This window comes from Cupressus sempervirens, chromosome 6, assembly GCF_028749045.1.
Source record: "Cupressus sempervirens isolate cs-2001-9-10 chromosome 6, ASM2874904v1, whole genome shotgun sequence".
Lineage (NCBI taxonomy): Eukaryota > Viridiplantae > Streptophyta > Pinopsida > Cupressales > Cupressaceae > Cupressus > Cupressus sempervirens.
The window spans coordinates 597,977,366-598,121,544 of NC_143123.1; the positions used below are offsets into that span (position 1 = coordinate 597,977,366).

General features: G+C 34.8%; 3 pseudogenes; all 3 read left to right on the top strand.

Annotated features, from left to right (window-relative positions):
- The first annotated feature begins 3,632 nt into the window (after positions 1-3,632).
- On the top strand, positions 3,633-4,319 carry LOC149553661 (polyubiquitin 11-like; annotated as a pseudogene).
- Positions 4,320-46,242: 41,923 nt separating this feature from the next.
- LOC149553662 (metal tolerance protein 11-like) lies at positions 46,243-77,667 on the top strand (annotated as a pseudogene).
- A 116-nt stretch (positions 77,668-77,783) lies between these two features.
- LOC149553663 (serine--tRNA ligase, chloroplastic/mitochondrial-like) lies at positions 77,784-98,936 on the top strand (annotated as a pseudogene).
- The last annotated feature ends 45,243 nt before the right edge of the window (positions 98,937-144,179 follow it).

Genomic DNA, 144,179 nt, shown 5'->3' on the forward strand with positions numbered 1-144,179 from the left:
ATATTGGTGCAATTTGTCTCAATGTATCTAATATTACATTATCAACATTTCCTCTTCCTCGAACCATCTTTACAAATCAGGTTCTTGCAAGATTGTAACCCTCTGCAAGTTGTAGGTCAAATCCTAGGATCTACTACCCCACAACAAAATTCACTTAAGGTTCTACGTAATCAAATCTCCACAAGGACAAACCTCAATCTCTGATACAACCTAATGAAAGGAGGGATGAAGAACCAGGGCCAAGGACACACCTTCCTATGAAAACCACCTTGTAGAGTACACACAATGAAAGAAAACATCAGATAACAACACCAAGGAGAGAGAGAGGAAAAAATACTTTATTGATTCATCACATAATCATTATACGTGCCCATCTATAAGGCCTTCTAGCTTATGGCCAGATACAAAATACAACTTCTAGATCCATGAATCAAATTCAAACTCACATTTCCAAACACATATACATTCCCCTTTCAAAACCTCTAAGCTCTACCTTTAACCTAAACCTGAGCACTTTATTTATACTTGCCAAAATAGCTTACAATTTTTTTTAGAACAGTACATAATAGAAAGGTCAACCTGAAAAAAATCAACACTAATCCCTAAAAAAGTTCCTATCATTAAATTCATGATCAATTAAATATGTAAGTTGGCTCCCACTAAGAACCAAAATATAGACAACTCGGCTAAAGAAGGAATTGAGCATCAACAAATAATAGGCTCACTCAACACACATTGGATAACTGGACACACACTGAAACTCAACAACAACTAGAAACTACCACTCAATAATAACTAGAACTTGGTAGTAATTGACACTCGACAGTGACTAGAACTTGCAAGAAACTAGCACTTGGCAGTAATTGGAACTTGACAATAACTAGCACTCAGCAGTAATTTTCAAAATGAATAAAAGTGCAAGTTACTAGGAAACCCAGGATGCTCCTGCATCATAAGATGGATGTGAAGAAGCATAAGAAGAACAAGGGAAATAGTGTGCAAGTTGAAGATTTGGAGGATATGTATGTGAAGAACTAGTTTTGGATTTATGTGCTGAATCCTAGAAGATGTTCTTCCAGTTTTTAGAACATTTTTTTAAACCTAAGGTATCTGATGTAGGAGCATCATAGGCTTTCTTGCAATCTTTTATGTTGGAGCCGAGTGCCAGTGGGTTCCAATTTTCTATTGCTAGTGAGTTGTTTAGTCGAGGCCAAGTTACTGTAGCTCCTAGTGGGTGCTGAGTTACTTTAGCTCTTAGTGAATGCCAAGTTACTATAGTTCTTAGTGGATGTTGAGTTACTGTAGCTCTTAGTAGATGCCGATTTACTGCAACTCCTAGTGGGTGCTGAGTTACTGTAGCTCTTAGTGGATGCTAAGTTATTGTAGCTCCTAGTGGGTGCCGAGTTACTATAGCTCATAGTGGATGTTGAGTTACTATAGCTAGTGGATGTCGAGTGTTCCTATATGTGCCAAGTGCTAGTATTGGTTTTGGTTCTATTCATGTCGAGTTGTCTGTGAGCTAACTTTTGGCATTTAATTTATGTATGTGTATTTATTTTGTGTTGTGACCAACTTGTGGCTCAACATATATTTAATGTGAGTGATTTAATTTAGTTCATAATACATTGGGCTGACTTGTGGCTTAGTTGGATATAAATAAAGGGTTTTGTGGAGTCTTTAGCATAGTTGGAGAATTCATTCATTCGAAGGAGTGAAGGGGATTGTGTAGATGCAAAATTTGAAGAGTTAGGGCTGTGACTTGAGAAATAGAGGATTTTCTTAATGGACATGAGGGTATAATTGCTAATTTTCTTAGTGTTCTTATCTAGTTGTGGATCTGGACTAGTTAGAGTTGAATTTGTAAGTGGATCTTGTTGGATCTTGTAAAACAGATTTTGTAATTGCTATTTGTATTTGGCCCTAATTCAAAAGGCCTTATAGTTAGACATATTGCATGTAATCAGTTATATCTATGAATAAATAGTTATGATTTGGTATCAGATCTTGCATTATTTTTGTTTTTGTATTTCCACTATGTGGTTTTTTGCTGGGGGTTTGGACATCTCCTGTAGAGATTTTCCTACCTTGCACTACAATAGATCTATATGTAATCCTTCTTATAACATGTAGTCTCAGTTATAAATGTATTCAAACCTTTGATCCTACATATGTGGAAGCATCTTGTAGAACCTATCAAGCCTTTCAACCAATGAGAGAATAGAGGAGTTATCATGGGGACTAGCTAAACATATAGTAAGAACCAAGACATGTGTACAGATCTGCAGACTCACACATAGCATAAAGTTTTGACAAGTTATGGATCAAGAGATACATAAGTCATTTGATTTTAAAAGATGTTAACCATAGGTTAAAGACAATGGGCCCTCCCTTGGGAGACAAGTGACATTTTTTTGCAATAACATATAAGGAAACTTTCTAACAACATAACAATGTGGGGATGTGATCTATTTGATGTGTGGTAGTTAAAAAGTGTGTCTACACATAAAGGAAAGTAACCTATGAGGATAAAAACATTAACACTTAGGAAAGTGAAAGGTTCCAAGAAAATATAAGGTAATAGGCACTAGGAAACATAATGAGGGACCCAAATGATGACATACAAACCCATAAGTTAAGTGAATCAAGAAGTAATGCTCAATTACAACAAACTAGGGTTTTTCAAAGGTTTGGGTCTTAGTTGAATTAAAAAGGTTTTTTTAACATAAAGAAAAACCCTAGACAACTACAATTTTTGGGATATAATGCACAAGTTTTCAAAAAAAATTGGCATACCCATGAAATAGACTACCACCTTGCAAGGACATACATATATTTTGATAGCCATTGATAATTTTATGAAATGGGTTGAAGCTATACCCCTTTGTTCTACTATTGTTGATACAATTTATGATTTTATTTTTCAAAACATTATTTCTCGCATTGGTATTCCTTCAACCATTATTTCCAATGATGGAACTCCTTTTAAAAATAAGGAGGTTAAGATTTTTTTTGGAAAAATACCAAATTCATCAATGCTTCTCTATGCCTTATTACCCTTAATCCAATGGGAAAGTTGAAGCTTCTAATAAGTTAATTGAGAAAATTTTATGAAAAAATATTAATAAACATGGAAAATATTGGCATACCTAGTTAACCTATGTTAGAATATATAGTCCATTGATATAATTGAGAGGGGTGGGGGAGGGGTGTGATGGGACTCAAAATTACATTCCCATTTTGAGTACCATTCTAACACTAGTACATTTGCACTTGCTTTTCTACCAAAATTTTTGACCAAAGCCATGTTTCCTTCTTTTTTTCTTGTTTTCATTCCCATGTTGGTCAAAAATAAAATTTCTATGCCTTCTTTGGTTGAAATTTTGACCAACTTATGTTTTCATTTCGACCATCTTCAAAAAATTACATTATGTTATAACAAAAAAACAAACCTTTAAAACTTTCCATTCGTGCAGAGGCCCAACTGGCCGATCCTATAGTGCCCTGTGACCACTCCCTGTAATACACTCCATCCTCTTGTCTACATTTTCCCCCAAGAGATTCTTTCACGGTTCTTTTGCTGTTCACGTGAAGCTCTCTCTACAAGTTTTTTATGATTCCTCTTCAGTTTCAACATGCAGATTTTTTTTAAGACCCTCACAGGAAAGACCACTACTCTCAAGGTTGAGAGCTCAGACACCATTGAAAATGTAAAAGATAAGATCTAGGACAAGGAAGGGATTCTTTCAGACCAGCAAAGGCTTATCTTTGCTAGGAAACAACTCGAGGATGGGTGAACCCTAGTAGATTATAACATACAAAAGGAATCCACCCTCCACTTGGTACTTCATCTCAGGGGTGGCATGCAAATCTTTGTTAAAACTCTCACTGGAAAGACCATTACACTTGAAATAGAAAGATCTGACACCATTAACAATGTGAAGGCCAAGATTCAGGACAAAGAGGGCATTCCCCAGATCGATATAGACTCATTTTTGCTAGAAAATAGCTTAAGATGGTTAGACATTGGTAGATTATAACATCCAAAAGGAGTCAACCCTTCATCTTGTATTTCGTCTTAGAGGTGGCATGCAAATTTTTGTCAAGACTTTGATAGGAAAGACCATAAAAATGAAGTTGAGAGCACTGACACCATTGATAACATGAAGGCCAAGATACAAGACAAAAAGGGCATCTTGCCAGATCAATAGAGACTCATTTTTGCTGGTAAGGAACTTGAAGATGGACGTACCCTTACAAATTATAACATTCAAAAGGAGTCCACCCTTCACCTAGTGCTTCATCTCTGTGGTGGGTTTTAGGAATTACTAGGGCTGGATGTGATTGAATCAAGTGTTTGTGTTTATTTGCACTTCTTAATTGTGAATTTCATGATATTATAGAACAAAAAAAACATCATATTTAGTACTTCAGGGCCAGTGTAGAAGATTTTCTTTGGTCTTACACTCGTCATGCTTCCTCTCATCATCTCCTAGTGACTGTTGGTAGTCCCAACACCAAAATGTTCCTTCTTTTCACATTTTTAATGATGTATTGTTTGTTTTATTTTCCTGCATATAATTCTAATAGATTTAGCACGGGGATAGAGAAATGTTTGAGATTTAAGAACTTTATATTGAAGATTATTAACTATTGTTGAGGGCTTTTTGGATTTTAACACACTATAGCAAAAGATTTTCTTTTATTTCAAAATGTAAACCCATAAACAATGTATTTCAGAAAGAAAACATCATAAATATGTCATAGGGGCTGCTTTCTATATACATTATAGCTAGATTATGAGCTCAAGGATTCCTCGACATTTCAAGGCATATAAAGCACAATACACTCTAAACTTTTAAACTACACAAGAAGACACTCATGGATGCTGCAAATGCACTAAATATCAAGATAGGCTCAATACTTATCACCTCCGCTAGTTAGCCTGAACATGAATTGCCTTTTCTGTAATCATAAAGAAACATTGTTAGTCTCCAAAGTACTTGCCATATTAAAAACAAGTGAATTACAAGTTAAAACTTAAACCCAAATGGGCTAAAAATAAGCAACTATGGATATAATCTCAATTATAAGGTTAACTTCCTACCAACACCAAAAGATTGATCACTTCTACTCCTTCCTTGAACTTGTGGCAGCACTCTATGAGTTCTTGGAGATACCGAAGACTACTTCAAATTGGGTGCTGATGGAAGAGACTGTCTTCTTAGCATACCAATGCTCTTCTCTTGAACATGTGGAATCATCCTTGGAGAAGCTTGAGCATGAAGCTTTGCCTTCACTGACTCAGTGGCAACCATATAGCTAGGAATTGATGGACTTCCTTGTAAATTGTTATCTGAATGATCCCCTTTTGCAGATTCAAATGAGCTACACCATTTACCTGTCTTTTGCTCTATTATAGGAATTTTAGCTTCTATCTTGATCATTGAATCAATAGTATCATGTTTGGAAGGTACGAGATCTCCATTTGAAATAGAAGATTCCTTGTTTTCTTGTGATAATTCATCCTCTTCGGTAATGTTTTTAGGTGGGCTTGGTTGCTGGGCTGGAGATCACTAGTACATTGGGCCCCATTTTCAACCAAAATTTTCGACCAAAGGCCTATTGAGTTGTTAAATTCATTTTTTTTTCAAAATGGGCTTGATATTGTCAAAATTTTGACCATGGTTAAATTGATAGTCAAAATTTTGACCTTCTGAACATATGATGTGATATTAAAAAAGGACAAGGCAGTGTTCATTTTGTTTTCACGCGGGAGACTGTAGTGAGCCAGAGTTTAATCCTTATGTTTTCAAGTGTGCCTTTTCTATGAGCTCTCTAAATTATCTATTCGATGGGCTACTTATTAGTCACACTGCTACTCATGAGTTCACTGGTTAGTTTGTCCTAGCTATACCCTTCTAGGAGGAGGTCGTGCCCCTTCATTTGAGACTGCTAGGCAAGAAATGATGATTATGGGTAATATTGCCAAGGCTAACTACTAGAGCCTCATTTGCAAGTGATTTCCCTAAGTTCTTTGCAGTGTTTGATTTACTAAAGAAGCCAAACACATCAACATAGGATGTAAGAGTTATTGTAGCATGGCATGAGGCTATTTGGTTGATTCACTATAAGTATAGGTTATCTTTCACTTCATAAAGTGGTGTCTAACCATTAGGGGGTGCCCATAGGTGTTCACAATGTGGATTGGAGAATGATGATGGTCTATGGGGTTATGATTTTTTAAAGCCTACCACCCTATCTTTTTGCCACCTACAACAGGGTATTATGACTGTGATTTAATTTTTAGTCAGTTGGTTTGGCATCCAATTCTATTTGAGGAATGTTTGAGGGCCTAAGCTATTAGATGAGCTTCTCATTGTTCGGAGGAGCAGAGAAACCCTATCACTTCATCTGGAAGGCCTGTTCACGGTGACAAAAAAAAAGTTAGGAATGTGTCGATGGCTGTCCACACTAATCAATTGCTACAGAAGGTCTCTAACTGGTTTGTAGTGCATTCATTTTCAAGTTATTCAAATTTATTTTAGTGGATTGTTTAGTTGTGGCCTCATACTATTTCTTTTAGATGTATTTTGCTTCAAATTTTGTGATAGTAGAGGTTGATATAAATGAAATAATCATGGAAAATTCCTAACAACATAGGTTCACTCATTGCAAACCTAAGCTTGTAATAGAAAACTCACATATTCACAAGCTCATTGCTTGAGCTCTTGTTGTGGTCTCATTGGGGAAAATTTCAAAAAGGAATATGTAAGGATGTGTTCTTACAGTTGATAGAAAACATAACCATTTATGCATTTAATATTGAGGAACAGTGGAAAACCTTCTTTCAAGCAATAAAAATATGAATAAAAAGTGTCCCAATTATTTTAAAACATGTGAACATTTTAAAAAATTGTTAGCAATAGTCTAACCACAGGTTTTACAACCATAATTGCCTTATATTTGTTAAACAACTAAAATAGACATATCTGCAAACACTTTATATGTAGGTAGTGATGTAGTATGACAATACCCAGAATGAATGCGATGCGATAGGGCAAGGAGATAATGAATCAATCTATCCTTCAAACCATTGTCAATACTCATTGTTCGGCTAGATCACTAGGTCACCTCCACATTCATGTGCAGGTTCCTTTGAAACTGCAAATACAATCACAAGGAGCAAGAGTCACTGTTAACCATTTTAAACCCGTCAAAAACCCTCTTTGCTAGGGCATGAGTCAAAGAAAAATCTTCCTAACCTCATAAATGAGTGCATTATGTCAAAAATTTTCCTATCACGACTCCTTAACCATTCAAAATATGACAGCAACTATACAACATTATTGAAATAGGGATGGCAGTAGGTCTTACAACTTCCTATATCATGCTTGTTGTTTACGTGAAAAGTTAGTGCGCTAAGAACATTAGCAAACACGAAAATACTCACACACTAAATTAACAATAACATATAAAGAAAGACTAAGATGAGCCTTCAAATGGGAATGTGAGCCATTAAGTGGGACTCTCCCAACGAAGGGCCCTCTTGTTGATTAGCTTCATCTATTTGATTGAATTCGGTGTATGTGTGCTCAACATAGCTTCAAAATGGCTTCAAGGGAGGTGGGTAATGGAAAATTGGTAGCTTTGTGAGCTCTCAATTTGGCATTATAAGGGTAAGATTGATGGCTTTGGTTCTCAAAATAGCATGGTAACTTTAGCTCAAAGATTGTTGTTAAAATGGCTTGGGATGGGATTCAATTTATAGGCCAAGGGGTAGAGGGATGGAGGGCTTAGATGCAAGGATGGGGATATGGTTAAGGAGGGCTAAGATGCACTCAAAGGGGAGCACATGGATTGTGCTTGTTTAGCACCAATGGGAAGGTGACACTTGTCACAAGGAGGATGAGTGTGAGAGGGTAGGGTAAAGGGTTGGTTAAAGGCATGATGAGTGGGGTTGAGTATGTAAGAGAGATGTAAGAGGAATGAGTGTGGAAGAGGGAAGAGTGTGGAAGATGGATGTAAGAGTCATGAGTGGGCTTGTAAGAGTCTTTTATGGTTTGTAAGAGCACTCATGACTTGGTGGTTGGGATTTTTGAGGGGAGACTTTGGTTTGGTTTAGGAAAGTCTTAAACTTGTTTAGGGAATATGACAACATTAGGGGGTGGATTAGGCTTGGGTTTAGGATTAGATTAGGGATGTTAGAGATGTGCAAGTGGATGGCATTAATGAGGGTGGGTGAGTTAGTGGCTAAGCTAGTTTAGTATGGGTGGATGGGGTGGATTAGGCTAAATGGAGGAATAGGGGTAGGTTAGGGGTTTTTGGATTTGAGGATTTTATTTATCAAATAGATTTATTTAACAAATGGGGATTTTTGGAATTAGATAGAAGAATAGGATTTAATTGATAAATAATAGGTTTATTTGATTTATCAATTAGGACTATAGATGATTAATTAAATTAATCAGCTAGGGATGGCAAAGGATTAATTAAATAAGAATTTAATTAATGATGCCTTTAGAGATGGCTAAATTAGATTACTAAAGTGGTGTAATCAAATTTAGGTGTCTACATTTTGCCCCTCTTTGACATAGTGTCGAGACAACACTATTTCAAAGAAGTTCGAATGAAGATGACACAAAGAAGATGTTTTAGCAACAAAGTTGCCCCAGTCTTGGATAAGAAGAGGAGAGACTAGACTAGACTTAGATGATACACCCTCAAGAAGGTGGCAGGGAGAGAAATGAGGCTCGACGACTTCTTGAAAAGTACCAGAATCTGAGATGAGCAAGGAGACTCAGATTGGCTAAGAGAAGGGGCTGAATTAGCTCAAACTCTCACTATAGGAGAATGACAAAGGGAAATCAGAGGCACAATAGTAAAGCAAGCTTAAGACTTTCCAGGATTGGGGGGAGGATGGAGGAGCGGAGTGCTATAAAAGGAATCCATGGAGGAGGGGAGGGATGGTGGGATCATAAAGCTGATGCGATAGGATTTCAAAGAGTCAGATTGGTGGAAGATGGGTTTCGAAGATCCCTAGGACTAGGATTGTGGATCTTGAAAAAATGAGGCTTGGTGGGTTGATTTGATTGGTGGATCCCTAAGACTAGGATTGTGGATCCCTAAAGCTAAGCATGAGGAGTGATCCAAAGAGATATTGATGCATATGCTGGGGTAGGAGCAACAAATGCAGGATATGGATGGGGGATAATGGAGATGAAAGGATTCCATTGAAGCTTTTTGAGCGGGGGGATACTTCAAAGAGAAGTACCACCATGTAGTTGAGCACTAGATTTGCTATAGGACTGTTGGTTAATTGCCAAGGTTACCACAAACATCAAGGCCTTTTCACCAACCGTCCAGAGAACTGACAAACTGACTCGAAACAAACATGCAAGGATTGCCCCAGTATCACACATGAATCCAAGAGGAAGCAGCGTGGAAACGACACTAGGAGAACCCACAAGCAGAAAAGAAAAACAAACAAAAGACCTGATCAAGACCTTATGCTCTGATTGCCCCATTCGCAGCATACCAGGATATGGAAGATCGTGGCAACCTTGAGGAGGGAACACAGAGATTGCTTGGAAAAGATATTTCAAGACCCAAAAGGGAAGATCCCAAATCAAAAGAGAGAAAAAATCCAAAAGAGAACTGTTTGCCAATGAGATGGGTAGGACGAGGTACTAACGGACCAAGATCAGACATGAGGAAAGCTATATCCTACAAGGACCTATCGGAGAGCACCTAAACTTAGTGGATTTGGATGAGTGATGCGTCTGGCAAGCTAAACTAAGAAGGATAACACTTTGGTGATAGGAAATCTAGCTAAAGGATGCATTGGAATAGCTAACCAAGGTGTGCGATGTGTGCAAGATGTTGACCAAGGATGAACTAAGATGAAAGTCAGATAGATACAATGGTACTAAGCTAAAGAGGATGTACAAGGTGATGGACCAAGATATGTTACAAATGTACAAGTTTGTTCATGTTTTTTTTTTTATGAGATGGAAATGTTTGTGAAGGATGGGATGTCTATAATAGTTGATAGGTGGATAGGTAGATGGTTTGCGAAAAGCTTAAGGAAAATAGGATTGTTTATATGCATGTGATAGGATATAAGCTAGGATACAAGATTATTTACAAGCTGGAATATGGTACAAGATTTGGACAAGATTCAGATATACAAGGTATGATACAAGGGATGATACAAGATTTACAAGCTATACAGGAGGTATTTACAAGCTCTATTAGATTTTGGATATTTGGTTGGAACACCAGGGGAACAAGCAGGTATGTTATGGGATGGTGGATGGATGGATGAGGGATAGGATAGTGATAGATAATGGATTAGTCTTAGTACAGAAGGTGCCTGAATTACCAGGTTTTCACCAAGGTACCTATCCAAGGTGCTTGAATTGCCAAGTTTTCACCATTGGATGCTTATTTCTCTTTACTATTTTTTTTTTTTTTTTGTATTTTTCAAAAGCTGGGTATACCAAGGATCTTCAAGCATAGAACTTCTTCAGATGAATGATGTTAATGGGATCATTCAAGAGTTCTCCTTTTGGTGTAGATAATTGATAGGCTCCGGAGCCAAAGGAGGCAGTAACCACATAGGGACCAAGCCATGTAGTTTCAAACTTGCCTTTCTTTTCTCGATCTGCTTGGACTTTCATATTTTCTTTGAGGACCATGTCACCTGGCTGAAAGTGTCGTGGGAGCACCTTCTTGTTGAAATTCTTTTTGAGATGAGTTTGGTAGACTATGAGATGGTCATAAGCTTGTTGTCTCTTCTCGTCTAAGAGATCTAGCTGGGTGAGCCGAGCTACTCTATATTCTTCATCTGAGATTTTCCCTCGCAAAGATATGCATAGTGAGGGAAGTTCAACTTCTATAGGTAATACCGCTTCAACACCATAGACTAAGGAGTATGGAGTTGTTCCTGTCGATTTACGGAAGGAAGTTTGATAGGCCCATAGAGCCGGATTTATTTGAAGGTGCCAATCATGGTCGAAATCATTGACAACTTTCTTTAGGATTTTGAGGAGGGTTTTATTAGTTGCCTCTGCTTGGCCGTTACCTTGTGGGAAATATGGGCTAGAAAAGTGGTGATGGATGCGGAGGGAAGTGCATAATTCTTCCATGTTGAGATTTTCAAAGTTACCTCCGTGGTCAGTGAAGATGGTGGATGGGATGCTGAAGTGGCAAACAATGTGGTACAAGATGAACTTGGAGACCTGAACTCCTGTAGCTGAGACTAGGGGGACTGCTTCCACCCACTTAGTGAAATATTTTGTAGCTATTATTATCCATTTATGTCCATCAGATGAGAGAGGTGTGATAGTTCCAACTAGATCAAGGCCCCAACAAGCGAAAGGCAAAGGTGGTGCAATAGGCTGTAGATCCTGTGCTAGAGCGTGCACAAGATTTGCATGCTGCTGACATGGGAGACACTTTCTGACAAAGTCATAGGAGTCTTCTTTAATGGTAGGCCAATAGTAGCTTGCTCTAAGGATTTATTGTGCTAGGACAATACCACTCGTGTGGGCACCGTAAAGTTTAGAATGTACTTCTTTTAATGCCATCACGGCCTCATTTTCATCTAAACATCGAGAGAGGGTATCGTGATAACCTCGACAATATAGGCTATTGGCTATGATGACATATTGGGATGATTTTTGAATAAGGTTCTAGCGTTGGGTGCGTGTGAGGTGAGGGGATATGATACCATCGTTAAGGTAAGCATGAATTTCATGGTACCAAGGGGATTGGGGACCAACCAAGATACAAACACGGTTTGAATCCTCATTCGCATAGGTGGGTGTGAGGAGCTACTCGACTAAAAACTCATACTGTGTAGCTTCTTGGGGAATTTCCAAGAGTGAGCTGATAGTGGCCATGGCATCTGCTGCCTTGTTCTGCCTTCGTGGCACTTGTGTAAACTAAAGCTTTGTAAAATGCTGGGTCAGCTGATCAACTAGCTCTTTGTAGGGTAATAGCTTTTCATCTTTGGTTTAATATTCATTTAGGACTTGTTTGATGATGAGCTAGGAATCGCCAAAGATTTCTAACTCAGTGATACTCCATTTTGCAGCTATCTTTAATCCTGCTACAAGAGCTTCATATTCTGCTATATTGTTGGTGCTAGGGGATTGTAGCTTGAAGGCTTTTGGAATATAATCTCCCTGAGGTGTAACTAATAATATTCCTACCCCTGATGCATGAGATGTGTATGAGCCATCAAAATAAAGCTTCCATGGGGGTTGTTCTTCAATTAGACAAATATGCTCATCTGGGAATTCTATGAGGAAAGGATATGCATCGACTAGAGGTGCATCAGCTAGGTGATCTGCTATAGCTTGCCCTTTGATTGCCTTTCTATCCACATACTGGATGTCAAACTCACTTAGTAGCATAACCCACTTTGCTAGCCGATCTATGAGTGCTGTTCTAGAGAGAATATACTTGAGAGGATCAATCTTGGAGACTAGTTGGATGGTATGACTTAGCATGTAGTGGCGAAGCTTTTGAGTTGAGAAAACAACTGCCAAACAAGATTTTTCCATAGGAGTATAATTGAGTTCATAACCAACTAGGGTTCTACTGATATAGTAGATGGCTCTTTCTCTACTATAATCATCATGTTGTGCTAGAAGTGCCCCTAGAGTAGTAGGTGTTGCTAATATGTACAAGATCAAGGGACGACCAGGAACTAGTGGGACCAAGATAGGGGGATTGGCTAGATACTGCTTGAGTTGATTGAAGCTGCGATGACATAAAGGATCCCACTTGAAGTTCTCATCCTTCTTTAGTAAATGTGAAAATGGTGTACACTTATCTGCAAGCTGGGAGATGAAGCGTCAGACAGATTGAAGCTTTCCCTGAAGAGAGCGAAGCTGTCGCAGTGTCTGGGGAGGAGGCATGTCTAAGATAGCCTTGACCTTTTTGGGGTCGATCTCTATACCTCATTTAGAAACTATGAAGCCTAGAAGCTTGCCAGATGTGACCCCAAAGACACACTTCTTGGGATTTAGCATGAGATGATATTGGGCTAACCTATCAAAGACTTTCTCCAGGTCAGCGAGATGATCCATGAAGGTGTGAGATTTGACTAGGATATCGTCCACATAATCTTCCAAAATGCTATGGATAAGATCATGGAAAATGGCTGTCATAGCTCTTTGATAGGTAGCCCCAGCATTCTTTAGGCCAAAAGGCATCATGGTGTAGCAAAAGGTTCCCCAAGGGGTAGTGAATGCTGTCTTATGCTGATCCTCTTCTGCAATCTTGATCTGATTATACCCGAAAAATCCATCCGTAAGGTACAAAATTTCATGTCCAGCTGTAAGATCTACAATCATATCTATGTTGGGCAAGGGAAAATCATCCTTTGGACAAGCTTTGTTAAGATCTCTGAAATTAGTGCAGATTCTAATGTCACCAGAAGGCTTAGTGACAGGGACCATGTTGGAGATCCACTCTGAGTAGTCGAGAGGTCGGATAATCTTAGCAGCTAACATTCTTTCTAATTCAGCTTTGACCAGTAATGCCACCTTGCGGATCATTTTTCTAAGCTTTTGTCTGACGGGCTTGATATTTGGATCAATTGCAAGATGGTGAACTACAAGCTTTGGATCCAACCCGGGCATGTCCTTATATGACCATACAAATCGGCCAATGTTCTCTCTTAAGACCTCAAAGAGGAGATCAGCTTGGTCTTGTGATAGGGATGCAGCAATATGAACAAGTCTGGGGATCTCTGAAGAATCGATTTTGACTTCTCTAGTATCCTCTATTAGAATAGATGATACCTCTGGTCGATTATCTTGAGGAGGCAATACTAAATCCTCATGTTCTGCTTGTGGTTCTGGATGTTATGGCTAAGGGGTTCTCTTTGCTGTCTTAGCTAGTCCTCGATTCACCTTATTTCCTGTTTTGGGTGTACCGAAACTAAGTTGGGGATTTTCTCCAAAATACCCCTTGGGATCTAGCTTATAGATATAGGCAGAATTTGGCTTTGTCTACTTGTGAGGTGTTTCAGCTCCCATGAATCTTAGAAGCGCTTCCTCTGATGCGAACTCATCAATGTGTATGACACTTGGTTGGTCCCAATCTATGAGTTGTGGATGAGCGAGTGGTAGGTCAATGAGATGGATGGATAGTTCTCAGAGAATAGAGTCTCCTAAGAAGATTTGGTCTGGGATATCGTCGTAGGCTCTCTTTTCAACTTCCTTAGGAATGTCTTCGATTTCAACAAGGTCACGGTGGATGTTGGAAAAAGTGTGACCATTCTCGTTGGTGCCCCCAGTTGTGGGTATGCCAAAGCCAAGACCTGACTTTCTTTTTGACTTATGTGTTTCGATGGGACATTGCATGCCCCTTTCTTCTGGTCCTAGTCCACCACTTTGATAGTTCTATTTTTTAGTGATGAGCTTATGTTCTTGGGGATACTTTTGGCTGAAGTGATGAAGGCGTGCTTGATTTCTTGGAGGTGCATCCTTATGTAACAAATTGTTGATATCTGGAGTGAGCTCCTCATGAAGAGGGGTTTTTGAGGATACAAAGATTGTTGGGCCAAACTGTTTGTATCGAGGAGGTGGAATCTCCTTAGCTTTGTGATATGTCAGCCGGCCATGGGTATGTGGATCAAGTGGGATTGCTCCGACAACAAATGCATCTGATAGACTATACTCTCCGCAGCCTTTGTTGTTGATCTTTCTGGTAGATAGGGTGGAGGTGAGGATGGTTTCTGCGTCATTACAAGTGTGGGATGAGCTGGAAATTGTTGTGCCGATGTCTATTCCAGGGCAATGGTTTGTATATGAAGCTTCAACTGCATTGCAGTAAGCAAAGGGTTCTGGATCGGCATGGATGGTCACTTTAGTGCCCTGATGCGAAAATTTGATGCACTGATGGTACGTGGATGGAATGAATTTTATGGCATGAATCCATGGGCAGCCGAGGAGGATGTTAAATGGTAGGTTTAGATCAACAACATGGAAAGCTGTCTCTTGGATGACCGACCCAACCTTGATTGGTAGCAAAATAGTCCCTTCTGTGGTTCTTTCCAAGTTGTCATAAGCTTTGATGGTGATAACCTCACTGATCATATCTGCCTCGGTATACCCAGCTTGTTTTATGAATTTTAGTTTGCAAATGTTCAAGGATGATCCATTATCTATCATTACTCTTTTCACGACAAAATTGGATACCATGATGGCTATGCAAAGCGGAAGGTTGTGATCTAGCTCAACCGTGGGTATGTCGGTGGGTTTGAAAGATAGGGCACATGAGGATTAAAGGTGTCCAATAAGATTATGAAAATCAGTAGCATTGATATCAGAAGGGACACAAGATTCTATGAGAGCACTGTCAAGGATGTCTTTGTACACAGGACTAGTGCGGAGAGGTCTAAAATGAAGATTTGGGCTGGCATGTTCCCAAGGTGTTCTAAGATATTGTACTGGCTTTTTGATGGAGCTGATGGTGCTGATGAAACTGGTGGGCCTACGATGTTAAATCGTGATCTTTGAGTGGTGACTGCATACTCATTGTCTGGTCCTTGGATATTGATAACATTGACATAAGGCTCTTTCTCAGATATACAACCTATAAGGCTACCATAGTCTATATAGGATGAAGTGTGGTCATTGTTCTTCCCATGCTGTTGGTTTGGCTGGCGGTTGTTGGTGTTGTTTTGGATAGGTGCTTTTCCAAGATTTTGGTTGTTGTGTGGAGGAAAAGCATTTTGATAAATCTGTAAGCCTGCATTGGGAGAGGTTTGGGCACCAACAGTGATATCTTTCTGATCAATGAGGTCCTGCACATAATCTTTTAGTTTCATGCATCTGAGGGTGGTGTGACCATTTACCCTATGGAACTTGCAATACTCATTGTCTTTGTACCATGAAGCTTTGGATTGGCTTGGATCAATTTGCTGGGTAGGAGGAAATTTGATGAGGTTTTCCTTAGCCAATTTCTCAAAAATGACATCCAATGGCTCACCAAGGGGCGTATAGTTTCTAGGTGTAGGTTGGAATCTGGGTTTTTGCCCTACAGCTACATTGATGGCATTAGCTTGATTGTTAGACCATTGAAAGTTGGGTCTTGTATTGTGGTTTTGATAGCTTTGGTTATTCCGTTGTTGGTAATTGATAGCTTGTTGGTTGTTTGTTTGATATGGTGGGTTAGACTGGTTTTGAGAAGGACCAACAATATTCACATGTCTGGTGTCAGTAACCCCATCTGTTGCAACATGCTTGTTTTTGTTCCAATACCTAGACTTGTCATTGGAATGTGATTGATTTTGGTTGGCCTCTTTGTAAATCTTGACCACACCATCTTTAATGAGTCCTTGCTCAAGGATCATTCCTTTCTCTTTGATATCCTTATAGGTCTGTAGACAGTTCATGGTCATGTGGTGAGTCAAACTGGGATGGGCATTATCAATAAAAATTTTCACCACATGGCATTTTGGCAAGGTGCAGGATATGCGGGTGGTAAGGGTTTTCCATCTTTGTAGGTATTTGGCAAGGCTTTCTCCATCTTTTTGCTTGGTGTGGACAAGATCAACTATTGATAGCTCTGTTTCAACAAGATGGGCATATTGGGCTACGAATGCCTTTGATAATTTAGAAAAGTTTTTAATTGTGCCATAGGGGATTCTGTAAAACCATTCAAGAGCTGGTCCAGCCAAGCTTTTGGGAAAAAAGGCGCAAGAGGAAGACATCATTGTATGCCACGTCCTGGCAGTGCATGTAAAGTTCTTTGATATGTGTGACAGGGTCTCCTTTTCCTCTAAATTTGTCAAATTTGGGTACCTCAAAGTGTTCGGGAAATGGTGTCATGGTAATGGCTCTGTCAAAAGGGTAAGGACACACATTCTCAAACTTGAATGTTTTCAGATCATTCCCTTCTTGGATGGCTTTCAGAGCTGTCTTCATTTGTTCCCATTCTAAATTGATAGGTGATGGCTGGGGTGCCCCCAATGTAGGAGTGCCTTGAGGTAGGTATGAGCTAGATGGGGCCACTGAATATGGATGGCTATGAGGGATTTGCTGATAGGGATTGTACATTGTTTGGGCAGCTGCATGGTGGATGATGGGTTGCTGAGGGGGAGGTGGCGCATATTACTGCGAGGCTTGCTGTTGATATGGGATTTGAGGTTGGGATTGAGGAACATAAGCTGGCTGTAGGATAAATGGATGGCTTTGTGGGGGTAAGGTATAAGGTTGTGAGGCTTGGGGAAAGGATCGGGGGGCTTGTGGGGTTTGACCAATATATGTGGGTTATGCCCCCATTTGGGATGGTATCTGCAAATAATTGGTGGTTGGCTGGAATGGTGGATTACCTCCCAGGAGTGGCATTGAAAAGTAGTTGGTAATAGAGGGTAATGGATTAGTTGGTGGTGGAGGTGGTGGGAATTGAAAGCTTGTTAATGGAACTGATGGGGTTTGATAGCTTTGTGGCTAGATTTGGAAGCTTGGTAGAGTGGTGGCGGGAGCTGGGGTCACTTGCGAGCTTGGCAAAAAATTGGTAGTAGCTTGTGGGATTTGATAGCTTTGTGGAGTGAGGGTAGTAGCTTGTGGATTTGTGGCTGATGGTATTGAGCTCCCAAGACCTAATGGAAATGATGGGATTGTGCTTTGGGCTGTGTTGAACAAGATGGGGGTGATGAAAGGTTGATTACTTGGCCCCATGGGTGGCATCCCTGTTGTATGTTGGCCAAAGATGCTAGCACAGATTTGGGAGATGGGTGGATTTGGAAGGCTGGGTTGGGGAGCAACAACAACAATAGTGAAGGGGGTGAAGGGTGAGGTGTTTTGGGTAAAGGGGGTTTGGAGCAGAGAGGTATGAACCAAGGATGGAGTGGTGGTGGCTGGGTTGGCTTGCGGCATGGAGATTTCAACCTGGGTGGATGATGGTATGTTTGGGTCTGTTGGGTCATATGGATTGGCTGGAGGCTCTTCTTTTGGAACAGATTGAGGATAATTTGGATCATAAGAGCCTATGAGTGGTGGCAGCTGCCCAAACAACGGGTGAGATGGATATGATAATGGAGGGGGTCTTCCAAAGTCAAAGGTTCCTACATTGTCCCTTCAAAAATTAGCCATGATTGTCTCTTTGTTCTTGTCTACAATGGTGTTTACCAATACTGCATTTCCTGGTTGGTTCATGAAAGCTTCAATGTCAGTAGGTGATGACATAGCTTTCTCTGGGCTGAAGGATGGCTGAGTGCTCAAGGGGGGTGATGTTGTTTGATCCAAATGATAGGGCTCCATTGTTTCTTTCTTCTTAGCTAAGCGAGTGACGAGTGGCATGAAGATGCAGAATGTTCCTAGGGATGAGATGCAACAAATGCTGGTGGATGCAAAAGGGGAGAAAGCTTTTCTATGAAAATGATTTCCTAGGTTGAGGCAAAGCTATATGAAAAAACCTAAGGAGGATTGGGTTGGGGATTCTAACTTCAAAGATATGTTTCCAAAGCACAAAAGGTCTGCTTTCCTATGTGCAAGCTTGGTGGTGATTGTGTCAACTTAAGGATAGACTGATGATCCTTTAGGAAGAACACGAGATTGACCACTTGTGGATCCCAACCTTTAGCTCAAGGTGATGAGGGATAACAAGTGACAAAGCTAGATTACCCTAGACAAAGCTCTGTCAAAGGGATAACCTTGGTGAGATTGGTGGATTTGAAAGATTTTAGGAATGGCAAACTTTTGGCAAGGTGACAACAAATTTTGAAGGCTTGGATGTGAAGATTTTGGATTGCTGGCTAGATGGTTTGATTCTAAATGACATGGATGAGCTAATAATGCTTAAGGGGATAACCTAAGATGGTTGGCTTTTCTACAAAGATGACACTAAAGTGAAGCTTATCCAAGAAGATGTGGAGAAAAAAGTGTGTCTAATCATAGAAATCATGCCTAGTTGGTAAGGCATAAGAAGGATTAACTCCTAGATGTTGGCTAAATTTGATGGTGCGCTCTAACCAGGCCTCTTGAAGTGCTTCGTCGGTAGCTTTGTCCTCTGCTTTGTGGAGTTTGGCAATTCGCGGGCTTGGTGTTATTTCTTTTCTCTTGGCTGAAAGTTCTTGGTATGCTAGAGATGGCTTGAGTTTGACTTTGTGAAACTTCTGTTTGGGTTTGGGTTGTTCCGACATAAATTCTTGAATTTGCTTGGCTTTGAGAGATCTCAATTGTTTGGCTTTGACTCGTTCAACTTCTAAAATAGGTAGTGACTACACTAAGTGTGCCCTAAGCTAGGATTGACCAAGTTTGGCAAACATTCATTCAACAAGTAAAATAAAATCAAGCAATAGATAGGAACACCCAGATAGAAGTTTGTGGTTCTCAGAATGTGATACTTGCGCCGAGGAGTGTGTATTTTCTACAAATATTTCGATTAGTCACTTCAAACACATTAACATCCTAGATGGTTGTTTGCAAGGCTGACAGTTGGTTTAGCTAGGGAGTCCTCGATATACGCAAGGTATGTGAGGCCCAAATCTGTAGATGAGACCAAAAAGATGTCACACAGCCGAGAGGAGCGGTAACCCACTTCTCCTCTTTCACTTCTCAAGGGTATAAAGTTCCTTGAGGCTTAGCCTGAGTGACAAAATCTTGATCCCAAGAAAGGTGTCTTTCGATTCACCTCCTGATTCTTATACTCCGTCGGAACACTAGAGTTGAGGTCGTCCAAGGGGTGATGAAATCCCCAAGTAGGCCTCCTAAAAAGAAACAAGGTTTTTGATCCTAATCTTATGCACCCAAGATGGCCTCAAAAGACAACAAGGGGAGAGAAGACTTGGATGACCTTGGGCTAAAAGACATGCTTGTTCTTTTACCAATTGACTCTTATGTGTGCTAATTTAGACTTTGCAAGCACTCATGTTTAAGAGACAATGTTCAATTCCAACTTGAAGTGCCAACAAAAATAAATCGATCAAAGAATGCAAACAATAAGAAGAGTTAGGGTCAACAAAAGCAAATGCGCACGCCCGGAGGCCATCCACATCAAGTATCGATTAATTTTCTTTAAGGCATTCAAGATTGAGTGTGAGTTTGTTTTAAGCCCAAAACAAAAGTGTGTGAGATTCAATTTCAAGCGCGTGCCCGGAGGCTCTCCACGTCAGTTTTTGTTCAATTTTAGTGCCCAAAATTGAAATATGATTGATTTAATCTAGAGTTTTGGTCATTTAAGAATTTTGATAAAGTTAAAGAAAACGTTTAAAGACCAAGTGAGTTAGTTAGATTGTGGAACATTTAACACTTTTTTCAAGTAGACCCATCCGCATAAATGGCGCTGAGATTGCAACCAATGGTTGAATTGATCGGTGATTAGAAAAGAGGTGAGTCCAAGGAACTACTCAAATTGATTTTTGCAAATTTGTATTTAACTTAACAAAGTTTCTTAATTGTCCAAAGATCAAACTTTACCTAAGTTGCATGTGAAAAAGAGATTTGTTTTGTTCAATTTTAGAAGCTCCAAATGAAGTGTTTGATATTGCAATGGTTAATTGATTCTTGGCATTCAAGATTGGATTTGTTGTTTTAAGCATGCATTCGAAGAAAAATTGATTTTAATCCATGGCATTCAAGAGTGTGTTTTGAGCAACATTCATTCAATGGAAAATGTGTTTAACCATTCAAGTGCATTTTTTAGCAACATGCATTCAAAGACAAATGTTTAAACATTCAAGTTCATTTTTTAGCAACATGAGAACTTGCAAGAAACATGGTTAGTGGTTCAATATGTGCTCCAACCTACAATGAGACAAAAAAAAGCAATTTAGTTAGCCAAAATCTTCAAAAATGAGAGCTTAACTATGGGAAATTTTTTAAAAACTTTTTTTGCTGTTTTTCCTATGCGTAAAAATGCTTAAAATGGTCTAAATCCTATGGAACCACTAAAAGTCAAATTTTGATTTATACTCTCATATTTTTTTATTTTTATTTTTTGAAATCAAGTCACAGTTTATATGCTGCCTAAACAGGCCAAAGCATAGAGAGTTACATCCATTCAGTGGAGAGGTACAATTTTATGCATGAAAGGAAGATCATTTGGAGGTTATTTGATCAAGTGACGCAGAAGTTAATGTGCTAAATGAGAAAATTGGACGTAGGCTGCAAGATGTTATGTTGTCAGACTGCCTGCTGGCGTACAGTTATAAAAGCCTTGTAGAGTAAAGTGAAGTTGGCATAATGCTTGAATTATGATATAGCAGTCTACCGCCTAAGCAACAGACAAAGTATCTAAGGAAGCTCCTCTCTACAATCATGAAGATAAGGAACAACGAAGAACTAAAAGCAAAGATAATGCGTTCACCTACACAGAGTGAAGACAAAAATTACTGCAGAGGGAAATTGACAGCACAAAACATTCGCGCACAGTTGTTTTGTTAATTGGCAGTGGCTTTCCCTGCGTATAAAAACCCGATGCTTTCCTACAAGAAAAATTGTTAAGACAAACACATAGCTATTGGCTAAAATCTTTTAGCTGTCTCCAAAACAACAACAAGAGAACAACTGGCTCTGATAACAAATGGAGTTCATATTAAAGATGCTCTTTTAAAAGCAAGCAATGAGACAAAAAGAGAATATAACAATGACGAATAAAACCCGTGCGAAATTCTTTTTTTTTTTGTTTGCAAAAAGAAATAGCTCATAGCTAAAAAATGGAACAGCGTGAAGAAAATATAGACCAACCCAGATTCTCTCCCTGAAAACATTTTCACAAATCTAAGGCGCAATCTATCTTCACTATTAATTCATCGGGCGTACCAAAATGTTTACGTGAAAAGTTATTGTGCTAAGAACATTAACAAACATGAAAATACTCACACACTAAATTAACAATAACATATAAAGCAAGACTAAGATGAGCCTTCAAATGGGAATGTGAGCCATTAAGTGGGACTCTCCCAAAGAAGGGCCCTCTTGTTGATTAGCTTCGTCTATTTGATTGAATTCGGTGTATGTGTGCTCAACATAGCTTCAAAATGGCTTTAAGGGAGGTGGGTAATGGAAAATTGGTAGCTTTGTGAGCTCTCAATTTGGCATTATAAGGGTAAGATTGATGGATTTGGTTCTCAAAATAGCATGGTAACTTTAGCTCAAAGATTGTTGTTAAAATGGCTTGGGATGGGATTCAATTTATAGGCCAAGGGGTAGAGGGATGGAGGGCTTAGATGCAAGGATGGGGAGATGGTTAAGGAGGGCTAAGATGCACTCAAAGGGGAGCACATGGATTGTGCTTGTTTAGCACCAATGGGAAGGTGACACTTGTCACAAGGAGGATGAGTGTGAGAGGGTAGGGTAAAGGGTTGGTTAAAGGCATGATGAGTGGGGTTGAGTATGTAAGAGAGATGTAAGAGGAATGAGTGTGGAAGAGGGAAGAGTGTGGAAGATGGATGTAAGAGTCATGAGTGGGCTTGTAAGAGTCTTTTATGGTTTGTAAGAGCACTCATGACTTGGTGGTTGGGATTTTTGAGGGGAGACTTTGGTTTGGTTTAGGAAAGTCTTAAACTTGTTTAGGGAATGTGACAACATTAGGGGGTGGATTAGGCTTGGGTTTAGGATTAGATTAGGGATGTTAGAGATGTGCAAGTGGATGGCATTAATGAGGGTGGGTGAGTTAGTGGCTAAGCTAGTTTAGTATGGGTGGATGGGGTGGATTAGGCTAAATGGAGGATTAGGGATAGGTTAGGGGTTTTTGGATTTGAGGATTTTATTTATCAAATAGATTTATTTAACAAATGGGGATTTTTGGAATTAGATAGAAGAATAGGATTTAATTGATAAATAATAGGTTTATTTGATTTATCAATTAGGACTATAGATGATTAATTAAATTAATCAGCTAGGGATGGAAAAGGATTAATTAAATAAGAATTTAATTAATGATGCCTTTAAAGATGGCTAAATTAGATTCCCAAAGCAGTGTAATCAAATTTAGGTGTCTATAGTTGCAACCTGTTTTCTACCTCCACTATGCTTCTTACAAAATGATTATGATATAACAAAGTTAGATATTGCTTCTTTTTCTTTTCTTTGGAGTCTCAGAAACCTCTTAGTTTTACACTTTTCCCAACTAAACAAATAAACAAATTTAATTTCAAACTCAAACCTGTAGTAGCCACTAATATAGGAAATCTGAAACCTCTATTTACAAATTCTGAAATCTACTTTGCCCTCTAGTGAACTTTGAGTGAATTCACTTGGACTAGCTAGGAAAAAACCCTTACCCTAAAACCAATATTCCCTGGGGGTTTTCATCTTGGTGTTTCTCCTTTTAGCAAAATGCCCAATCTTCAGTTTCACAATAAAAAATAAATTATCAAAAATATTTAACTTTCCTTTGCAAATCCCTTTTATCCTCAGCTTTTGAAAGTTCAAGAAATCTTTTTCTCCATAAATTTTTTTGATTTTAATTTTAATTTTGTTCCAGCTCACTAATTTTAACATAAAATATTTAGCTTTACAAAAATGATTACTTAATTCCTTTTCATAAGCCCAATTAGCTGAGAGAATCAATAATAGTCTACAGGTCTTCATCTCACACTAATGCTCGAGAGAGGACATGAGAAGATAACTTCTCTATACAAGCTCCAAAAAGAGTTTGATTAAGAGGATTTGAGCTCAACTGGGGTGATCTATGTCAACCCATCAATAAAAAAACAACAAGCTTTTATGGGCTCAAAGCAGGCCTCCTTTTCAACATCCTTGAGTAAGCTTGCTATTCTTATGAGCATAATTCTACATCATATGATGGAAAAATTAAAAAATTTGTGGGACTAGTTTCAAATCTTGCAAAATTGATATATCAAGTTGACCCATGAAGATAAGGCTTCAATGAAGGATCTCCTAGAAAGCATTGAAAGGGCATTCCACAACTTTCAAGAAAATTTAATCTACATGCAAAGCAATTTGGATTCTTTCATGAAAACATTTCTAGATTTTTGAGTTTGGTGCAGAGATCAAGCTCATTCAAACCCACCAAAGTATTGGAAACTATGATTCTATGATCTACCTCTGTCATAGAGGAAGCTTAAGATCTACTTTATTTGGAATGAATTTATATTTTTGCATAGATCTACTAATGGAATTGGGGAAACTATCTTTTATATGTTTAGAACTCCTTCTCAGAAGCTCCAAAATTATATGGGCTTTGTTCAATCCTTTGATAACTTAGAGATATAAATGCTTCTTTTCTATTTTAAAGTCCAATCCCTCTTAATATAGCCTTTGTTGTTAATCCCTCTCTATACAGTGTCTATTAGACTCTCACAGGTAGCTTTAGGACCTCCTTATTACTATCTTTAAAAACTGTTATTATGTGTAGGACATAATTTATGGGAAACATGGAATTAGTGCATAATTATGTGTTGGTGTTTTAAAACTACTGAACAACTAAATGTTCAATACCAGAATGAGAACACTTACATAACCTAAGGATTAGCTAATTCCCATAATTAGCTATATTAGTAACCCGTTTGGACCCAACTTCAACGTAACCAAATAATGGTTTCCTACTCTTCTGGCTCTACTAAACCAAGGCGGGTATACATAGGGATAATTCTGATGCAACTGTGTATGAAGTTATCTTAGTTTCATTCTAATTCTCATTTGTTACCCTCACATACATACGCAACTCACTTCAATTCTTTAATGCTCTCAAACTTATACACATCCCTTATCAGCAGATTTGGTCATAATTCTCCTAAAATTTAAAAATATTCTTGGAAATAACAACAACCTAAGACTCAGGAATTAGATATAAATGAGTTGAGACCAGCATTTATAATTCTTGAAGAGGATTGAAAATAATTTTAATTTTATAAGATGATTTGATATGCAATAGCAAAATTCATCCTTGTTTACTTTTGATTTATAGGACCAGTGCCTTATCCATTGGGCAAGAAATTGACTATTGGTGGGAGATCTAATTCAAATAACTTGTATAAGAATTAATCAACTGTAATCACCTATCTCTGTTCTTATGCAATGTCCCTTTTATGAACTCATAAAACCTACTGATTTACTAAAGCATTTATATAATTTCTTGAATTAAAAGAAACAATACAACTAGCATACAACCCATCCAGACTGCATTCAGCCAAACAAACCTTATTTAAATGACTTCAAAGTAAACAAACCTATAAACTGGAGACAGAAATTGATGACACAGATATAGTGTAAATACCCCTTTGTATTATCCTTTTCATATGACTAATACAATAACCAATAGAAAACCAATTGAATGCCCAGAATAGATTGCCATTTTTGTCATTTCAATTTTCTTATCAGAAAGTACAATGGAAGAAAACTCAAAACCTTCTGCATACTATTGGACCGACTATAATGTACTTTTCTTGAAAGACAAAATTTGCACAAGTTTCGAACCCTCACAATGCCTTGAAAACTCATTTATATAGGCATGAGTTGCAACAAGAAAAGGGCAATTGTGATTGATACGTGTCCTTCAAAAGAGACTTACATTCACCTATCATAAAAGGATAAAACTGTAGATAACAGAAAGACAAAGACATCAAAATTTTTTTTTATGGATCCTTTTCTGTTATATTTTCAATTGTTGAAACAAGAGTTTATGATCTGATTTCTTTTTACTCTTCATCCTTAGAGTAAGTTGCCACTAAGTTAGAAAGTGATGAGTCACCTTTAGTCGCCTGTTGCTATTCTTTGTCCTAAGGATCCTCCTTGTTTTCATCATCACCTGCAGGGGTGGCAATTACCTCAACATCATCATCTGCCTCGTCACCCTGTTGTGGCTGCTCTTTTGACACAAATTGATCCTTCCACTCATTAAAAACAACATCATCTGGCCAATCAAAACTTATGACTTCTCTTTGCACAATTATTAAAGAAGTTGTAGTTGCTTTAATATCAACAAAATCTTTTCTAACAATTTTTGAAAACAATTGTACTTTAACCAACTCCTCATTTTTTGTTGCCCATAACAAATAGCCTATTTCATTAACTACTTTATTTATTATGATGTGAATATCAGGATTTAACTGTGTGATTTTGAGTCAAACTCGATGACCCATGTTTCATGAGTAGTGATTCAACATGAATCCATCTCTCATGAGAATAAATGGAACACTTAGCACTCATTGGATCTAGGTGATGCTCACAGGGGTGAAGAATAAATGGAACACTTAGCAACTTTATTTATTCTTTCACAAAAACCTCGTCACACTCTTTCTTACATTCTCATTCTGCTCAGAAAAGCTCAAGATCTTTGTTCGCATAAGGTGGGATTAAGAAGACCTATGATATATTTTATTTTTTCTTACAAATGAAGCTTTCAATTCTCATTAATGCACAGGGTGGCATCACCTTCTTCATTTAAATTCACACCGTAGAATTTTGAAAAATCCTACGATCTTGGGACATAAGCAAAAATGACTCACGCTATATTTGACAAGTTGGAAGTCAAACCAATGAAAACCTGCCATGTGTATCTTTCCTTCCTTATTGGTGCTTCAAAATGGACCCTACTGAACTCTGAGGACACATGTCATTTAGGCACTATCTCGCTATACATAAAGAGTGAGCACCTTGCCATAGCGAGATAGTGCCCATCATTGATCCTAATTTGATCATGCGACTGACATTTGATGCATTACTTTAGAAAAGCATGGTGGACGCTTTGTTTCCATGTCGCTAATCATAACTTTTGAGCTACTCTCCACAGCGACATAGTGCCTATCATTGATTTAAGATTAATCTGATGATCATAATCTCTCATATATCTTGTGAATAGGGCATGGGTCCAATTGTTGACGACATGAGAAAACCTTGCACTGCTGGCACAAATAAAATCATATTATAATCTCATTTATATTACTACGCTGCTTGGGTCCCACTAGATTTTATTTCCTAGCTGGGCATTATGTTGCTATGGTTAACTTCTGAGCAACTTCCATTGGCGACATAGTGCCTACCACAGGATCTTTCACATGTCACAATCTCCTCGTTCTATCTGCAATCTCGCCACATCATCACCTACTCCAGAGCACCACGTCACCCTTTGTCACTAGTTTGCCTACCACTTGTCCTTTTTCTAATTGGTTGAGGACACGTTAAGCGGGACCCACCTATCTTTCCACACACTTCATTGAATTTCAAAGTTTTTCGGCAAGGTGCTATGTCACTAACGGCGAGTTACATAGATTTATCTATAGCGACATAGCGCCTTCCGGTGACTTCTCAAGATTTTGGGGCCAGCAAGATAAAGGCAAGCGGGGTCATGATGACCCTCATCAATGCTTTTGACAAAGTAGTAAAACCGCATGTCCACCGTGCCACTTGGGAATCTCATAGTTGCTAGAAAACCTCAAAAAAGATTGCCGCTTATATTTCCTATAAAGGTGCCATATCACTAATGGAAAAACTTACAAATTTCTCAATAGCGACATAGCGCCCATGAAATCATTGCTCCCAACTTGGTACACTTGTCACCTATCACCAATGAACGTGCTCCATTTCACTTAATACTCTCCAGCGTGGCATGACTCAATGTATTCCCTAAGGTCTAGTCCTATTCCCACCATGCTCGCTTGCCCGCATTATTTAAACACCGAACAAATTGATAATGCAGGAAAGCACAATCCGTTGATCTTGGCTTGATCGACTGTGATTAGAATATAGCAATGACTGTGCATTTATTCTTTTAAATGGACGAATAAAATGCTTCCTCTGCATTCTGTGTCAACTGAAAACCGCCATAGAGGACATGCTATTATTACCTCTTTAAAAAGAGCGGGCCCATGATGTCACCATTTCCACGTGTCCTATGCCCGCTTGCCCGCATTATTTAAAACACTTGAAACTTCATAATCTGAGAATGTGAGCATCGTTGATTTGAACAAGATCAACGATGCTCAGAAAAGTATTTCAACCTGGTGCCTTTTAAGATAAAATATTGCAATTAAAACAACTCTAAGGTTTGTCACAAAGAATAAAAGGTATTCTGACGTAAATAAAACCCTAGGATGAACAAGCCCACCAAAATAGTTTTTTAAATAATACTTTTGAAAATTTTAAAACCAGATCAATGCGGAACAAAGGTATAAGGGCTTTCTCACACACTTAGGTTTTTTTTATTTTTTATGGGTGAACTGAGAGACAAACCTTGAGAATTTAAAAGGATAACACAACACATGAAATAGGGCACAGTTAGGGTAATCTAAAGAATTTTAAGAATTACTTGGAAGGAGACCCTAATCTGCTTAATTCAAGGACTTATGATTTTTCACCCAAATATCAGGACTTTTCTATACTGTGAAAAATCACACCAACAATGGCTCTATTTGGGGATGATAGACTACTTGAGTCTATGCAAGAATTCAGAATCTATGTAAGAGTAGATCACATACTTGGTGCAAACATGACAACTTCTTTAGAGGGCACAAAAGAACACACGAGAATAGGAAACCAAACTGTACAAGGAAGCTCACAAGAATTTACAAAAATACAGAATGTACAAGGGAACCTAAGACTTCTATTCATGGAAAATAGATACTTTTAAGAAAAGTACCTCTTCAAGAATTGTCCATGAACTGAAAATTCAAGAACACTTCCAATTAATTCCCTCAAAAAATATGAATCCTCTCCATTCTTATCACAGATGTTATATGGACCAAGCCAGATTGGGTCAAATTTTCCATGTTTTCCCTTATCTTCCATCCTAGCATTCCACATCAGTACCACATCTCCTATTTCAAACTTTCTTTCAAAATCTCTCTTATCATATAAGTGCTTCATCTATGATTGGAGCTTAGCATTCTGAACAGAGGAATCTCTTCTTGCTTCCTCTAACTGTTTGATGTCATCTAGTCTGAGTTGCATTTCATCAATGATATCATCTTCATATAACTGAATGAATTTATACATCTCCCTTAGATTATTTTGGGGAAGTCTAGCCTGAATACCATAAACCAAGTCAAATTGGGCACAACCAATGGCCTTTTTAACATTAACCTTGTCAGCCCACAGGGCTAGTGACAATTTTGAATCCCACACCTTCTTGTTTTCCCCTAGAATTCTTTTGATAATCTTTAATATGCTCTTATTTCTCGATTCTACTTGACCATTCCCTTGAGGATGATAAGGTGAGGATGTATATTCTGTAATGCCATATGTTCTGCAAAACTCTTTGTATTCATTAGATCTGAAACACATAGCATTATCAGTAATTATCTTCTATGGGAAACCAAATCTAGTTATAATGTTATTCAAAATGAAATTGATCACCACTTTACTTGTAGCATTCTTGGTAGGGATTGCTTCAACCCATTTGTTGAAATAATCAGTTGCCACCAGAATCCAGGAATGTCCACCACTGGATTTGTTCAAAATTTCACCTATGAAATCAATCCCCCACTGCTGAAATGGTGCCTGTACTTCTACAGGTCTTAATGGAAAATTCCTAGAAAATTTCAACTTTCCACTAAATCTTTGGCAAGGATCACATGTCTTAACAAATTCATGAGCATCTTTGAAAAGTGTTGGCCACCAAAAACTAGATCTAAGGACTTTGTGGGCTGTGGTTTTAGCCATGTAATGACCACCACACACACCTTCATGCATATCCTTCAAAATCCTTACAGCCTCAATTTTGTCTACACACTTCAAAAGTACTCCTTCCATGTTCCTCTACCATAACTTTCCTTGTACTATAACATATTTTATAGCATGCAACTTAAGGGATCTCCTTTGATTATCAGTTAACTCTGGTGGGGACTTTATTGTTTGCAAATAATAGATTACATCTTTTTACCAGTCAAATATGTCCATATCACAAAGGTCTTCTATGCAATTATCGTCCAATTGGTTAATTTGATTTGCCTCTAGATTTGAATTTGCCATGAACTTGGCTAAACCTTTACCTCTAACCAATTTAGTAATCTGGATATCAATGTTGAATTCTTGTATTCTATTTATCCATCTACACCTCCTGCCAGATACTTGTTGCTGTGAGAAAATGTCTTTCACAGCAGTAGTGGGGACAAAAGGAATAACTGTAGCACCCATTAAATTACATCTGAAGGCCTTAACTCCTTTGACCAATGCATATGCCTATTTTTCATTAATATCATACTTTAACTCAGCTACTTGCAATGATTTGCTAAAGAATGCAATGGGTTGTTCATTACCCTCTTCATTTTTCTGTAATAGTACTGCAGCCATAGTGTGAAATGAGGCAAAAGAAAATATGTGCATTGGTTTGTCATAATCAGGAGCTCTGAGAATAGGGGCATATTTAATGGCTTGCTTAATTCTTTGAAATGCAACATTAGGTTCACCTTCCCATTTTATCTTAGATCTCTTTTTTAGCATTCTAGAAATAGGCCTACTAACTTCTACAAAATTTGTCACAAATCTCCTAAGAAAATTTATCTGTCCAAAGAATGGCACGATACCTTTAACACTCTTGGGTTTTTGAATTTTATCTATTGCTTCTACCCTTTCAGGGTCAATCCTCACTCCATGCTTGCCAACTAGGTGTCCTAAGAATTTTCCTTCTGTGACACCAAAGTTACATTTCCTTGGATTTAAAGATATTCCATATTTAAGGGCTTTGATAAATACCTTCTCTAAGTGCATGCAATGATCATTTTCATTCTTGGAGTAGGTAGTAGGGTCATCCTGATCCACAACCAGAAATTTGTCAATGATATCAGCAAAAGCCACATCCACAGCTCTTTGGAAAGTAGGTCCAGCATTAGTAAGCCCAAAAGGCATCCTGACATAGACATATGTACCCCATGGAGTGGTGAAGGTAGTCTTAAACTATTTTGATTCTTTGACAACCACTTTATTGTATCCTAAAAAACCATCCATCATGGACATCAATTCTAAACCAATGACTCTTTGCAAAATTGCTTCCATATTTGGCAAACCATAATTATCTTTTAATGAAGATATATTGAGATTCCTAAAATCAACATATAACCTTATATCTACATTTTTCTTTCTTACTGGTACTAGGTTGGATACCCAGGAAGAATGTCTGATAGGCTTAATGATACCAACATCTCTTAACTTTATCAGTTCTTCCTGCATCTTGGGAGTTGAGGTTGGATTTATTGGTCTTTGCTTTTGTCTGAAAGGCTTAGCATCTGGTTTCAAAAGGATTTCATGCTAAAATAAGTCTTCCCTATAGGCCTTTAAATCATCATATGACCATGCAAATACATGCCTATATTTCCTTAGCAGATCTATCAAACCCTGTCTTATCTTAGGAGACAACCTTTTACCAATTTACACCTTCTTAGGGGTTTCTTTAGTTCAGAAATTTATCTCCTCCAAATCCTTAGCATTATATTCACCAGTATCCACTTGAGATCTATCATGATTGTCAAAAATAGTTTCCAAGGCAACTAAACCTTTTGGTATCTTGTTAGTTTTCAATTGTACAACTTCTTGTCTAAAAACAATATCCTTCCCATCTATGTTTTCTACATATGTTGCACAATCAACTTCTTGCCCTGATAACATATACTCATAATTTAGAAACCATATAATATCTTTATCATCCTCAAATACTTACCAATTTTGGACATTGTCAGGCACAGAGGGTCTAACCTGATTTTCAATTTTAGATATATCAGCAAATGTAACATCATTCGATTTTATTGCTATGTTTTCCAGTAGATCAGCCATCTTATTGTTAGATCTATCCTTCCAAATGATCCCAAATGAATCAAAGCACTCAATCATATCCCATACTACATTTCTATACTATTTTAGCCTTTTATTCTTTGACACATAAATATTTCTCACCTGAGATACAACTAACTCAGAATCCCCTATCACATGTAAACACTTTATCCCATGCTTATGAGCTAGTCTAAGTCCTAACAACAAAGCCTCATATTCTGCTATGTTATTAGTATAACAGAAATTCAATGTGAAAGAAATTTTGTAGGTTATCCCAGCAGGAGAGATTAATAAAATACCTGCACCTGCTCCATCTTTGCAATAAGCACTGTCAAAGAACATGGCCCATAAGTCACCTTTATCTATCTTTGTACCAACTTCCACCTCTATCTGAGATCTTTGCTTGCTTCTCTTAAGGGTTAGGACCTCAGCTCTGAATGCATTGACATCTGTGTCCACAAAATTTTTCATATCATCCTCAACTTCCTCCACTATCATATATATGCTTTTTGGTTCTCTGTTGATCTTTACAAAATTTCCATCAATGTTAAAAGTAGCAAATGACAAATCACATTGTAAACTTCCTCCCATGTCAACACTCCATTTTCTAGACAATAACATGCCATATTGAGGTGGTATGTCAAGAACCAATGCACTCATGGTGAGTTCTTTGTCTGGACAGGCTGTCAATCTATAAGGCAGAGCACTAATAGTGCCTATGACCGTAACATCCCTTTTATCCATGGCACAACACCTTCCTTAAGTAGTGTCAACTTTTGGACCCAATTCTTTCATTATCTCATAAGGCATGATAGTGCTAGAAGCACCAGAATCAATCATACAATTTTTTAATGTCTTACCATTCACTAAGATGCTTAAGAAAAATGGCTCAAAATTTCCCATGCATTCATTGATAGAGTTATCTAAAAACATGTGGGGAATCTGAGACATAACCACTTCAGTGTCTTGTTCCTTTATCTTTTTCTTTTTCTGCTCTTAGGAACATGATTTTAATTGCATTGTTGGCTTGCCTTTACCTTAGTGCTCCCCAACCATCCTATGGATTTCTCTCGGTGCTCTGGGATTCTTAGCAACTCAAACAGAGGAACCTTAATATTTATCTAAGACAAAACAACAAACATATCTATAGCAAAATTAGAAATGTTATCATTATTCACAGTTCCTTTCTCATCATGCTTACCCAGAGTACTCAATGGATTATGATAAGTCTTGTCTTGATCAGTGATATTCTGTGACATCTTTCCACCCCTTTTCTTAGAGGTATTATCTTAGAACTTTGCATTCTCTGTATTGTCCCCTTTCCTTGGTTCCCATTTTTTATTTGAAAATTTAACCTTCACAACAGGGGACTCTTTAGGTTTAACAATTTCTCCCTTCTTAAGATCAGCTCCTTTTATGAAGATACTGGCTACCTTATTATTTTGATCTTTCTGAGCCATGCTCCTAGTTTGAACTTGAGCTATTATATTAGTAGTAATTTGGTCAATTTCTTCTTTGGAAGGTTTTCTCAGTGTTACCTCCTCTTTAGTACTCACCATGTTACAAACATTATCTTCAATATCACTCTCATCAGAGAATACTTGTTGTTGCATTTTACTCTAAAATTTCCTTTGTTCATTTACATCTCTATCATAATCTTCACAATCAGAGTATTCTAAAGATGAATCAAACATATTACAACCTACATCATCTTGGTTTTCTCTATGTTCATGACATTCTTCCACTACATTCTGATTTTTGGAAAATGATAAAGCCACTGCACAATACTCAGGGGCATGAGGTAACTGACAAACAGACTACCATGTAGGTTCAATAGTAAATTCAAGATCATCCACTAAGTTTATAGAGTTTTTAGCTAGAGGATCTGGGGTCACCTTGTTATTGTTATTCTTAGGAGGAATAGTAGGTTGACCATTCTTCCAAGTGGTATTGTAAGGGAAATTTTGCAACCTATTTTTTCTATCAAACTTAGATTGATAAGGGGCCCTATTTTCAGTGGGATTCCTATCACCTTTATCTTGAGGAATATTTATACTCTTTATAGCATTTAAAACCTGAGCTATCTCACTAGGCTCTTGCTTCTTCCCACCTACACCCTTGTTATCCTCTTTCTTGTTTCCTTTATTTCCAAACAACCTAGGGTCATCCCTTTTACTTTCTAACCTTCTTGAGATCCTTAAGTTATTCTCTACATTTATATCCCTTAAGGTTCTAGGTTCTTTGTCCCTAAGTTGATATACCATCTTACCATCATATGCATTTAGATAAGTAATTAGACATACCTTGTCATTAATGCACATAGCTTGCATCAGCTTGTACATTCTTTTTTGAAATCTGGTGTTGAATTCAATGATAGACTCATTAGGCAATCTCTTGATATTATCAAATTCACTCAAAATGTAACTCGAATTTTTCTTGTCACCATATTGCTCTTTGAAGCAATATTCAATATCCTTCCAATCCATAATAGACATTTCTGGAAGTCTTTTGAACCATTCCCTAGCATCTTCAGTCAATGACTGAACAAACAATTTCATGATGACATCTTCAGCTTCTACCTCATAGTCACTCATCATATCTAAGAAAATTCTTAAATGCTCTTCACAGGTGATAACATTGTTTTCAGAAAACTTAGGTAACCTTTTTCTAATTTCTTGAGGGATGGGGTTAGGAAAACCAAGGATTCCTTCAAAATGGATTTTCCTATAACCTTCTAATTGAACAAGCCTTCTTGGCAAATCAATCTTAGGCTGATTGGGAACATTTCTATTAACATTACCCATGGTAATACTAGTGCTAGCATCACCTAATGGCTTATTTAGATCTACCATTTGTGAAATAGAGGGTAAAGAAGAAATGAGTACCTTAACAATATTCTGATCTGCATCATTAGATCCATCACCATTTTTAGGCAAAGTTGCAGATTGCTTCTTAGCAATTTCCAAGAATTTGATCTTATTATTCATTTTAGCTATGGCAGCTTTACTCTCTACAATCTCCAATTTCTTAGCTAAAGCATCCCTTTCCTTTCTTCTCTTCTCTAATTCAATGTTAGAAGGTGAAATAGAATCATGGATCTGAGTTGTCTTCACAGGTTCATGGATCTTAATGCCAATCTCCTTCTGTTTTCCTTTGTCTTTAGAACCTATAACAGGTTCCACAATTTTTACTCTGTTATTATCAACTTCTTGAGTAGCATAGTTCTTAACTTGTTTACTTGTTGTTTTTCAACTTGTCCCATAATTTCTAGTTGCCAAGCACTAGCTGCTATATCATTTATGACTTCAAAGTAAACAAAGCCATAAACTGGAGACAGAAATTGATGACATAGATATAGTGTAAATATCCCTTTGTATTATCCTTTTCATATGACTAATACAATAACCAATAGAAAACCAATTGAATGCCCAGAATAGATTGCCATTTCTGTCATTTTAATTTGCTTATCAGAAAGTACAATGGAAGAAAACTCAAAACCTTCTGCATACTATTGGACCGACTATAATGTACTTTTCTTGAAAGACAAAATTTGCACAAGTTTCAAACCCTCACAATGCCTTGAAAACTCATTTATACAGGCATGAGTTGCAACAAGCAAAGGGCAATTGTGATTGATACGTGTCCTTCAAAAGAGACTTACATTCACCTATCATAAAAGGATAAAACTGCAGATAACAGAAAGACAAAGACATCAATTTTTTTTTTTATGGGTCCTTTTCTGTTATATTTTCAATTGTTGAAACAAGAGTTTATGATCTTATTTCTTTTTACTCTTCATCCTTAGAGTAAGTTGCCACTAAGTTAGAAAGTGATGAGTCACCTTTAGTCGCCTGTTGCTATTCTTTGTCCTAAGGATCCTCCTTGTTTTCATCATCACCTGTAGGGGTGGCAATTACCTCAACATCATCATCTGCCTTGTCACCCTGTTGTGCCTACTCTTCTGACACAAATTGATCCTTCCACTCATTAAAAACAACATCATATGGCCAATCAAAACTCACGCCTTCTCTTTGCATAGTTATTAAAGAAGTTGTAGTTGCTTTAATATCAACAAAATCTTTTCTAACAGTTTTGTAAAACAACTATACTTTCACCAACTCCTCATTTGTTGTTTCCCATAACAAATAGCCTGTTTGATTAACCACTTTATTTATTCTTTCACAAAACTTTGTCCAACTCTTTCTTATATTCTCCTTCTACTCAAAAAAGCTCAAGATCTTTGTTCGCATAAGGTGGGATTAAGAACACCTTCTATGATATATTCTATTTTTTCTTACAAACGAAGCTTCCACTTCTCGTTAATGCATAGGGTGGCATCACCTTCTTCATTCAAATTCACACCATAGATTTTCGAAAAATCCTATGATCTTGGGACATAAAGCAAAAATTAATCACGCTCCATTTGACAAGTTGGTCGTCAAACCAATGAAAACCTAGCATGTGTATCTTTCCTTCCTTATTGGCTCTTCAAAATGGACCCTACTAAACTTTGAGGACACGTGTCACTTAGGCATTATCTTGCTATACATAAAGAGTGAGCACCTTGCCATAGCGAGATAGCGCCTTTCATTGATTCTGATTTGATCATGCGGCTGGCATTTGATGCATTACTTCAAAAAATCATGGTCGGCCCTTTGTCTCTATGTCACTAATCATAACTTTTGAGTAATTCTCCATAGCAACATAGCGCCTATCATTGATTTAAGATTAATCTGACGATCATAATCTCTCATATATCTTGTGAATAGGGCGTGGGTCTAATTGTTGATGACGTGAGAAAACCTTGCACTACTAGAACAAATAAAATCATATTATAATCTCAGTTATATTACCACGCTGCTTGGGTCCCATCGGATTTTATTTCCCAGCTGGGCGCTATGTTGCTACGGTTAACTTATGAGCAACTTCCATTGGTGACATAGCGCCTACCATCAGATCTTCCACATGTAGCAATCTCCTCATTTTGTCTGCAATCTGGCCACATCATCACCTACTCCAGAGTGCCACATCACCCTTTGTCAGTATTTTGGCTGCCACTTGTCCTTTTTCTAATTGGCTAAGGACACGTTAAGTGGGACCCATCTATTTTCCCACACACTTCACCAGATTTCAAATTTTTTTGGCAAGGTGTTATGTCGCTAACGACGAGTTACATAGATTTATTGATAGCGAAAGAGTGCCTTTCGGTGACTTCTCAAGATTTTGGGGCCCACAAGATAAAGGCAAGTGAGGTCATGATGACCCTCATCAATGCTTTTGATAAAGCAGTAAAACTGCACGTCCACCGTGCCACTTGGGAATCTCATAGTTGCCGAAAAACTTCAAAAAAAATTGCCGCGTTATATTTCCTATGAAAGTGCCATATTGCAAACGACAAAACTTACAAATTTCCTGATAGTGACATAGTGCCCATGACATCATTGCTCCCAACCTGGCACACCTGTCACCTATCACCAATGAATGCGCTTCATTTCACTTAATACTCTCTAGCGTGGCATGACTCAACATATTCCCTAAGGTCTGGTCCTAGTCCCACCATGCTCACTTGCCCGCATTATTTAAACACTGAGCAACTTGATAATGCAAGAAAGCACAATCCGTCGATCTTGCCTTGATCGGCAGTGATTAGAATATAGCAATGATTGTGCACTTATTCTTTAAAATGGACCAATAAAATGCTTCCTCTGCATTCCATGTCAACTGAGAACTGCCATAGAGGACATGCTATTATTACCTCTTTAAAAAGAGCAGGCCCATGATGTCACCATTTCCATGTGTCCTACGCCCACTTGCCCAAATTATTTAAAACATTTGCAACTTCATAATCCGAGAATGTGGGCATCGTTGATTTGAACAAGATCAACGGTGCTCAGAAAAGTATTTCAACCTGGCACCTTTTAAGATAAAATATTGCAATTAAAAAAACTCTAAGGTTCGTCACAAAGAATAAAAGGTATTCTAACGTAAATAAAACCCTAGGGTGAACAAGCCCGCCAAAACAGTTTTTGAAATAATACTTTTGAAAATTTTTCAATCAGAGCAATCCAGAATGAAGGTATAAGGGCTTTCTCACACACTTAGGTTTTTTTAATTTATGGGTGAACTGAGAGACAAACCCTGAGAATTTAAAATGATAACACAACACATGAAACAGGGCACAATTAGGGTAATCTAAAAAAATTTCAAAAATACTTGGAAGGAGACCCTAATCTGCTTAATTCAAGGACTTAAATGATTTTTCACCCAAATATCAGGACTTTTCTATACTGTGAAAAATCACACCAACATTATGTATTATAATGAATCCTCTTTTCACAAACAACATCCAAATTTTAAAGTAATTAAATAGTTATGGTCCATATAAATTTTGATACAAGAGATAATATTGATATGTGGAAACTTAGAAATGAAATGGATTTAGTAGGCTTATGCTTTTTGGCAAATTACATGTTATAATCCAGTAGCTCTCTTTGCACTATCCTATTTGCCCTTATGGGTCTGTCAAAAGTATAAGAAAAAAACAACAATAGCTCTATCTGAAATTGCATATTATCAAATTTCATACAATTGAAGAGAAACCTTTTTGAGGGATAATGCACAGAGATTGAAAATCTTAAGATTTTATAGCACGTAAGGCAAGATTGGTGTTATATGGTGAAGTATTGCATGCATTATTACATCATCAATTGGAAAAATGTGTAGAAACACATGGTGATATTCATGAAATATTATCTTTGTTCAGAGTCTTCTTACAATGTCATGTTCATTGGTAGTGGGTAAGAAGATATCACACACAAAGAGTTATCAGTTAAGAAGAGGAGCTGTTTTATCTAGAGCTAGTTTATTTGTGCCCATGTGGTTTGATCATGTTAATTTGTGTTGTATTTTGTGGGGGGTTTGAGAAATCTTCCTATATTGCTTTAGGCTAGAGATTATATTAGGCTTTCAAATTATTGGGTTTTGTTATTATTCTATTGGATTTCAATAGATACAAGAGAGGAGAAAGAAGGTAAGAATCAACCACCCTGTAGTTTATGACCACCAAGATCATCTATTCGAAATGCATTTGTTTCACTTTTGGGGCTTTGAAACCACCATTTATGTATGGTGCCTGTCGATAAAATCTTTTAGTATATTATACCATGTCATTAGAGTCACCTCTTCTTTAGGGATGACCTTTGAAGTTAACATCACCATTATCAAGAGCAACACTAGATCTTGGGTATGTTCTCTTCTTCTTTCTCTATAAACACTTTTTTTATTAGGGAAGCACTAGTTTTGTCTCTAAATTAGCAGAATGCTGTCCATTGTCTCAGTTTGCAGCTTTTTGTGAACAAAAGGGCCTGGAAAATCAGAAAAATCCATGGACAAATATTCCATAGGTATTATTAGCCCATATTGGTATTTTATTAACCTTGACACACAAAAAGCTAGTAAATTGATAGCAAAAGGGTACACTCAAAAGGAGGCATTGATTATAATGAAACATTTTCTCTAATATCACAGACAGATACAATTAGACTACTTGTGTCTTTAAGTGTTCATCATGATTGAACTATTTATCAAATAGATGTTTGAAAGTATTTTACTGTGGTTTTATAAGTATAGTAATGAAGAGGTTTATGCCACTCAACTTCAAGGTTTTGAGATACCTTCCAAAGAACATTTTGTTTACAGGTTGAAGCAAGTCTTAAATGGTTTTAAGTAGGCATCAAAAGCATGGTAATCTAGAATTAATTCCTTCCTACCTGCAACAAACAAATTTTGTCAATACTTAATAATAGTACTCTATATATCAAGCTGATGCAGTCAACATCAATAGATCTTATTAAACTACTTGACCTTGCAGCCTTAATATCCCATCCAAAACACTATATGGAAACATAATATGAAACTTATCTTTATGTCAACCTTTATCTATGCATTCAAACAATAGAATTTATACAGAATAATAACATTTATCAAGGATTTCAACATGAAACAAATTAAAATATTTTCAATGTTTCTCAAGCCTTCACACCTTTGTGGCTTCACTCCTCAATTGAATTCTAATATTTTTCTTCATCCTATAGCTCTTGTGGCTGCCTTGAACAACAAAAAAAAACTTGCAGATCCTTATTTCTCTTATTCTATCTTTCTCCTATTGGCAAGCTAATTATCTACGCTCTTCCTTGTGCAATTCCCTAGATAAAAACATGCAACTTTCTCCAACCTTGCTGTTGTTGATTGTAGCTTCTAATTCCATTGAAGGCTAGATTTTTTATGATTAGAACCCTTGTGGGGCCAATCCTTTCAAATGTGGCACCCAAGTTTGCTAAACTACATCCAATAAATTTTTATTGTTAACGACTTTGGAAAAATGAAGATAAACATAAACCAAGTTGTACTCATTTACAAAATAAAGTCTCTAATTATTTTCTTAAAAATCACTAGTCTTTACCTCCATTTTATGTAGCTGAGATGAAAGATACATGATTGGAGTGCCAAACGTCATTCGCCTTGTGAACACTTCCCTTGGCATCCAAATTTAGCAAATTAATTCATTATGAGTTTATAATATGCCAAAGAATCCCTTCAACCCTTGAAACCTTGAAATTGTGCAATGTAATATTTTCAAAATCACAGCCTCTAATTTTTGAAATGAAAGTTGGGCATTGATAAAAAAAATGTTTTATCCTTCAACACTTCAAAATGTGCTCTTGAAGATCCAACCTACACCAAAAATGAAAAAATCAAACATAGAAACAAAATAATTTTTTTGGTGATGCAAGATTGCTTGTGATCCCAAATGCTCTAGCATCACAAGTACTTAGCTAAGGATAGTCTTATCCAAGTTCTATATGTGGATAATCTTATCTATATTGTAAAAAAAAATCTTTACTTGATAAATCTAGAACATATCTTATTTTAGTTTTTAAAAAGATTGATTTAGGTGGATGCATCATTTTTTAGTCTAGAAGCCTCCATGTGCAAATGGTATATATTTATGTCTCAACAAAAATATTCTTAAGATATTCCCCAAGAAATTTGTATAAAAGATAGCAACCTTATTGAGGTTGGACTTGAGGTGTCCACTTCAAACGAGTCTACTTTAAAGAAACCCACTCCATAGACAACCAATCAGTTGATTGATTTATTTGGCTACTATACTGACCAAATATAAGTTATTACATGTGTAATGAGTTTGATGTTTTGGTTATAGTAAAAAAACTAAGAAAACATATTGGAGTGCTACTAAAAGGATTTTAAGGTACCTTAAAAAACATAGATTATGGTCTTTATAGACTAGATAGGTTGGATATGTTGATTCAATTTAGGTAGGTTTTGTTGATGATCAGAAGTCTACTTCTAGTTATACTTCTAGCCATTATTCTGCAATACTTTCTTTGAAATACAAGAAATAGTCTACCACATCCCTTTCTGCTGCAGAGGCTACATAGAAAACTTCCACTTTCACCACTTGCCAAGTGCTGCACCAAAAGTGCCAAAAGAAAATGTCAGTGATGATGAGATTGTTGAATTAGACATTGAACTTGACAATGAAGGAGTTTTTGAACCGGACAATGACCCCCCATAGAAGGTAAGGCTTGGATTTATAATATTTTCTATTGAAAAATAAAATATGTATGTCATAATACATCTGAGGTCAAGTTAGTATTTCTTTTGGAGCTTCTACATGATTGATGTTGTTAACATCAACTCCTTAATTAACATATGTAGTTACTGACAGATAGGAGATCCCTCTATTGAACTAACTGAAGAGCAACAAGATTTTGCCCAAGTAGCCAAGGGCAAAGCAATGGAGGCAATTTCAAATGGTATAAAATCTTTGCTAATAGAATCCCTAGAGTGGTTGTCATATATTATTTCTGGAAGGGTATCACATAGATTGCCTTTTGTATTTGTTCTAATCTCAGAGTTTCTCAAGTGATTTGGAAGAGGTTATAAACCATCTTATAGAAGCCATTATGTGCAATCCCACATCTGCAATCCTCTATGCTAACCGAGGTGAAGGCATAGCTGCTAATTTAATGATTCTTTAGTCTTTTATATTGGCATAATTCTTATACTGCATGAGAGATCGTACGAGAACAAGTTACTGATATGAGACAACATAATGATTTTGTAGCTGGTTACATAGCTTCTAGGCATTATCCATAATTGCATAATAACAGTAAAAATTAATAAGATTACTACATGTGAAATAACTGAATTGAAATAATATGTCTACTTTTTGGTTCAATAGGTCATTTGCTTCTTGTTGTTTCCCTTCCTCATTTACCATATAGTTTTATAAATAAATATTGTACATAAATAAATAAATATAGTTTTATAAATAAATATTCCAGAACTTTTCAGGCCCTAGTCAAGTTCTTTGAGACCCTTTCTAGAGAGTGGGCATTGGAGTGCATGAAGGACCATGGAGGACTTGGAGTACTTGGTGAGTAACTATATTTGTTTAAAATTCTAATTACTGTCTTTAATTGTCTCTAGTGGAATTTTTGGTCAATTCCTATTGTTGGGCCATTGAGGAGCCACCTGCATTTAGATTGTTTTATTTTTTCACTCCTCTATGATAAATTTTCTTCTAAGTTACTGTCCACTTTTCTTGAAGCTTTTGGATAGCCTTTCTTTGTAAGACTTATTTTTTGATATTTAATTATCACTTTGATCTAAAATCATATTCATTTTAACCTAAATATAAATTTCTTTAGCACAAGATATTCTTGATGCAAGTTGAAAGTGAGCTTATGTTCTAGAGATTGATTTATTTGCACATTTGTTCGAGTTTTATGTGTTGTGTAAGGGTTTAATAAGGGGATTGTAGTGAAGAAAAATTTTGAGGTTTGTGGTCTTTCATCTTAGTAAACGTGTGTACTTCTACGGTTCATTTTTTTTAATCTTGCACTATGGTTTATTCTAGAACTAGTTTTTTTTATTCAATGCTTGTGGATATATATCAATTGGTCTCTATTTTCAGTCAGCTAGTTATTTGTGATTCAAAGTAGTTGCAAATTTTAGATACTAAAAGACTTAAGTGTGAGATAAGAACCTTTCAGGTCTTTTGCTCAACCTATGAGCTCAAAATGACAGGTCAATTTTATTTTCAATTATCTCTTTTATGGAAATCCCATTGATGATCTTCCAAAGTGTGCATAGTTATATATTCATAACTTTAGGTTGAGTAATATTTAGTTCTTAAGAACCATCCTTTCTAATTTGAAGATAAGCTTATTTATGTGTGCTGTTTTGTTTTGTGTTGTTTCATTAAATATAACTTAGAATGCCAACAAGGTTCCGAGAAACCAACATTTCTTCCTATTTGCTTGATGAAAACCAACATCCTCATTTCTACTTACACCACCAACATCAACATTAAGATTTCCTTTAACTTCTGCTCCCAATGGCTGCTAACATTTTGTTTCTTTGACTTTCAACATTGTTGCAAAAACTTCAAGGGCATCACAAAATTTCCATGGTTTCTTCATCATCTTCTCCATCATTATTCTAGAACTCTTCAAAAAAAAAAATCCTATTCATTCTTCAGTATTCTACAATGTTCCTCTGCTGCAAACACTTTCTGGCATACTGATGCCACTAATTTCCTCTCATCTCCAATTCTCTTCTTGGGTACTATTCTTGGTCCATCTTTCAACATCCTAAAGGTCTCACTCATGACCTTCTTCCATACATCTCCATACACATACGAAAACATAATGTTAGCAAATAATAAAATAAGCCCCAAAATCTCCATTAGCACCTTCTTCAGAGACACTTTCCTATCTTCCTACTCTCTTTTCCAAGTGCTCTTTGTTGCACTCATTTTCCTACTCTTCTATTTTCTCTCTGCATGTTCTCCTCAATGAGAACTTGTTTCATCACCCAACAAAATACATGAACACACTTTGTGCTCTCTACCCAGATCTTTAGGGCTCTGATACCACTTGATGGCAACAATTTTTTACTCCCTCATAATGAAAAAATTTTGTAATGACACACTCTAGGTGATAGGAGCTTCCATGTACCAACTATTATAATAGAGCTATATAATCTTTTTGAATAACCACTTAAGAACAATGATGAAATATGGACATAGAGACAAAGATTATAGATTGATATAAGTTTCAGGTAATCTCAGAAGTTGTCTAAATCAAATCATCATTGCTCAAAATGTACATAATTGTTTATTACAAGTTTTTGTTACAGAGAATCAACATCTCAAAAGATATTTTTTTCGGACAAAGTCAGAAGATCTATTTCATTATTCAAACACAAGAACAATTACAAAAATTAAGGGATCCATAAATGAATGGTTCAACTATATCTCAAACTTTATTTCCTTCCTTATGATTAATTCTAGGTTACTTTGTTGACTCAATGAGGTTCCATTATGTTCTCTCAATTAGTTTTCTTTACTTCTACTTTGATATGCTTCTCCTCTTCCAACAAGGATTTACTTCCAATTGTGGGCTCACCCTTCTACGTATCAGTCTTGCTGATTGTCTTTTTCTTGAAGATAGAACTTTTCAAATCTGATAATGCCAATGCCACTTCATGTGATATTTGTTCAACCTACATTATATAGGTTTGAAGACCCCCTTTCTCAACTTGGTCTTTCATCTTCTTCCATTTCACTATCTCCGTTGCCCATAAACAAACCTTATCTTTATATCCCCAGACATAAGATGAGTCCATTAAACCTCAAAAATATGCTTATAAGTATAGATGCTTGTTTAAACTACCCATAGTTTGGCTAACTTCCTGCCTTTGTTTGTAGTCATGATTGATAATTGATCACAAATCTGCATATTTTGTAGCTCCAAAACTGACAAAGATCACTAATCTTACTTCTTGTCACTACTGCAATAGTAATCCAAGAATGAGACTTCATGAGATATGGAAAAATTATTGGTTCATGTGATGCTCCTGCATTATTCAGTTTGAAGGACTGTGGCCCTACATTGTTGAAGAATTTAACTATTTGAATGACTTGTCACCATGCAGAGGGTAGCTGGAGTATGTCTTTTTTTAACATCACATCTTTTGAGTTTTCAAATTGTAGTGACCACAAAACCTAAACAATAACATCTTGGTCCTGCCATTGGCAAATGGTTGGCAGTTTGTAGGAATATAGAGTTGCATGTGAATGTTGAATAACCAGATACCATTTTTTCCTATGTTTGAACTCTAGATTTGTCTCAACTCTCAAGAAAGGTCTAGATTGTTTTGAAGCATGTTAAATCCTTTTACAGAGTTAGCCACCCCTAGTAATTTGAAATCTCTCTGATATGCATGTTAGGGAATGTGTGCAATGCTCATGCCCCATTGTTCATTCATTTACGGTCATACTAATGATCTTGCCGGCTTTATAGAAAATACTGGGAAGGATTTCAATGGATGTGATTATGAAATGAGAAGCCATTTATACGTTAAACCCTTTGTTAAAAATTTATTACTATTTATTTCTTTTCTTGACTTAAGATGCCTATTGTTTAAATCATAGATGAATAAGGTTTTCTGGGATATTTTTAGAACTTCACCTTTTGGCTACCCTCATTGATTCCTCCTCCAGTGTTTTATGAAGCTCTATGTTACTTGTTAATCAAGTGATTGTTGATATCTCTTATTGATTAGGAAATTTGATATTGTTAATTTTGCCTACATGTCTACGAGGATAATCACAACTTAAACATATATATATTTATGAGTTCTGCGAGTGATAAAGTTTACTGTTAATCAGTATTGTATCAATGTTTCACAGTGATTACATATTGAATTAAGCTTGATAAACAACATGCTGATGCGAAAAAAAAAAATTGAAACAAAATCATATATTGTGTGATTGGCAAATGTCCAACTATGGTTTCAACAAAATTCATGTTATTTATCGGGAAGACTAGAAGAGACCAGGTGAAGTAAAAGGGTATCAGGCTATCCTTTTTCCAGATGAATATAAATAATTTTATTCAATCAAAAAAATATTGGCAGAGAACAAATATTCATAAGCGCAAGCCAGGAAATGCACTTCAAATATTAAAGCTTGTGAAATAATCATGATAAATTTAAAACTGTAACATATTGGGAAATTCACATAAGATTGTGTGTTGTTAATGAGTTGTAATCAAAATTAACATAAATTATTAAATTCATATTTTGTTAAGTTGCATTCAAGTCAATGCGTAAAATATGTTTGGGGGAATTCCTTCTTATTGCTGATGGAGTGTTTGGAAGCCCATGAGAAGAGTTCATGAGATTGACCTGGAGAGGAATAATTTTGATTCGATGCATCCAATTATGAGTTGTGATACTTGTATATTTGTGTAGGCTATACAAACATGATCTGAAGCACACAATTGTTTTCTTCTTGTTTATAATATAAATATGTTTTGGTCTCATGCAACATATTTAAAATAGGTTTCCATAGGTGTCTTATTTGAACCATCCTACTTATAGTATTATGTTTACTCCTATTTTACAGTACAAGTTTATTGTCAATGGGGACTATAGGGACGATGATCAAAAACCTATAATGACTCCCACTTTTGGGACTGTCAATAATTTCTTATACATTATAGCTCCAGAGCTTCCAACAGTGGTAGTAACTCCAGAATCACCAGGAATGGAATCCCAAATGGAAGTAGATCATGCCTTTCAACATGGAAGTTTAAAAAGATACGTAATGCATTTTCTTTGTTGAGGGCTTGCAGTTGAGTTTTGAAATGAACACCAAATTTGATTGTTTTGAAGGTTATGCCTAGAAAATGAAGTTAGATAATGGTTGTAACATATTGTGGGTAGAATACCTACACAAGCTTCAAGTTCCTACTATTTTGTTTTTATACTAGTGAATGTATTTTTGGAAGTAAAATTTATGTACATTTTCAATTGTTTAGCTTATTCCACATGGTATTGTGTCAAAAAAGTGTCTTAGACACCCTAAATTAATGAGTTTACATTGCTAGAGCCATATGAAATCTATTCATCATGATCAAAATCTAAGTTAAATGGAGGAAGAAATTTATAAATTTATTTTTCATTTTCATCTACCCACTTCCTCAATACTAAGCTGATGTCCTTCAATATCAACCCTGATAATTGCCAAAATCTAATCAATTGGTAACTGTGCGTATGAAATTGGTATTAATTTTGTAGTGCATGATTCATTATTGCAATCCCAAACAGGTCACATTGTCAAATGATGCTTTGCAAGAGCAAGTCAAGAGGATTTCACAAGCAGAGGTTTACATTTTTTTTTTAGGAAGACTTTTGTATCAACATTTCACATGATATTTGATAATCTATCTTCTACATTAACTAAGATCACATGTCAATTAAGCCTCTACAGTTTCTTTTCATCTAGAGACAATTCTAACACTTTGTGAACATTATGTTATGGCAGAAGAAAATAGCAAGGACACTCTTGGCATCATTTGTAAGGAGGCATGGAAACAATTCAAAGCAATATGCTTCTACAAGTAAAAATAAAGAAGCCGATAAAAGAGATGAAGCTTCCTTCTAAGGGGCCAAAACACCTTCCACTCCATCTGAATCATGTTAGGAATAAGGTGTCTCAACCTTGGATAATTCCTATTCTTATTATTTGTTTTGTAAAATGTATTTCTTGTAAATAATGTTGATGTGTCAACATCTTGAATTGTGTATAAGGAGATCATAGCTAAAACGGTTATGACAGATTCCTATGACATGTAAGAGCTATGTTAGGAAGATTCAATGACAGGTGAAGACATGTGGCAACTGATACATTTGAGTACTGTACACTCTACGCCAATAGTGGGGTTCGAGGTTCCTATTTTCTAAGAGAATGCTAAAACCCTAATACGGTTACCTTTGGGAGTAGCCCTAAAAGTGAAGCGCATGTTATAAGCATTTTTAGGGTTGCGAAGAGAAAGTATGCGAAAAAGTGTATTGTTAGTATTTGTTAGGAATAAGGTGTCTCAACCTTGGATAATTCCTATTCTTATTATTTGTTTTGTAAAATGTATTTTTGCAAATAATATGTAAATGTGAGTGTACATGTCTAGTTGGCATGTTGATCACTTACATGTGTCGGCATCTTGAAGTGTGTGAAGGAGATCATGGCTGAAATGGTTATGATGGATTCCTATGACACGTAAGAGCTATTTAAGGAATGAGCTATGACAAGTGTAAGAGCATCTTATGACATGGGGCCTATTTGGGCACCCAAGAATGAGTGGTTGGTGTGTGTAAGAGAATATGCCAAAAATAGGTTGGTATGACAGATTCCCTTACACTTCTCTTGTGACTGCTATTTTTGGTGGATTCTATGACAAGCTGTCATTGCCTATTCAAGGGATGGATGCCCTTTTCTTGGTATTGCATGTATATGTGGTATTGTGCATGGTTCTTGGTGGTTTAGCCATGAAAAATGCCCAACTCCTTTGTGGGCATTTTTTTGGGTCTTAAGATGTTCATAAAAGTAGTATTGCATGTTGTAAATGCAAGAGAGAGGAAGAGGAGAGTTATCAGGTACTGAGGTGCTGCTAGAGTCTTCTACTTGTTGCTGTTAAACTTGCATTGCAAGTGTATTGTAACCTTGTGTTGAATATAATACATTGTGTAGGTTTTGAAGGGGTGGGGTTGTTTTACCCAAAGGTTTTTCCCCACCGAAAAATCTTTGTGTTATGTGTTTCTTTCTCTATCTATTTTCTGTATGCATGATTGGCTGCAATATTGTTGTTTATATGATATCGAATCTATAAGTGAAAAGATTTTAAAAGGATTTGCTCCATACTTTCCTTAAGAGATTAGTGTAGGAAGCTGTTTCCACACCTGAGTTTCCTTGCAAGTGGTATCAGAGCTTGATCAAATTTTGATCCTAGTTGTTGGGTAGGGTTTTTTGAGCTAATCTCAAGTTGAGTGGGAGTCTTGTGTAGAGCATCCTGAATCTTGTTCGCAGATTGAGATGGTGAGTTCATCATATGGAAGAATGGAGGTGGAGAAATTTAATGGCACTAATTTTGAGTTGTGGAAACTCAAGATGTAAGACATGTTAGAAGATCATGACATATGGGAAGTGACTTCAAATGCTACAAGACCAGCAACTGTAGCTCAAGAAGATTGGGATTTCAAAGACCATAAAGCTAAGGGTCTCATAAGACTCTGTTTAATCGATGTAGTCCTTCTGAATGTTCTAGATGAGAAAACCGCATATAGTTTGTGGGAAAGACTTGGGGCCATGTATCAGGCCAAATCTTTGGTGAACAAGTTGTTCCTAATGAAGAAGTTGTATTCTCTACAAATGGAGGAAGGTGGATCCTTAACGGATCATTTAAATGCATTTAATCTACTGGCTGCACAGTTGACATCAGCTGGTGTCAAGTTAGAGGAGGAGGATCGTTGCTACACACTTTTGTGTTCTTTATTAGATTCATGGGACCATCTTGTGATGGCTCTCAAAAGAACATTAGTTACTTTCAAAATGGATGACATGGTGTCTTCGCTGCTATCAGAGAAGATGCAGAGAAAGGCTTCCGTTTTGGAAAAAGAAGCTCTTGCTATTCATGGGAGATCCATAGAAAGAGGGAAGAAAAATGAAAATAAGTCTGACAATAAGGGTAGATCCAAATCCATGGGAACTCAAAGAATTCCAATAAGTCCAAGGAAAAATGTTGGAACTGTGATAAACCTAGGCACTTCTGTAAAGAATGCAAAGAGCCAAAGAAGAAGAAGAAAGGTTCAGATTCAGCTTCAGAAAGATCTCAAGAAGATGGCGATGCATTCATCATAGCTTTGGTAGCCCATGCATTTGATGATGTGTGGTTGGTTGACTTGGGTGCATCTTTTCACATGACCTCTCATCGAAATTGGTTCTCAAAATATGAAGAGTTCGATGGTGGAAAGGTGTACTTGGGTGATGATTCTCACCTAAAGATAGTTGGATGCGGAAGGGTCAATATCAAATTTCCTGATGGATAAGTAAAGGGAATCAATGGAGTTATGTACATTCTAGGTTTGGCATGAAACCTATTATCTGTAAGTATGCTGAATGATGTAGGTGTGCAAGTTGTTTTTTTGAAAGAAGGATGCAAGATGATGAGAGGATCGATAGTGCTTGGAAGGGGGTACTAGGAGAGGTACCTTATTTCAACTAGATGTATGCATTCCTCTATGTAATAGTTCTTCATTCTCACTATCTAAATGAGTAGTGAAAAATAATGTGGTTATTGGTTTCGATGGCAATGCAAATACTTTGGAAGGTAAGCTTCCTGTAGAAAAAACAATGTAGTGGCATTTGAGATTTGGTCACATTGGTGAAAAGGGTCTCAGAACCCTAAAAAATAAAAATCTCATTGAGGGGTTAAATGATTACAATCTTGAGTTCTACTTCTATGAACACTAGGTCTATGGTAAACAAAATCGTGTTCAATTTTACTCTAGTTCTCACAAATCTTCTGATGTTTTAGATCTTATTCATTCTGATGTATTTGGTCTTGTAAAAGTTCCTTCAATCTCCAAGTTTGTATTTTTTGTATCTTTCAATCTCCAAGTATGTATTTTTTCTATCTTTCATAGATGATTACAGTAGAAGGACATGGATTTATTTCCTTAAAAATAAGACACAAGTCTTTAGTTGATTCAAGGAACTTAAAGCCCTTGTAGAGAATCAAACTAGTAAGAAGATTAAGTGTGTGAGAACTAACAATGGTGGTGAGTTTTGCTTAGCAGAGTTTGAACAATTCTGTAAAGAACAAGGTATCGAGAGGCATAAGACAACTCCTTATACCCCACAAAAAAATGGAATTGTAGAGAGAATGAATAGGACACTGATGGAGAAGGCTAGGAGTATGCTTAGTGGAGCTGGTTTAGAAAAAATGTTTTGGGCCGAAGCTGTGGCCATTGCTTGCTATCTGGTTAATAGATCTCCTACATCAGCCCTTGTTGGTAAGACACCCATGGAGGTGTGGTCTGGTAAGAAGCCTTCAATTAGACATCTTCGTGTTTTTGGTTGTGAAGCTTATGCAGATGTTCCAAAGGAGAAAAGATTTAAGTTGGAAAATAAAGTTGTTAAATGTATTTTCATCGAGTACAGTGCTGGTGTGAAAGGATACAAGCTTTGGGATCCTATGACTAGTAAGGTGTTGTATAGTAGAAATGTTATTTTTAGAGAGCTAACATCTTCTCCTATTGTGCTACAACTAGATGAAAAAGAAAAGGAAAAAGATGTTGTTCAGTTGCCTCCTACCCCTGAGAAGACTGAACAGAGAGACCATGTTGGGTCTAATGATGAGGAGAGCTCTAGTAGCTCTAGTAGTTCAAAAGAAGAGGAAGAACAACCTAAACCTTAGCCCTTGAGGAGATCCACGAGAGAAAGAAAGCAACCAGAAAGGTTTGCTTATTCTATGTTAGATTCTAGTTGTGCTTTTTCTTTGATTACTAACACTGATAAGCCTAGATCTGTGAAAGAGGCTTTGGGCATGGAAGATGCAAGTTCCTAGATTGAGGCTATGGATGATGAGATGGATTCATTAGAGGAAAAAAAAAACTTGGGACCTTGTACCTTTTCCTAAAGGGAGAAAATCTATTGGTTGTAAATGGGTGTTCAAGAAGAAATTCTATGCAGATGGTAATGTTGAAAGGTACAAAGCTAGATTGGTTGCAAAGGGGTATTCACAGGTAGAGGGAATAGATTATGGTGAAATATTCTCTCCTGTTGCAAAGTTGACATCCATTAAATTTCTATTATCTCTTGATGCATCATATGATTTATAGATAGAGTAGATGGATGTGAAGACAACTTTCCTTCATGGTGATTTGGAGGAAGAGATTTATATGTCACAGCCTAAGCACTACATTGTTAAAGGTAAATAATCCTTAGTTTGTAGATTAAAGAAATCTCTATATGGTTTGAAGCAATCTCCTAGGATGTGGTACCTTAAGTTTGATGCCTTTGTGTTGTCAATTGGATTTGTAAGATTGAAATCAAATTATTGTGTTTATTTCAGAGTTGAAAATGATTGCATTCTTATTATTGCATTATATGTTGATGATATTTTTCTTTTTGGGAAGGGTAATGGTATGATTTCTGATTTTAAATCTCAGTTGTCAGCACAATTTGAGATGAAAGATCTTGGGGTAGCTAGGTACATCTTGGGTATGGAAATCAGTAGAGACAGGTCTAAAGGAAAACTTTGGCTAAGTCAGAGTAAGTACGTAAAGTCTGTGTTGGACAGGTTCAGCATGGCAGATTGTAGACCACTATGTGTTCCTATTCCTGTGGGATCAAAGTTATCTATAGATGATTGTCCAAAATATCCTAGTGAGATGGAGGAAATGAGTAGAGTACCTTATGCTAGTGCAGTTGGTAGTCTTATGTATGCTATGGTCTGTACTAGACCAGACATTGCCCAAGCAGTGGGAGCCCTGAGTCAGTTTATGGCTAATCCTAGATGAGTATATTGGGATGTAGTTAAGCGAGTATTCAGATATTTGAGGGGTACATTAGATCACTTCATATGTTATCATGGTAACTCTTCTAGATCTCTACATTTAGTTTGTATTCATGGGTTTGTAGATTCAAATTGTGCAGGTGATATTGACCGTAGGAGATCCACCAGTGCTTATGTGTTCACTATGTTTGCTAGTGCCATCGGTTGGATGAGCAAGTGACAACCTGTGGTTTCTTTGTCCACTATAGAAGTTGAGTACATGGTTGATACTCATGCTTGTAAGGAATCCATTGGGATTAAGAGATTGTGTTCTGATGTTGGTGTTGATGCAAAACAAATTACTATTTGGTGTGACAGTCAGAGTGCTATTTGCCTTGCAAAGAATCCAACTTTCCATGCCAGAATGAAGCACATTGATGTGCAGTTTCACTTTGTGAGAGATATGGTGGAAGATGGAAAGGTAAATTTGGAGAAGGTGGATACCACAAAGAATGTTGCAGATGCATTAATGAAACTAGTGGGCACTAAGAAGTTCAGATGGTGTTCGGAGTCTATGGGCCTTTTGGCCTATAACGGTTAGTTCCTGTTATGTTCCTATTGCTCTTACAAGGTGTTCGAGAAGTGGGATAATGTTAGGAATAAGGTGTCTTAACCTTGGATAATTCCTATTCTTATTATTTTTTTTGTAAAATATATTTTTTCAAATAATATGTAAATGTGAGTGTACATGTCTAGTTGGCATGTTGATCACTTACATGTGTCAGCATCTTGAAGTGTGTGAAGGAGATCATGGCTGAAATGGTTATGACAGATTCCTATGATGCATAAGAGCTATTTAAGGAATGAGCTATGACAAGTGTAAGAGCATCTTATGACATGGGGCCTATTTGGGCACCCAAGAATGAGTGGTTGGTGTGTGTAAGAGAATATGCCAAAAATAGGTTGGTATGATGGATTCCCTTACACTTCTCTTGTGACCGCTATTTTTGGTGGATTCTATGACAAGCTGTCATTGCCTATTCAAGGGATGGATGCCCTTTTCTTGGTATTGCATGTATATGTGGTATTGTGCATGGTTCTTGGTGGTTTAGCCATGAAAAATGCCCATACTTTCCTTAAGAGATTAGTGTAGGAAGCTATTTCCGCACTTGAGTTTCCTTACAATATTGTGAGTTGCTATTGGAGTCTTCTATTGTTGTTGTTGAACTTGCATTGCAAGTGTATTATAACCTTGTGTTGAAGATAATACATTGTGCAGGTTCTAGAGGGCTGGGGTTGTTTTATCGAAAGGCTTTTCCCCACTGACAAATCTTTGTGTTATGTGTTTCTTTCTCTATCTATTTCCTTTATGCTTGGTTTTCTGTAATATTATTGTTTACATGATATTGAATCTGTAAGTGTAAAAGATTTTAATAGGATTTTCACCATACTTATCTTAAGAGATTAGTGTAGGAAGCTATTTCCACACTTGAGTTTCCTTACAAATCACACAACTTCTCAACATCAAGGTCTTCCACATACTAGTCAAATGAAACTGATCTCTATGACCTTGTTGATATGGACTATGGTAAGGTGTATGATATATAAGTGTATGATGGAATAGAGAAAATTTAGAGCACCACTATAACTTATAATATAGAGGGATGGTGATAGTAGTTAGTTGGAGGTTGGTTCCAACATTCCATCCATCCCTTTTTGGGTACATGATGATAGTTTTATTTGGTGGTTGTTGTTGAGCAACATAATAGTTCTATTCACATTATATATCAAGTAAATAAATGGCTTGACATTACTTAAACTTTTCATGCTATCCATTTCATTATATAATCAAAAGGCTTGAAATGTGGCAAAATGTTCACTATTAAATGGGGACAATCCTTGTGGAAATTAACTAAACTTAGTTGAATTGTGCAATAATAAGTCATGTTACGTGTACCCCATATGTTCAAAACATGAAAATAATTCTTTTTATCATATGTTTTATCTTTTGGTGGGCCTTGTTAGCCATGGACTACCTTCATACAATTTACATGATTTGTCTCAATCATATAACTAATTATATATTCTTCATATTAGTTACTATCAGTGTTTTTCAAGCATTCTATAAAATAGTTCACATGCCTTGTGTATGATATGACATTTTGCATGCATCCTACACTCTCTCTCATTCGGCTGATGATGGATTACGCAGAGTGATCTAAAACCATGATGCTGAAAAACACAATCAAATCCAAAATGAACTTGCACTACAAATGGATTATGGAAATATGATATTGGTGAAATTGCATGCATGTCTACTAGGACAACCACAACTTAAACATATATTGTCCTGGTAGACATGCATGCAAAATTAACAATATCAGATTTCCACAATCCATTTGTAGTGCAAGTTCATTTTGGATCTGATTGTGTGTGTTTTTTAGAATCATGATTTTAGATCACTCTGCATAATCCATCATCAGCCGGATGAGAGAGTGTAGGATGCATGCAAAATGTCATATCATAGGCAAGGCATGTGAATTGTTTTATAGAATGCCTAAAAATTTTTACACCTAGCTGTTGGTGGAAATTTCCACCTTCATTGGTTGAAATTTCCACCAACACCTGGATTTTTTCTACCTTTGTTGGTCGAAATTTCCACCTTCATTGGTCAAATTTTCCACCAATGCCTAAATTTTTTTCTACCTTTGTTGGTCAAAATTTCCACCAATGCCTAAATTTTTTTCTACCTTTGTTGGTCGAAATTTTTACCTTCATTGGTCAAAATTTCCACCAATGCCTAATTTTTTTCTACTTTTGTTGGTCAAAATTTCCACCAATGCCTAATTTTTTTTCTACCTTTGTTGGTCAAAATTTTGACCAATTCTTGATTGAACTTAGGCAATGGCTTTGGAAGGTTTTTGATCAATAGGTTGGTCAAAATTTTGACCAACCAGTGAGTTGGTCAAAATTTCAACCAAAAAAAATTGACCAATGGGTTGGTCAAATTTGGTCAAAATTTGGTCAAAAACTAGGTCAAAAATTTGACCAATAAAGGTCAAAAAATGAACCCAAATGTACCAGTGTAAACTTCTAAGTGATTTGGAGCCCTTACAAGTGCATTCAGTGCATGTGTACCTTACTATCCTTTTGAGACATATGAGGTGTTTTATGTTTCTAACACCTTGTATTCAACATATCCATATGTCCTATTATGATAAGTTTTCATTCTGAGTCATTATGTGAAGTTTCATTTTGAGCACTGTTCAGATCTGCATTTTTGCCTAAGTGTAAAACAATGTTAGGAAGCCTAGTTTACATTTGAATCTCTTGCACTCGGTTATGTTTCATGACTTTATGATTTGGTAATGTTTAGTACACATATCAGTAAACCTACATTTTAGTTTTAGAGTCATTTTAATATGTTCTAAATAGGTTTTGAATCCCTCAAATTTGGTTGTTTTTTGTTGTCATGCTGATGCATTATTTCTCAAAATTCTATGAGGCCCTATTTGACTGATTATAACTTTAACTGAGTTGAGCATACTAAGAAAATTCCCTTTTCATTTCATTTTGAGGTCAAGCACTTTCTATGTTCTAGATTTGAGTCTATGATGAATCCATTTGATCAATTTTCAAACACGACTCAAAATGCAATTTGTAAAGTTTTACTAGTGTCATAAAGTGCAAATTGATCAGTACTCCTATTTGAGATGTCATAACTCCTAATCCATGATAGGTGAGATAAAATGGATTGTGCCACTATATTACACTCTAAAAATACTTCAAGTATACCAATTTTCAAGTCTTGACAAATCCATCTACACACTTTCCTAGACCCATTCCATTTGTGAAAACTATAGTCCTACTGATATTTCTAGTCCTACAATTTTGAGTACTCCACTTCACCCACTCTCCAAATGCTCCCTATTATTTTTTATGAGCCCAAATCACATAATTATATTCTCCTCATGATAGTGAACTAGCACTCCAGTTTTCAAGCCCTCCAATGTCAGTTTGTCCTATTTTTGAAGCCAAAACCGAACACATTTTATGGTTTTCTAACATGTTTGTTTGTAGCCAGTTTCAAGAAGGAAACTTGGACGGTCAATATATTTTGACCTAGGTGTAATCATGACACAAAATCTAATAGGGTGTAAGAATTAGAACAAAGAATTAACATGTCTATTTTTATAGCCCATCTATCTATTTTAGTCAGCTTTTAAAGCTAGTTCAAGAGGCATCCTTGTTAGAAAGTTACTATATGCAGAAAATGGTAAAATGAATCTCAAATGATGCAATAATGATTGAATTGGGATCAAATAAGTATAATGAACTCAGAGGATGAGTTTGAAGGATCAGGTGTTTTAGTTCAATATTTTTTTTAGCTAGGCCCATTTTGGGGTCTGACTAATCTCAGCAGATAAATAAGGCATTGGGTTTTAAAAGAAATGTTATAATGATTTTAATCATTATATTCTCTTTGTATGCATACTTGCATTTGAGACCAACTAGATATAAGGTACGAGCATATGAAATGGCTTTAGGACAATAGCCCAAGTGGGAATGGTGTGCTGCCAAATAAAATGAAGTGTGAAGTTTGAGGTTATTCTAATATGATAACCTAGCATTTTGCTAGGGGATTGGGGGGAAAAGTTTTGATGATTATAAGCCTTAAAGTTTTCAAATGTCTCACATAGTCAACTTTGGTGCTAAAGGGGTTGATATGTGATTGAGATAAATAAAAGGGCATCAAGAAATCATGTCTATGCATTGCATTTGATAAGTCTTTCTATGCCAAAAAGTAAAAGGTGAGTTGTTGGGCAAAAACAAATCGGGAAGGATTGTTGATAAATCAAGTAAAGTGAGTTTTCTTGCAATGCTGATGCTATGTGTTTGGAATAACCCAACGGGTAACCTGGAGTCTGATTTAGAGAGTTATGTACATGATTTCAAATCTTACAAAATGTGGCTGAGGTACTCTCCCATGGAAGTTAATGTTGCAATTGCCACCATTCATGTCAGAAGGAAATGTAGTTTGTAGGCTGGTGCCCCATTGGATAGAGTAGTTTTTGAAATATGATTTATGAGCCATGTTTTGAAGAGATAATGGTGTGATAGAGTTCTAATAAGTCCTCAAAGGGAGCTTATGGAGAAAGATGTTAGTCCCCATTAAAACTCACACAAACAATGCATTAAAATCCAAATCAAATAAAACCTTTTTCATCATTTTTGGGGCTTGCTTGACATTTTTTTTCTTTTAGAAGTTGATTGGTTTGAATTTTTCTTCCAGTTGGAGCATATGTAATATTTTAGAAGAACATCACCATGCATTGGTCATGCAATTGCAGGTTTTCATTACATTTGGGAGGCATGTCCCAAACCCACTTGAAGACAAATTTCTTCAATTGAAAATGTTGATAAATGCATGAGATTGTGTAGGTTGCTATTGGTATCCTTCTGAAGATGAAATAGAGAGTGTCAATTTGGTGGAGACATTGAATATGCCATAGCTTGAGAATAGTCACAAAAAAAACCTCTATAAGAGCTTCATAATCTTTCTGCAGTGGATTCTCTATGTTCTCGTGTGGGCATCATTTGTGTTGTGGATTGCTTTTATAATCCTCGTGCCTATATAGGTTGAACATAAATGTATGCATAGAGGAATCCACATTATATAATCCTATACTCACCAAGCTATGATGGCCTTGAGCCTTTTTATGTGCAAGTAGACACTATTCACTTATCTAAAAGACCTGTCTTTTAAGACTCAACATTTGTGTGGATGGGCCCACAACCAACTAGAGGTGGCAAGAATGAGTTTTGGGTGTAAGGAAACTTAGGTGTGGAAATAACTTCCTACACTAATCCCTTAAGGAAAGTATTGTGTAAATTCCTATTAAATCCTTACAATTTTAGATTTGATATTATGTAAACAATAATATTGCAGTCAACCATGAATACAAAAAACAAATAGAGAAAGAAAATACATAAACACAAAGATATGCTAGTGGGGAAAAACCTTTCAGTAAAACAACTGCATCCCTCCAAAACCTACACAATGTATTATCTTCAACATAAAGGTTATGACACACTTGCAATGCAAGTTCTTTTAGGACATGGAAGACTAATCCAATAGCAACCAACAATATACTTTTCACTCTATCCAATCTGCAAACCTAAAAAATGCTAATAGCATGCACTTTCCATTTTAAGGCAACTTCCAAAGAACAACTGTATTAGGGTTTTACCATTCTCTAGAAAAGTAGGAACCAATTTTTTTTTAGACTGATGACCCGAACCCCGCATGCTAGATGGAGATTGAAGTGTACAATACTCAAAGATCAATTGTGACATGTCTACCCATCATCAAATATTCTAAAGATAGCTCTTATGCATCATAGGAATCTATCATAACCATTTCATTGATGATCTCCTTACACACAATTCAAGATGTTGACACATGCAAGTGGAGTGACACATCAACATGCCAACTAGACATGTACACTCACACTTAATTACATTATTTGTAAAAAATACATTTACAAAAAAGAAGAAGGAATTATCCAAGGTTGAGACACTTTATTCCTAACATTCTTCCACTTGTCAAACACCTTGTAAGAGACATATGAACATAATATGAACTAACTGCTATAGGCCAAAAGGCCCATAGACTGTGAACACCATCTAAACTTCTCTGTGTCCACTAGTTTTGTCAATGCATTTGCAACATTCTTTATAGCATCTACCTTCTCCAAATTTACCTTTCCATCTTCCACCATATCTCTCACAAAGTGAAACTACACATCAATGTGCTTTGTTCTAGCATGGAAAGTTGGATTCTTTGTAAGGAAAATAACACTTTGATTGTCACACCAAATAGTAATCTTTCCTGCATCAACACCAATATCAAAACACAATATCCTAAGACAAATAGGTTCCTTACAAGCATGATTAGAAACCATGTAATCAGCTTCTATAGTGGACAAAGCAACCACAGGTTGTCACTTACTCATCCAACTGATGGTACCACCAAACATAGCAAACACATAAGCACTGGTGGATCTCTTACTATCAATATCACTTGCCCAATCTGAATCCACAAACCCATGAATACAAATTGAATTTGGAGGAGCTCCAAAAGAGTTACCATGATAAAAAATGGAGTAATCTATTGTACCCCTCAAATATGATCTGAATACTCACTTAACTGCTTCCCAATATACCCATCAAGGATTAGCCATAAATTGGCTCAGAACTCTCACTGCTTGGGCAATGTCTAGTCTAGTATAGATGATAGCATACATAAGAGTGCTAAATACACTAGCATAAGGTACTCTACTCATGTCCTCCACCTCACTTAGAGATTTTGGAAAGTCATGTACAAATAACTTTGTTCCCATAGAAATAGGAACACACAATGGTATATAATCTGCCATGCTGAACCTGTCCAACAAAGACCTCACATACATACTATGACTCAACCAAAGTTTTTTGTTAGACCCATCTCTAATAATTTCCATACCCAAGATGTACCTTGATGCCCCAAGGTCTATCATCTCAAACTATGCTGACAACTGAGATTTAAAATCAGAAATCATACCCTTACCCTCCCCAAACAACAACATATCATCAACATATAATGCAACAATAAGAAGGTGATCATTTTCAACTCTGAAATAAACACAATGATCTGATTTTGATCTTATAAATCCAATTGACAAGATAAAGGCATCAAACTTAAGGTACCACATCCTAGGAGAATTTTTTAAGCAATACAAAGACTTCTTTAATATGCAAACCAAAGATTCTTTACCTTTAACAATGTAGTGCTCAGGCTGTGACATATAAATCTCTTCCTCTAAATCACCATGAAGGAAAGCTATCTTCACATCCATCTATTCTATCTCTAAATCATATGATGTAGCAAGATATAATAGAAACCTAATGGATGTCAACTTTTCAATAGGAGAGAACATTTCACCATAATCTATTCCCTCTACCTATGAGTACCCCTTCACAACCAATCTAGCTTTGTACTTTTCAACACTACCATCTACACAAATTTTTTTCTTGAACACCCATTTGCTACCAATAGGTTTCTATCCTTTAGGAAAAGGTACAACGTCCCAAGTTTTGTTTTTATCTGATGAAGTCATCTCATTATCCATGGCCTCAATCTCGGAACTTGCATCTTCCATATCTAAGGCCTCCATCACAAATCTAGGCTCATACGTGTTAGTAATCAAAGGAAATGCACAACTAGAATTTAACATAGAATAATAAAAAATTTCTAGCTACTTTCTTACTCTCATGAATCTCCTCAAGTGCTGAGGTTGAGGTTGTTCTTCCTCTTCTTCTAAAATATCAGAGCTACTAGAGCTCTCCTCATCATTAGACCCAACATGGTCTTTCTATTTGGACTTCTCAGGGGTAGGAGGTAACTAAACAATATCTTCTTTCTTTTCTTTTTCATCTGGTTGTAGCAAAATAGGAGAAGATGTTGGCTCTCTAAAAATTATATTTTTTCTATATAACACCTCACTAGTCACAGGGTCCCAAAGCTTGTATCCCTTCACATGAACACTATATCTGATGAAAATACATTTGATAGCTTTTTTTTCCAACTTTAATCTTTTCTCCTTTGGAACATGTGCATAAGCTTCACAACCAAAAACATGAAGATGTCTAATTGAAGGCTTCTTACCAAACCACACCTTCATGGGTGTCCTACCAATAAAGGCTGATGTTGTAGATCTGGTAACCAGATAGCAAGTAGTGGCCACAGGTTTAGCCCAAAAACTTTGTTCAAGACTAGCTCCACTAAGCATACTCCTAGCCTTCTCCATCAGTGTCCTATTCATTCTTTTTGCAACTCCATTTTGTTGTCAGGTATAAGGAGTTTTTCTTATGCCTCTTGATACCCTGTTCTTTACAGAACTATTCAAACTCTACAAAGCAAAACTCACCACCGTTATCAGTTCTCACACAATTAATCTTCTTACTAGTTTGAGTCTCTATGAGGGCTTTAAATTCTTTGAATCAAGTAAAGACTTGTGTCTTACTTTTTAGGAAATAAATCCATGTCCTTCTGCTATAATCATCTATGAAAGATACAAAAGATACAAACTTGGAGATTGAAGGAACTTTTATAGGACCAAATACATTAGAATAAATAAGATCCAAAACATCAGAAGATTTGTAAGAACTAGAGTAAAATTCAACACAGTTTTTTTTTACCATAGAAACAATGTTTAGAGAAGTTAAACTCAAGATTACAATCATTTAACCCCTCAAAAAGGTTCTTATTTTTCACGGTTTTGAGACCCTTCTCACCAATGTGGCCAAATCTCATATGCCATAACATTGTCTTTTTTATAGGAAGCTTGTATTCCAATGTGTTTGCACCCTTAGGTACACATGTTGCACTACCATCAGAACTAGTAACCATAGTCTTCTTTACTATTTGTTTAGATGGTAGGGATGAAGTGATAGTTTCTTTCTTCTTTGAAACAAAAGAACTATTACACTAAGAAATGCATTAATCAAGCTAAAATAGAGTACCTCTCCTAGTACCCTTAGAAAGCACCATAAATCCTCTCATCATCTTACATCCATCTTTAGAAAAAAAAACTTGCACACCTATATCATTCAACATACTTATAGATAATAGTTTTTGTGCCAAACTAGGGATATGCATTACCTTGTTGATCCCCTTTACTTGTGCATTATGGAATTTGATAGTAACTCATCCCTGTCCAACTATCTTTAGGTGAGAATCATCATCCAAGTACACCTTTCCACCATCAAAAACTTCATACTTTGAGAACCAGCTTCGATGAGAGGTCATGTGGAAAGAAGCACCCAATTCTATTAACCACACATCATCAGATGCATGCATTGCCAAGGCTACAAGGAAAGCATCACCATCTTCTTGAGATTTTTTTGAACTTGAATATGAGGCCTTCTTCTTCTTCTTCTTTGGCTCTTTACAGTCTTTATAGAAGTGCTTAGTCTTATCATAGTTCGAGCATTTTGCCTTGGACTTTTTAGGAGTCTTTGATTTTCCATAGGATTTGGATTTACCCTTTCCAAACTTGTTATCATTTTTCTTCCTTGTGTCATTGGATCTATTGTGAACAACAAGAGCTTCCTTAGCTAAATTTGAAGACTTTCTCTATGTCTCCTCAAATAATAGTAAGACACCACATCATCCATTCTAAAAGTAACTAAAGTACTTCCAAGAGCCATCACAAGATGGTTCCATGAATCTGATAAGGAACATAACAGGGTCATACATTGATCCTCCTCCTCCATCTTGACACCAGATGATGTCAACTATACAATCAATAAATTAAAAGAATTTAGATTATCTATAATAGATCCTCCTTCCTCCATTCTTAGAGAATACAACTTCTTCTTTAGGAACAACTTGTTCACTAGAGATTTGGCCTGATACATAGACCTAAGCCATGTCCACAAACTATTTGTGGTCTTCTCATCAAGAACATTTAGGAGAAATTGATTAGCTAGATAGAGTCTAATGAGACCCTTAGCTTTCTAGTTCTTGAGATCCCAATCTTCTTGAGATATTACTATGGGTCTCACATCAAGTGAACTTTCCTCTCATAGATCTCGATCTTCAAGAAAGTATTCCATCTTGAGTTTCCACAACTCAAAATTACTGCCATTAAATTTCTCCACCTCCATTTTTTGGTATGATGAACTCACCATCTCAATTTGCAAATAAGATTTAGAATTCTCTATACAAAACTCCCACTCAACTTGAGATTAGCTCAAAAAAATCCAACCCAACAACTAGGATCAAAAGTCGATCAAGCTTTGATACCACTTGTAAGGAAACTCAGGTGCAAAAACAACTTCCTAAAATAATCTCTTAAGGAAAGTATTGTGCAAATTCCTATTAAATCCTTAAAATTTTAGATTTGATATTATGTAAACAATAATATTGCAGTCAACCATGAATAGAAAAAATAGATAGAGAAAGAAAATAGATAAACACAATGATATACTAGTGGGGAAAAACCTTTTGGTAAAACAACCCCACCCCTCCAAAACCTGCACAATGTATTATCTTCAACACAAAGGTTACAACACACTTGCAATGCAAGTTCTTTTAGGACATAGAGGACTAATCCAATAGCAACCAATAATACACTTTTCACTTTGTCCAATATACAACCCTAAAAATGCTTTCCATTTTAGGGCAACTTCCAAAGAACAACCGTATTAGGGTTTTACCATTCTCCAAAAAAGTAGGAACCCAATTTTTTTTTGAGCTGATACCTTGAACCCCATGTGCTAGATGGGGACTCAAGTGTATAATACTCAATGATCAATTTCCACATGTCTACCCATCATCAAGTATTCCAAAGATAGCTCTTACACATCATAGGAATCCGTCATAACCATTTCAATCATTATCTCCTTACACACAATTCAAGATGTTGACACATGTGACTAGAGTGACACATCAACATGCCAACTAGATATGTACACTCACACTTAATTACATTATTTTCAAAAAATAAATTTACAAAATAAATAATAAGAATAGAAATTATCCAAGGTTGAGACACCTCATTCCTAACATTGGGAGCCAAATAGAACATGCCAGATGGAAAATTTGAAGCTAGTTCATGAGTTTAGAACAAGGAGAGAGAAAACCTTTCGATGCTACATCAAACAGAGATCATTGTGAGATAAAGAGTGGAAAAATAAAGAGTTAAGATGTTAAGATAGGCGTATGGTTAGGGGAGGTGAAATTTCAAGTTGAGATGCTATGATTTGTCATAAGGTCAGGAGAAGGAGAAAAGAGAGTTACAAACTTACGATTGTTGTATGGCTGAGAAGGAAAGATTAATATGCTATGATCCTACAAAGTAATCGAGAGATCATAGGATGAAATTTACAAAGTTTAGATGCTACGCGAGGCTTCAAATGGAAAAAATTAGAGTTAAGATCTTACAATGAGATCGTATGATTAGTAGTTAAAAATTAAAATGTTATTCAAATATTGCATAAAGTTATGTGGGGCCTGCCTGAGTGAGGTGGCAAATGGAAAATTAACAAGTGGCACTTGGGAATTGGAAGAAAGAATAAAAAATGAAAATAAATTGAAATGTTGAAATAAAAAATCTCCAATCTGTATGCTCACATTCTCAAAAGTTTAAAGTTGAAAAATTTGAATAGATTTTGATGATATTATATAGTGTAGACTATATATTTTAAAATTTTCACTTTTAATGTCAATTCATGGCCCATGCCTACTTTTTCAAATCAATTTTAGGGGCACTATTTGTATTCGACATATGTAATATAATAAATTTTTGAAACTAGGAGAAGGTAAATTTTGCATTTCTGTAGTTGGATTTTGCACAGGTCTTCAATGGAAGAAGTTATAGGCAAATTTGTTTTCTCAGGGCATCCTTAGTAATAGTATAGATTTGATGTTTTTAGATTGAATAAAATGAAGATTAGATCATATTTTGATAAGATCAGATGCATTGACAACAATAAGGGAAGCATTAAATGTTTTGGAAGCAGTTGGAAGTGGTAAGCTCTTGTTAGTAGAGGTAGTTGAAAATTTTCATGACAAGGGCAGATGAAGACAAACCAAATTAGATTGAAAACTCCTATATGTTTTGAACATGTATCAGTTTTTCCTTAAAAAGGGGATTTTCTCATTATTTAAGGAGATATTTCAAACATTCTATAATAGAGGAGATCAATTCTATAGTAGTAGAAAAAAGAATTTGAGGTGGACACTTGGCAAGATAATATCAGATCTAGGCATCTCTTCCTGTCTATATATTCATCTTCTTTTCTCATTATAGGGGTTCTAGTTCTAGTTCCATTTTCTACAACTATGATAGCAATAGGGTTCCAATATTTACTACTGTGATCACAAGGATGACTCCAATTTAATTGTTGTGATACCATCCTCAACATATTCTCTCTTTTATGAACAATAGTGCAGTGTCTTTTGAGTAGTTAGTTAAATACAATCATTTGTTGTGTATTATTTGAGTCTTCACATACATCTGATGTATTGATTTCAAGGAAATTAATAGAAAGCTTTGTTCAAAGTTTCATACTGAAATTTGTCTCATGTTTATGGGTTTGTAGTTTTCTATTAATATATGTGCAAGATGCATATTATCTAGTTGTAGCTTGGTTTTAAGGTTGCATGCCATTGTGTAACTTGCTGTTGGGTCAAGGACCCGAGTAAATTGCTTGATACGCATTGACAAAATTGTAGGGATCATAGGAGGATTTGATAAGTATGAATTTTTTTTTGAAGATAGATGTCTATTTGCAAGGTGAATAGATAGATCATATATTTGAGTATATGAGTATATTTTGGGTATCCATTGTTAGAGTAAATAATTATTTATTTATTTATTATTTATTTATTCTATTTCTTAAGCTTACTTAGGTAAATACATTTATTTAATATTTAGTATTTAATAGTTGTAGTGATGAGTTGTTGACAACACAAGAATTTGTTCCCTTCTAGCATGATCCACATTTTTGTGGAAGAGTGCTTGGTTGTCAACCTTATCTTCTACCTCTTTCCAGCTTGTTCTACAAGCTTCTATGAGGCCTTTATATTTGGTCTCTCTCTTTGTATTTTCTCATTCCATTCTCATTGTAAATACAATTTCATTATTTTGCAATATTTTCTCTCATGTCCATTTAGAAATTTTCCAAGCTCAACCTCTTCCTTCTTGGTTTCCCTTCGATGGGTTATTTGCATGTAGGTAATCTTAGCGCACTATGGAGTTGGATTTCATAAACTCCTACATGGTATCAGATCCTCCCTACTGCTTCTTAGTTTGAAGGATTTTTGAAGTTGCAATTTGGAGACACAAACCCTAGTTTGTTTGTGCCTTTTTCTTCAAATTAGGGGAAGAGCATTTTTTCGGAGCACTTTGGGCCTGAACGAATGTTGCCATTAGATTCAAAAGGTACTTTTCAATTAGGATCCATATAATTTTTTTTGATTTTGGAGACAGGGCTCTGGGAGGCAAAATTTTTTTAGTTCGGGGGTTCTTTACGAATTGTACATATTTTTTGATTTTTTTAAAAAAAAAGTGCGTAGGGCCGCACTACCATGGAACCACCCAGTGGCCACCATAGGGCAACCTATGTGCCACCTATACCCTACTATAGTTTGGCCACTACCTATTTTTGGCTCCCCCGCTAGCGTCCAACCTTCGCAGTGCTACTTAGCTGGCTTTCTCCACCTCCACCGGTGTCTACTCATAGTTCTTGCATTTCACTAGTGATCTCAGCTCGTGCGTCACTTCTATACACTCAGTACCACTCCACTCTATAGGTATAGATCAGTAGCTAGTCATTTGATGTGTGGTTTTTCTTTTTCCCAGTCAATAGTGTCTATGTCAGCTTTCCCTCATGGCATTTTATGCATAGTCATCATAGTTTCTGCCTGACATGTGGCATGGGTGCCACTTGGCCCCTGCCACATCAGCCCTCTACCACGTGGCTGCCATGTAGATGTTCCATGTGGCATGCCACATGGATTTCTTTTTTTCTATGATGGCTAACAGGCCATCAATTTTAATCATGTGAAATGCTGACATTAGCACTGCATCAACAAACCTTCTTGCCTCTCCTCCAAGGTCATTTTGGACCTACCTTCAATTTTTTGGCTATAAGTTGAGCATACAGAGATATTTTTCGATCTAAAAGAAGCGTGAGAAACCTAGTTCCAAGATGGAGATATTGGTATAGGTATTTTCAAGTTTTGATATAGTTTTGTTGCTCATTTTTTCAGTTGAAGTCCAAAGTTCTTTTTTGACTCTGGTATGCATATTTTTTGTGTCACATGTAAGTTTTTTGAAAACGTTATATTTTTGAAAAGCTAGTTTTGTTTCCTTTTTAGAAATGTGATTTTTTCCTTAGATTCTAGCCCATGCTCTTTCTGTCATGTATTTGACATTTTTTCTCTATGGTGAATATCTTGGGTGTTTCAAGTCTGAGGATCATTTTCTTGGCATGGTTTTTTTTGTTTTGGGCTGTACTATCTTCTAAGTAAGATTTTTTCCTATTCTAATCATTATGGATATCATTTATAATCTCTTTTGTATACACACTGAGATAAAGTGCCACTTTTGCATTTAGGGTTCATGAACGTTGTTTTTTGAGACAATTGTACATGCACTATTATTATTGAGCACCATGGGAGGGATAGTTGTTTGCTATTTTAGGCCTTCTCCCTTTGTCAAGTGAGTGTCCCTTCCATGACATTAGACCCATGTAGTGTTAGTGTGACTGTGTCTTTATAGGTGTTTATACCTCTTCCTCTCTCGTTGTTCTTGGTTTTGTCTGTAGAGGATTTTTGCCCACCTTCTCAGTTGCATGTCATCTCACCCTATTTGCATTAAGGGGGGATTATGCTCTTGTTGTAATATATTTAGTGGTTGATCCTATATATGAGGTGATTTTAGTGGATGGCTACCTATGCATTTCAGTGAGATGGATCATCTACCATATAGACATGCTCAGTTCGTGCCTTCTTCTTCCAATGGGGTTCTTTAGATCAGTAGTTACTTTCTAATGGAAAATTTTGTAGCTTCTTCATGCTTCAGTGATGCTCTTCATGATCTCTTTTTGTTCGTATTTTAGGGGACATTTCTCTAGTTGGAGGCTTCTTTAGTTCTTCACTAGGTTCTTACCTCTTTTTGGGGGAGGGTTTTTCCCACATAGTTTTCTCTCTTTCCCCATTTTTAGAGGTTGCATTTTCTTGCATTGTACATGGGTACCTAACATGGCCTTGTTGTTGGGACCCATCTTGCATTTCATTTTAGTTTTTATTAGCTTAAGGCATTCCCCTAAGTTGCACTTAAGGGGGGGTGTTAGAGTAAATAAATAATTATTAATTATTTATTCTATTACTTAAGCTTACATAGGTTAATGGATTTATTTAATATTTAATAGCTGTAGTGATGAGTTGTTGACAACATAGGAGTTTGTTCCCTTCTAGCATGTTCAACCTTTTTGCGGAAGAGTGCTTAGTTGTCAACCTTATCTTCTACCTCTTTCTAGCTTGTTTTACAAGCTTCCATGAGGCCTTTATATTCAGGCTCTCTCTTTGTATTTTCTCATTCCATTCTCATTATAAATACAATTTCATTGTTTTGCAATATTTTCTCTCATGTCTGTTTAGGATTTTTCCAAGCTCGACCTCTTCCTTCTTGGTTTCCCTTTGACAGGTTATTTGCATGCAGGTGATCTTGGCACATTGTGGAGTTGGATTTCATCAACTCCTACATCCATGTGTATGTCCTAACTTAGTTTATGCCCAATGGATAAGGGACTGATCAGCTTGGAGATTACGTGTTCTTGTTGTAGCATACTTGGGTTATGCTGATATTCAACACATTTAATCAAATGTCTTTTCTTTTCATGTTGAAGAACTAAAAAGAGCTACCCTCACTTAGCTTATCTTGTTCATAGGTCATGTTATTAGCTATCTCATGTCTATGTTGTTTGCATAAGCATAGAAGATTCAATAGTTTTTATCTATTATATAGATTGAGTTATATGCTTTGATACTGGTAACATATAAAGAATATGAGGTCCACCTGCCTAGGTCTTGCAAAGCCTGAAGAAGAAGGAGATTAAATAGCCTTATAGTAGGCCTTGGTGTCTAAATAGGTACATTGAACATGGGAATTAGCTTCGCCTAGGTGTATGTGTTCTTATCATTAGGTTATTCAAAATTTGTTAATTTAGAAGCCAACAGGGTGAATCAATTATCCAACTATTATCACAATTGTCAACCTTAAACAAACTTAACCATATGAGCAACATAAATTGAATCCACAACAAGATACTCATAAATAATAACACCAGATACATTAACTAGGGAAACTCTTGATTAGAGGGAAAACCCTGGTGGGGATGGCACCCACAAGATGATGTACTAATATAAATATTCCTTGTTAGAGGATGGACCCTATTAGGAGTGTATGAATACATTTAGTACATATGAGTCCCTATGAGGAGACTTTGGATCCATGTTAGGAGATTCCAATAGTATTAGGAGTTGTGCCAACCCTATTAGGAGTTATGGAAGATAGCTAGACCCACTACCCAAACAACTTCAAGGATAAGACTAATGAACCCACTATCCAAATGATCTCGATATTATTCCTTGTAGAAGAATAGAAATGAAATATATTTCCTTCCTCTTCTTCTATCCTACCAACCAACCTCTACTCCTTATGATCTTGTAACTAGATCAAAAATCTCACATCCAATAATCTCTTGGATCACTTACATGTATTTACCAAACACTCTACACCTTTTCACACTTTGCACTTGATACCACGATCACTACCCATTACAAACAAGGAAACCATCTTTCCTTTATACCATATCTTCAAAAAAATTCCTCGAGTTAGCCTTGAGGCTTTCCCAATTAGTTATAATAAGATAATTAATTAAATACAATTACGATAGCACTACCAGCTCACAGTCTATACAAAAATTTAGATGTGCAATACTAGGGCTTGCACACTTGCTGACATCATCAATAGATTGTCCTCTAGTACTACCTAACTATGCATCTTCTTACTACATATTAGATGTAAGAATGCTAATAGACATCAAGAAATGCTTTCCCAATACTCTATCTTTGAATTGCTCTCTGTAAATCAAGTACAACATATGTACATCTTAGACTTGGACTCTATGCACTTGTCCATGTCATATGGACACAATGTAGAACATGTCCATGAATTCACATCACCAAACAATCAAACCATTATCCATACCATTAATAGCTCTATTTTCTACTTAGCCAATCTTTATAGAAACCATGTTATGTTGACATCAATGAAAAATGTAGTCATGAATACAATATGTCAATACTCTCTAATTCTTAGGATACTCCCCCAAAGTAGTATCATCAACATTCATGCTAACAATTTCCCCCTTTGTAATTGATGGAAACATAGATGAAAAACCATCTAAGTTCAAAGAATACCAAATAGTCTTCTATTATTGCTACTGACCAACATCAATTTTTCACATGCTAAAATCTCAACACAATAGGTGCATACTCTTACTTCTTTGATAATAATTGTTTACTTCATACTAAACAATTCACAGTACATTACATGCATATTCCTACTTCCTTACATGAATCTTTAAAAGATCTCTCCAAAGAAATATCTCTCCCTCATTTATAAAATTCTTCTCCCCAATTGCTTAGGAGATGTTCTTCATGCATATTCTCTCCCCTATACATACATTAGTACATTTGAGGTCATTTACAAATTTTGACCCAAATTTTGACCAAATCTCGACCAAGTTTGACCAAAGCTTGGTCAAAAATTGCCAAGTACTAGTCAAAATTTTGACCAATGATTGGTCAAAAATAGCCATGAATTGGTCAAAATTTTGACCAATGCTTGGTAGAAAACTACTAGGCATTGGTCAAAATTTCGACCAATGCTTGGTCAATTTTTTTTTGAGGCTCACACTTGTTGAGGTCCACTTCAGCAATGGTCCTTCCTGTGAAATTGTTATGTAAAACCTTTCTAATGAAATAATGTGTTATGAGATCTTTATCAGTGGGATGGAACATGAATCCAGGAGGTAGTTGTGCATCACCCATATCATGACTATAACTAAAGTTAATAGCCTCTATTATTGAATTCTCTTAACTTTAGTTACAATCATCATATGGGTGATGTACAACTGCCTACTAGATTCACATTCCATCCCACTAATGAAGAGCTCATAACAAATTATCTCATTAGAAAGGTTTTACACAATAATTTCATAGGAAGGGCCATTACTGAAGTGAACCTTAACAAGTGTGAGCCTCAGGGAGGGTTCAATTCCCTCCTTTATTATTCACTATGCATATAATCCCACACACCCATTTGATCTCGAATGATGATATGTACTGAATGCTAAGTGTCTGTGTTGAGTGTTCCAAAATGATCCATTTCATGCCTTCATCTGTACACAATGTCTTTCTAGTTTCTTTCTACTCGCATGCCCATTTCATTTCATATGATCATCTAAAAATTGTGTCACTCTAAGCTCTCAACTGTTTCCTCTTGATTGATCATCTCATAACTGTTAAATGAGAGCTTTGGGATAAGCTATAGGCATCCATCAAAGTATAAAGGATTTTTTCAAATGATGTAGATGAAGTAGTAGCATTTTCCTTAGGAGACATGCTTGCAAAATGGAAGCATAGTTAAGTCATGTGAACTATTTGATAGGACGCCTGAACATAATGTGGTCATCAAAAACCATGGTTGTTGGATATGCACAAAATAGATATATTGAGAGAATATATTTGTTTAAGTTGCAACTACCTTGGTAGACATGCATGCAAAATGTGGAATCATAGGTAAGGCATTTGAACTATTTTATTGACTGCCTCCATGAAATGTCATCTAAGGCATTCTCTCCATGTTCTCTACACCCCACAAGTAAATCTACTCTAATAAAAGAGGTAATAAAAAACTAGTTCACTTTGCTTTTGTAACCTTAGGCAGGCTCTTAGCAACATGCTTGCATTGAAACTTTGACGTAAAGGAGAAATAGACAAGCTCACAACCCTCAGGAAGGCTTTCTTAGATAAGAAGTTTATGAGCAAACACAAATCCTCACTAATAATGCTATTGCAATTTTCTTGTTTAAATCCAAACAAAGTTGTATTATCTTGGGTAGAGGAGACTACTGTTGTTTGTGGTTAAGGATCCTTTAGGTTAGTAGAATCACATGCAAACTGGATATGACATTGCAGTAAGAAAAATGTAATAAGAGCTAGGAGCTTGCCTAGTGATTAGGGCTTGAGACTGGACACTGCATGAAGCATTTGTAGGCATTTGAGTCTGAAGCATCACCAACACAATATCAAATTGAAAAGGAAACTTGGAAAATAAAACTAAATAAAAATAGTCCTCTTGAGTAAATATCAACATTGTATGAACAATACCATTACAATGCACTATACTTGGTATAAATATATTGTTGGCTGAGTCCCATGACATAATGCCAATTCCTAGGTACATCAATATGCCTACTTATCTAGGTGTATCATTTTCTTACGGATAAAGGACAATCTATTGAAAAAATAAAAGACCACTTTTTACAAATTCACATAGGTATAAACCCATTCATCTCTGAAGGTAATGCTCTTACTACTGTTTCACCCCTAGTAAATTTGCTATAAGTTCCCAAGTGACGATAGTTGTAGCATTAGCAGGGAAAGCTCTCACCAATGTAGGCCCCAAGCCAGCATATAATCCTCTAAAACTAAGTTCTCTATAAATTTTTCAAACATAGAATTGGGAAATGGTTTCATGTTCATTAATATGAAGACTTCTTGCTTTTAAATTCATCTATTGGTTATCTAAGACTACTTAGTAGAATAGATCCTAGGTGAAAAGGCAGAAGCTAAGTCCCATGGTATTTGGATATTTAAATTTTAATCTTTTAACCCAATTCAATAATCCAACCATCAATCCTAAAAGATATCCTAATTGTTGTCATAAGAATCCAACGAACTTGTAAAAGCCTAATCAAAATCTTTATTAAAAATTAATTTAAAAACATTTTCTCTAGAGTGGAGTCCATGTAAAAATGAAATTTTATGTCCTACCATCCTGATTGTGTGTATAGGATTTTTGCTAGCATTAATATTTGGAGCTATTTGAATATGGGTTTTTGCAACATCGAGAGGCAAAATAGTTGAGAAAAGGGAATTGTTACATGAATGCAAATTAATGGAAGGTTGCACTCCAAAGGAAGCTTGTTCAGCTCTACAGCTCTGTTAACACTCTTGACAAATATCACAACTTGATTGAAATCTAGTGCATGAAGTAGATCATTCAGCTTCCGGTTCTTCTCCAGCTTGCTCAGTTTGATGTAGTACTAGAAGAATCTCAAGACATAAATACCAAACACAACAAAAGAGAGAATTGTTACTATTTTATCAGACATTATTAAACTCAAATAAATTCAACATATATCTCCATAGGCTATAAACGGAAACAAATGTGTGTAACATTAGGTGGTATGATCACCATCAAGAGCCAACAGTGCTACAATAATCCACCTCATATTTGTACCACAAAAAAGAACTAAACATAGCTAGTCCAATTATCATCAAAACTTCTAGAGGTCAAGACAAGATTTGTGCCCATGAAGAATGGTTTATCTAGTGAACCTATCAAGATAATTATAGAGCAACTAAAGATGGAACTTATATCTACAAAAAATGAGGTTGCCATATGAAACTTTATTCACAAAGCTAAAGAAAATCTAGTTAGAAGATGTAAATATGAGTTAAGCGGTGACTATCCATTTGAGTTAGGTGACAATGAGATGCTGCAAAACATACCAAAGTAGAGTTACCAATAAATAATGTTTGCAATTCACACAAGTATATTTATTATTTACAATTTATAGACTTATTGTGCCAAAAAGTATTAAATAAGAGAAACCAGCTAACAATATTGTGTTGTCTCTTGCACATAATATTAAGTTCTGGCTAAATTGATAATATTTTTTTGTTTAAATTTATTTACTACTAATCCAAGCATTCCATTTATCTATCCCAATTCCCAACCTTAAAGTAGATGGTCATTTAGCTCTTCCCACTCATATTTATTGTGCCTAGGTGGCTATGTATCTAATTACTATTAATTCTTTAGAAATAGACTTTCCCAACTCTTGCAATACAGTCACCCATGCATGGCAAGGGAAACTCTGGACTTCTAATCTTGCATCATATCCTAAGGATGGATCTCATACACAGTGCTGTCCAAGAACATTTTTTCACAATGCTATGAACCATGGAAACTAAATATCTTTAAAATTAGGCATTGTATGACTGGAAAAAAAAATAGCCAAAAGGATATTGAGAATAAAATTTGGCACGAAGTGCAAGCTTTTTCAGTCTTCGTTGTTCTTCTATAGAATTTAAATTTTTACTGCCCTCCAGGCTATCATTAGCTTCATCTCCATATTTCTCTCCCATCTCACGATCTTCAAAATCTCCATAGGCAGAATCATCATCTTCATCACTCTCATCCATTGCTTCAGCTCAGTGAGCAACCTTTGACAAGTCACTAGTAACAAAGTGGTCGCGAATGCTTTCAATAACATCCTGATTTAACCAATCACTTAATTGTGAATCATCTACCTGTGGCTTAGTGTAGTCATCAGCATTAGGATCTTCAACCTCGAGATGCACATCATATTTTTTTGTCAAAGTACAAGTAAAAAAATATTAAGTCTGTGATGTAAATAATTGCTTACAGAATAGAAAACATGCAAAAAAAATAGCAAATGGTTTTCCATCGCACAAATTGCTTGCTCCATAGTAATTGTGACCCGATTGGAGGAAAAGAATGAATGTGGATAGGTTTCAATAAACAATGAAGCATTACAATACATATAAATATCATATCAGTCAACACAGTGTCTGTGGTGGGAATACTAATAAATCATCGAACACTTCCAAGTTGAACCTAGCTTATATTTGCAAACCAAAACCTTGAATCTAGTAGCCATGAGAACAAGTTTGGGAGGGTAGAGAAAACTAGGACAAGCTACAACTTCCAAAAAAATGTAGGAACAAAAGTTTTAAGCAGGTGCATCCCCTTTTTGATTTTTCTGCATCAAACCTTTTCTCTACTACAATGCCTATTTTTGTATCTTGAATATTCACCAAAATGATCTACATAAAAATTAGGGAAGCAATAACATGATATTAGTATCAATATTGTTAAGGAACAAGATAACTAAATATCATCACCTAAAAGGTCAGGTATTTAAATATCATCACCTAAATTTTATGCAACTTTGATGGTTATTAATTAGGTTTTCCACTTGTTAGTTGTGGTTGTTATATATTATGTACTTTAAGCTCTTCTCATGGCCTCTTGACTTCTTATCCGTTGGTTTCTTATTTGAGATTTGATAAGAGATCCCATGTAATAGGGAAGCATCCATATGGGAAACTTTTTCATTACAAAATCCAAAATCTAAAGATGTTACTATTTTTTAACCTTAAGCTTTGCAACTTGATGTTTTATTGTTTCAAATTGCATTTATGTGCTACCCTGCATCCTTAGTAATGGGGGTTTCATTTTAATTTATGAATAAGATTAGGATGAGACTCATTAAGATCTTTGAGTAATTTTATAGCAGATATCAATATAACTGAAGATGAATTCTATTCTTGATTAGTGTAAGAAATTGTTTTAGATTGTTAATTATAGTTTGTGTTTTCTATTGCTATGGTTACTCATTGATGTGTGAATGTTCATATTATTTTTTTTCATGGTCTATATTAATTGCTCAAAGAATGAGAATTGTGAATTGTCCAACACTAATTTAGTGTTAATTCATAATAGAATGCTACATGTGTAGGGAATTCTAGTTTTTGCTTTAGTTATGGTTACATTGGGACTACAGATCGTGTTAGAGTCTATTCGACAACTTGTTTCGAAGGTAAATTCCCCATTCAAGGATATACCTTTAAGAAAAGGATATCTATTTCCCCCTAATGGTTCTCATGATGATTTGAACTTTTCATGAACATGGAAGATATATTATATGCTTTTTTGGTCACTTGTTTAGCTTTGTATCCTGTTACCTCAAATAGAGTATATTTTATTGAACATAATTACAACCATAGATACAATTTTGTGCTCATGATTTAAATCCTTTAAACAACATGGTTTTGCTAAGTTAAAATAACATTCAAGTGTTGGAGGCCATATGTATGTTCTTAAATACGACATCATCAGGTGAGTGTTAATATTTTGGATTAGTAAACCCCCTTCACCATTTTTGAAGGAATTACATGGTATAAGTGGCTTGAGCTCCGAATTTCTATTTTTGCCAAAATTTGGTAAGTGGATACAAATGAAAGTACTCATAGAAATTGTTGATGTTTAGTTTTACTTGGCTTGATTTACATGGTTTTCCAGTGATGCAAAAGTGAACAAAATGAAGGCATACTTCCTTGTCCTAAAAGTTGAGTTTTATACTTGTTTATTTTGATAATTATTTTGGAGCTGTAAAATATTGAGCTTAAATGTGATATGGAGTATGCTTTTGTTCTCCACCAAATATTCTACTTTTGTTCTACTCTTTTCCATCTGTTCCATCATTAGTGTATTGTCTTTTAAATGAGCTACTTTTGCATATTACATATAAGTAATACTCTTACACCAACTTCATTCCTAAATTATATAGAATTGAGGTGTATTTTTTGAAGGAGATAGGTGGTTCTGGGTTGTTGGAATTATGGTTTCAGTTACTGTTGTAAAGTTGGTCCTTGTAATCTATTGCTTGACTTTTACAAATGAGATAGTAAAGGCATATGCCCAAGATCATTTCTTTGATGTCATCACCAATTCAATTGGTCTAATCGTTGTAGTTCTTGGAAGTAAATTTTACTGGTGGATTGATCCAGTTGGAGCAATAGTGGTAAGCACTTCTCTGACCTTTTACTTTACACTGTAACATAGGATACTTCACATTTTGATTTTCTACAATAATGCCTACATTGTTAATAAAGAAAAATAATGTCTATATATGTGCTCCTAGCTAACTCATATAACCCACATCAAATATAGAATATGTTTCCACTTTCCACTAATTAGTAGTTGTTTAAAGAATCCAAGTAGGTGTGACCATTTTCATTACTTGATTCTGGAGATATTATTTGTTGGAGATGATAATAATGACTACTGCAAGGCATATGTATGTATACAATGTATTTAAAACACATGACTGCAGATAATACCTGTTGGCTCCTTTAGGATTACCATATCTAACATCTCTTTGTATGTACATATAGGGATATAGACTTTTGTCTATATAGATGGTAACACTGATAACAATCATTTAGAATGCTAGTGAGTAATAATAGCTGTAGGCACATGCAATAATGAAGAGGATGTATTTTTTTATATTTAAACTTGATCATTAGTGTCTATCAAGTTATTTGTGTGGTGGTGGTAGCAAGAAGGATGTATAATCTTGTGATCACTAAAGCCAAAATATAGATTATTAGGCTTCCTCCAAGAAGATGCCAAGTATGCTTCAAGTTTATCGTAATGTGTATAATCTGATATACTAAAGTTGATAGTGGGTCTTTTGTGTAGTTAGCACTCTATACAATTAGGACATGGTCAAGCACAGTTTTGGAGAATGTGAATTCTTTGGTGGGGAAAACAATGTCGCTTGATTATTTGCAAAAATTGACATATCTCTTTTGGAATCATCACAAAGACATACGCCATATTGATACTGTCAGAGCTTACATATTTGTGTCTTATTTCTTTGTTGAAGTTGACATTGTGCTACCAAGTGATATGCCCTTGTAGGATGCTCATGACATTGGAGAAGCACTTCAAGGAAAAATGGAATCTCTTCCTGACATAAAATGAGCTTTTGTGCATCTAGACTATGAATATTCTCACAGACCTGAGCATGGGAATGAAAAATCCTAGATGTCTACGATAGGTTGTATACTTTAACTAACTTTCCCAGCATCTTCTGCCCTTTTTATAAACCTATTATATCTTAGAAGCATTTAGAATGCTAGTGAGTAATAATAGCTGCAGGCATGCACAATAACAAAGAGGATGTATTCTTTTTTATTGAAACTTGATCATTAGTGTCTATCAAGTTATTTGTGTGGTGGTGGTAGCAAGAAGGATGTATAATCTTGTGATCACTAAAGCCAAAGTACAGATTACCAGGCTTCCTCCGAGTAGATGCCAAGTATGCTTCAAGTTTATATTAATGTGTATAATTTGAAATACTAAATTTGATAGTGGGTCTTTTGTGCAGTTAGCACTCTGTACAATCAGGACATGGTCAAGCACAATTTTGGAGAATGTGAATTCTTTGGTGGGGAAAATAGCGTCGCTTGATTATTTGCAGAAATTGACATATCTCTGTTGGAATCATCTTAAAGACATATTCCATATTGATACCGTCAGAGCTTACACATTTGTGTCTAATTTCTTTGTTGATGTTGATATTGTGCTACCCAGTGATATAACCTTGTAGGATGCTCATGACATTGGACAAGTACTTCAAGAAAAATTGGAATCTCTTCCTGACATAGAATGAGATTTTGTGCATCTAGACTATGAATATTCTCATAGACTTGAGCAGGGGAATAGAAATTCCTAGATGTCTATGATAGGTTGTATACTTTAACTAACTTTCCTAGCATCTTCTACCCTTTTTATAAACCTATTATGGTCAACCGGTACATTTCTTGCAACATTATATGTAACCACTATCAATGCTTTGTACGAAGCACATGCCATCAAAAAGATCTAAATGATTGTTGACCAGGGCATAGACTTATTTAAGGCAGTTCTCAAAACTTTTCCCTATATGGGGAAAAGTAGTAAAATATTAACACCTAAGGATTTCTTACTATGAAATTATATCAAATGAATACAAAATTATTATTTTCCTACCTACCCATACTAGAGGTATTCCCAACCTTAACATAATAGAGTTGATTCTTCAAACAGACGTGAAAAACTTATTTAGTTTGAAAGGAAGAGCATAAAATCCTATTGCAGTTTTCTCATATCCTTACCATTTTGGCCATTACGTTAAGGAACTTTAATCATAGGAAGGAGGATAAGGGTGGTTATGGAAGAGGGGAATGGCTATGGATTCCTCACTAGGTACACCCACTCAAATGGATGGTAAAGGGCCACATGAAACCACAAGGGATGGTATCCACTCTTGGGCCTTAGGTAGAGGAATGATTGGATATGGATTTTTCACTAGGTACACCCACTTGTATGGATGGCAATGGCCAAAGGAAACCAAGAGTGATGGAATTTTCTCTTGGACCTAGGGTAGACGATTGATTAAGGCACCCTAATATGCCCCTTATCCTACCTCTCTTATAGTTGAACTCCATTAACAAATTCAGTATTCCATATGATTAAATTAACCGTCCTAATTCTATTTGGAATGATATATGCTTTAATATCGCAAATAAGGAAGATCTATTCGTGGATTATGTGTCAAAGATTTCTTAAAATGTTGAAGGACTAAGTACATGATGTTATGAATTCTATTCTACTTCTTGTTCTACTTGGAATCTTTGATTCAGAGCAAATACTCAAGCATTTATAGAAAGGGGACATTACATACAACAACCATATCTATCAAAGTCTTCCTAAGAAAGTGGCACTATGAAAAGTCTATGAAAGCTTTCTGTATAACATATTTCAATTAGTCATTACAATAAATGTAAATAAGAAAAGATCATTTTTCATAAGGATTTGATACCTCTTAGAACATATAAGATCCAGAAGATGGATATGTGCAAGTTACTTGTTTTGTGACTAGCAGTCATACATAATTTGAAAGCCTAGCAAACAACCCAATCATAATATATCTACACACCACTACAAAAAGCACATTTATAACAAAATAAATGCAACATATCTGATTCATAAAAATGTACCACACCTATTCCTTAAAGTAGGCAACAACACATTCTATGCACATTTCAAGGCTTTCACCATTTGGGGGAGGAATGTCATAATTGCAACACCATTCATGGACTTTCTCCTTTCCATATCTATCAGCTATTTCCTATTTGTTGAGGCCTTACAATTCTCTATACTTGCATTGCAGTAAACATTTATGGAGTAATCATTATCAACTTATATTATACACATTTTGAAACTATTAATATCCAAGAATTGTTAGCATTAAGCTTTTACATGCGCTCATTGAGTTTCCAAGCTGTTATGATTGGAATAGAGTGTTTTTGAGTATCTTCACTGAATATCCTGCTCCATGCCTTGGCCTTCTCATTCTCATTATGTATTATTATTGGTACTTACATCACATGGAATTCAACTTGAAGCTTTAGTCCTGTTTAACAAGTCATTATATAAATGTTGACATCCAAACCTAATCACTCATATTATAGATGTGCTACTGAAACCACAACAATAAATTTGAATTTAAGAACTAGAATGAAATCCTAAACACCTCAGCCTACCTAGGATAGTCATTTTAGAACTGCCTCCAAAGATATGCTCTGATCATCTATAACAACAAGAAGTATGCTTCTAGAAAATGTAATAATACCAATTGTACATTTAATAAAAAAAGCCCCATTTGTACCTGCACAGAGGAACCTTGCAAACATCTGGCTCATAACACATTCTTGAATGAAGTTTAAGAAGTTGCCACATTCTTTTACAGTGAACACATCCACTAGGGACTTGTTTCTTGCATCTAGAAAAATGTCTAACTAAAGATTCAAGGCCTTTGCATGCTGGGAAATTGTAGGGTCCCATAGTATCATCTAGGTCTTTGTCATGGGGTCCTATTGTGCGACAACCATCTTTGCAGATGTGAACAAGTGCTTAAATGGCATCATATAATTATAAATATACTCTTTTCTCCTCTATCTTGTGAAGCCTTTCTTATTTTTTCTGTGAATACAAAGAAAAAAAAGGATCACAAATTAAAATTATATCAATCTCAAAAAAACAAAGAAACTACATTGGCATCAATACCAACTACTTGTGAAAGATTTAGCTTCAAACCAAGTTCTCTAATTTAGTGTACTCCAACCATCTTTACCTTATTGGATGAATTAGTATTAATTCAACTCTATGACAGTTTTTAATTTCTTAAACCTCCTTGCATTTGCATGATAAATGACAATTTGCGCTAATATAAACCCTCTTTTAATCAATAGATATCTAGTGACAAGAGTAATCTTTCACCCTTGATATATCTAATAAATTGCAACAAGGACTAGAACCATTGAATACTCAACTTAGTAAAATAGTACATATCCAATAATAACATTCAGAAATCAAAATAGAAATAGAAATTTAAGTACCTATGCCTATGGTGGCTTGGTTGTAGAATGGCATAGGTGGGGCTACTTAGATACTCCAAGTACTTGGTGTAGGGATGTCTTTGTGACAACTTATTTGAGGTTTAGGAGGTTTTTCGAGTCTCCATGTTATACTGTGTGCCATAGAATATCTCAGAAATTTTAGATCTGCAACAGACCTATAATGGTATGTTTGTTGGCATTTTTGAGTATATAAAAATTCATTGAATTGATGCTTTGCTGTACATTTCATTTATACTTGCATTTTCACTTCATATTTCTTTCTATTTCATTTATACATTGCAAACAACTAGGAAAACCAAAAAAATACAAAAGAACAAAATATTGGAAATCTTTAAAAAAATCAAAAAATTCAAAGAAACACAAAAAAATCAAAACTTGTAGTTGTTAGATCAGAGGGGATCTTTTAGTATAAAGAGGCAATAGGAATTTTTGTGCTCATAAGGTAAGTGTATGTTGAGCTAGAGCAATAAATGAAATGCTATGCGTATCATTACTAGGTCTACAGAGAGCAATAGCCTAGCACATATCTTATGGCAAGTGAAATTCTTGTCTTTATAGCTTCTGGATTTGACTGTGTGGTCAATTTCTTCATCATAGTTCATTGGCAACTGTGCATGGTCCTATGGCAAGAGAAATATAGTGGCAGACTTTGGCAAAGGATGGAATAATGTGTGCATCACTGCACCTTTATTAAATGCAATATTAGCTAGCTTCCTGGAGAGCTTGGTTCTTAAATTTTCAAGCTGTTTGGATTTCAAGCAGATTTCCCTCCCATGAAGGGTTTCAATTGAATTCATGAAAGCAAATGGAAATCTATAATGTGCATTCTATATGCACCAATTTCTTTTGCACTCCCTTTCTCTTTTCAATGTTATAGTATTCAGGCATATTTTCAAACAGTTTGCTTGCAATATTGAATGCTCAGTTTCATGTTTGCAAAGATGATGATGTTTGTTAATTTTTTCTTAGAGAATTATTTGAATTTAAAATTGTTATCACAGTTCCTTGTAAGTTTTCCACTTTTCTCAAACGATGGAAACTTCAACACATACAATTTGAAAGATAATAAATGATTAACAGATTGCAGATTGTATAGTAACAAGACTAGAAATAATGTTAGTTGTTTTAGGTTGGAAATTTTTTAATAAGCCTATAAAAAAGACCAAAAAAATTGATTTCTCTTCACTGTACCCATCTGATAGAGATGTTAACATTGACTAGCAGCCAGAGGAATGTTGTTGCAGTCTGAATTTACCTCCAGTTTAAAAAAAAAAGACTTGAGCAGCCTCTTCCTTAATTGTCGTTGCTTTCCTAACCTCAACATCCATCCATTATCTCATTAAACCTGCCCTTTTCTACCTTCAAATTTGAAATCTCTGTCTTTCTTCTTCATGCTAGCAAGGAGGGAAGTAAATTCCCACATCTTAGCAAAAGTCAGGGTACAATCTGGGTATGTCAATGCAAGACATAGATTATATATATATATATATATATATATATATATATATATATATATATATATATGAGGCCTAAAACTTCTATATCCATAAAAAGCTAGAGCCATATTAATCTTTTGAAACTATATTAATAAAATACTGTCATTATTCATATTAAAATCATAATGTAACCTTAAAACAAAATTTAGTGCCATAAATCCTAAGGTTGAATGTAGATGGTAGAATAAAGAGTTTAGCTTGAAGCTTTGAGTTGGATATATTGACCAAATATATGGCATATATATAATATACACTCAGGGTCCTTAGTCTTGTCATATTAGGGCCTACACTTGACATACTGGGGACAAGGTCTTTGGTATTAATGAAGCCCTCTAATTCAACAGATTTACATAATATTCTTAGAAAATTCATAATTTGATCTACTTTGTATTATGCTATAACTTATTGACCTAAATATTACCATAAATTCTTAAACTTTGATAAAGCTATTGTCATATTCTAAATAAATACTATTGTTGATGTCAAGGGTAGTTCAAACACAAGAAGTTCATGATCAACACATTTAACAAATGAGTTAAAACAAACTCTCTACATTGCATCTACAATAGTTTAACATTTTCAACTAGTTATCCAAAATATAACCAAGGGAAAAAATTTAATGAGTAGGACAATTATAATCAAAGATTTTAAACAAACTTGGCCTATAAACACAATTCACCTCAACAACTGAGCTAACATCAAGAGGAAAAACAAGATACGTATAGCTATAGTGTTATAATTCTTTAGAATAACTTTGGGGGGGGGGGTTTGAATTAGTTATTCAAGGTCTACATGCCCTAATAATACTTTTTCTCAAATTATAGTGAATCCATAAACTTTTCATCCATCCAAGATTAGCAAATTATAGTAAATCAATATGCAGAGATAAAACATACAAGATCAACACATGACACAATGATTTACGTGGAAACCCAATTTCGGAAAAGCCACCAGTAACATGCTACTTGATTTTCACTCTTCTAAAGTGATGCCCTGTTAAAAGCCTACCCTATTAAAGGCTTACAACACACTATTAAATGTGACCTTGTTAGAGGATTTCACCATACTGTTAGGAATGGGCCTGGTCAAAGGACTTTAGAACATTCACTTGGAATGTCACCCTGTAAAAGGATTTACAACATGGCTATTAAACCAACCTAAGTCCATAGGATTTAAACTAACTGTTACAATTGCTAGAAAGTAACAATAATGGCTTTTCGATCTGATACAACTTACAACATATCTTGCAGATTTTAGATCACACTTCAGCTCAATCCTTTGCTTGGCTTTAATCACTTCAACTCTGATAGCTTGTCATCTCAAGCTTCATCTCCTTAAGTCTTCTTACTAATCATACCAATGCAACCATATCTGTGGTCATCTGTTGAATTAGAGTAACTATGCTTTCTTACTCCTTAGCACCTCCTTCAACACTTTATGCTTTCATGCTTGACCTCTTCTCTCTTTGCTTCATAACCTTATGACTCCTTAAATAGAAATCTGGATTGCCTTTGCTACTCGATTCTCCCTCTCCAAATTTAGGGTTTCAAATGGATTAGGTAAGATACAATGTATCTACCCCATATTTTTCTCTTATCTAGAAACTTCATCTAGAGTCCAGTAGTATTCTTCAAAAATGTTCTACATGTTGTTCTGTGCCACCAGCTAATCAGTCTTGTCTTCTATTTGATTCAAAAAATTCAAGATAACAACCTTGTTGACTTGAATCTTCGATCTTTGAAATAATGCAGCAACTTAGCACTATTGGTTTACTGATGCTCGACATCTCTGTGTTACTCGACACTTGTATTTTCTCAACACCTGATCTTTGCTTGGCATCTGATCTTTACTCAGCATCTGATCTTTACTCAGCATTTGAAGATCACTTGGCATCTGATATTTACTCAGCATCTGACATTCACTCGACACTTGTTGTCTTGACTCGGCACTTGAAGATCACTCAGCATCTAAAGTTGAACTTGCTCGGCTTCAACTAGGAATCTATTCGACACTAACTTGCTTGCTCAACTCTCTCTCTAATGAACTTAGTTAGGCTTTACAAATGACTTAGCTAAAACCTTACATCTTTGATATGTTTCAGTGTGCCCATTCTTTGTGTCTTAGAGTATGTTGTCAATACACTTTTTCATCAATGACTTAGCTGATCCTTGTACTTCATTACAACATCGTAACTTCAACCTTTCTTTAGGTGTTCTAGTTACATCTTATTGATTGCCTCCTCTTTGTCAATCAACCAATTGATAGTATTTGGATCACTAAAGCAATTGTCATTCCTGCAAGTAGCAAGTTTGACTTCGATGACAAAATAATGATTGAGAACATTCGTTACCAGTTCCATTACTTTTTATATATGATCTCTTCAGTCATTTCCAACAATCTCCCTCATGATCTTTTCAATCAGTTCCAACATATAGAACCTAGCTCACTCACAAGCAAGCATGTGCCCTCGTCAGCAACCCTGTCAACATTCTTCCCCAAAGATGGAGATGAATCTTTGATCAACCATTTCTATTAGAATGATATTGTAGTATTTACCCATAATGGTCATTTAAGTCACCTAATGCATAGTTCAGAATATCATTATTGACAACTATTGCTGAGGGCAAAAAAAAAAGGATAAATATATAAAGGGAACAAAATGATCAAATATAGAACATTGTAGGTAGCAACACATAAATCCCATATCACATTTGCATTGTATGTTATGGGCAGCAATAGTTGTGGAGCATTTTAGACCTATGACATGTAAAGTGTCCATTTTATGTTAGTTTGAGCTTCATTTGGTTTCAAGAATACTATAATATTCTCTACTTAACAAGGCCAACCACGTGAAGGTGGAAGCTCATCTGGCCTCACCACCCTCCCCCTAACATCAATCTAAATACCCATTATCATCTAATTACATACTTCATTCATTCATTCATCCATTTATGAACTATAACATTCAATCAATACAATCACATAACATTCATTAATATGATATAAAATTCATTAATACACAATACTAATCAAAAATTCATTAACACATAACAATATTCATTAACATAAAATTAAAATCTATATTAATATGCATCATTCATACATAATTACTTAAAACAAAATTCTTTCATTATCCAACAAGGTTTATCAAAGAAGATTTTTAAAACATCATTTCTTTTTTTGTTTTTCTGAGCTCTCTTAAGAAAAGTGCTCATAGGAGCATCCATATATGCATCATTCTCCTCCTCTTCTGGCACATGTAATGTCAAATTATGATGGCTCCTTCTCTTTGGAGGAAGGTTGCTGCACTAAAGGGGGCTTTGTTGCAAGAACAAGTGAATGGGATAAATTGGCATACTCTTTTTCTTTTTCTAACTGTTACAAGTTTCTAATTAAGTATGAGTACAACATAAAATGCATTTTTCTTACCTAAAAATGCCACATCATGTACATAAACATTTTGATCTACCACCGTGTCAACATGTTGGACACTTGGAACATGGTCCACTCCTTCAGCATGATGTTCAACATGCTTTGAAATATTCAAAAAAAGGATACATGTCAAATTCCAATTGAAAATGTTAAATTGTATTCATAATTGCATAATTAATTTATAATACAAAATTAATACCTCCACCACTATAATGCACATCATGGCCTTTTTCACGAGCAGGTTTTGTGGTTGTATATGAAGGCTGTAGTAAAATGTTATGCACATTGTTATGTAGTCAATTTACATTTAAAACTAATACCAAAAAAGAATCTTCTCAACTATTTAATTTCATTTTCTTTTCATTTGACCAGTTTACCTATGAGATATCATTTGGTGCACTGGATTCTTGGGAAAGGCTTACAAATTCTTCACGTAGGTGTGCAACCACAACTTTATAGCCTTCCTTCAAGGCAATTTTTCTATCTTCATCTATGACCTCCATATTGAAATCTGTGCCCTATGTTTTTTGCTTGATAACATCAATTTTCCATGTATGGTTTCATTAAACAAAACTATTTGCAACATTACATTAAAAAATAAAAATAAAAATATATTTCTCTACTAACAAGTTGAGACTGGAGATTCATATAGCCACCAAAGCCAAGTTTGTGTTGGCCAACCTTTTCTACTCTCGCTTTTGTAGCCATGGATGTGTCTTGCAATCTATGAACAATTTCAAACATCTTAGATTATATATTTACAAATATCAATAATTAGTGCATGATTAGAATGTACTTAATACTATAATGACATACCTCTTTTTTCCCTATGCTGCTTCATTATCTCTATCTTCACATAGCCTTTTCTCCTTTACATCTTCTATTATTTCATTCCACTCCATCAGTGGAATCATAGGAGGATGGTCGTACTTTGGGTTATCCTTAAGAGCCCTTCTATATTGATCCATCATAGTCTTTATATGCTTTGCTACTCTTTTTAGAAGTAGGCCAGTGTCAAAAACATTTTCCCCAAATTTCTCCTCAATAGATGCAATCAACTGATTTTTTAATTCCATAGCTTGTAAATTCCACCTTTTAAAAAACAAATAGATTGTTAGATCAATAACTTTAATATATTACAATAAATAGAAGAAAAGAAAAATTATGTAGCAATGATATGAAACTACGTACCTTTTACGTATGGTGGGTCCAAATAGTCTCAATGTCATATGAAAAAGATATTCAAAGAAAGAATTATTACCTACAAAGACATAAAGGATTTATCAGTCCAAAATGGGTAATGTAAAAGTAAACTAAATTTACACTTTAAATAATATCAATTTTAAAGCACCTGGAAGCTTTTGTTCTTTTAATGGAAAAATAGTTTTCTTATTTAGCAACAATGTCCCTTCATACAAACTAGTACTAATCACACGAACTACTCCAGGAAATGGATAAGCTTTAGTAGTACTGCTCTCTATTGGTCTATCAACTAAAACATCATAAAAATTAAATGACAATTTTAGTACCGCTCTTTGTTGGTCTACCTCTTGCCTATGTCCATGTCTCTCTATGTGTGGGTATATATATATGTATGTATGTATGTATGTCTAGTGCACCAATATTACAGTCAAAGGAACCAACAAATATAAATATATTTTTCTTTTTCAATGAAAGCATTTTTATTTTACTTTATTTATTTTTATTTATTTTTCTTTATCTACAATATTGATGTACATTACTACAATACATTTAACTAACTTCACTAACCACTTTTGTTCCTTCCAACCAAAACATTATTTGAAATTCTAACAAAATGTCTTTATAACCAAATCTATCAATTTCAAATGGAGACACACATTTTCTCTTAGAATCATTTTAGAAACAAAAACATAACAACTTTACTCATTTCTATATACTATAGAATAGTGCATGATATATAAATTTCTTTACTCACTGAATGTAGCAACATATCAACAAGTACAATCCACTTATACAGTCCACTTATACAATTTTCCAGCTTACAAGCTGTCATAAAACACAAGATTAGGAGTTACCCAAGGGTAACTCTCCCTAATACAATAAGAATTCACTTGGAAGTATGTTTTTGCTGCACATGAAAATAAGACAACATCCTTCTTCTCTTCAAGTCTTCAATCCATAGATCACAACCTGTAGTACAACACACACCAACAAGCCCATGGTACTCTCCTCCCAACCTTAGGCCTTTTAAAGGCCACCCTCGAGCAGGGAGAACCTTGACTAGGTGGACATACATTACTAATATCCATTTACAACAAAATGCTCACATTACAAAACTGTTCACACATTTTACAGTTGACAAATAAAACCACAAATAAATTTTATACACATGCCTTCACAAGGCAACCCAACACCACATACATGCCCTCACATGGCATCTTTACGATACTTATAACTCTAGCAAGGTGGCATATGGGGCCCATAACACCCATATGGCATCCCTCTCCTACTCTAGGAGAGACTCTCACCCAACACATTCTCTATGCACCCCTTACCCTCACAAGGCTCTCTTTCCCTCCCAAGAGATGAGACTCACCTTGTCACACCCAAAACAGAAAATTGCAATAAGAACACATGAATTCACAACAGAAAGTAAATCAAAATACACACATACACCAAAACTGAAACATGATCCCTCAACCTTACACAACACAACATTACAACACACCATATTACAACTACATTACAGAAAATTTACATGTATAACACAATAAAAATAATCTACTTAACAACAAGCTTTCATAGCAAGGGTACATAAGGTTACCAACCTAGTTTCCAAGAAAATTTGAGCTCCCTCTCTTTTTACCAGCAATCCTCCTCCTAAGCTATCTTCTTCTCCTTGTTTTTCCCTTTCCCAAAATTTACCCCACTTAGATTCTTTTTCCAGATCTATCCAAAAATTCTCCCCCCCAAGAACTCTCCAAGCAACTCTCCCTAAAGAATGTTTTCTTTTGATGCTTAAGTTTCCAAATTCGGCCAACTTGGGAATCCACAATTTTGGGTGCTCTTTTCAATGCCTAGGGAAGCTTATAATACTTAAAAATGCCCCTACCCCCTAGGTATATCATATGGTCTTTAAAATAAGACCTCAAACTACCCCTAGGGATGGTGTAAACCTCCTAGAAATTCACAAAAGGTGTGCATTAGACCTAGCATGGAAAGAATCCCTCTTGGACCCATAAATATGCCTAGGGAAAATAAATCCTACCAAACCACTCCTTGGTTCACTCAACCACCTACCATCCCACTAAGCATGCTACAAAGGAGAACATGTGTAAAGTGACACCACAATACACACAACACACTTAGCAAGCCATCAAGAAAAACAAATTTACTTTTATAGAATCACAATAATACACACAAATTGGTTTTACAAATAAAATACAAGCGTAAAAAGGTTATACCCTCCTTAGGGTTAACCTTGGTTTTTCCAAACACCTAGCAAGGTTCTCCATAAATCCATGGGCTTCTTTCTTGTACACTTATTGCAAATATTAGTAGTCCAAGAATAAGGTGATAAAATGATAACGTAAATATAAATCACATAGAATCTATCATCAATGAATAACATAACTAATACGAAATATGTATTTCCATTCATATCACATTACACACTTCACATTTGTAGCAATTCTCTAATCTAGATAGTAAAACATTATGATCATTTATTCTTACAGAAAATTATGGAATTAACCTACCTTAAGAAATTCATCAAATATAATATAAGTATACAATTCTATTTTATTCAAATGATACATGAATTCTTAATGTTACTCTAAATATGCTAAGACTTGATAATCTAGTACCATATGGAGACCACAATTCAAAAATCAAACATTCACTTGAGTATAACATAAGATTTAATCATGACATATGGATCATCAAGAAGGTAAGTAAGCATATCTAAATAACATCATAAAAACTACTTAGAATATTAGTGTCCTAGTAACATCATAAGGAATCATCATATAGCCTAATGATATAGGTATCAATGTCCCAATAACATTACATGAAATCAAATAGTCTAAGGATCAAAATATCAATGTCCATAGGGGGTAATAATGTGTCATCTAGAGTGTAACTATCAAAGTCCAAAATAGACATAATGTCAATAGTGCTATGATGGTCAGGGCGGGACATGACAGTATGTGTGGTGTATGTATGCATGTGTTTGTGTGTATGCAGGCTTTTGTAGACATCATTTAAGCACTAATATGCTACTTCATTGTTCATCAACTTGTAGAAAGACATTACAAAATATAGCACATTACAAAATATAGCAAAACAAGGTTTTACCAGTTCTACTGGGCATAGCCGATGATGTTTGCATGGTCCTTGTTGTTGACAATGCATCAAACAATAGTGGACCGCCAACAAAAGGAGGAGTCTACACTTCATCATGAGCTAAAGGATAGAATATTGTTAGTAAAGACATTTGCAATGGATAAAGATCAAATGGGATACTAGTGAGAAACGTCCACAAAAAAAAAGGTAAGTGTTATAATGTTGATCAAAACAAACAAAGTGTTACTTACACGAAGGTACTGCACAACAACCTTGACCATGTTCACCATGTGATGTTGCAACTGGCACATATGTCTATAGAAGAAGACATAAAATTAGAGATCATGATACATAAGATACTATAAAATATTAATATCTATTGAACTTCTATTATTTCTTTAGTCGAATTACTGCTTACCTTCAAAGATTGGATTCTACGATCCAATTCTATTCTCAGTGCCTCTTTCTCCTCACTTTTGTCACCCTTGATGATAATGTTAGCAAGTTCATTAGTGTATCTTTGCATAATTTTTTGGAAGATGAATACATGGTCAGTACTAAGGTCAATTTCATGTAGATATGATGCCTGCATTTTAGATTGCATTTGATCAGCAATCATTGTAGCTTTTTCCTATCATTTGTGACATCAAATATTCGTATACTTTCATCAAAATAACTCCAAAACCATAAATAAAAGAACATAATAATATGACATTTTTTTCTATATTAACATTAAAATTTACAGTAATTAATGTTTACCTCTATTGAAGGTGTCTGAGATGGTGCATCCATATCGCCCTATGAAAAAAATTAGTAAGTCTTAGAAATTAGCAGTGAAATTAAAGTAATAGACTTGCCAAAAAAATGAGTTAGCCCAGGGACATCATGTATTTTCCATACAAGCATTGCATGGAATTGAAATTTTTGATATATATCAAGACCATCTTCATCATTATTATCAGATTCGCTAGTACCATCATTGTGAGCCTCTTCATCACTTGCCACAATACCATCTTCTTCAATCATGTCCTATGGCACATTATCATCTTCTTCCATGGGAGTGTTATCCTTAGCTTGGATATTCACATCTCTATGTTCCTCTAGTAGGAAATCCACATTCAGCAATGGACAAAAATCATGGCCGCCTTCAACATGACCATATTGCCTACAATGACTCTGGGCTGTTGTGATTAGAATTCTTCGATTCTTTAAGCCCTTACACTTTTTGCAAGAACAATAACATTTATTAGGTGTTCTTCGAAAATGAGCCCACAATGCAGCCATTATCTCATTATTTTGTTTTGGCTTCATATTGTCAGGCGCGGTCTTTCTTCATAGGAAAATATACCTGCAAATAAATTGGACATGTTGTAGTTAATGTTTATATCTGCACATATGGAAATTGTTGATTAATATTTTCAAATGTAACTAAAATGATCCTATAATTTCTAGAAGGCCTAGATGTTTGCAAAATGTGGATTTATAGACAATGTATTTTAGTTATTTGCAAAATGGATCAAAGAGATGTCACAAGCTAAAAGTTACTTAGGTGCTAACAGTAGCATGCCATGACTAATCCTGATAGCAATGAATAATCTGATTAATGCATCAACTAATGAAGATGACTAAAAGATTGAAACATATTAATGCAATCTTCAATCAAGAACATGTGAGCTCAAAAGATTGGAAAATCTCAAAAACTCATGAGTCTGAGATCATTACAATTTTAGCCATGAAATAATTGCAATTGAAGTTTGTTGAAAAATAGGCCTAAGTGGGTTGGCCTAAGGGTCAAAAGAAGAATTCAGATTTCACTTAATTACAAATCAATTAGCTTATGCAAGTTTGGCCTCATGGTGGTTGTACAATTTAAAAAAAATTAAAAGTTTGGCCTCGTGGTGGTTGTACAAACTCATATCAAATAGGTGCATAATACATTAGCAACCCCTCTTCCATGAGTTACATATATAATACAACAGTGGGAGGGGTCAAATTCATTGAGTTTTCCTCAGATAGTCAAGTTCTATCACTGTTTTTAGGGATAATTAGATAACCGTTGTTCTTTATAGTTATACTTGGAGAGAATTGATAGGATTGAATGGCAATGAACATATAGACCCTACTCAATTGAGTATTATAAACATTAACCGCCACCATGAGAATTCAGATATGGCATCTTGAGTTTTGAAGCCTTCTTTGTTAATTTCATTCATTGAGATTTTGAATGAGAAAATTTTCAATAAAGTAATAGAGTCTAACAATCTTGCTTGTAAGGCATGTAGGTAGGTAGTTAAATCGGCAATAGAAGAGGAAAATCAACCTGAATAGTACATAAATGGTCATAAAAGCTATTAAATTATCAAATAAAACCAAAAATCTGTGTTCTTTCAATTGTTGAGTGTGATACAATTTGTATAACTTGTAGATAAGATGCAAGAGAAAGTTATTGATATTTTAGATTTTGCACATCTATTTTTATCTTTCTTTTATCCCATAGATCCTACACGCTCTTTAGATTCTAATGTTGATTGAATTATTTTCAAATATCCATTGATGGATTCATTGATGATGGGCTTACAAACAAGAGTTTTTTCCATGTTCACAGGAAACAAATGATGAATCCTCAATACCTAGTGAGGATGATCAAGGAGCCTCATTTGAAAATAGTGATTGTGAGTCTTAAGCAAAGAAAGCAAAGGAAAATGTTGAGGAAACTGAGACAAGTGAATCAGAAAATGGGAAAAAGAGTAGCTTAGGCAGCATTCCTAATAAAGTGATGCCCAGAAAACCTGACAAGCTTCTCCCATGTCCAAGGTGTGATAGTTTGGAGACCAAGTTTTGTTATTACAACAACTACAATGTCAATCAACCAAGGAATTTTTGAAAGAATTGCCAAAGGTATTGGACTATTGGAGAAACTCTAAGAAATGTTCCTTTAGGGGCAAGTAGGAGGAGGAACAAGCACAACACAAATAACACTACTGCTACATCAACCTTGATCAACTCTCATGGCTCTTTGTTAGTAGGAAAGCACTAAAACATTAATTATTTTAAGCAAACCTTATAAAAAATTTACAATATGGGTCAATATGTTCCCAGTACACAAGTCCAAATATGTATAGACTCTATATGTTTACCAAATTTTTTGTTCAAGTCTAATACACTTCACATTAAATGTAAGTAAAGTGTGAGATGTCAAAAATGAAATCACTTTCTATTAAGGATGAAAACTTCAGAAGTGTGTGTATATATATCATTCTGCACTTGCTGGAATCTCAAACCATCTTCCAATCTACCTTAACCTTTTAATTGGAATGAAATCACCTTCCCCATTATCCATTGTGACTGATCCATTGAATTGACTAAAATTTGTATGGCTTAATTTATTCAATACCATTCTTTTAGCTCAATCCAGTCAATTCTACATCCTCTAGTACAATAGGGAACTCTATAGAAGGATATACTTTCACACTATTTTATATATTCAATGTATGAACAAACCATTTAAAAGGTGATCTTATTAGACAAATTAAATATTCATACATTTCTATAAGCTCAATATGTCACCCAATATATAGATAAACTAGAGAGCATTAAAATAGAGATGAGATTGTGAACATAAGCTCAGAATAAGTTCACGTCAATGATCATTCTTCTAAATGGATCAATCAATAATTTGGTATTAAAATTTGATGAATGAAAAGAAGACATTCAATATCATCAAAGAAAACTTATTCCCTTGTGAAGTTAATCAGTTATCAAGAAATCTATGTCGATAAATGTAAGCCTCTACTGTGGATCTTGCTTTAAGCCATATCTTCTAAGATTTTTGAAAGCCCTCTTTGTACTTATGCTCTACTATATGGTCTTAAATTTTTGAATAGAAATAATAATCTTGGTAGTTTCTCCTTTGGCTAGTGTGAAACTTTAACAAAATTACGCTCATTGTGAAAGTTCTTTAGAAAACATCATCCTCTTTTCCTGATCCTCTGGGTGGCTCTCTTGACTCATTACATTTTGTACCATTTTGGAGGTTTCTGAGGTGTTATTCTGATTGACAAAAGAACTTGTTGCCCCATTGAATTGGATTCTAAGAAACCAAATTTGAGTTAGCTAGGGTACATTGGCATGTCTGTATGATAAATGTAAAAGTTATAAATACATACTAATATTATAGTAATACATATAAATAATATGAATGTAGTAAAATGTTAACAAATAAATATTGTTTTATTTTGTGAAATAATAAATGTAACTAAATAGTAAATATACACATTTAACCATTATTTAGCGATTCTATTAATATTAATCTATATTAAAATATAATAATATAAAGAAATTGTAAATATTTGTAGACTTTGGAATAGCAGGAAGTATGGTGAAGATTTACCATCCCAAAGGCATGCTTTTGGTGATTCAAATTTTGTTTATTAAATCTTATACTCTTTCTTCTCCAGTCATGATTCAAAGGTGGTATATAATGTATTTTGGTTCTTTGTTATTAAAATAAAGCCCCATGGTCGATTGCTTGCCACAACTAGTTTGGATTGTTAAATAATGAATATTTCTTAAAATAGATTAAGTTTTCAGAAACATTCTGATGTTGAATACTAGAATTTTCTTTGGGGAAAGTGATTTTTGGTGTGGTACAAAATATTTGTGTCTCAACTATGGAGTGGTGTAATGGGCCATGCTGCTATAGGATATGCCATCATTGTATACTAGAGGTGAATCAAAGTTTAGATAAGGTGGCATATTATGCTATTTGAGTTGGTGATATTTATTATTTTCCATATGTTATCCTTCACTATTAAATAAAAACAAAAAATAGAAAACAATGCTATTGCTAGGGTTTTGCAAGGGTCAAAGACTCAAAAAGTCAAACAAACATGCATCTAAATCATTGAACTCTTGAATTTTGTGCACTAGATTTGTCTGTTTTGTTACGCAATGATTCAAAAATTTTCAAAGGAGAAAACTCGAAACCTTCTTTGGATCTATAGACAATTCAAATTAGATTATGAATTTGGACAAATTGTACCTGAAATCAACATGAAAACTTGCTAATTTGGCAACCTAGGTTGGGTTTAAAATTGTAATAAGGGTTATGAAAATATTGCTTGAACCAACTTGTAATTATGTGATGTTTTATCAAGATTTTTAATCATGTAGTTTCGAATAAGAGTGGTTAAGAATAACCATCTCTCACAAGCCTATATAATCCACTTAGCACTCACTGCATCTTGGTGATGCCCAAAGAAATGAAACATTATGACTTCTTGAGAGCTCAACTGTGACAGTGCTACTCGGATTCAAGTGCACTTAACAAGCCAACTTAGCTTGCTGCCTCATTTGCTAAACCTTCATAAAGTGTTGTGTCCTATGAAACATTGATTATAGAGTTTCTTAGATCATTCATTAACAAGTAGGTGGGTTTTCAAGCTTGTAATTTTAGATCCCTCAAATATCTAGCAATAGCTCATAAATAAAATGGAACTTTTGCTGACCATGTATTTATGGTGCAGGTTAGTGGCTCAAAGTTCTATTACCTAAAAAATGAGGCTATTTTATTGGAGATGGGACTCATTAACTGGGCTCTGTCAGAACTCACAAGAAGAGGATATGTGCCTTTGAGTACTCCTACTATTGTTCGAGCATCTATTCTTGAAAAGTGTGGCTTTCAACCATGGGCAGAGAATACCTAGGTGTTAAGTCCTTTTATGATACAAAATTTGATTGACAGAATAATTTCTATCATTAATAATTTATTTTCTTAGTTGTCCTTTTTATATGTTCCAAGGTTCAAGTCATAAATCATTGGAGTTACAAGAAGATCAAAGGTTTAAAGATAAGATGGTGCATTTGAAAATTTGAACCACCATGATACAGACATACTAATTTTGTTTTGAGTAGGTATATTCTATATATGGAATGGACCAGTGTCTAGCAGGAACCTCAGAGATCCTAGTAGGGGGAATGTACATGGATCACATTGTAGTTGACAAACTCTTGCCAATAAAACATGTTTCTTTTTCACATTGCTTTCGCATAGAGGTTGGTGCTGCAGGCTATGCAACAAGGTATGATTGCATATTTTTTTTTATGGAAGTGTCACTCTCTTGAGTAAATGGAAGTGCACATGTTTTTTGCTATATTAATTTTTATTGCATTACATCAACATTGGAAACTATGATTGCATTAAATAAAAGGTAATCTATTCCATCCAACATACGTTTCTTGAAATATGAAAAAACTATTCAACTGAACAAAATGTCAGTAACTTGTATGCACTCCATACTAATAAAAAATGTGGTTTGAGGTTCTTGAAAGGGCCAATGTTTAGATTCAGTATGTTACAAGATACTCATTAATGCTGCTTAGGATTGATAACGCTATGCAGAAGGGTGTGCAAAATATTTGGTAAAATCATTATTATCTACATAAGGGAGACCATTGAACATGTAAAATCAACAATTTCTTGAGTACTTTGATTTTTATAATACCACATAAAATGTATGGTCAGCTTATATTCTACTAATATCTTGCAACTATGTCAAGTTGAAAACAAATGAATGCTCAATAGAAACTATATTTCATATTGGAAAATAGAACATGCTTTCAAGTTAGTAAATGTCAATAAACCTCCCTGATTGAAGGTCTAATCTCTCTTGGCAGGATAGGTTGAGGTCCCTAGTTCTTGTAAGGGACTTGATTCCCTCCTCATGAACCCTTACATATATACTTTAATGGAGGTTGGTAGTACTTTTGGATGAGTGACAATAATCTTTGTTTTCAAGTTAACCTTTGGGCTCATTATTTGGGGAGTATATCCCTCTGATGTGTGTATTTCATTGGTTATTAAGGTTGTCAAAAATATTCACTCAATTTCAAGAGTGACCTTTGTTATGTTAATACATGTTGTGATGACTAGTTTTATTATTTTAATTGTTGGCTAAGGTATTTTATCAGATGACTATACATTTTTAAATGCAATGGTTAGGTTTTAATTGACAATTATTGGTCCTTAAAATGGTACTAATGCTGTCACAGAAAGGGCACATTTATGAAAGATCCTCCCTGTATCACTTGCATTGTAAATGGAAACCTCTGGAATAAGGCATTAATTGTTATATACTAATGTAATCATTTTGGTCTGAATTATTATTCTTTTTTTTTCTACCACAACTTATTATCTTGTAGTGGGGTAGGATTTTTTATGGTTACATCGTTGGGTGTATGTCATTGTGAGTTCATCCCCCATACATGGTTCCCCTCATAGCTTCTTTAATGTGTGGACAAAGGCAATGGAAATGGATTCTTAACCTGTGAAGTGAAACTTCTTGATTCCATTCACTTGCCTCTACTCCACTAGACTAAAATAGTAGTGCTTGGAGGAGAGCACTAGTGTGTTCTAGCTCTCTTATAGTTACATGGTAGGTGCATTCATTGAGTTTGAACCCGATCCTCTCTTGCAATTATAGCTAGTTAAAAGTGCAAGAGGATTTCTTCATTCATCACTTTCCCTTAACCTATTTGGATATATGAGTCATTCAATTTTAGGGAAAACAATTATTTTTACAACCAGACATACCTATGTTTTATGACTTCATTCTTATTTCTTTATATACTAAGTTGTGCCCATTATCCACAAATAGAATATTGGTGATAGATGATTGAGACTCCAAGACATAATGATGAAAGGAGACCATGGCTGTACACTGCTTTGTTGTTTGAAATGCTTCATAAATGACAATAATAGATCTATGTTATATAGATTCCTGAGCTCCTTCTGGTGAGTGATTAGTGAAATGATTTTTTTTTGAATTTCTATTTCCTAAAGTATAGCTATTTTTTCTAGGTTGTTGGGCAGGGGTTTGTACCATGTCCATCAGTTCAATAAGGTTGAAATGTTTGTGATATGTCATCCAGAGGAAAGTGAATTATTCCTTCAGGAGCTAATTAGCATTGAGGAAGATCTCTTTTCTTCACTTGGATTACACTTCAAGTGAGTTGGAAATATTTGGCTATTTAATTGATTATACAACATAATTTTTTTGGTTTTTTTGTTTTACAATTTTTGATTTTTTGTAGGACTCTAGACATGCCTTCTAAGGACTTAGGTGCACCAGCATACCAAAAGTATGATGTGGAGGCATGGATGCTAGGTCTAGGGCAGTATGGTGAGGTATACCCTAAACTGTAATGCCATTCAACAAGGACAATATTTTATTGTTAGATAGGAAAAACATATATACCTCTAGAAATATCCATGTAATAATTATACAAATTTTCTTATTTTCAGATATCCAGTGCATCAAACTACACAGATTACCAAATTTGTTGACTTAATATTTGATTTTAACCTATAAGTGTAGAATCAAATCTTTCAGTGGTTTTCAAGCCCAAGAAAGGGAAAACCCTACTGCCACCATTGCAGTTTGTACATACATTAAATGCAACAGCTTGTGCTATACCTAGAATGATTATATCCATACTTGAAAATTTTCAGTAGGAACATGGGTCTATAATTGTTCCAGAAGTTTTGAAACCATTCATGGGTGCTGTTGAAGTCATATATCTAAAGTTGAAACAATAAAGCATTTTCCTAGATGTGAAGATAATTTTGTGATAGTTTTTTAAACCATTGTTTCTGAGCAGGACCTCAGATTTAGCTACTGAGTGTATGAAATTTTTTCCACCTCATACATTTTAGTACTCATATTTCTTGACCTTAGTAATCCTCAAATGGTAGGTTGACTACACATTTATTGGGATAAGTTGTAGGTCGGTGTCTTAAATGCATTTCTGCATTGCTTACTTGATCCCTTGGTAACTTAAAGATCCAAAAAAGTATAAAATAGTGTTCTTTGAACATTCATTTTGTTCAAATGAAATTTAGAGGGGAGATCATCCCAATACTACATACTATAAATAAGAGAAGATGTAAATACAATATGCTGTCTACTACATAACACTTTTCAAAGGGAGGGCATTCTTCTTCAAAAGATCATATTGATAATGATATAACAGATTGCACAGACAACATGAGGATATTTAGCAATAGCAAGTTCTCATTTATTTTTTTATTTTTTTTTACATTGGGGTGTCCCTGTGACCTTAGCCTAGTGATGACTAGCGGCCGGTGTGAGCTTAGGGTGAGACTAGTCCCCTATGGGTACAGAGCAGCCACAGGCAAGCCACTCTTTCCATTTGAACCCGAAGGTGGAATCAAACTCAAGACTATGAGGGTGACCCATGACTTCAATCCTATCCATCTACTGTGTGCACTAGGGTTCACCCCCTACAAGTTCTCATTTATTATGAAGAAAGTCAGAAGACTACTTCCATTAATATTCTTGATTCATATGGAAGGCAAAATACTTTGAGGAGGCCATCTTACTGCAATAGGTGTTTGTCGGGTAAGAAATAATTATAGTTTGAGACAAAAGAATTTGAAATAAGATCAAGGGAGATTTGGTAGTATTTTTGTTAAAGAGTCTCATGACAATGCAAAGAATCCTAATGATGTCAAAATGATGGAAGTGAAAGACAACAAAATGTCTAAAGGTGCAATCAAATAATGTCGAATCAAAATAGAAATTTTCTCTTGGAATAAGAGGCAATCCTATGAATAACACTATATTTGCAAGAATAATGTAGGTGCACATATGTTAAATTTACACCGGAATGGTTAGGATTTTATTTGTGATCTTGATAGTAATTTTTAACAATGGAGTTCAAGAGATTGGACTACTCATTCTCTATTTAGTATGCACTATTCTCAAGAACTGGTCAAGTTATTTATCAAGGAAGGTTACAAAAAGTCCATTTCTTGTTAACTGTTCAAAGAATGATTGTTGAGTGACCTTAATAGTTAATTTCTTTCGTGTTTGCTAACTGCAGAAAGGGTGATTATCAATACCAACACATGCTATCAGAGGGTCCAAAAGGACAATATGATAAGAATATGTTTGAAATGAGCTAGATACATATTTGAAACACTGATAAAAGCAACTGACAACTGTTTGGTATTATGCTAGTATTTAGGAAATGTATAAAAAAGTATATTTACAAACTATGTTGTAGGATGGTATGTTCACTTGATTATGCAGTTGTAATTAATATGGATGACTGAAGGAAATCATCAATTAGAAAGTATAAATAGATCTCCTTGTCTTCCAACCGTGCATACCTTATCTAATAAGCCCATGTCAAAGCCTCACATGTTTTATGTTGAATAATTATCTTTGATGGCTCACGAATGCTTAACTAGGTCAGTAAGAGTCATGTACCCTGAAAATGCAAAATTTCTCCTTTAAGACAAAGGACCCACTTTTCAATATCACCTGGTAAACCCTGTAATAATCAATTTACAAACACCCATTAAGTTATGCTCTATTCAACTACTGTTCTAGACTGCTACTTCCAATTTGGGAAAATAATTTTGTTTGTTTGCATCTGATTGAAGAACTTATTGACTGGCTCAACTTTATGAATTATGCTTATACTCTTTGAACTATCTTAAAGTAACTTATCCATCTTTATATACAATATAGGAAGAGTTTATGTTAGATCTTCTCTAACCTAAATAGATTGCTTCCAAACAAGGAGTTTTCCCATTAAATGGATGATGAAAACACAACAACTATACTATTTTACCTTTTAATAAAAAGCGAAAGAAGATGCAATACTCCTATATGTGGATATGCAAGGGCCTCTATATGAGAAAAGAATGCCCAATGGACTAATTCATCCTCATTCAAAAGAAATTGCACTGTAGCTTGAGGACTAGTTATCCTAATCTCATGTGTGTCATGTTGATGAGAATGAGAAACAAGTATCTGACGTAGGCTATGGTCAACCACCTGAATGCTATTCACTCTCACTAGTCGGTCATAGCTGGTATTGAAAGAATGGTTCCACACTGGGCCAAGTTGACATAGGGAACCTACAAGAAAATTTTTCCATGGGAAAACCCTATGAGAAATGCCAATCCGATATCTGCACTCACCAAAGTTTAGAAAATGCAAACAATTTCATCCTACCTTCCCAACCATATCCAAGTTCAAAAAATGTGGGCAAACATATTTGGCGTGCACTCACCAAAGTTTAGAAAATGTGGGCAAATATTTGGCATTTCTAGTCTTTGCATCGACTTTTTTAATTTGATGTTGGTCAAAATTTTGACCAAAGTGGGGGGGGGGGGGGGAATTTTTTTTTTGTGACCAACGCGGGAATGAAAATTAAAAATAAAGAGGATTCATAGTGTTGCTCAAAAATTTTGGTAGAAAAATGGATGCAAATGTACTAGTGATAGAAGTATATTTTCATGCATATTCTTCTCCCCCATTTAAATCAATGTCAAAGGCCTCAATGTTACAACATACCAATTGCTAATATGTTGCACCAATTCTTCAACAAGCTCGAGTGTCCAAAGACACTATTCAAAATCAAATACCAAGAGTTCTCAAGAACTTGGCTCATCATATATACTCCCCCATATGAGAAGAATCAACATTCAGGCCAGGCTAACAATAATGCTCTCTACCACTAGACTGATGTACTCTTTGCATCATCTACTCAGAAGTAGGTAGAGGCATAACCCTAAGTATACCTCTCAAGTACTCAAATGTATATTTAGGAAAATGCTTCATAAAGATATATGCAATATGATCTTTAGTACTCACATCCTCCAATCTAATCTCTTTTTTTACTACTTTCTCTCTCAACATATGATACTTAATAGATATATGCTTAGTCTTAGAGTGCAATACAAGATTCTTGGACATACTCACTATGCTTGCATTATTACAGTAAATGATAACAAATTCTTTGAACTCAATTCTGACATCCTTCAACATCCACTTCATCCACATAACCTAATTACAATTATTTTCTACGGAAACATACTCTTCCTTAGTTGTACCCTAAGAAATGCAATCTTTCTTTTTTCTTAGGCAAGAAATTAATCTTCCTCCAAGAAAAAATTCTCTACCACATGTGCTCTTTCTGTCATCCATATTGCCTGACCAATCCACATTAGTATATGCACATAGAGTGATATCACTTGATAGATCATACCAAATTTCATAGTTAGAAATTCCTTTGAAATATTTGAATATTTTATTTACACTATAAAATGATATTCCTTACAATTAGCTTGAAATCTAGCTATAATCCCTACTACATTTTCTATATTCTATTTGGTGTGAGTCAGATATTACAAACCTCCAATCATGGATCTATACTTCTTCTGCTCTATTGTAGGTGTCTCATATTTTCTAGATAACTTGTGACCAATTATCATAGGTGTACCAATAGGTTTACAAATTTCTAAACCAAACCTTTTCAACAAGTCATTCAGGCACTTAGCTTGTGAAATGAAAATAAAATCACTATTTTGTACAATCTGCAATCCTAGGAAAAACTTCATTGCTCCTATCATGCTCATTTCAAACTCATTCTTCATCTCTTCAAAAAACTTATCACTCACTTCATCATTACCTTCAAAAATTATGTCATCAAAAAATATTACTATTATCAACAAACCATTCTCAACTTCTTCCAAATAAAAGTTACTATATGTTAGAATAAATGCTAATAATACTACAATGGGGGAGTATTCTAAGCATTGGAGAGAATTGACATGTTGCATTCATGACTATGTTTATCATTGATTTCAACATAACATTATTTTTGTAAAGACTGGCTGAGTAACAAACATAGATCTTGATGGTATGAACGTTGGTCTGATTGTTTGGTGATGTACAGTTATTGACATGTTTGACACTATGTCTTGATGACATGGTTAAGTCTGGGTTGAAGATATACGAAAGTTGTACCTAATTTATAGAGAGCAATTCAAATACATAGTATTAGGAAAGTAGTTCCTAATGTTTCTTTGCTAGATTACATATGAGATGACATAAGAAGATGCATAGTTAGACAGTGACAAAGGATAGTCTAGTGGTTACATTAGGGAGTGTGAAAGCCCTAGTATCACACGTGAATTTTTTTTAATAGATTGGGAACTAAAAATGCTATTATAATTGTAATTAATTAATTATCTTATTATAATTAATTGGAAAAGCCTCAAGGATGACTCAAGGAATTGCTATGAAGATATAGTATAAAGAAAAGATGCTTTCCTTGTTTGTAATGTATGGTGATTATTGTATGAAGTGAAAAGTACAAAAAGGAGTAGAGTTCTTGAGGAATACATGTAAACAATGTAAGGGATTATTGGATGCGAGATTTATGATTTGGTTACAAGATAAGAAGGAAAAGAAGTTTGGTCGATAGGACAAAGAAAGAGGAAGGAATAATACATTATAATTCTATTATTCTATAAGGAATAATATAAAGATCATTTGGATAGTGGATTCATTGGTCTTGCCCATGAAGCTATTTGGGCAGTGGGTCTAGTTATCTTCCATAACTCCTAATAGGGTTGGTATCTCCTAATAGGGATTCAAAGTCTCCTAACAGGGACTCATATGTATTGATTGTATTCATAGATTCCTAATAGGTTCCATCCTCTAACAAGGAATATTTATATTAGTACATCATCTTGTGGGTACCATCTCCACCAGGGTTTCCCCTCTGATCAAGGGTTTCCCTTGTTAACATATATGGTGTTATTGTGCATGAGTATCTTATTATGGTTTTAGTTTATATTACTCAAATGGTTAAGTTTGTTTAAGGTTGATAATTGAGATAATAGTTGGATAAATAATTCACTCCCCCTTTAGTTATATTAGTGGACTATATATTCTAACAATTGGTATCAGAGCAATAGATCCTTGAAGGAAAAGCTTAATAGCTTTGGGAGGTTGATGGTGAATCTTTTTAGAAAAGATAGTCCTAGATTTGATGGGCCAACTATGACAGTTGGAAGGAGAAGATTAATAATCATATATTGTGTATGGTTCTAGGATATTGGATCTTTAAAAAGAGTAAGAAGACAATCATTGAGATGTAGCTAGAGTCAAAACAACTTTCAGTGCCCTAAATATTTGACCTAATTTGACAAGGAGTGAAAGCACAAGTGGAGATTTTTTTGGTAGCAATAGATTTGATGAAGACAAGAAGATTGATGAAGGAATATCCCTTCTTGTGATAAGAGAAAAATATTGTAAGAAAATATTTAAAATTTTGGACTTGTGATGATGAATTTGGTCATTATGCATCTAAATGTCCTAAAAGAGAGAAAAAGTATAAAGGGAAGTTTAAGCCTAGAAGAGATAGAGATGGAAACTATTTGTATGAAAATGAAGATGAGAAATATGATGACAAAAGTCAAAGTGAAAGTGATGATGAATTGGGATTTGTGGCTATCAAGGGAGATGATCTTGATAGAGAAATTAGAGAAGAAAGAGTTCTAATTTCCCAAGTGGAAAAGAAATCTGATTGCATAATTGATAGTGGTTGTTCATATCACATGGCTGCTGATATGAACAAGTTTTTCAACTTCAAGAATCATGATGGATGTATTGTTAGAGTTGGTAAAAATGTAGCCTATCATATAATAGGAATTGGATCCATTACTCTTGATGGTAAGACTAACATTGATGCTGTTTATTTTATTGATGGTGTATCATCTTAAAATGGAAGCGCTTCCATGTTAAGACTATTTATCCCTTTGAGTAAGTGATCTGGGATTATGTCAAGCACCTTGAATAGGTCTTTGCGTGGATTTGGCTATTTTCCCCTATTTTTCTTCTCTCTCTCTCTCTCTCTCTCTCTATATATATATATATATATATATATATATATATATATATATATATATATATATATATATATATATATATATATATATATATATATAGCCTCTTTTTGATATTGTTCTTTATGAAACTAAGGACTTTTACTTTCTAGGTCAATAAAGACCTAAAGGTCAAAATTGACCTAAACCCTAACCTGGGGTAGGGTTGAACTCATCCCTAACCCTAGGTCCAATTTTCAAGTTCTGGGAGTTTCATGATATCAGGCTTTTGAAGGTTTCATTTTCTTGCTTCTAGGTTAGCTATTTTGGGTTTTGGAATAGTAGACTCTTAAATTGCATTTTATCTAGGTTCATTTCTAGGGGTTAAGGTTAATTGGGATTTATTGCTCCCATGTCAGCCTTCTCTAGATTTTTGTTCCATAGATATCTATATAAGGAAGCCTCCTCCTCTCCTTTTCTATAATGCATAAGAAGAAATATATCAGATGGTCCATTATTTCAAGAAAGATCAAGAAATAATTTTCAAGGAAGTATCTAAGCATTGTCTCCATTCAAGTTTTCCATTGAAGATCAAGGATTGAAGCATTCAAACCTTTGAAGGGATTTGGTTTAAGTGTTGAAGATTTATCATTCAAATCCTAGATCTAGCCATCATGGTGGTCTGATCTTTCTTCAAGATCCTTTGTTCATCTTCAAGATCTATTTATTCTTCTCTCATGGTGGATTCCAAGCATACAACCATGGAGGTTTTGATTTACATTGTTGAGTCCAAGCTTTCATATCAATATACTTGTTTACATTTCAAATACAATTTCATATTTATTGAATATCATAGCTTATTTGTTAGATTTACTTCTACTACTTGCTAGCATTCTCTATTTCAATTCCATTATTAAGGTTGATTGCAAATTGGGGTTTGACCAAGGCGTAACCCCTCATCCAAAAAAAAAACCATTTTTCTTGCAGGTACAAGTGTGGAACAATGAATTGACGTACATATTTGGATACCCTTTTCACCAAACTTGCGAGATCTACAAACATTAATTTCATTATAGTAGTATAGGTCAAGGTTGACTTTTTGGAGTACAATTGGGCCCCACTATCTGGGTCAAGGTTGACCTAACTTCAAAATGACAAATGCTTTCTAGGTTTTCTCTGTCTTGAAATTCTAGTCTGAAAGAGGTTATAGAATTCCCCAAAACTATGGACAGACATCAAAAATCAGTATTTTCTAGATTTTCCCTACTTTGAGGTTAACATTTTTTTTTGATTCATTCAAGATTTCAAGCACATACTTTCTATAGTAAATTATAGGATTTCCTCCATTCTTCATATTCTCCATTGATTGATTCATTTGTGTATTGATCACTACTTTGTGATTGATCAATTTGGATCTTTACTTTTAGAAATTTGGGTTATGGATAGCTCCTATATTTCTCCTCACATCATCCTTTTAATCCATCCCCCCTTTCATTTTTTCTTTCTATTTATTTTGGTCAACTCGACATGCTTACCCCCTATCTTTTATGGAATAAGGTGCCCTATTGTGTTTTGCGGTGTTAAATTTCATATTTGTTAGGTCTTTTCTTGGATTCAGATTAGATTTGGTTTACGCTCTTACATTTTAGATTAAAAATACAAAAAAATTCTATATATTCATTAAAAATACAAAAAAGATTTTTTGCATTTCATTTACTATGAAGATTATTAAGATGCTTTGGTGTGTGTTATGTTCCTTATTATCCTTTTTTTAGCATCTCTTTACCATAACTATGATGTTTATGAGAGTATCATTCATTTTATTATGTTCATGATCTTTCATTTTATTGTCACTTATGATTTTGTGAATTTGACTAATACTATTCTTTATACATTTAAAACTTTCATTAAAGATTCATGTGGTAGACTTTTTTTTCCCTTGGATCATGTGAAGGATTTGGTTGATGATACATCATCTCTTAATAATCCTAATCCTCATTCTATTATTCCTAATCCAATGCATAATTCTCCATCTATTAATTTTCATTCTTCCCATACTTACGATGGAATCCAAGCTAGAGTTCAAGATGAAGATGTACAAGACTTCTTTGATTTACCTTCTCCTTTGATTCATGATGATATTAAAGGAAAGGGTATAGACACTTCTTCCAAACCTATTATTCCACCTTATACAACCTTTACTTATGAGAATGACAAACAATCTTTTCCTATAGAAGCTTTACATGATATGTACACTACATGGTATAATATGATAACTAAACTAGGTTATAGAGGTTTAGGGCTTGGAGTTAATGAGAATGGTATCAATTATCCCATTTAGATACCCTCTAAACTAGATTCACATGGTGTTGGTTGTTCAACATCTCAAGTTAAGATAGGTGATGATAATCATCAACCTCCTCTTCATAAACTTCTCCCTACACCTACCTTGGATTACTCTGATATTTGTCAAGATGTGGCTAAACAAGTGTATCTTAAATTAATGAATTCGAAAAAAGAAATTATTAAACCTATACTAAAAGATGCCTTATCCAAGTTCAAATTTCCTTTTCATTATCATAATACACACTTACTTGCTGATTGTAAACATTTCAAACTATATTTTCATGAATGAGTTGCTTTAGGAATTATATCTCACTCTTGTGCAGTTTTACAATTCCTTCATAATTTTTATATAGGGGATTTCCCCCTTGAAATATTATAAATCTCTTACCCTCTTGTCTTTGGATTGTGGGTCAAGAGGGTTATTTTCATCCAGTCTCCTAGGATCCATTAGGCCTTTTATTTGGCTTAATTGGTATTCTTTCTTCCTATTTTCTATTAAGCATTGTTCAAGATATCTTTTCTAAGACATTTTTTTTTGAAAAGGCATCCCTTGTCTTCCTCCTTGGGGGAAAGGTTCTTCCTTCTCTCTCTTTTTCTAGGGAATTACTTTCCTTATCTTAGTGGTACTTATTTATATTGCAATATTATTTCTTCATACATACTAATGTTTTGACTATGGATAATCTTTTTATTTGTGAGCTTGTTGTCCTAGGTCATCACCTCTTCTTTATGTTGAAAATTATGATTCTTTATAAACTCTTACCCTTGCTTTGGTGTTAGAGTTGTTTTCCTTGTTCCAAAGATTTGTCTTCCTCTTCTTTATAAGTAGCTTGATGATTGATTTTTTTTTCTCATTTCATTATCTTTGAAATATGATATTTTATCTAAAAACACTCCTCTATGGTGGGGGTCTTGTTGATAAGATCACTTTCTTGAGGATCCTTTTTCCATAAGTAACACATCCTTTTCATGATTATCTATGATCTTAGATGTAGGGGTCAATATCCCTTGCTAAGAATATGGTATACATTGTTGCTAAAGAAGAGATCTCCTTGCCTTGTGAAGTAGGTATGCTCTTCTTCTTCCTTATCCTGCCTAGTAGACAACCACAATAAGAAGGGGGGCATATATAGGGTCTCCCTTGTACTATAGTTTTTTAAATTTATATGATAAATATTAGAAGGTAATGCACATAAGTTGATAAATCCTAAAGAGACACACATTTTCCAAATTTTTATGCTAAATCCTCTAAAGGTAACACACATAAGTTGCTAAATCCTAAAGAGACACATATTGCAAAATCGTCTGAAGATAATGCACATAAGTTTATAAATCCTAAAGAGATAGATATTTTTCAATTTTCAATATGTTAAATCTTCCAAAGGTGATGGACATAATTTGCTAAATCCTAAGGAGACACATTTCATATTCACAATGATACAAGAAGGTGGATCTATGGGTATTCTAGGAGATGTCAAATGATGCATTACAATTGCAATCACAATTTATGGGTGAACTATTAGGTTTGGAAACCTATTTTTCTCTCCCTCTATCTTGGTGATTCACGATAAGGTGGGCATCTTACTGGGTGAGGTAATCACTTTTTCTTTTCTTTCTCTTTACTTTCATGCTAGTAGGATTGGATCATGAAGCTATCTTATTTATAGTATTTCTCTTGTCTTTCTTGTGTAATCATTTATGCTTTTATGACGACTTTCCAAATATGATATTAGTATGAGAAATATTTATTAGCAAGGTTTCTTGTGCTAGTTGATTTGGGTTTATTTACTACTAACCCTTTCTTTTGTGTTGTTTCAGTTTTCTTTTTGTTTTTGAACCCTCATGCATGTATGTTGACTTAGAATCCTTAGCTTGGGGGCTTGTGCCTGATGAGGCATATTAATGTCTTGATTTTGATATTGTTTTCCTAGTTTTTAATTACTCTTTGTGCTTTGCCAAAAACATTTCCAAAACACGTGTAAATATTTTGTGAACTTATGCCAGAGATAGCTAGAACTTACTAAACCTACGGTAGTGTGTATGGCATACTTTGCTTAATATTATAAATAGAATGTAATATTTCATATAAATATCTTAAGATATGTTCTAATATCTAAATAAGAGTGGGAATGTTATCTTGCATATATGTTCCAGATGTTTCTGACTTAAATGAAGAGCGACACAAATGGTGGTGATTACTGCATTAAAGGAAGAGGATGGCGGAGACCAATCATGGCAACGAAAAGTGTAGTTTAGTTCCTATGAATAATCCATGCCTGTAGAGGAGTTACTTTTCCAAAAAATCTAGGAGACACAACTTGCTATATTTCCTGCAAGTTGTTATTTTTTTTCTTAGTAATAAATGTACTATGTCATGGTTAATCTTTCGCCTTCTTTTTTGGTGATATTTGTTCAAAAAATTTTATGTCATTTTTTTTATAAGTATCCAATCCTCTATATAATGGATTTGGATCATCTTAGTAAGTAGAGGAGAAAATAGACAATGCTCATTTAAGATTCAAAAATTACTCTTTTTCTGTTCTTCATGAATTATTCGATTGATATAATCAAAGAAGGATTTTAGTGAAAGAGTGATTTTGGAATACTTGTTGTGTACATAGTTATTTGAAACCAACCAAGGGGGCCCACTTGGGAGGTGGAATAGATTTAGGTGGAGTAGATTCATTATTGAAATTTCCTATTTTCAAGATAGATTTACTGTATTAGTCTTGCAATATTGTTACTGTGAAAGTTCCTACAACACTTGCAAAAAATGATCATGGTGTATGGTTTGAGTTGTTAACTATTTTAGGTTCATTTTCTAAAGATTTCTAAAATTATTTGTTATTATCCCAAGTATGTTTAATATTTTTTAATAGTAGTAAAGATTCTTGTCATGTATTTTACTTTCTTGCAGCATAGGTATTAAGACTCTTAAAGGAACTTAGTGCACATACTGTGCTAACCCATTTCAAGTCCTACGTCCCTAGGTTGACAATTCAAGTGTATTTCATGATGGAATAGGTAGTCTTTAGAATATATATTGTATCCTTGAGAGACAATGGTGTGATTATCTTCATCTATTATGAAACTATACAATTTTTGCGCCATTGTTGGGGATTGTGTCAAACTAGGAACCTTCATGAATCCTTTATTTTCAAATTAGTTTGTTAGCTAAAAACTGCAAAGTTGTGGGCTTGATTAACAAGTCACCAATTCAATTGCATGCATCGAAGAGGAAGATAATGAAATGAATATGGCATATTTCTTCCATGGGAGTTTGTTAGTTTGAACAAAGAAATTGAAGAAGAAGTTGAGTCACCTTTTAAGGATACAAGTACTAATTTTCCTATAGGATCTTCCTCTAGAGAAAAAACCTTGGACACAAGTGGTCTTTAGAATTTTGCTAAAATTTTGGCCAGCTTTCTTGGTAGTTCTAGTCTAAATCCACCTGTTTCTAACAATCTTGTAGCCAATGCTCCTTTTCAGTAGCAACCCCATAATCAAATATCTCCAATAATGGCACAACCTACTTTTCCATTTCCTCTCCCGAGCCTCATAACTAATGCTAATCTCAAAAATATACTTGTAGCTGCTCTTCCAAAGCTATATGATCTTATAACTAAGGATATTAATACTTTCTTTTTTGAGTTTTACATATTCTATCATAGCTTTGACTATAAAACTGATGCCCATAAGCTCAAGTTGTTTCTAGCAATACTGAAAGAATCAACCTTATGATGTTTCATGGGCTTAGGAGCCAATGCAGGTACCTAGGATGAAATAAAAACTATAATTTTGGAGAAATACAAAGAATATTGTGCTAGGAATGATCCAAGAAGAGATGATATCTTTCAAATATCACAAAAGGAGGATGAAACATTGGAAGACTATGTTTCACATTTCTTGTATACACTACAGAAGAGCCCCCAACATGTACTGGCAAAGGATTCATAGAAACTAGTCTTTTTGAGAGGGGTAAATGATAATTATCTAGAGGCACTAGACCTAATGGTTGGTGGTGATGTATATCAATCCTCTTGAGATGACCTCAAGAAAATCTATCTTAACAACTCAAGGTCAACTATGAAGAAAGGCAGAGGATACCAGTTCACAGCTGCTAAAGGGATTAGTTAGGGTATTTCAAAGCTCAAGATATCTAATTTAATCTTAGAATTTAAGTAGGACATCATAAATTATATTTCTACACATCTTGACACAATGAATACAAAGAAGAAGCATGTAGAGGATAAGGTGCAGTTAGCTAAGTATTGTCCACACTATCAAAAATAGAAGAAAGAATGTCAATGGAAATTGGTCGCTAGTGTGGAGAACCAACATCATCCAACTGAGTACCTCAAGATAGAAGGAGAAGATGGGAAAGTATTCTTCATTGTTCAATGCTAGCCATGGGCCCCACATCAACATATGCCTCAAGACCCTTTACAAAATTCAAATCCATATGGTAATCAATGAAAAAACTATAGTGTCCAAGTTCCTCCAAAATATAGTCAACCTAATTGGAATAGTGGTTGGAAAAATAATCCACAACAACCTCAATGGCCTTAGTACTCCCAAAATTCTTGGAAAAACCAACAAAATAACTAGTGGCCTAACCAACAAAATAACCAATGGTAGAATCACCAGGACCAATGGAAATCACCCAAAGGGAATTGGTAGTCTACAAATGAATGGAGAGGACCTCAACAATGGCCTAACCAAAATCTTGGTAACCCACAACTACTACCTCTAGTCTAACAACCTACAATAATGTCACCTCTTGTAGAAAATAATGCTAATCTTAAGCTGACCCAATTGCCTACACAACCTCAACCGAATCCAAATAATCGACAGCCACAAGAACCCATGTATTCTACTGATGCTTAGCAATATATTGCTTATGCTCTAAATATTATAGAAATATAGTTGAGATCTAGTATAACCCTACCAGTGCTTGAACCACCTCTCATAACTAAAATACCAGATACTCCTACAACATTAGTACCAAAAACTTCTCTACCACAAATGGTTGACCCTACCAATGTAACTAGCTTTGCTCAAATCTAAACAATAATTGAACCTCCTTTTCCAAAAAAGATCATACAAAGTAAACCCGCACAAATAGAGGAACAATTCGTTGACATCATTGATCAAATAAAGAACATGCATGTCAAGATTCCTTTGTTCCAAACTATTAAAGATGTTCCTATTTATGGAAAAGCCATTAGAGAAGCCTATTTAAAAAAGCCTAGGAGAAAGAAAAAGGATCCGACCATAGTCCATGTTATAGGACAATTGGATGATATTATGTTAGGAAAATTGGTTATTCCTAAATATTTCAATCTAGGAAGTCCAATTGTGAATGTGATTATAAATGGTTAGTTTGTCAAAAATACCTTGATTGATCCTGGTGCTGCCATAAATATTATGACCAAGGATACTATGAAAAAGATGAATATAGAAGGATTAAGGGCTACCCCAAAATTTTTGCAACTTGTAGATAGTTCTACAATCACTCCTGATGGGATGATAGAAGACATAGTAGTAACCCTAGACTCTCTAGAGTACCCTACAAATTTCATTATTCTATCCCCAAAAATCAACTTAGCTAGTTACCCTATCATTTTAGGATGACCATAGTTAGCTACAACTGATGCAAATATAAGTTGTAGGTCAAGGAGTATGACCATATCAAATTGACAAGCAATAAAGAAATTTGTCCTATATCCTCCAGCACAACCCCAACTAGATTTAAGCACACCTGTATGGCCAAGTTTTAGGGGATGGAGATGAAGAGTTAAACTCTATAGTATAGCTTATGATGTTACATAGATAGTCTTTTCTAAAGTTGTAGGAGGAGGACTCAGTAATTTAGAGTATTCTTAATAATACTTGTGTGGTATAAAAGGATGTATTTGACAGTTCTATGTTGGAACTAACTACATATGAGAAATGTAATGAGAATTATTTTCTACACAAGGAGCTAGACATTATCCATTAGCTTTCACCATGTGAACTAGATAAATCTCTGAAGCTATTATGGTTGATCTCATAACTACTGTTGAGTTATCAAAAGGTCATAATCTCCATGTCAATAAAAAATTGCCTCCCAAACAAATGAAATAATTAACAAAGTTTCTTCAAAAAAATGAAAAGGGTTTTGCATGGGACTATGGGGATATGAAAAGGTTAAGTCCTACATTATGTAATCATAGAATATATGTCAATGAAGGGTGCCTACCACTCTATCAACCCTATAGGAGTATTAATCCAATACTCAAAGAAATAATTAAAACTAAACTACAAAAGTTGCTTGATGCTGGTTTTATATACCTATATCTAATAGTAGATGGGTCTGATCTCTAGTTATAGTACATAAAAAGGGAGGGAAATGGTGGATTTGTGTAGATTATTGAGAAATGAATAAGGCAACCAAGAAGGATTACTTTTCTTTACCCCTTATTGATCAAGTTTTGGACACTCTGGCTGGTAAGAAATATTTTTCTTTTCTTGATGGGTACAATGGTTATAATCAGATAAGTATAACACCAGAAGATCAGGATAAAACCACATTTACATGCCCATGGGGTACTTGCATATTTTGTCTTTCCATTTGGCCTGTGTAATGCTCTCATGACATTTCAAAGAGCTGTAGTAAAAATTTTTGCTAATATATCACATGACTATGTATAGAAATATACATGGATGATTTCACAACATTTGGATTCACCTTTGAGTAAGCCTTGATGAATCTTGAAAAAGTTTTTGTTTGATGCAAAGAACATAATCTATCACTTAATACTGAGAAATGTTTCATGCTCATGCAGGAAGGAGTGATGCTTGGTCATTTTATATCTGCTGCATGGATACAAGTGGACCTGGATAAGATAGAGGTAATTCTAACATTGCCCATACCTACAAAACCAAAGGATATAAGATTTTTTTAGGTCATGTTGGCTATTATAGGTGTTTCAAAAAATATTTTAGTAAAATAGTTGGCCCTTTTTATACATTGTTGACTAAAGAAGCTGAATTCATTTGGACACCCACATGTAATGAAGCCTTCCTACAACTTAAGAAATTCCTCACCAAAACACCAATTCTGAAGGAACCAGATTGGTCAATTCCATTTTATATCCATACTGATGGATCATAATATGTTGTAGGTGTTGTATTAGGAAAATAGTCTGCTAACCTTGAAAATGCAATCTACTATATTAGTTAAAGCCTCCATGGTCCTAAACTAAACTACACATTAACTGAGAAAGAACTTTTAGCTATAGTTTATGCATTGAATCAATTTAGACATTATGTAAGTGGATATCCTATTTTTTGTTCATACTAACTACTCAACTATAAATTATTAATGAACAAACCTGTTGTAACTGGTAGATTTGCATGATGGCTCTTGTTGTTGTAGGAGTTTGATATTACCATTGTTGATAAGCCATGAAAGTCTAATTTAGTTTTTGATTATTTGTCCAGACTGCACATTGTTGATGAAGATCTAACTCCAATTGAAGATACCTTTCCAGATGAGCATTTGTTCCACATAGAAACTCATACACCATGGTGTGCAAACATAGAAAACTATCTTGCTGCAAATAGAATGCCCCCACACTTCTCTCACAAAGATAGGAGGAAGCTCACAGAGAAATTTTTTCTTTATTCATGGATAGATAACAATCTCTTCTATACTGGATTAGATCAGATCACTAGGAGATGTGTCAGGGAGGATGAGATACATGACATACTACATGCCTGTCATGATGGACCATGTGGAGGCCATTTTTCAGGAAAAAGAACAACACTAAAGGTACTTACGACTGGATATTATTGGCCAACATTACATAAGGATACAAAAAATTATACAACCAAGTGCTAGAGGATGGGCTAGCCAACCAAGTCAGATGAGATGCCACTCAATCCATAGATTGTTGTAACACCCTTTGACAAGTGTGGTATGGACTTCATAGGTCCAATTGACCCACCATAAAATGGAAAATCTTACATCTTAGTATGCATGGATTATTTAACTAAATGGGTGGAAGTCAGGGCAATGAAAAATGCAAGAGATGAGAAAGTAGCTAAATTCTTATATGACAAAATATTCACATGCTAGAAAGTTCCTAGAGAACTTGTCACAGATCAAGGAGCCCAATTCACATCAAATTTGATCACTGAACTTATGAAAGAATACATTATAAGGAATTGAAAATCCAATCCTTATCACCATCAGGAAAATGGGAAAGTAGAGGTCACCAATAGAGAAATTGAGGCCATTCTAATCAATATAGTGCAATTATATAGGAAGGATTTGAGTAGTAGGTTAAATGAAGCTATTTGGGCATACTGAACTACATGGAAGAAAAAAACTAGATTCACTCCATTTGAACTTGTGTATGGAAAAGTAGAAATGTTTCTTATTTAATTTGAACATAAAATACTACACACTAATTTGGAATTAAACATCAGTCTTCCTGCAACACAAGAAGAGAGACTTCTCCACTTGAAATCGCTAGATGAAATAAGAAAGACAACTTTGGAAAGAATAGAGATCATTCAACAACAAAAAAAGAAGTTGCATGATGCACATATCAGTAATAAATAACTCCAAGTGGGAGATCAGGCTTTCCTATATGATTCTCATTTCAAGAAGAATCTAGAAAAGTTGCAGATTTGATGGCTAGGGCCTTATGAAATTTTGTATGTATTTGACAATAAAGTAGTCCAACTAACAACCATTGATCCTATCCAATTGAAATTTCTTGTAAATGGCCATAGGATATACTTCTATCATAAACCATAGACCAAATATGAGTTTCTATAGAAGTTCCAACTAAATAGGTTACCAACTCCTACAGACACAGTTCCTGCAATAGAGGTGCAAACCTTCTTCCTGTAGTCATACCATGAAAAACCTTCAACGAGCACTCATAATAAAACCTCATGTAATCTAAGGTCTATTATTTCATTCATTTTTCTTTTCCTTCATATAATATCATCTCATTTCTTTATCTATCATCCACTCACACTCCATGTCACCCACAAATTCTATTTTTACTGCTTTCAATAAAACATATTGTTAGCACCTTTTCTGTGTTCACCAGAATTTGCCACCTCATCAATATGCATGTGGAAGTACACTCTAAAATTTTTAGATACAAAATTTTTAGTCTCTATTCATTTTTAGTGCATAGGTTTCGATATTTATATATAATATTACATTAAATGTATCGTATAAGCCTTAAGCCAATTTCTCATTCCTATGCGAAAATTTTAAGTCTGGACACTTGTCAAAATTTAGTGTAGGGCTGAGATAGTGTATTAATTTCCAATGTCATCTCCACATCATCTTTGTCGTGTCCATGTTATAGGTTGTACTTTGGTGGCAGTCTAATTTTAATTTTAAAATCTTTTTGTATCTGTTATACCTTTTCATTGCAATTTTTGGAAAGATTACTCATCTTTGACATGAATGAAAAGGACTATGATTTATTATGTGAACACTTCCAGTTAAACTTTGATGTACTTCATAACTTATTGCATCTTTATTTTACATGCCAAACATAATGGAGTCAGTAAAAATCAATTTGAAATTTTGTGAAGAGGGTATTTGCAAAAGTGTTAAAGGGGCAAAACTTATAAAGGTGATGAGAATAGAGAAATTTGAGGCTAGGTATTTTGAAGATGGGAGGACAGTTGTTGAGACATAAGCTGGTTGCTCATAGTATTCTACTTGCAAGTGTGGAAGTAGTCCAATGATTTAATGCCCATGGATGGCTTGGCTACTTGCTACAATTAACTAAGCTCAATAAAGAAGTAGTAATGGATTTTTTGAGGACATTTGATGAAGGGAAGCCACAATATGGGGATTAAAAGTAATTTCTACTGAGGAGTAGATAAAAACAGTCATAGGACTACCAGCTAATGGGGAGCATTATCCAAATGAACATGATGCCAGGTCGTTGTGAGCGTAGTTCTCTCGACTGGGTGACCCTCTACTAGAAATTTTAAGGAAGGGTGTAAAATAATCTCTCTCCTAGCTCCATATCTAGAATTAGCAACCCATATAATCCGGTATTTGACTTGCGAAGGCAGGTTTTCAAACTTGCATACTCACCATTTTAAACAACTCAATTGTCTAAGACATAACATTCAACTTAGTTTCCCCAATTTCCTTTATAATATGCTATGTATTAGTGTTGAAGAAACTCAGAAAGGAAATGCAGATTCTATTTCTCATCATGCTCTTATCAAACTTTTAGTTGAAAGGTCTCTTAGGGATTCCTCCCCTATATCATGGGAAAATCTAAACCCTTGCAACCTCAAGCCAATATTGTTTCACAAAATTTAGGGAATGAGGAAGAAATTGCAAAGCCTAGTCAGAATCTGGTTGAAATAGAAAAAGAACTAGCATCACCCTCTCTTGATAAACCTATTCAACCTATTTTAGAGGGTGATATACCTAGCTCTTCCAGAGACAAAGGAAAGCATAAGGTTGGTAAAGACAGCCATAAGCTTGAAAAGGAAGCCCAAAACCCTTCTGTTAAAGTGACAAAGAGAAAAAGGTATGTTCCTGCAACAACCACTCTTGCAGTGTCTACCCCAATAGCACCTAAACTAAAGTGGACCTACAAAATAGTAGAATTTAAAGAGGTTTTTGTGCATAAAAGGCCTCATACATGAGGTAAAGTATCCCTAGTTTCCACTAAAAACCTAAATTCTTCAATTTCAAAAACTCATACAGAATCAGTGGTTGAGAATATTCTAGATGACTTTCCTGCATAGTTGGAACCCCAAAATGTGGAAATGAATGAAAATGAGCCTGTTAATGAAATTCCATAGGGAAATCAAGAAATGTGTGAGTCAAACCCTATTGTTGTCTCAGAAAAAGCCCCTAAAAATGATCAACCTACCTCACCACTAGTTGCTGTATATTCTAATGTTTCTATCATGTCTTATAGATCCTCCTATTATACCCATTACTTGTAGCAAGTTGCTAAGGAACAAAAAAAGAAATCTATGGCTCAAAAATTCTCTTCATCTACAATTCAATCACTTCATCTATATTATTTGGTTTGTACAATCACTTCATTTTTCAAAAGGCTTTGTGGAGGCAAGAAAGAGACCAAATGCAAAAAGTAATATTTGACAAAGATGAGGAGATTTAGTCTTTAAAAGAGAAACTTGAGAAATAGAAACAATGAATGAATAAGGCTTTAAAGTTAGCTTATTAGGTAATGGCCAGTGGGCCATCACCAATGGTGTATTTCATTTGTATTAGGAGAAATTTTCACTATTTCAACTAGTGATGACAATAAGGGATGTTAATTGTGAATTAAAAAATGCACAAGATTTTTACAATGTGTATCAGACTTTTCCTTCATGGTAGAATAATGTCTTGGGATGTTCACATCAAAGCTTTAATGTCTTGGATGCACAATGAGACAACTTATGATAGGTAGTTAAATACCTATAGAGATCTTGAGAAATCTAAACCATTACCATTATGGGCTAAATCACATAAGCTTGATGACCTTCTAAGAGACTGGTTCAAACTAACCAATGGGAGACAAAAAATAGAGATCAGGGAGATAGTGTTTGTAGAAAGAGATCAGGGAGATAGTTATTGTAGAAAGAGAAATTTTTTATAGAGATTACCAGACACTTCCAAACTTTACACAACAAAGAGCAATTGTAGGGCTTAGTAACCAATGGAACCAACTGCTAGAAGCTTTTAAAAAAGTAGAACCACATAGCCCTATCAATTATGAGGTAGCTATTAATAAGGTGGCCAAGTATATACAACTAGGAAGATAAATCAGAAAGGAACTATGGATGCCATTAACTTTTTAGCCTGCTACACTTGTTTGGCCTCTTAATGGTAATGATGCTACCAAACTAGATCCATTGGTTGAGGAACACATGGGTGAACATGATGCAGAGCCACACCTTGGAAAACTCAAGATGAATTAGTCACTCAACTGAGTTGCTTCAAGGGGCATCTACAACCTTCAGGATCACACACTAAAATCAGATTCAATAGACAAAACCTTGAAAATAAAATCCCCCAAAATATCTTCGTGCTGCCTTCGGATAGACCCACACTCATACATGAATAACTTTCGAACTAGAAAATATTTACTCAATCCAACCATTGATATTTTGCATAACTAAGTTTCAAAAAAAATATAAAAATTTGAGAGAAATCCAACAGTTCAAACCCGAGATATTGACCCCGCATCAGAGTACATTTTTTCTGAAAATAAATCCCCCAAAATATCTTCTTGCTACCTTCGGATAGACCTGCACTCAGACATGAATAACTTTTGAACCAGAAAAGATTTACTCAATCCATGCATTAATATTTGGCGTAACTAGGTTTCAAAGAAAATATAAAAATTTGAGAGAAATCCAACAGTTCAAACTTGAGATATTGACCCCACATCAGAGTACATTTTTTTGCAATTGTTATTCCCTAAACTGATTTCCATGAGAAATATATGAAGCATAATAATAGAACCATAATCTTGAAAAAAAAAACACAGGAGACCAAAGGAGACATAAAACTTCCCATTCGTCCCCAAGTTCAAATCATTTTTTACATAAAAGATTGGCTTTTTCATAACCAAAGTCTGACTGGCCTTGCTGTCCAGTAGTAATAAAAAAGTTTTCTTTTCCATCTAAGAATAGGAATCTGAAAGATGCTTTACCATCAATACCATGTAGCAATCATGGATATTCTTGTAACTGCTAAGAATAGGAATCTGAAAGATGCTTTACCATCAATACCATGCAGTAATCATGGATATTCTTGTAACTGCTAAGAATAGGAATCTGAAAGATGCTTTACCATCAATACCATGCAACAATCATGGATATTCTTGTAACTGCTAAGAATAGGATTGGCTTTTTAAAGAAAACCGACTTTCCTCCAAATAGAAGGAATATGAAACGATTTCTTTTATTCCATAGCCATTTTTTCGTCATTATGAACACTCTTAAAATTGCCACCAATTTTTTGATGAGATTCTTTTAATTATTGACCACATGGAATTTCTATTACTAATTTTATCCTTTCTAAAACTGACACTAACATCATTAACCCTTTCCTCTAACTCTCTAACATATCCGACTAAAAACTATAACATTTATTTAATAAAACACCTAATACTATCCACTAAGACATAATCCTAAATTATTAAAATTGACCATTTAAAATATATGGAGAATCTTGGACCTTTGAAATAATTTAGTAATGAGATGCGCCTGCATCAGAATATTGGAAGCACACTAGAGGATTCTTCTACACTTTCAAAAGTGGGAAGGAAGGGAAAACTATAGTGGGAGACTTTAGAGCTATAGAAAGGAAGTATAATGCTCAAAGACAAGCATTTGAATAGTGGGGGGCAGATGATGAGGCATATTAATGTCTTTATTTTGATATAATTTTCATAGTTTGAACTTACTCTTTGTGCTTTGTCAAAAATATTTCCAAAAAATTTGTGTAAATATCTTGTGAACTTATGCTAGAGATAGCCAGAACTTACTAAACCTATGAGTAGTGTGTATGAAATATTTTTCTTAATATTATACATAGAATTAAGTATTTCATATAAATATCTTAAGCTATATTCTAATATCTGAATAAAAGTAGGAATTTTATCTTGCATATATGTTCCAGGTGTTTCTAACTTTTAGGAAAATGAAGAGCGATGCAAAGGGTGGTGATTACTATAGTAAAGGAAGAGGATGATGGAGACTGATCATGGCAAGGAAGGTGCAATTTAGTTGCTATGGATAAGCTATGCTTGTAGAGGAGTTACTATTCCAAAGAAACTAGGAGACACAACTTGCTATATTTCCTACAAGTTGTTATATTGTTTCTTTGTAATAAATGTACTATGTCATGGTTGATCTTCCACCTTCTTTTCTGGTGATGTTTGTTCAAGAAATTTTATGTCATATTTTTAATAAGTATTCAATCCTCTATATAATGGATTTGGATCATCTTAGTAAGTAGAGGAGAAAATAGACAATGTTGGTTTAAGATTTAGAAGTTACTCTTTTTCTGTTTTTCATGAATTATTCACTTGATGTAATCAAAGAAGGATTTTAATGAAAGAGTGATTTTGGAATACTTGTTGTATTCATAGTTATTTGAAACCAACCAAGGGGTCCCACTTGGGAGGTGGAATAAATTAAGTAGAGTAGATTCATTCTTTGTAATTTCCTATTTTCAAGATAGATTTACTGTATTAGTCCTACAACATTGTTACTGTGAACGTTCCTGCAACACTTGTAGAAAATGATCATGGTGGATATTTTGAGTTGTTAACTAGTTTAGGCTCATTTTATAAAGCTTTCTATAGTTATTTGTTATTAGCCCAAGTATGTTTACTATTTTGTAATAGTAGTATAGATTCTTTTCATGCATTTTACTTTCCTACAACATAGGTGTTAAGACTCTTAGAGGAACTTAGTGCACATACTATGCTAACCCATTTCAAGTCCTACATCCTTGGGTTGACAATTCAAGTATATTTCATGATGGAATAAGTAGTCTTCAGATTAGATATAATATCCTTGAGAGATAATGGTGTGATTATCTTCATCTATTATGAAACCTTATAGTGTCCTTAGCTAAGTGTTATTTTATTTTGTTGTGAATCCACATGGATCTCTTCTTTCTTCTTCTTTACCAAGAGTTTGCATCAAGTCCATACTCTTGCTAAAGTGGGGGCTTGATATATTATCTTAAAATGGAAGCACTTCCATGTTAAGAGTGTTTAGCCCTCTTAGTAAGTGGTCTAGGTTCATGTCAAGTGCCTTGAAGAGGTCTTTGCATGGATCTAGCTATTTTCCACTTGTTCGTTCTCTCTCTCTCTCTCTCTCTCTCTCTCTCTCTCTCTAGCCTCTTTTTGATAATTTTCTCTGTAAAACTAAGGACTTTGACTTTATGGGTCAAGGACAACCTAAGGGTCTAGGTTGACCTTGAACTTGACTTAGGTCAAGTATGACCTTGACCCTAGCCTAGGGTAGGGTCGACCTTGTCCTTGACCCCATGTCTAATTCTCAAGAATTGGGAGTTTTAGGATATTGGACTTCAAAAGGTTTCATTGTCCCACTTTCGGGTTGACTATTTTGGGTTTTGGAATGGTAGACTCTTAAATTGCATTTAACATAGGTCCATTTCTAGGGGTTAAGGTTAATTGGGATTTAGTGCTTCCATGTTGGCCTTCTCTGGAAATTTGTGCCTTAGATCTCTATATAAGGAAGACTCCTTCTCTCCTTTTCTATAATGCATAAGAAGAAAATTTATCATATGATCTATTATTTCTGTAAGGAAACTCAGGTGTGGAAATAGCTTCCTACACTAATATCATAAGGAAAGTATGATGAAAATCCTATTAAAATCTTCTACACTTATAGATTCAATATCATGTAAACAACAATATTGCAGCCAACCATGCATATAGAAAATAGATAGAGAAAAGAAACACATAACACAATGATTTTCCGGTGGGGAAAAAAATTTCGGTAAAAAAACCGGACCCCTTCAGAACCTGCACAATATATTATCTTCAATATGAGGTTACAATACACTTGCAATGGAAGTTCAACATCAACAACCGAAGACTCCAGTAGCTACTCGTAGTACCAACAATACACCCTTTTCGCGCCGCATCTCTTTGCAAACCTAAAAATGCTTATAACATGCACTTCAGTTTAGGGCTACTCCCAAAGATAAACTGTATTAGGGTTTTACCATTCTCCAATAAAATAGGAACCCCAAAATTTTTTTTGGGGCAATGCCTTGAACCCCACTATTGGGGTAGAGTGTACAGTACTCAAATATCTTAGTTGCCACATGTCTTCACTTGTCATTGAATCTTCCTAACATAGCTCTTACTTGTTATAGGAATCCGTCATAACTGTTTTAGTTATGATCTCCTTCCACACAATTCAAGATGTCAACACATCAACATTATTTGCAAGAAATACATTTTACAAAACAAATAATAAAAATAGGAATTATACAAGGTTGAGACCCCTTATTCCTAACAATTTCAAGCAAGATCAAGCAAGCATTTTCAAGGAAGCATGTAGGTCATTGTCTCCATCCAAGTTTTCCGTTGAAGATCAAGGATTGAATCATTCAAGCCTTTGAAGGGATTTGGTTCAAGTGTTGAAGATTTCTCATTCAAACCCTAGATCTAGCCATCGTGGTGGTGTGATCTTCCTTCAAGATCCTTTCTTCATCTTCAAGATCTATTCATTCTTCTATCAAGCTAGATTCCAAGCACACAATCATGGAGGTTTTGATTTATATTTATGGTTTTGATTTACATTGTTGAGTCCAAGATTTCATATCAATATACTTGTTTACATTTCAAATATAATTGTATATCTATTGAATCTCATAGCTTCGTTGTTATATTTACTTCTACTACTTGCTAGCATTCTCTATTTCAATTCCATTATTAAAGTTGATTCCAAACAAACAAAAAAACCCATTTTTCTTGTAGGTAGAGGTGTGTAAAAATGAATTGAAGTGCAAATTTGGATACCCTTTTCACTAAACTTGCAGGACCTACAAACACAAATTTTGTCAAGGCATTGCAGGTTAAGATCAAATTTTTGGGGTACATTTATGTCCTAGGTTAAGATTGTGCCCCGTTATCTGGGTTAAGGTCAACCTACCTTCAAAAGGACAATTTGTTTTGGGCTTTCTCTATCTCAACATTCCTATTTTGAAACACTTTGAAAAATTCCTCAAAACTACACACAAACATTATAAATCAATATTTTTTAGATTTTCCCTACTTTGAGGTTAGTATTTTTTTTCTATTCATTCAATATTTGAAACACATACTTTCTATAGTAGATTATATGATTTCCTCCTTTTTTCATATTTTCCATTGATTGATTCATTTGTGTATTGATCACTTCTTTGTTATTGATCAATTTGGATCTTTCCTTTCAGAAATTTGGGTTAAGGATAGATCCTATACTCCCCATAACATCATCCTTTTAATATACCTCCCATTCATTTTCTTTCTATTTAGATGGATTGAAACAGAACACGTTGAGTGTTAGAAAATTGGTGGACAAGGGTTATAAGTTGCAATTCATTGGGAAGACATACATTATCAAAGATAGAGATGGTAAGTTGATTGGAACTAGCACTAGACCCAGAGGTAATGTATGTTAGTTGAATCCTACTAAAATGACATGTTTGGTAGCTAAAGTGGATAATAGTTGGTTGTGGTATAGAAGATTCTATCACATAAACTTTGATAATATTGTGAAAGTTAGTATAACTTTTGTAGTCAGAGACTTGCCTAAGATTACAAAGCCTACTCTATTATGTGTAAAGAATGTATTTCAGCTAAGTAGGAGAAAGGATCATTTCCTAGAAATAATTTTACTATCATAGAGAAGCTGGAGATCATTCACACAAATCTGAGTGGTCCCTCTAGAACAAGAGGATTCTATGGTGAAAGGTATTTCTTTATTTTTCTTGATGATTTCACTAAAATGAAGTGGGTAGAATTTCTTAAGGAGAAATTTGAAGATTTGAGAAGTTTAAGATATTTAAGAATAGAGTTGAGAATGAATCTAGTATTAAGATAAACTATTTGAGATCTGATAGAGGAATCAAAAGGAAGCTATCTTCACCTAAAGCACTTGAGAAAAAAGGGATTGTTAAAAGAAGGAATAATTTTGCAGTAGAAGAAAGAAGAGTGATGTTGTTTGAAAATGATGTTCCTGAGACATTTTGGAGAGAAGCAATCAATACAACTGTATACACTCTAAATAGAGTACAAATAAAGAAAGGTAAGAACAAGAAACCTTATGAACTATGGTTGGTCATTCACCATCAGTTAAGTATTTTAGAATATTTGGGAGGAATGTTACATTAAGAGAGATGATGACATTGGTAAGTTTTATCCAAGAAGTGATGAAGGTATGTTTCTTGGTTATTCATTGAAAAGAAAGACATATAGATTTTTTAATTGTAGAAGTAAGATAATAGTTGAATGTGAAAATGTAAAGATTGATGAAAAGTTTGGAACTAAGGATAAGATGGTAGAATATAATTTAGATCAAGAAGAAGATAATTCTAGAAGTTAGACATAATGCTTAAGTTTTCTTTGATACTAACAATGATTTGTAGAATGATGTGCTAGCTATTGAGAAAAGAGGAGAGTAGAGATCTAAACCTAGAGAAGAGATAAGAGTTAAGATGTCAACTTCTACATCTAATAGGAACCTAACTAAGAATCACCCTTCTAAGTAGATAATTGGAAGCAAAGACAGAGGTGTGATGAGGAGGAACAAAGTAAATGAGGAGATATGTTTGATATCTCAAGTTGAACCTAAGAGTGCAGATGAAGCATGTAAAGATGATCATTGGATTCAAAAGATGAAGGAAGAATTAGATCATATTATGAAGAATGATACTTGGGAGGTAGTTCTTAAACATAAAGAAAAAAATGTGATAGGAACCAAAACAAAATTCAAAAACAATATGAATGAGCAAGGTGAAGTTTTGAGGAACAAGGTTAGACTTGTATGCAAGAGATATTCATAGTTAGAAGAAAATATTATGAAGAGACATGAACCTATATCCATAATGAAAAGAATCAATAAGGAAGTTCTTGTCTTATGCAACAAATAAGAAGTTCAAGGTTTATCATTTGGATATTAAATCATCCTTTATGAATGGAGAACTTAAAGAAGAGGTATATATTGAACAACTTGAAGGTTTTCCCTTATCAAAAGATGAAGACATGGTATGTAGATTAAAGAAATATTTATATGGTCTAAAGCAACCAACTAGAACTTGGTATGCAAGGTTGGACAATTATTTGACAAAGCTTGGATTTGCTAAAGGTATGACAGATAGTAACTTGTATTTGAAGGAGGTTGAAAATGATTTGCTAATTATTGCGATAATTTTTGACGACATCATTTTTGGAGGTAATGATGAAGCAAGTGATAAGTTTGTTGAAGAGATGAAGAATAAGTTTGAAATGAGTATGATATTAGAAATTAAGTTTTTCCTAGGATTGCAAATTGTACAAAATGGTGATGGTATTTTCATTTCACAAGATAAGTACTTGAATGATTTGTTGAAAAGGTTTGGTTTGGAAAGTTATAAACCTATTGGTACACCTATGATAATTGGTCATAAGTTAGCCAACAAAGATGAGACACCTACAATAGAGTAGAAGTAGAAATCCATGATTGGAGGTTTTTAGTATCTGACTCACGCTATACTAGATATAGAAAATGTAGTTGGGATTGTAGCTAGATTTCAAGCTGATCCCAAGGAATATGGTTTTGCAACGGTGAAGACAATATTTAGATATTTGAAAGGGGCATCTGACTATAGAATTTGGTATGATAGATTGAGTGATTTCACTCTATGTGCATATACTAATGCAGACTGGGTAGGTAGTATGGATGATAGAAAGAACACTAGTGGTGGAGCATTCTTTCTTGGAGGAAGATTGGTTTCTTGGTTAAGCAAGAAGCAAGATTGTATTTCATAGAGTATTATTGAGGTAGAGTATGTTGCAACACCAAATAACTATAATCAAGTTATGTGGATAAAGAAGATGTTGAAGGATATCATAATTGAGTTTGAAGAACCTATTATCATTTATTGTGATAACATAAGTACAATAGGTATGTCTAAGAATCCTATATTGCATTCTAAGACTAAGCATATACCTATTAAGTATCATGCACTAAGAGAAAAAGAAACAAAAAACAAGATCAGATTGGAGTATGTGAGTACTAAAGATCGAGTTGTATATCTTTATGAGGCCTTTGCATAAAGATATATTTGAGTACTTAAGAGGTATGCTTGGTCATATGCCCTTGCCTACTTCTAATTAGATGATATAGAGAGTGAATTAGTCCAGTGATATAGAGCACTATTGTTAGCCTGGATTGAATATTGATGCTTCCCACATGGTGGAGTATCTATGATGATTTAAGTCATTGAGGACTCTTGGTATTTGGTATTTAATAATGTCTTTTCACACTCAAGTTGGTTGTAGACTTGGAGAAAGATATTATCAATTGGTATTTTTCAATTGGTATGTAGCAACATTGAGATTGAGGTCCTTGACATTGATGCCAATGTGGGAGAAAATGCATGAAAAGACACATCTCCTAAGGTATAGGGGAGATCATCTCCTAGGTATGGAGGAGAGATATCTATTTAGAGAGATTTAGAAAGATTCATGCATTTGATGTATTGTGAATTATGTAGTGTAAAGTAAATAATTGATGTCTAAGAAGGAGTATGTACCTATTGTTTTGAGATTCTTTTTAGCATGTGAACAAATAATGATGGTCAACAAAAACAACATGGTAGTATTTGATATTCTTGGAACTTAGATGGTTTTTTCATCTATGTTTCCATCAATGCCAAAGGGGGAGATTGTTAACATGAATATTTATGATGCTACATTAGGGGAGTATTCTAAGCATTGGAGAGTATTGAGATGTTGCATTCATGATTGTGTTTATCATTGATGTTAATATAGAATGGTTTTTGTTAAGACTGGCTAAGTAACAAATAAAGATCTTGATAGTACTTACAATGGTTTATTTGTCTGGTGATGTGTAGTTATGGTCATGTTTGACACTATGTCCTGATGATGTGGTTAAGTGCATAGAGTTCGAGTCCAAGACATAAGAAGTTGTACCTAATTTATAGAGAGTAGTTCATTGAGTATCAGGAAAGTAGTTCTTGATGTTTGTTTGATAGATTAAATCTAAGATGCAATAGCAAGATGCACAATCAGGTAGTGAAAAAGGATAATTAGGTGGTGATGCCAGCAAGTGTGCAAGCCCTAGTATCACATGTTTGAATTTTTGTATAGACTGTGAGATGATAGTACTATTGTAGTTGTAATTAATTAATTTTCTTATTATAATTAATTAGGAAAGCCTTAAGTCTGACTCAAGGAATTATTACAAAGATATAGTATAAAGGAAAGATGTTTTCCTTTTTTATAAAGTATTGTGATCAGTTTATGAAGTGCAAAGTCCAAAAATGAGCAGAGTGCTTAAGGAATGTGTGTAAGAGATCCAAGGGATTATTATATGCGAGATTTGTGATCTAGTTACAAGATCAGAAGGAACAAAAATCTTGTTGACAAGACAAAGAAAGAGGAAGAAATAGTACAATACAATTCTATTATTCTATAAGGAAAAATACAAAGATCATTTGGATAGTGGGTTCACTACTCTTTCCCTCAAATCTATTTGTGCAGTGGGTCTAGTTGTCTTCCACAACTCCTAATAGAGTTGGCACAACTCCTAATATGGTTGGAATCTCCTAATAAGGATTCAAAGTCTCCTAATGGGGACTCATATGTACTGAATGTATTCATAGAATCCTAACAGAGTCCATCCTCTAACAAGGAATATTTATATTAGTACATAATCTTGTGGGTACCATCCCCATTGGGGTTTCCCCTCTGATCAAGGGTTTTCTTAGATAATATATTTGGTGTTATTGTGTATGCGTATCTTGTTTTGGTTTTAGTTTACATTACTCATATGGTTAATCTTTTTTAATGTTGATAATTGTGATAATAGTTGAATAATTGATTCACCCACCTCTTAGTTATATTAGTGGATTATATATTCTAACATTGTCTTTCATACCTTTATCAATTCCAAGCTTTGCCAAATAAGTGTTCAACCTTGCATACCAAGTTCTAGGTGCTTGCTTTAGACCATATAGAGCTTTCTTTAGTTTGCATACCATGTCTTTTTCTTCTAACAAAGGAAAACCTTCAAGCTACTCAATATATACCTCTTCTTCATGTTCTCCATTCAGAAAGGATGATTTAACATCCATTTGATAAACCTTGAACTTCTTATCTGCTGCATAAGCTAAGAACATCTTTACTTATTCCATTCTAGTTTCAGGTGAATATATCTCCTGATAGTCTAAGCCTTCTTTTTATGAATATCCCTTGCATACAAGTCTAGCCTCATTCCTCACAACTTTGCCTTGCTCATTCATCTTGTTTCTAAATACCCATTTGGTTCCTATCATATTCTTATCTTTAGGTCTAGGAACTAACTCCCATGTATAATTCTTCACAATGTGATCTAATTATTCCTTCATTTCTTGAATCCAATGATTATCTTTACATGCTTCATCTACACTCTTAGGTTCAATTTGAGATATCAAACATATCTCCTCATTTACTCTGTTCCTTGCCATCACACCTTTGTCTTTGCTTCCAATTATCTACTCAAGAGGATGATTATTTGTCAAATTTCTATTAGAGGTAGGAGTTGAAATCTCAACTCTTATCTCTTCTATAGGTTCAAATCTATACTCTCCTCTTTTCTCAATAATTAGCACATCATTTTGCAAATCATTGTTAGTCTCAACGAAAACTTCAGGATTATGTCTAACAATTCTAGAATTATCTTCTTCTTCATTTGAATTATAATCTTCCATCTTTTCCTTAGTTCCAAACTTTTCATCAATCCTTACATTTGTGCATTCAACTATTGTCTTATTTCTATAGTTTAAATATCTGCATGCCTTGCTTTTCAATGAATGACCAAGAAACATACCTTCATTACTTCTTGGATCAAACTTACCAATGTCACCATCTATCTTAATATAAAATTTTCTTCCAAATATTCTAAAATACTTAACTGATGGTGAATGACAAAACCATAGTTCATAAGGTGTATTATTCACACCTTTTCTTATCTACACTATGCTTGAGTATATACTTCTATATTGACTGCTTCTCTCCAAAATTTCTTAGAAACATCATTCTAAAACAACATCACTCTTGTTTCTTCTACTAATAACTTATTCCTTTTTCAACAATCCCATTCTGCTAAGGTTTTCTAGGTGAAGATAATTGTCTTTTTATTCTATTCTCTTCACAATATATGTTAAACTCTCTAGAGGTGAATAATCCTCCTATATCTAATCTCAAACACTTTATCTTAACACCAAATTCATTCTTAACTCTATTCTTAAATATCTTAAATTTCTCAAAAGATTTAGATTTCTCTTTAAGAAATGCTACCCACATCATACTAGTGAAATCATCAAAAAAAATTATAAAGTACCTTTCACCATAGAATCCTCTTGTTCTAGAGGGACCACTAAAATCTATGTGAATGTTCTCTAACTTCTCTATAGTAGTGAACTTCTTGATAGGAAATTATACTTTCTTTTGTTTAGCCAAAATACATTCTTTGCACACAACATTAGTAGGCCTTGTAATCTTAGGAAAGTCTCTATCTACAAATGTGCTACTAACCTTCACAATATTACCAAATTTTATGTGACAAAATCTTCTATGCCTCAACCAATTGTTGTCCATTTTAGCTACCAAACATTTCATTTCAATAGGATTCAACTAAAATACATTACCTCTAGATGTTGTGCCTGTTCCAATCACCTTACAATCTCTGTCTTTCATAATGTAGGTCTTCTCAATAAATTGCAATTGATAACCCTTGTCCACCAACTATCCATCACTCAACAAGTTATGCTTAGATCCATCAACAAAATAAACATCATTAGTATTAGTTTTACCATCAAGAGTAATGGATCCAATTCCTATTATATGACAGGCTGCATTATTACCAACTTTAGATATACCTCCATCATGATTCTTAAACTTAACAAACTTATTCATATCACCAATCATGTGATGTGAACAACCACTATCAATTATCCAATTAGATTTCTTTTCCACTTGGGAAACTAGAGGTCTTTCTTCTCTAATTTCTCTATCAAGATAATCTTCCTTGATAGCCACAAATCCCAATTCATCAACACTTTCACTTTGACCTTTCTCATCAAATTCTTCATCTTCATTTGCATAAAAATAGTTTCTATCTATATCTCTTCTAGGCTTAAACTTTTCCTTATACTTTTTCTCTCTTTTAGGACATTTAGATGCATAATGACCAAATTCACCACAAGTCAAACACTTAAATATTTTCTTACCATCTTTTTCTCTTCTCACAAGAAGGGCTATTCCTTCCTACATCTTCTTGTCTTTATTAGAGCTACTATTACCAGAAAAATCTCCACATGTGCTTACACTCCATGTAAGATTATGTTGAATGTTCAGGACATTGAAAGTTGTTTGAACTCCAACTATATCTCCAAATTGTCTTAGATCTACTTCTATAGATTATAATCTTCCAAGCAACATTTCCTTTTTGAAATCTTTAGTGTAGGGCATTACTAGCTGAATCTTTTGAGCTACTTACTTGAATTATGGTGTTAATTTTTTCAAGATCTTCCATATTACTTCATCATCTTTCTTGGTTCCACCAAGAGACCAAATTCTTGAAACAATTTCTAATATTCTACCAATATAGCTTCTTATAGATTCATTTTCCATCACCTTAGCATCTTGAAACACACATATCCAATTTTGTAATCTTATTTTTTTTCATGTGTATCACCTTCAAAAGTATGTTCTAATGCTTTCAAAATTTTATGAGATGTTTGAAGTGACTTTACTTGACTATATGCATTCTCTCAAAGAACTAATACTAGATCTTCTCTCACTCTCATGTTACACATGAACATTTTTGTCTCTATTTCAATGTATTGTTCAAGTTGATCTTCTTTCATAATCATCTTCCCACTATTTGTCAAGATCCAATAATCAAGACCCATGCACAATAGAGAAGCCTTCATCTTCTCCTTCCAATTTTCATAGTTGGCCCCATAAAATCTTGGACTATGCCTTTTGAAAAAATTATCCATCGATCTCCCAAAGTTCTTAAGCTTATCTGTCAAGGACCTGATGCTCTGATACCAATTGTTAGAATATATAGTCCACTAATATAATTGAGAGGAGGGGGGAGTTGGTGAATCAATTATCGAACTATTATCAAAATTATCAACCTTAAATAAACTTAACCATATGAGTAATATAAACTGGAATCACAACAAGATACTCATACAGAATAACACTAGATATGTTAACTAGGGAAATCCTTGATTAGTGGAAAAACCTTAGTGGGGATGGTACCCACAAGATGATGTACTAATATAAATATTCCTTGTTAGAGGATGGAACTTGTTAGGAGTCTATGAATACATTCATTACATATGAGTCCCTCTTAGGAGACTTTGAATCTTTGTTAGGAGATTCTGACCCTATTAGGAGTTATGGAAGATAGCTAGACACATTGCCCAAAAAACTACAAGGATAAGACCAATGAACCCACTGCCCAAATTTTCTTTGTATTATTCCTTATAGAATAATAGAAATGAAATGTACTTCCTTCCTCTTCTTCTATCCTATCAATTGAACCTCTACTCCTTTTGATCTTGTAACCAAATCACAAATCTCACATCCAATAATCCCTTGTATCACTTACACACATTCACCAAATTCTCTACTCCTTTTCACACTTCAGACTTGATACCATGATCACTACCCATTACAAACAATTAAAACATCTTTCCTTTATACCATATCTTCAAAATACTTCCTTGAGTTAGCCTTGAGGCTTTCCCAATTAATTATAATAAGATAATTAATTAATTACAATTACAATAGCACTGTCAGCTCATAGTCTATACAAAAATTCACACGTGATATTAGGGCTTGTGTAATCACTGACATCATCAACATACTACCATTTATTACTAACTAACTAAACATCTTCTTATTGCATCTCAGATTTAAGATAGTGAATAAACATTAGGAACTACTTTCCCAATACTTTGTCTTTGAACTGCTCTGTGTAAATCAAGTACAACTTACGTACATCTTTGACTTAGACTTTGTAAACTTGACCACATCAATAGGACATAGTGTAGAAGATGTCCATGAATACACATCACCAAACACTCAAACCATTGCTCATACCATTAAGATCTCTATCTGCTACTTAGCCAATCTTTACGAAAACCATGCTATCTTGACATCAATGAAAAAAACAATCATGAATGCAACATGTCAATACTCTCCAATGCTTAGGATACTTCCCAAAAGTAGTATCATAAACATTTATGCTAACAATCTATGCTTTATGGGCTTATATGACTAGTCTTTGTACTACTACAAGTACTTCTCCTTATAATCTTGTTTATGGTGATGATGTTGTTATACCATTAGAATTAGAAATTCTGTCTCTTTGCATTTATTTTCATGGTATTATTGATAATGACACTTTTAGGGAACAAAATTTGCAAGAATTTGAAATATTGATGAGAAAAGAACTAATGCATTGGAGCATATTAGAGTTTATCATAACTATCTTAAAAAATATTATAACAACTAAGTAATTGAACATTATTTTTTCCTTTAGCGTTCTCATTCTTTATGAAAATCAAAAGAATGTGAATGCTTTTCCTAGAGAATAATGAAAATTTAGTCCTAAGTGGCTAGGCATTGTTTTTGTTACTAAAGTATATGGTTCAAGTGTCTATAAGATTGCTAATATGGATGGTGTTCCTCTAAAGGATCCCATTAATATTAGGCATCTTCAATGTTATTATGCTTAATATTTTCTTTTCTATATGTGCTAATATTTTTCCTAATGAGACATTTTATCATGTTTTATTTACTTGAAATGTTTCTTTAGAAATGTTAGTACAACCTTTTTAATTATTTTCATTTTTAGGCAATTAATTCTCCTTAAACATAGAAATAACAATGTCTTTTTTATATGTGTGTGTATATACATACATACATGCACATACATATATACATATACATATACATATACATATACATATGTGTGTGTATATGTATACATACACATAAATATAAATATAAATGTATATATATACATACATATAGATATACAAATACACACACACACAAACACACACACACACACATATATGTATATATGTGTGTGTATGTATATATGTATATGTGGATATCTACACATAGATATACATATACATATACATATACATATACATACATATGCATATGCATATATATATCTTGGAAATCTAATAGGGAAAATGTGATAGTGAGAGGGGGGAATCAGGATCTATAAAAATTCTTCACTTCACACATCAAACATATTTGATATCATCAGATAAAAACCCTCATTAAAATTTCATCTCATATCAATGAAACCTATCACATCAATATAATATTAGATCTACCTTCTAACTGCATAAATATAAACTCATGAACACATCATACACTAAAATCTCTTTTGACTTTTCAAATTCTTAGCTAGATCATTGATGTCAATAGGCAATGACATCGGGCCTCCTAGATTGAACGCCTCTATGAATGTCTCCTTCTCTAGAGCTAGGAAAATGCTCCCATCTCTCTGGTGGAATGACTTGCTGACTGGATTGAAAGGTTTGATTAATGCCTTTACCAAGTCAACATACACAAATACTTTTGACATAATTAGCTTGCCCAAATTTCTAACCCAAGGGTTGCAAACTGGAACTTTCTCTGTTATGTTCTTGTAGAAGAACCAAAAAAATTCATATCCATTCCTATCCGGAACCTCTACATCTCTACAAGCTGCATATGGATCTCTGAAAGAAAGATCATTTGCAGCTAGTGCATTAATAGAACTAGGTAAAATGTGCATCCACTCTTCCACAAATGAACTAGGGCTTTTTGTTTGTGATGCAAATTCTTCAATTTGGACATGTGCAATCAATTCACCTTCTTTCTGATCCATTTCTCCAAGTAATTCAATCAATTATAAATGCTATATGCTAGATAATCACTCTAAATCACTCTGCAACTCAATTTTCCCTCTAAAAACTCAAACAATTATGCAACTAGTAATGAGAATCTCTATGTCTTTTAGAATTTATCTATCTCTACAATAAGAGTATGGAATTAATAGCATTTAAATAGTACATTTCAAAACCTATCAATATTTGAAAAGTTGACAAAATCTTTTCTTTTTCATATTTCATACTTCTAGCTCATAGTCTTTTTATCTAGCTTAGACATGGCTATTGAAAACTATTTTATGCATTAAAATTGAAAGTTGTGATGATGCAATTACATCTTTATCACTACTTCACCAAGGTTTTCTTTATTTCCTTATCTTCAGCTATGACCATGTGAAATAGTTTTTCCTAAGCTATTTCACAACTTCATTACCATTTTATACAACTACGTGTAGACACCTAAAAATTCTTTAGAAAATAAAGTATTTTTATTTTCTAAAAAAAATCCCTGATGACATCATCATTAATTAATTAATTAATTAATTTTTATGCCATTAAATCCCTTTATCTTAATTAAAAATATTTAATTAAGAAATCTCTCCCAAAAATATTTAAACCTTATTTAAACATTATTCCCTTATTTATTAATTATTTAATTAATAAATTGACCAAAAATCCCAAAATAAATAATTTATTTATTTTTTGCCCAAAACTTGGCCAATTTCCTTAAGACCACTAACCTCTTCCAAAATCTTCTAATCCTTCTTTAATTTCAATTAAAGGCTAATCCCATCATTTCCTACCCCTAATCCCAACTCAAAATATTTAATTAAGATTAAATATTAATCCTCATATTTATTAAAAATATTTTAATAACTATCTCCTCAACCCAAACCCTTGAAATAAATAAAACCTTATTTATCCTCATCCTAGAAGCCTAGACTCTTCTAGAAGATGTCAATTCTAATCCTAAAACCCCCCTCTAACCTTGTCACATTCCCTAAACAAGGGTAGCCAACTCCTAAGCTAATCCTAATCCCTCTTCTAATCATGTGTACAACTTAAGCAAGGGTTAAGACTTGCTAACCCAAGCCAAAGTCAACAATCTCATCCTCCTCCCAACCATATCTATTTATAACCCAAGCCAAAGTCAACAATCTCATCCTCCTCCCAACCATCTCTATTTATATCCAAAGCCAAAGTCAACAATCTCATCCTTCTCCCAACCATCTCTATTTATGACCCAACCATCTCTATTTGACCCAACCATCCCCATTTATGGCTCAACCTCCCTCATTACTCCTTTGACCAACCCATATCCTACCCTCTCACATCCAATCACCTTGTGACATGTGTCACCTCCTAATCGGCTTTAAACAAGCACAATCCATGTGCTCCCCTTTGAGTGCATCCTAGCCCTCCCTCACCATCTTGCCATCCTTGCATCTTGACTATCCATCCTTCCACCCCTTGGCCTATAAATAGAAGCCTGTTCCTTCACTAAAATCATCCACTTTTGAAGCAAACTTATAATGCCATTTGGAGAGCCTAAAAACTACCAAAATACTATTATAATGCTGAAAACCCTCCATGCCTTCATTGTTAAATCATTCATCCACACTCATATTTGATTATCACTCATCCATTTGGAGCTTGAGCACATCATGAGCATACATCCACTATCCATCAGGGACATAGCTTCGTCATCATGAGAAGCACTTGAGGAGTTTACCATCTTTGGTCTACTTTCCTCAATTTTGTCTTCTTTGGTCCTATCTTAAGTGTTTATTTGTTTTTAGTATTGAGAATTATTTTTATGGATTAGTGTTCATTTTACTCTACTAAAATAGGTGATACACTACGATATTTGGCTTGTGAGGTTGCAATTACTTTTAATCACTTCTTCACAACTTCATTTCTTCATTTACCATGTGGGCTTGGAAAATTGTGAATACTTTATTTTATGCTTTGTTGCCACTTTGCAACCATTCACTATGTTGGTCTAAATTTTTGTATGATAGAAGTCCTTTGTCCAGATATAGAAATTTTAGATTGTCCCCATTAATAGATAATAGGGTTTCTAGCTAAGTCATCCTTTTGCTAGCCTTTGAATTTTTTTGTGAAAAACCCTACATCCCATTCCTTTTAAAAAATTTTAGGCACGAAATATTTGAAAATCAACTTGGGAAAATATTCTTTTTTCTTTTTATTTTCTACACCCTCGAGTTACCTTTCCTCTCAAATTCCTCACCATCTAATTTGAATAGATCTACTGTTGTCATTACCTCGCTATGAAAACATGATAAATTTTTATGTATAGCAAGGTTGCGAGTGCCAGAAATTTTATAAAATGGGACCAAAAAATGAAGATACGATAGTCAGAGATTTGTTTTCTGGCCTACTTTTCAGCCATGTACACCTTGCAAGTACTATCAGAACAAGAAAAAGGACCCAGTAGAAGTAGTTAGAAGTCGGCATTGAAATGAGGGTCTTTCTGATGTCTCTCTACCTCGCTATTAGAAAAACTAAGCATCTTGCTATTAGTGAAGTAGAGAGGTGCCGTAAAATTAAAGACATAGTGGCCTCAAAATTTCTTGGTAACCATGGTCTGTCCAGGTGGCATGACAAGTAATAAATGCTATTGTCAGAAGCAGTTGATAGGAGTGATAATGATTTGATGGGTTATTATATTTCACAATACTGAGTTTTATTCAAGTCATCGGAGCTTGCTACCTCACTATCGAAAAAAATTTGACATCTCACTATTTGCGAAGTAGCGAGGCACCATGAAATCAATAGCCAGTGGGACCTCAAGTAATGTGGATGGTGACTAGGACTAAAGTAAGGTCTTGTTGGGTGCTAGCAGTGCAAAATTTCCTACACCATCAATACCCTAGACCCACACCCCATTCATAAAGTGTACAAGAGATCCTGACCATTAGATCAAAGTGGAATCAATAGTCCTCGCTATCTTTCTATCAAAAGTTGCAAGTTATTTACTCTATGTGACATAGCGAGTATGGGACCTACCACTCTTTAGGGTACTTGGTGTAGTTTCTCCACCTTTGATTTAGTCTCAGATCAATGGCCATCAGTGTCTCACCATGAAGAGTTTCTCAAACAATATGTATAGTGAGGTAGCAAATGAGGGCCAACCACTATTCTTCTAAGTAGCACAATAATATATCATCCATAAGATCAAGATCAAATCGATGGCTCTTGCTGCTTCACTATGGCAAGGTGCTCATTCTTTATGTATAGCGAAGTAGCGTGCTGTTGACACATGTCCCCAGTCTCCAGTGGGTCTAGACAAAAGTAACATCAAGGAAGGAGCTGTGTACATGGGTAATTTTCATTGGATCGATTGGCCAACTTGTCAAGTGCAATGCCTAGTTGTCTTTCTCCATATTCCATGATTGTAGGATTTTTAAAGATTAACAGTGCAGATTTAAACATAGAAGGTGGTGCCACTCTGTGTAATAATTAGACATGAAAGCTTTGCATGTGAGAAAAATAGAGTATAATACAGAAGATTTTATTAGTTTCACCTTATGCGAACAAAGATTTCGAGCTATTCTTGAGTAGAAGCAATTATTGAAGAAGATTTTGCTGAAGTTTGGCAAGATTGTGAAGCAGTTTGCTTGTGATAAATTTGTAGAAATATAGAGGAAGATGAGGATAGAATTCAAGTAAGTAATCCTACTATAATCCCTATATGTATCTCAGTTCTATAAAGCATAATCAAAGATGCCTCCTAAGAAGGGATTTTCAGGTCAAGTAAATTATTTGGATAGAAATGTACATGATGATTTGCTTGACTTGCTTCCTGAGTCTACTGTAGAGACAATGCAAGTTAAAATGTTGACCTCATTAAACCCTAGGTTGAGGATAGTTTATGGATTATATGATAAGGGTAATTGGGTCTAGGATGCTCAAACCTCGGAAACAACTTTAAATTTGTTCAAGAAATGGTTTACAGAAAGGAAATTGTATGCCGCACATGCCAATATATAGAATTTTGACCAAGGAAAGATAGTTGTTCCCAGTGTATTTATGGATTATGACCTCCTTGAGGCCATGGTGAAAATGTATGATCAAGCCAGTAGGGTAGTGAGAAGAGTAGATGGTGAAATTCTAATCACCATCAGTCCAGAAGAGATTAGGGAAGTTTTTTGTTTAGGACCTCTCATTAGGTATCATGTGCCCATTAATTTGACAAATTTAGAAAAAGAATATATGTCAAAGAAGGATGTAGTTAGACAAGGTGCATTGAAGGCTCACATTGGTAGAATTGGAACCCTACCAGTAATAACATCATCCTCTAAATAACCTTTCAAGAAAGCATGTTTCAATGCCAGGGCAATAGAGATATACAGGACCCTGAGTAGAGTTTTTGGAGAGGGTGAAGAAGAATTTATCCCTATGAGTTTCATGTATATGATCACTAAAATGTCCTCATTTGGTGTGGAAATAATTTTTTATTTTGCTTCTTACTTGGCTGATGAGATTCATAGTGGATTGGTGGGGATTGCTAAGGGCAAGGTGGAGAAGGTTTGGGGCTAATACTCCCTATTGATGCACATGTATCTGTTTAAGGGGGCTACATCCTTTGGTATAGAAATGGTTCTGAATAGAGAACAAGAGGGGGAAGCACTGCTAGTTCAATTATGGAGTGCAGATATGATTGAGGAAGCAGAAAATGCTAGTTTTGTCAGATTTGATAGGCACTTTGACTCCAAACTGAGATGTCGCATATTGAGTGACAATCCTAGAATTCCTAAGGAACTAATGCACCTTGTTAGGCCTATGGACAAATCCCATAATTTGAAAGTTTCACATAATTGGGGAGATATCATCCCATTTTCAATTTCAGCTATTATCAGAATTTATGGATTTAAAGGAACACCCCATGTACTACCTTATCAAGTGCCCTTAAAGGTAGGAGTAGTTGAATTATTATGGTAGTTGGGAGGAGTAGAAGAAATATTTTTGCACAAAAGGGGAATAGGATCAATTTTTTCCACTTGCACGGTAGCCCACCAGTTTGTAATAACCAAGGAAGGGTGGGTCTTCCTCTACAAATTTTTGGATCAGTATAAAATGGCAGTATCTCACTCTCATTTTTGTGATGCTGAAGGTTTCTTTAATTTTACTCTTAGGCATAGGATCAAGGTTTGTCCAGTTGAGCATGAATTCTATTTCCCTGAAGATGTAGTAAGGAATGAGTACTCTTTGCAGGAGCAAGAAACAAAGAAAAAAAAAGGAGAGTTTATTAAAAAGTTTTGGATTTTATTACTTGTTTTAACAAAGATTACAACCCTCTTAGTAATTCCATAACTACTGTAGATAGAATAAATAAGCTTACGAGTACATTCCCTGAAATAATGGAGGTAATGAATGAGAAGAAGAAACATTTCATTGATTCTTTTTTAGATAAAGCCAAGGAAATAATGAGGAAAATGGGTTTCACTCCCAATATAGGGGTAGGCCCACTAATTGTGCAAAGGAGGTCAGGATATACTATCATTTAGGATCAAAGGCCCATTGTGAATAAAGGAAAACAAATAGTTGAATCTACTAGTGCTACTTTTAAAGAAAGGCCACCTGAACCTTCTCCTAATAGAAAAAAGATAATAAGGGAAGAGGAATCACATGATGAAAGTTACTCACCTTCCCAAAACCCTATGAAAATTGAGGAGGAGCAGCTCACTGATGAGAAAATTGAACAAATTGGATCACAAGGGGGAGTTTTTGTTACCCAGATAGAGATTGATGAAGGGAACCCCCAAGAGCCTCCTATGCAAGGTTTTGAGTTAGCTATAGTAGATTTTAGGGGAAAGGAATTAGACCCTATTTTGGAAAAAGCTAGTTAGAAATTTTTGTCTGATGACACTTTTGTAAAATCTAGGGCTTTCCATCAATTTTCTTGGAGGGAAAACATGCACATTTTTGAGGAAAGATGTAAAAATATGAAAGCAGAGCATCTAGAAATAAATGAAGCCTCCATTTAGAATTAAATAAAGGAACAAATGATGTAAGAGTTCCATAATATAACCCCTGAAGAGGGGAGACAGATGGTAAAGGCTGCAAATATTTTATTATTGCCCAATTGGGACATTGCTAATGCCTTGATTTTTTAATTCTGTGTCAAATAATTTGGGATTGCAAGATCTAGATAAAAAGGATTTCTTGGGAACTGCATTCAGTAATGACCAGGCTACTCTTGTTATGTGGTCATTAAGAAGAGGATCTAGGGCTGCTCCATCATAGCTTGATGATTTAGGACTAACAGGGAGTATTATTGTGAGGAGAGTTGTTGATACCTCACATGTACAGGTAGCCCACATGAATGTGGATTATTCTCAATTTTCCTTGACTACTGTAGAGAGGGAAGAAAAGGAGATGACTGAGCTATAGAGCAAGTATGAAATAGTGGTGGATGCCTACAATAACGAGGTAAGAAAGAGAATTGAGCTTGAGAACAAGCTATTAGGAAAATCCACTAGGACAAGAATAACATACCCTCGCCCCCCAGTTGAACCCTTCAAATCCACCCCCCTCATAGAAATACTAATTACACCCCAAAGGCCATAGTAGTACACTATTGAGGATTTTGAAGAAGAAAAACGTAAACTGTGGGCCTTACATGTAGAATTGAAGCCCAAATATGAAGATAAACTAAGAAAATCTCTAACATATTTTGGGGACAAAGTTGAATGGCCACTAATTCATGATTAGTTGGCTAGGGTGATCAGTATCTGGGAGGATTTTAAAGCCAATGACAAGGCTCTAAAGCCTATTGTGAATAAATGGGTAAGGAGGGAGAAAGCAATGACATTTTTGTGTTTCTTTGTCATAAGGGGTTCTTATGATCAAATTGAAAGAACCTTTGACATTGTTTCTAATCTTGCTGATTTTAGCAATAAAAGGATTCATTTATAGAGAATAATAATAGGCTACTTGAGCAAGTACAAGAGCCAAAAATTCAATTTGTTTCCTCATGCCTTAGATAAAAGAAATAATTTGAAAAGAAAAGGTGAATGGGAAAAGGAACTTGATGACATTTTTTGTTTAAGGATGAATAAAATTGTAAATGAAACAAGGCATGCATGGTGGGATACCATAATAGAAGAAATGGTGAAGGCCCAAATATTCTTTATTTCTTTAAAACAAGAATTTGTTGCTATTAATAATGAAGATGAGTATGTGCAAAAAAGGCAGAGGGATATTTTTCTATTCAATTGGCCAGATGACACACTTTTTGACAAGTGGATGGCAGAAATAGCTCCTGGTGAACAATTTGATGAAGATGAAACTGACAGTGATGAGGTGCAGGGTGAAGAGATCCAAATCATTCACACCATCACTACACAAGTCCAATTGGAAGAAGAAGAAAAGAATAATCAGTCACCTTTAGTTGTAGGCTAGGGCCCATAGGATGCTAATACAACCAAAGAAAATAAAAAGGTAGAAGTTACTCCCACCATACAAGATAAAGACGGTGAAAACCTATAGGTGGAGATTAATGTGCCATCATCAGAACAAGCTTCATTGTTGGCTAATTTGGCTGTTGCATACAAAGAAGGATCCAAATAGTAGCTAACTTAGTAGTGTTAGAAGATGTGATAGAAGCTGACCCACCAAAAAGAATGCTTTGATTTGGACATCTTCTGTTACCGACATTTTTGTCATTTTGTGATAGATTTGTGCAAATATTTCTTGTAAAGGACACCTATCATTTTCTCTTAGCTTGAAACTTGTTGTATCTCACACTATATAAGTGAGATTCCAGGGCTAGAGAAGGGGTCCAAATTCTATTTTTTCTAAGTGATATACTTAGTCTATTTTTGGTCCAATGTTTGGAGCAAGTTTATGATGTATTTTCTCTGTTAGTTCCTGAGAACACATGAATAATAGAATGATCTCTATGTATCTTCCTAAGGTCATTCTGAGTTTACTATAAATGTATACAATTTTCAAAGAAAATGAAAACAAATTATGAGCTATCCCCATATCAGTTCTTTCTAAATTTTGTCTCCTTTTGATTACTTGGTTATCTTGATATTATACGAGTAAAGGCTTGTGCAATTGAATGCAATCTAGTTAGGTTGTATATTTATTCATCACTGCTATTAGTTCAATGGATTAAGTAAAAGCTTTGATGAATTTGATAAGGTTACTATAGTAGTGGAAAGGATTTTTGAATGATGAATTCTGATAAGAATTGCTGATAAAATTTTTTGTAAGGAAAAAAATTAGATCTAAGGATTTGTAGTAGACATTGAACCCCAATGGATTAGGAACTGGTCAAATTGATTCAGCTAGAAGAGAAATGTGTCATAAATGGTTTTCAAATGTAGAATTATAATCAATTTTACTTTTATTTCTTGAAGATCTTCAAAGTTGGCCAGTACTTGTTTGTATGGAATGTCTTAGCTTTAGTTAGCCACTATTGCTGAGAACACATGCATACCTATAGAAGAATTTTGGCTAGATCTATTATATGGGATGTGTTTATCAAATTTTCATGAATTATGCATGTATTTGAGGATTTGAGATGAGAATCAGAATGAAACTAAAACAATCCTCATACAGTGTTTCCCAGTCTTGAATCATCCCTGGGTATACCCACCTTGGTTTTGTAGAGCCTAAAGAGCACAAAACCACCCTTGGTTTTGTTGAAGTTGGGTCCAAATGGTTTGCACATATAATTGTTAATAGGAATTGGCTAGTTCTTTGATTATATGAGTGATGTCATTATGGTATTGAGCATTTTGTTGCTTGGTAGTTTTAAAACACCAAGACACTACTTTATTTTTTTGACTTCTATGATCTAGTGCTGACTTCTTTGTTTACTACTTTAGATCTTTGCTGTGGTTTAAAACTTTGCACTTCTGTTACTCGCAATGCTATGATGCTTTTGGTCTTAACCTTGTCACTTCTTTGCAACTACCAAACACAATGTTTTCTCTGACCATGCGATGTTGTGTTGAACCCTTTTCCTTGAATGTTACTTTTCCTTGCAACATCGTAACTTTAAAGTCTAACTATATATTGAACCATGTGAAGGT